Below are 144179 nucleotides of genomic sequence, written 5' to 3'. Positions count from 1 at the left end.
CCTGAGACAACTAGTTTTGAAACACCTAGTCTCCGAAGCACCGAAGTCACCAGACTATTACAAACTACCTGTTCGAGGCACTGCGACCATTCCCGTGGGAAATTACAGTTTCAGAACAACCCGGTAGCTTGCAACAATCGCAAAGACTTCTAAACCGCTTGCTTCAAACCACAAGCTTTCAACTCGAACTTGGTTTACAAACTTCTCAGTTAGACCTTCTTTATTTGCTGGTATTCTCTTTCCGATGCTTATTCATCAACAGCCAAATAACAAATGAACAAACTCGCACAATGTATCGGTGTCTTTATATACCAATAGCGCGGACCTCAAGGAGAGCACCCTAGCAACAACGAGTCTCATAGCAACCAAGGATAAAAGCTAGGATGATTTTCCATGTAGTTTTCGTTAACGCATTGTTTAAACGGGTAATTTATTATGGATTACAATTAAACATTGAATTACAAATATTGTCTTATGCTTAAACTGCATTTCTGTCACACTATTCTCCATGGAATAAACTATAACTCTCGAATCAAAAACCTTTGCATTATGCGCAAGTAAAATACAGTTGTCAGGTAACCAATTAATAAAATCTCTTAGACTATCTTGCAGGTCATCTGTTTGCATTATTTCTCAGTTCCGATATAATATTTGGCCACTTTTAAAAAAAAACCGGTAACTTTAGCAGCGGAACAGGTAATAGCTTGTTTTGGCACTATATAACGACAGAACGTGTTCTCTCCATATGCTGCTGCAATTTGTATTATATCAGTGCAGATTCCTGTAATGATAAAGGATACCAATATATCGTCTGTTTCTACAAAGTGTTTACAATTGTTTGATAGAATTTAACAGCGCATATATAAACAAACATTACATCAATGATTCTACAAATTCTTGAAAGAGTGTCGTAAGAGTGTCGTGTGGTTATTAATACATTTGCAAGTTAACAAGTAACTGAACATGCATACAAAAATTGACATCTTTGTTAATTTCTTTTTTGTTCTTTATAAAATTTATTGTATAAATAGAAACGCTAAAGATTACTACATGTTTGTTGTTCCAAAAGTGTACATGTGTATGCTCGAAGTATATATAGAACCAGTACATGACACACAACATGCGACAAAAAGGGGGGGGGGGAGTAGTAATAACAGAAAACTATATTAAACTAAGGCTTTGATCAATTTAAACTTCAATGAAAATGGAAGTAACATTAGGGGAACAGGAAGATAAGAATATATTGCATTAAATACAACAACCTTTGAATAGACCAGTGACTTTTTTTATTTATTTCTGACCACACCGAGATAATCCAACGACTATATAAGGGTCTATATGAAGTGTGTACTTAAATTTTCGTTATCTTTGAATATATTAAACGCTTACTCTGTAAAATCCTCAATAAGTGATTTGACTGTAAAATTCTTCTATTATTTAAATTACATGATTCTTTTCTGTGATCACTATTGTATTAAATTATTATTTTATTTTCCATTGTTATTCTTTATACTTTTGCAAACCTTTATATTTTTTTTTTGCTCTTTTTTCTCTATTCAATTTTTATATTCGCTAGTATCCTTTATTCTGCAAACCCCTTTTAGAGCTTATTATATGTGACAATAAATTAATGTGCTTCCATGCAGAGAGCAACTGTAGTTGACACCAATAAATATAAAAACAAAGTGATGCTGTGTGATTGCTAATGAAACAACTATCCATCAGAGTTCACATGAGGTGGATACAAGCTATTACAGACTATCGTAAGGACTTAAACAAGACAAAAAACCCCATGTCGTATAGTCGGCTATAAAAAAACCGATATGAAAAATGTGAAAAAATTCAAACAAGATAACTAAGTAAACGACCTAATTTTTAACAATACAATTACGATTAATCAAGCTCTTGAAAAGCGTATCAACCGGAAATTTTTGTCTTTGATTTTATCTGCAATTGTAAGCCCCGCACTAAAAGTTCCTCTTTGTGTATTGATAATTACTCAAAAAATATATGATATTGCGAATCATCTTACCGAATCCTGTTGTTCCTAGGTCAAAATAGACACATGTCGTTGCTCTTAATGGTATGGGCCTAGCTTCAGCTTCTGGTTCAGGTGGAGGTATAAACTCAATGTTATTGTCATCAGTGTTAGTACTGCTAGTAGCTGATGATACGCCCGACTCATACGTTTTCCCTTCTCTTATTTCTTTTGATTTTTCTTTCTTTATTTTTCTGCCCTTTTCGACAATCTTTTCAACTTGGACGTTCTTGTGGTCTCTTTATCTCTCTCTGATTTTCGCTTTCTCTCAAGACGTTGTCTTTGTAGTACAGTGTATTTTCCAGGAGATAGATGGTGAATTTCATTAACCTTTGTAAGTATAGATCACATGTTCGACATTAATTGCCATAGAAAGCAAGAAAATAAAGTTTCATATAGACAGTAATATTCTTATTTGGTATTTTCGTCGCATTCATTTAGTTTGTTCCTTCAGATAGCTAACGTATATATATTGTATTTTTGCCAATTTTAGATAAAAGCAAAATTTCATTTTAAGATTTTAGGACGATGAACGCATTTAAATCATGTATAAAACTTTTTTTTAATTCGGAAAGATACTGAATTTTATATATAGTAACAATTCCCTTTGCAATAGGTTTACATACAAGCATCTGTATTTGAAAAATATAGAGTTCTAAGGGGATTAATTTGAATAAATTTAGGGGTCATTCTTTTTATTACATTATATCGTGAGACAATTTCCTTTCTCTCTCCATAAAGAAGATATATATCATTAAATTTTTAAATCAAGTGCATTTAACATGTGTGATCATGAATTCTGTTTTTTTTAATGTGTGTAAATCCAACAAAGAAAAGTTGTAAAAGCGAGAAATCCTGACGACGTCAAGGAAATTTACATTTGATGCACGGCGTAACATCGTCTATGTCCTTTATGTAAAAAAAAACGGAGAAATTTTGGTTTTTATCTTTTAAAAAAGCATTAAAAAAATTAAATCTGCTGAATTCTGGTTATGCATAAAATATAAAAAAAAGTCTAATATTCTATTTCATTAAGTTGTATAGCAATACTTGCCTCTGTAATATACGAGCGACCCTCGTTCTTCTGGGCAACACCAGAGGCAACACGGAACGCCAAAGACTCACTGCCACCAAAATGTTTTGCTTTTGGTGCCTTCATAGCGATCATATAGTTCAATGACTCATTTCCTTGAGAACTACCTAGATGCGACAATTTTTCAGAGTTGGATGCATATGTTTCGAAAAGTTTGTTAAGATCATTCTTCAATTCGTCTCCAGTCAAATTTTTACCGTATGGTAGACTTTTGTGTTTGTATGTGTCAGGATTTTTGTGATAGTGGCACCACGTCTTGTCACACAACAGATGGTCTCCAAATGCATGAGGGATGATGGATTTCAACACTTTTTTAGATTTTCTGAATTTCCTTTATTTTGAGAGAGAGCATAAGAAACATCTTTTGTGAGGTAGTTTACAACATTTATCGAAATTCTGTGCTTTTCCTGCAGTCCTATCAGGTCTCGCGATACTTTTTTGCGAACATGGTTTCTGTCACTAAATTTCATTATTTCAGCATTAACCTCTTTACGGAGTCTGGCAATTGTTGTGCTGTCATCATCCATAGTTATGCTGCTTACTTCACAGCCTGTTTTCTGTATTTCCTTCACCATTTGCACTGCCAGCTCAGATTCCATGGATTTTGCACTTCCTTGGTGATTTATTCTGCAATCATGGCCATCTCCTTTTTCATCTACACGGTCGCATTTCCTGCAATCCCCATACTTCAGACCAAAGTTTACACATTTTCCAGTCTTCTCCCCTAATAGTGTTGCATGTCCTAATGAAATAAAATGATTAGATTACGCATTGATTCTTCTTGAACAGAAAAAAAGTGTAATTGCTTTGTATACGACAACAAGAAACAAAAATATGTGATGAATGTACATGTATTTGAATTTGAAATTATGAAATGATTCTGATTTATGAGAGACTGTTATAACATCTACCACTACCGCGTTTTTGCCGCGCACCATCAAACGATACATGTATTGCATCTTTTCCATCTGCTTCAGTTTCCTCATTGTCTGCGATATTAGCAGTGGTTTCTCGGGTATTCTAAGTGGGAAAGAAAAACAGTTTAATCGGTTTACACAAATTCTATTATAAGAAAAAAAAAACAATTTTAATCCGTGTTAACTGCTTCTTATTTTCGTATTCAAAATATTATCCGTGATAACGAGTTTTATCCGTGATCACGTTCAAAGTATGATTTTAGTTGGTCCTAAATAGGCATACGTATATAGAGGGAAAACACTTATCATAGCTTGATTTACTGCAATAACCAACTTAAATATATCAAATATGATTTTATTCCACGACTGAGAACAATTATTTTATATGCAAGTTTATGACACATTGAATCACACGTGCCCAAAAAGTAAATGCCTCAGATGAAATATATAGGGACTGTCATATATATAAACTCTAAATAAGATAGGAATTTTAAACTCCTTGTTGAAGAACGGCATTAAAACGGAATCGTTAAAACAGATGCAAAGATTCAATGTCACACAGAGCGAAATGGCAGAACATTTTAGCGATAAAAATAGAACGTTTGAACGCAAAAGTATAGGACATTTCAGCGCCGATATTAAGGGCATTTGAGCGAAAATAAAAATAAGCTGACTATGCAGTATGGGCTTTGCTCATTATTTAAGGTTGTACGGTGACCTATAGTTGTTTATTTCTGTATCATTTGGTCTCTTGTGAAGAGTTGTCTCATTGGCAATCATACGACATCTTCTTTTTTAAATAAGCTATTTAAAATTTAAAAAAATGGTAAAAAAACGAAGCCATAAAATTAAAAATATCAAAACTCGGCAATGTTATTATTTACAAATCAGTTCGGGCTTGAAATTTATGTCTCTTAGCTTTGAAACGCTGCTAATGCCTTCAGTTTTTAGGTTTGCCTCATCAATTTCTGTACTTCGGTACTGATAATTTTCGAAGGACGTTGAGCTATAACATCATCGGCTTTACGTTTTGCGATTACTCGGATTGATTGGTAAGAAAAGATCAACGAGGACTAAACTACCATTACAACTAGAACAGGTCAAATTTCCCGGTTTTAAAATTAGAGTATATACATTTTTAAAAACTTTCTCTTTTTCTTACTTTTTAAAAACATTTTATCAATTCATATAAAAGTACCACAAGAAATTTCGCTCAAACGTCCTATTTGAAAATCAAGGTAAGGTTAATATTCCGGCGCTAAAATGTCCAGTGGTGTCGGCGCTCAAATTACCCTATTTGCATTTTCCCCCGCTCAAATGCCCTATATATGCCAGTGTTCACCCTATCCCTTCTGTTAATGTGCATATTTTTTAAGTAATGTAATCATTATCAGTGGCGGATCCAGGGGGGGGGGGGGGGGGGGTTGGAACCCCCCTTTTGTTGATGATAAATGCATTTTGAATGGGGACATATAGTTGGAACCCAACCCCTTTATCCCCCCTCCCCCCTTTAGAAATTGCTGGATCTGCCCCTGATTATTATCTCTTATGTGTGAGCGATTGCTTTTTATTGAAAGCATATATATATTTGCTGTCAGTCACAAGTTATATCTGGTTTTGTAGATTGTGTAACATTCATTCATAATGGTGTATTTTACCTACTTGCTCATTGCTATTTCTTTTTCTAAATCTTTCTGACATGACCATTTAGCGTAATCCTCAAGGGTTTTTCCAATTTCTCTTTCTCTGGATTTCAAAGTGGTAATACTGACAGCAGGTAAGTTGAGAGCAGTTATAAAGTTCACAGTTTGGACTGGGCCCATTCCTGCATCTACATAGGCTAAATGAAGATATGTTTCTCATTACGTTTTAGAGCTATTAAGAGCAATTCTCTGTAACCACCAAAGAAATTCTAATAGGGTCTGGCACACATGGTCTCAGATTTTGATGAAACTTTTATATAATAGCCAGTACCATACCTAAAGGCAATAACAGGCAACAAATTGTTCCGGAATATTCCGGTTGCCATGGAAACCACATAGGTTGATTTTAGCAATAAAAGGTCATATTTTAACTATTGAAAAAGTGAAAAAACGACATTTTGCACTGTTTAGTACTTGATTTATGTGTAACATATCCTTTTTTTCTGAATAATATAATATAACTGACCTTTAAGCTGTTTGAAATTCACATATGTTTTACTTTTACCATTATCAGTTATTTTGCTACCAGCTAGTAAAGATATGCTAAAATGGCAAATTTAGATTTCAGTGAAAAATGCGTAAATACAGGGTATTCAATGGAATTTTTTTCTTGAAGGCAGCATCTCCTAGTAAAATGTTAGGTATATTTAGAAAGAACCAATATAGGTCTTCCAGAATATAAAATAAAATCAATGGGCAAATAATTGCAAAAAATATTTTTAATGAATGAAAAACACAAGATTTTCAAATTCTGTAAATTGTATTTTTCTACAAGTCAATAATGATCCAAGTAATTTCCATATTTAAACATTACAAAGATGGCATTAAATTTCTTACAATTTAACAAAATTGATCAGTTAAATTTTACAGTCCAGAAAAATAGTTTTGTTTAATGAAATTTAATAAAAATGATTGCTATGGTAACCGAATTTCGAAAATTTTACAATTTTTTTTTCTTTCTAAAATTCAGTATGTATCTTTACATTTTTAAAGATTTAATTTTGTAATTGAATACAGAGGAAAGAAAGAACTGATTGTGCATATTAGTTTTTAACTGATACAGATCAACAAAGTTTGCTATTTATAAAGCAATGTGGGTAAAATGCTGGTCCGACTTAAATATTTAAAATAAAGTAAAACACCTTCTAAGTACATGCAAATTTCATTATATTAAACTCATATTGGTGCAATCATGTGTAGGTAATTTAGGAGATAACTGTATTGTATTTTAACCTTTTCGGACATAAAACGTAGATATTACTGTCGCAAATTGAGTTTACCTAGTGACCTGTAGCAGAGCTAGGTAAACGGATAATTGCAACAGTAAAAGCTAGATTTACGTCCACAAACCTTAAAATACAATACAGTTATATCCATTCTAATGCAAAAGTCAATAAAGATATTGTTTCTGTTTTTTATTTGGACATATAGTTGCTTAAAATAAAAATTCCACAAAATGTTGTTGACTTCTTTGGCACATAAACTTCATAGCAACATCATGACGTCATATGAATACTTCAAGTGTAAAACTGTAACATAGTATGTTTTGGGGCTTTGTTTACGCTTCAAATTTGGATATAAGCTATTACAAAGTAGTTTAAGGTAGGCGTTTTTTTCTCTATTTCGCCTATTTATTGGGAAAATATAATGTCGTTGAATCCAATATGGCTGCTTTTTGCATCCTTTCAAGATAAATAAAATAAATCCGTCATGAATTCTTTCTGTTTGATGCTAAAGAAAATCTTTTTCTTTTTCACTTTCAATGCCCATCACATTTCTTTGGCACTCAAGTCTGTAGTACATGCATTTTCTAGTAAGACTGCTTGCATATCAGGACAATGATGTACATTATTTGACAGCTTTTGGGCATATAGAACTTTTGCCTGATCTTTTAATGGGCCTTTCTCTAGCTTATATTCACAGCTGCCTTGAAGGAGGTGTTGATCAAGACTAATCTGGTTCTTGAACTCTTGAATGCAGCCATCCATAGAACAAATGAATGTCTGCTTCTGTTGTTTTGAAGCCTGTTCTGTTCCTAAAAAGAGGATAAATAAAATAAAAATTGTTTCCCAAAAAAATAGAAAAATTCAAATTTACTACATTAACCAAGTTCAGTTCCAATTGGCCAGTTGTATCAGAAGATTTTTTAAAAAGTTTATGCCAGACGGACTCAAAATGGACCAGGTGACCTAAAAAGGACAACGATACAACATGTATAAATTTCTCTTTCAACAATCGACAGCCTGATTATCTATAATAAGATTCTGTCGATACCCATAATCCTGTAACCCACAAGCAGGAAATTTTAATGATGCATAAAAATGTTTATTGAGTTTTGTGTTGGTTTTTATACGACCGCCAAAAAATTTTTGTGGTCGTATATTGGTATGACGTTGGCGTCGTCGTCGTCGTCGTCGTCCGGCGTCGTCCGAAGACACATTGGTTTTCGCACTCTAACTTTAGTTTAAGTGAATGGATCTCTATGAAATTTTACCACAAGGTTCAATACCACAAAAGGAAGGTTGGGATTGATTTTGGGGGTTATGGTACCAACAGTAAAGGAATTAGAGGCCAAAAAGGGGCCAAAAATAAGCATTTTTGTAACTTCCAGACATAACTTGTGTGTTATTGTATGGATCTCTCTGACATTGTACCACAAGGTTCCATATCACAAAAGGAATGCTGGGATTGATTTTGGGGGTAATTGCCTCAAAATTTTAGGAATTAGGGGCCAAAAAAGGGGCAAAAAACAAGCATTTTTCTAGTTTCATGACAATAACTTGTGTGTAAGTGTATGGATCTTTCTGAAATTGTACTACAAGGTTCCATATCACAAAGGGAAAGCTGGAATTGAGTTTGGGGGTAATTGCCGAAATGTTTAGGAATTGGGGGCCAAAAAGGGGCCAAAAATAAGCATTTTTCTAGTTTCCAGACAATAACTTGTGTTCAAGTGTATGGATCTCTCTGAAATTGTACTGCAAGGTACCATACCACAAAGGGAAGGCTGGGATTGATGATTGGGGTGATGAATCATAAGGGGGTTCAAAAAATTTGGGGGGGGATTTTTTTTTTTTCCTTTTTTTCTTTTTTTCCTTTTTTTTTCTTTTAAAATTTTCCGTTTTAAGTTGGTTATTTCTGATTTATATTTAAAAGCAAATAATAATGATATGGTAGGAGATACACACCAAACAGGATGTGTAAATTATTATATAATAAGTATTGTGCAATAGCAAGAAATTTTCAATTGCACAGTATTGCACAATAGCAAGAAATCTTCAATTGCACAGTATTGCGCAATAGCAAGAAATCTTCAATTGCACAGTATTGCGCAATAGCAAGAAATATCCAATAGCACAATATTGCGCAATAGCAAGAAATTGTCAATTGTACAGTATTGCGCAATAGCAAGAAATATTTAATTGCACAGTATTGTGCAAAAGAAGATACTTTGTATAAATTGCTTATTTCTTGACCAATTTCAATGGGGTTTTATTCTTGAATTCTTGGGGTTCTTTAATATGCTGAATCTAACCGTGTATTTAGTTTTTGGATTTTGGGCCCCGTTTTTAAATTGGTCCACATTGAGGTCCAAAGGGTCCAAAATTAAACTTTGTTTGATTTCATCAAAAATTGAATTATTGGGGTTCTTTGATATGCCAAATCTAACCGTGTATTTAGATTCTTAATTTTTGGTTCCGTTTTCAAATTGGTCTACATTAAGGTCCAAAGGGTCCAAAATTAAACTTAGTTTGATTTTAACAAAAATTGAATTCTTAGGGTTCTTTGATATGCTGAATCTAAACATGTATTTACATTTTTGATTATGGGCCCAGTTTTCAAGTTGGTCCAAATCGGGGTCCAAAATTAAACTTTGTTTGATTTCAACAAAAATTGAATATATGGGGTTCTTTGATATGCTGAATCTAACCATGTATTTAGATTTTTGATTTTTGGGCCCCGTTATCAACTTTGTCCACATTGAGGTCAAAAGGGTCCAAAATTAAACTTTGTTTGATTTCATCAAAAATTGAATTCTTGGGGTTCTTTGATATGCTGAATCTAACCATGTATTTAGATTTTGGATATTGGACCATAATAGGTGAATGTCCAATTTAAAATTTTTAAGTTCTTAGACCACATTCATTCTGTGTCAGAAACCTATGCTGTGTCAAATATTTAATCACAATCCAAATGCAAAGCTGTATCAAGCTTGAATGTTGTGTCCATACTTGCCCCAACTGTTCAGGGTTCGACCTCTGCGGTCGTATCAAGCTGGGCCCTGCAAAGCATTTTATTCTCGGTTGTTGTGACAAAATATAATAATGATCATTGTCTTACAAGTGTGCTTAAGTTTTTTACATGACAGTTAGTAAATGAAGTAATTATAAAATTACCTTCAGTAATGAGGTCATTAAAAGACATCTCTGTCCAGTCATTGGGTACTTTTAACTGCACAGAACAGTGGCGGATCCAGAAATTTTCATAAGGGGGGGCCCACTGACTGCTTAAGAAGGGGCCCGCTCCAGTCATGCTTCAGTGATTCCCTATATAATCAACAAAATGTTTCCCACAAAAGGGGGGGCCCGGGTCCCCTGAAAAACCCTCTAAATCCGCCTCTGCAGAATTCTTTGTTGATTTTAAAGTCACAAGCTTTCCTGAAAAAAAAATTGTAATTAAAGAACCTGTATTCATTTTATTGTTTGTTAAATTGATCAATATGGAAGTTTAAAAAAAATAACCAACTTCAAGATCATAAACTCTATAGATTTTTTATGCCGTTATGATATAAAATTATGGAATTTTTATAGCATCCATTCTAGTCTAGGAGTTTGTGGTCTTTTTATCAATAGGCTCAATGCAACCTTTTTATTAAGATGATTTAATTTTTTATGTTTTAAGATGAAAGTGCTGAGCTTATTGAATTTAGTATTGGTATTGCTTTTAATTGTCTTTATATACTTTTAACCTCTGAACCAGGATTTTGGAGGAGGGTTGAGTACTTATAGACTTCTTTTACCCACCTGTGTACAAGCCAGACCCTGTATTTTCAGTGGTTGTGTTATGTTTAAAACTATATGTTATTTGTAATCTGTTTTTTTCTTTATGTTGAATATAAAAGTAATACCTTCATCAATATTGTATGTCTGCCACATCCTCAAATGACTGCTCTCAAATCTAAAGTTGTAAAAACTTGTAATATTGGTTATTGTTTCTTTATTCTTGGTTACATCTAAATCAAGGATTGTGTCAACAACCTTCACCCTGTAACGCTTCCCTGGTACTTTATCAAGTGCCTACAAAAGATTGGATACTAAAAGAATTCTGATAGACACAATATAAAACAAGATGTGCTGTGAGTCATTGCTCACTAGTGATATCCCTGCTTTTTGAAAGGTAGCCATTAAACTTTCACATTGATTTGTGACAGCCTTTTTGATTTATTTTGTGAAAACTGTTTGTGACGGACAGACGGAAAGCTGATTACTATAGGGCTCCTATGTCTGAATTAAAAGATAAGATATCAAATAAAGTTAATGAAATATCTTATATCTAATTTATGAGATATCTTATAAAATAAATAAGATATCTTATAAACTAAACAAGAGGAGGCTCCGGGGTCCCCCACTGGTGCTAAAATATAATATTTCCATAAAGAACTTGTGACCTTGACCTTTGAATGACTAGAAACATCAAAATCAATTGGGATCTTCCTTACCTAATAACATTCAACTCTGTAAGTTTGAAGAAATAATATGAAGGTGTTCAAAAGTAACAGTCCAGAAACCGATTGTCAGCTGAAAATTCAACATCATTAAATATCTGTGACCTCGACCTTTGACCTATAAACATCAAAATCAATACGGATCTTCCTTACCTAATAAACATTCAACTGTGTAAGTTTGAAAAAATTATATGAAGGTGTTCAAAAGTTACGGTCCAGAAACTGATTTTGGACGGACGGACGCACGGACACCGGTATTTCTATGTCCCCTCCAGTGGACAATAAGAGATCTTATAAAATTGTTTTATAAGATATCTTATTAATTATATCAGATGTCCTATAACATTCATTCTAATGCAACATTCGTTGTAACGTACGTACGTCAAATTTCATTGGATAAAGTCGTAATTTTCAGGGTATATATCAATCTGAAGATTTGGAGCCATCAATCTATGATTTGATGGTCGCAAATATCCGTTTACTGGCTCCGCTAATGTGTCGCTAGTAAACTCAATTTGCGACCATCAAATCCATGATTGATGGCTCCAAATCTGCAAATTCAATACAGTAAGCTCCTAATTGGATATCTTGAAAATCTTATATCTTCTAAAGTTTATGAGATATCTTTATAAACTTCTTTATAAGATATCTCATGAAAGATATAAAATATATTATCATATACTTAGACTAAATAACATATGATTTTTACCATATGATAATAGCATTACATTTACGTATATTCCATATTTTTTCGAATTGGTGCTTAGCGGTCTGATATGAAAAGTTTATCACATGCTTCGACTTTTATCACATGCCTTTCTGTAACGTTATTCCGGTAATACTCGGCAAATTCTGGAAAATACACCTCAATGGTACGTTTTCAGTGAAAAACATTACAAAGTAGGGTACAAAATAATTATTTGTATACTGGAAAGTATATTGTGTAAAATGGAAAAAAAAAAAATAAACAAATGATAAAATAAATGCATTTTTAACATAATTAAGAAAGTTACTTTAAAAATGTTGACTTTTCCAAACAGTGTTTATTATGTATATTGTTGAATTATTTTTTTATCGTCCGTATTAAAATATAACATACTGGTTTTTTTTCTTCATTGTTGAGGCATATGATAGAAAGATTTCTTATCGATTGTACAACATTTGGGGTCTGACATCCATGATTATCTTACCTCCTATACATTTCTAGGAATATGATTGGTTTAAAGCGTCCGCGGGGAGACTGTGTATATTTCATATTAGGTTAGTAGGGAGGCGGGGCTTATTTCATACACGGTTAGTAGTGGAGTTACGTCCCTTTATATTCCATATAAGGTTAGAAGGTAGGCAGGGCTTATTTCATACACAGTTAGTAGTGGAGTTACGTCCCCTTTATATTCCATATAAGGTTAGAAAGGAGGCGGGGCTTATTTCATACACAGTTAGTAGTGGTGTTGCGTCCCTTTATAAAAACAAAACGGTATTGAGAAAACATCTTAAAGATTTCAACAGACGAAGAAATTGATTATTAAGATTGAAATGAATTCATAAAACACATTTAAAGCTAACAAGTTGTTATTGTTGGCAGCTGTTTCTGTAGGATCAATGAGAGAAGTTTCTTAATGCTAAAAGTATTGAAGACTTCAGTGCTCATTTTGATAGGTCACTAGTCTAAATTTCACACGTTAAGATAGTCGGTAAGATAAATTCGTTACATAGTGTGCTAGTGACGTAATACGGTATATATGGGGTCAGTAAATTCCATATGGGGATTCAAGCTTTGCTCTCACCCCATATGGAATTTACTGACCCCATATTTACCGTATTAGGTCACTAGCGCACTATGTAACTTATAATATTTCACTCTTTGAACTGCTATTTAAGAACCACGTAAAAAGATCAATATATTAATCTGTTATTTTTCTCCATTGTTGAAGCATATGATAAAAAGATCATAGCATGTCATTTTTCATATCACATGTATTATCAGCCCTCGGCCAATATCAGCCCTCAAGCCATGCGGCTCTTGGGCTGATATTAAACCTAGGGCTGATAATACATGCGATATGACAAATGCCATGTAATAATCTGATATTATACAAGATATCTTAAATACTTTTACAAGATATCTTATAAAGTCAAGTTTATGAGACTTCTTATAAAGTGTATGCAATGATAATATTTTATATACAGTTATACCTACCCTCTTTCTTTAAGGTGGTAGTATTTCAGCTTCTGCAATCTTGTTCTTTGTATTTGTCTCAATAGTGTTCTCCTAAATTAAAAGAAAAGAAAAACTTTTTAAGAATATTTTAAACAAGGTACTAATTGAAATTGGAACAATAATGAATTCTGGAATACACATGATAATATTGAAGCAAAAACCAACCTATCTTAGAGGGATTAGTAATATATGAATGGGTTAGGGTTCAGTTGAGGTATGTTTTATACACAAATGATTTAGAAATTTACCCTTAATTTACCCTCAATTATGCATGCATGAATGCATAGTTTAACCCCTATTGGCCCTAAGTGTACATGTAAATTAGATCAATTAAAATCTTGGTTTTTATTTTAATAGATTTTTTACTAATGCTTAATGATGAAACTAGTTTACCAAATAAAATGTGCAAAAGCTTAGTGAATATGAAGACCAAATTGGAACTTTAAAGTTTAATGTTATTTCTGAATTGAAAGATCTTCTTATTCTTGTCATAGTAAAACTGAGTACATATGCAGTTTGACATGTTGTTACAATATGGATCCCATACATACATAACATAACAATAAACTCACTATTGACTATTGAGTATACATGTGTACAGGGAATCATATTTATACATGTATATGAAAAGACATACCTCCTCAACATGCTCAATACTGTTATTTCCAAATAGTTTTTCTCTACACAGTCTACAAATTGCTGTAATATAAAAGAAAATAGATACACAATTGATCTCATTCTGTGTATCACTATCAAAACTATTTAGGCCAAACAAAAAAATATGTGTGTTTACTGTCACTTGCTGAAAAAAAAAGGGTAGGTAGGTAGAGATTTTTTTTTTTTTTTTACATTGAGTCTATGGGAGCAACATTGTGACTTTAACAGTACTTAATCAAAAATAGTAAAAAAAACTTTAGGGTAGGGGACAAAAATTAGGGTAAGTAGGGGTACAGTAAACCCACATACTTTTTTGTTGGGTCATATACTGAAATTAGGGTAGGTAGGTGTACAGTAAACCCACATACTTTTTTGTTGGGTCATATACATGTACATGTATGTACATAAAAACATGAATTTTAAAACATACATGTATCTCAAGTAAACATGAGTAAAAGAAGGCTGTCAACGCCCTTATCGGAATATAAGCCTTCTGGCGCATACATGTAGTTGTGACAACATTAGGGCTATGTTGCGGCTTCATTGCACCAACATGTTGTGGCAATGATGCTGCATTAGTGTATTTCATATGCAAATTAGTTTTCTGGCACTGGTGCCAGAAAATACTGTGGCTTCGTTGCCGCAACATGTTGTGGCTTCAACATGTTCAATGCAGATATTGTTTTTTATTTTGTATGCAAATTAGTTTTCTGGCACTATTGCGCCACTAATGCCTTTAAATTCTGGCTTCCTTTAATTATTGACTTAAAAGGTAAAGTAACGTCTGACCAGGCAAGTTTAGTGGTAAGTATACCCGAGAAAAAGTTTTAACTCCTTTATTTAACGTTATGATTTTTTTGTGTGCTCAGGGTTATTATTATAACTTTTTCTTTTAAAGAAAGTAAAGTTCTGTCCTCAGAAGTTATTCCTATATGTAATGTACTTAATTTTCCCACATTGAGGAAAAGGAAAGTTAAAATGTGTAACTCATGAACTGTCAACATGCAACATCTATACCTTCAATAACACCAACATAATTTCCATGATCCCAACAGGAGCCCCTTCACTTCAGTCAAAGGTGTTGTGTTTTGTCTGATTAGCAATCTAAATTCGTGATTATACTACATTTTTTTCCAAACAAATAGCACTTTCAAGCCGTCTTTAGAGGGTTACAAAGACATAATTGACCAAACTTCTTTCAGCATGCTCTGTAAAATTTTAGCGAGGATTAAATTGAGAAAGGGAAGAGAAACCATGACTTATGTTTCAGAAGGTACCAATTCGCCCCATTAGATGATAGTTCGTCCCTGTTAATTTGGATTTTTTGAAAATGCTCTCCAGGTCTATCAGGAAGAAGACAATTTCCTTGATTTAATTAAATGAGAGATTGAACTTTTATATAATGCATTTAATTAATCAAGTTAATCTAAGTTTACATACAAGTCTTCACAATAACAGAACACCCAATTCTTCACTAAAATCATAAGCTCAAGCAATATATGGTCCACTTCTAACCCACCATCATGACCACAGTAAAAAGCTCAAACACTGGTGACATCATCAATGACATTATCAATGTTCTGGCTCTATTCTGGCATCATTTTAGTAGATTAAGAATGAGAAAATTATATGTGTGCTTTATGGCAACATTGTGGCGCTTTTTGTCATGAAAGGAAATAGCGCTGCACTGTAGCCAGAATGATGCTAGTGGCATCATTCAGCACTTATCCGGCATCAATTTTCTGGCAACCTGATCAGCAGCCGCAAAATTGCAGCATTGTTGCTGCAACATTTTTTATTTCATAAGGACCGGTATGAAATGATGTGATTATCATGTACAAAACCTTACAAATCTGGTAAAGGAAAGGAAACGTGAAACAGCATTCATGTTATAATTTTTGTCTCTCAAAAACAAGATTCAAAGAACTTCACATAATTTTATGTTTTATAGTTTAAAAAGGGGGTATTAAAGAAGTTCATATGGCTGTCACATGCTAAAAACAATAAGCTTAAGGTTCATAGCCAAATGGTAGACAATATTAACCCTAAGGTTTTTTTTGTTTGTTTGGGGTTTTTTTTTGGGGGGGGGGGGGGGGGGGTACCTGACAGCTGCATTTGATTTCTTTTTTATAAGAGGTTTATCACTGTATCTTTTTTAAAGAAAACTGGTATTAGGTAAATAGTATCTACTTACATGTTCCAATAGGAATGAAAATGCCTGTCTTTGTAACAATTCTTTGAAACATCTCGGGTGTAACATGTCGATCCACTGCTTTTGTAGTATTATGATATTTCAAAATGACATTTACTGAAGGCACACCACAATCTTTCCTTCTATATTTCTTGTTAGTTGTTTCGATGATAATATTTCTATGAATATCACAGATCCTCAGTTGTGACGTACAATGTAATGTCAGATTTAAGTAAAGAAATTTCTGACAAAAATTTATACATGTCTCTTTTTCCAATGGAAGCATTTTCAAAAATACCTGTCGTCACTGCAGTTGTCACAATTGCCTACGAAATCTTTTATGCTACACATTTTATAACAATTATTCGAAGATTATATAAATAAATACATTAAAAAAGTTAGTTACGGTAAGCAAAATAAACTATAAAATACACTGTCTTAGTACAGACACAGTTCCATTGTTCTGACAATATTTTCAAAATATGAGCAAATCACACCAACTTAACCATATATATAAGTGTAGGCTAACATCACTGTGAAAAATTTATCCATTTCCCATTATGCTTGAATATAAAACATGAAGAAATTCGCAAAATAACATTGTTGTCTGCATTTGTTTACATTTTCCCTCCTGTTTTTAATTTGTTTCTCTACAAGAGAACTCCGTTTGATTAGGTAAATACAGGACAACTCAACTTTTCAGGGTCAATTAATTTCAACACAGTCAAGTTTGCCCACTGATTTTTTTTCTTTTCTTGTATAACCTTAATCCATTCTCTCTATTCATATAATCAACAATATAAGAAATGGCTGCATTTTTTTTACAACACCTGATCAAAATAGGCTCTAAAACCCCCCTTTTATTGCACTTTTTACCCTATTTTAGCTATATAGATTATTTTTTAAGAAAGTTTACTGTTGAACACAATTTTTATTTGTTTTTTTTAAATTGAAAAAAGTTTTAAATGTCTGAATATCTATATTATTTTCTTTTTATTAGACACAATTGATCATAATTTGTAAACACTGCATTTTCCCTTATTCTTGCCACTTTAAGTCCTGTTACCAAGGAAACGGTAAACATATGGGGCTAAGTGTAATAATATTTTTTGTTAAGCTCATGTGGCTCTATTGAACTAATAAAGTTTAAAACAAATATTTTTTAGTGCGTGCCGAAATATTTTGGTGATTACAGAGAATTGCTCTTAATAAGCATATATCGTGTAAAACATTTGCAAAATAACCAAACATACGGAGGTTGAGACATGACATAAAGACAGATGTACATATTTATCATGTTTATGTTTAATATGCCTACCAAAATAACCCCCCCAAAAAAAAAACAGAAAAAACAATCGCACACAGGCTGAAACATCATGACTGGAAATTATGTCTTTTGTTATTGTCCATCAGCACAAATACATTTCATCAGATGTCTTTTCCTTTTCCATTTTTTGTGGCCTGGTGTTGTCTGGTTGCTGTGTTATTGAAGTACAGACTACTTGCGGGATTTTCATTTTACTTTGGGTACTGAAAGTGTGTGTGTATATTTTTTTTTAGTAGATATATATTATTAGTATGATATCGACATGATCGATAGAATCTTGTTCTCAACCTTAAAGTTTTATGAGTAAAATAGAATTGAGAACAGTTCTATTCTATATTTGAAATGCAACTTTAGGGTACAAATTTTTATTTTATTTCAGTTATTTTTTTTTTACCATATATATAACAATTTCCTTTGAGGAGTCACCCATACGAATCAATACTTAGAAAATTCTTTTCTGAGGATCCACTGAATGTTCTTTTATTAGGAAAATATATCATGTATAACTCTTCAAACCATATTCTATTTAAACTTGATTTATTTAAGGATTTGTGTTCTATTTTTAGCTTCGAAACTTTCCACAAAATTGCGGACGTGAAAGAAAACACCATTACAAAAAACGTTAGAATACAAAATGTAGCGATGGATCTCAATGATTGTGAAACATCATTTTTTTTTTATTATTTATGTGTTATAGTCTTAAAAATTATGATGTATGAATATTAAATGAGTGTCACAATCGTGAAGACGGTTAATGTAAGATCATGTAAAAATAAAATCGTTTTGTGTCATCTGTTTCAAGACTGACTGACGCAGCTGAGAATTTTATGTGGTTTATTTCCTTTTCTTGAATTTGAAAATATTTTTACTTGTTCCGACTGGTGTAGTAATTTTCAAAAATGGGAATATCTTACCAAGACTAAGTTTAGTATTAATATCCCAAACTTGCATCCCCTTCTTCTTATTTTCTGCCAGACGATGTCTTTTCCCAGTGAATATAGGGTTTCTGTAGGGACAGTTTTGACATACTACATATAGAATACTTCCGAGACCACACTGTTTTCCTCATCACAATTATGTAGAAATAGTGGTGAGCTACAGTTTTTACATCATATCCAACTAAGTCAGACATCACGTGACTTTTGTGACGTATACTAGCCGCCATTTTGTATTATATTGCCCCATATAAAATGCATAGGTGCTTCAATAAAGTTGAGTTTTCTCATGAACCTGACCCGTTTTCTAACTTTTGCAAATCAATCCTTGATATTCAAACATATTTCTATCAAACAATGTTGGTCCTAACAGTTTAATATTTGATTAAATTCTGTCACTGGAGAATCGTAAAAACATGTACTTTTTCTCGTTATTTCTCTGTTGACTCAATGCTAAATTACCGATACCCATGTCTACTTGTATAACAAATAAAGAAATTCCGTTAATAAAAATAAAACTTTGCAACTCGATTAAGTATATTCAAACATATATCTGGCGAAAAATACTATTTAAAACAGTTTAATTTCTGGGCAATTTCGGTCAAAAATCGATTTAAAAAAGTGAATATTTCGGGATTTTTCAAAATGGCGGATGATGTATATGGAAATGTTGCATCAAATCGAGGATTTGTATAGTAAGACTTTCCTTGATTTAATTTAATTTTCATGTAGAATCTCTGATGTTTCTGTTATTTTCTTTGGTGATATTTCGATATGATTGATTTCAAAATTTATTGATTAAAAAAATATTATTTTAAGTGTGACACGGGAAAATTTTATTTTGACAGATATCCAGGATATACTGTTACCAGAAAATAGTTAACAATAAAATTTATAATAAAATTTTTTCTCTTCTTTTTTTAAAAGGTTTTTTTCCTGTTTTCTGTATAATTTATCTTTCTTTAGAAATATATTTATACATTCCTTTTAGAACAAAAAAATATTTACGTCCCAAGAGAGAAAAAAATCCCAACAATTATTATAGATAAATATTCCATACCTTCAAAATCCCATCACTTGACGAACAGGTGAACTCTGACTTTGGATGTAATGTTACATAACAATATATTGTCAGGTAGACGTGCAAACCAAAAGCAACCAGGTGACATTAAACATCCTGTGTATACATGTATTACCAGAGTTTAAATTTTGTGATATACAAAAGTTTTTATAACTGTACAAATAAATATCTTCTCTTCCCCGTGTCAAACCAGAAGAAGTATGTATCATAATAAACTTAAAGAAAATATGAATATTATAAAAAAAAATCTTTAAAAAAATAATTTTTGCTTTAAAAGATAATCAAACTAATATTTGTTTTTCTATAATTATTTTAAAGAAATATTTTGATTCAAATTTTAATTTAAATGGATTTTGTATTATTTCGTAAAAAATTAAACGAGATTTCATTGAATATGATTTTATTATTTATTTTTTTAATTCAATATTTTAAGCAAAATCCAGGCATTCAATAAATCGATATAAACTTGTGTAAAAAAATTTGTTATTGTATACATTTCAACAGAGACATATAATACAATTGCTCTGATTTCAACAACATTGTATACCCGACAATATTTATTGACAGAGTTATCGGTCCTGAATAGGACTGGTATAGTTGGGTATGTGTTTTAACTGGTCGGCAAGATATCCAAGCTCTACCACCCTACGTCCCTGACGCCAGTCAAGTTCTTGATTATCATCTTGAAGATCGTCTACATGACTTTTTTCATATTCATTTTCAAAATCCTGTAGCATTTTTTCGTCTTCAGTGTTAGCAAACACTGAGTTCATTCTCCTAGAAGTTACATACTTTCCATCAAATTTACCGTTGTCCCGTCGGAAAGTTGGCGGTTGCAACATTGCAAAATCTGGCCAAAGGGACGTAACTCGTACAAAACGTCGCAATATTTCGCGGAATCCGCAAGACGGCGTTCATTTGGAAGACTCTACGTATCACTAGCCTAGGGTAGTATGAATATTCATGAGTTGTATGAAGCAACGCGGGATACGAGATCACGTCATTGGCGCGATTATCTAATTTCACAGACCTGTCAGCAAGCGGAAAACAGAAATATGTTCAGAAGTTCTTAGATATTTCCCAAGATGTAGGGCATATATCACTGGAACAGAGACGATACCAAAATAAGTATTTTGAATACTGAATCAGCTTTAGATATTGTGTACAAACACGGCATCTAGGCACTCAAAAGACGATTATTAAAAGGGGGGGTTACACGCAACGAATGCATACGAGGGCTGCCCTATGTGTTACATATGAAAACATACAGAAGAGCTATATTAAACCAGCGACAGTAACAGATCCAAATTTTCATTTAGAGGGGGGGGGGGGGGGGGGGCTGCTCCAGTCCATGGCATAGGGACTTCAGTCTTGACTACAGGTCAATTATATGTAATATATTATAGCGCTTCAATCGTCTACATACATTTAAAAAAAAACGTATGCCCCTACTGTAGTCATATCACTAGCCTAGGGTAATAGTCAATTATCTGGAATGACCAGTTAACAAAGTCATATCACTAGCCTAGGGTAGTGGTCAATTATCAGGAGTGATCAGTTTACAAAGTCATATCACTAGCTAAGGGTAGTGGTCAATTATCTGGAATGGCCAGTTTACACAGTCATATACTAGCCTAGGGTAGTGGTCAATTATCTGGAATGACCAGCTAACAAAGTCATATCACTAGCCTAGGGTAGTAGTCAATTATCTGGAATGACCAGTTAACAAAGTCATATCACTAGCCTAGGGTAGTGGTCAATTATCTGGAATGACCAGTTAACAAAGTTATATCACTAGCCTAGGGTAGTAGTCAATTATCTGGAATGACCAGTTAACAAAGCCATATCACTAGCCTAGGGTAGTGGTCAATTATCTTGAATGATCAGTTAACAAATTCATACCACTAGCCTAGGGTAGTGGTCAATTATCTTGAATGACCAGTTAACAAAGCCATATCACTAGCCTAGGGTAGTGGTCAATTATAAGGAGTGATCAGTTTACAAAGTCATATCACTAGCCTAGGGTAGTGGTCAATTATCTGGAATGACCAGTTAACAAAGTCATATCACTAGCCTAGGGTAGTAGTCAATTATCTTGAATGACCAGTTAACAAAGCCATATCACTAGCCTAGGGTAGTGGTCAATTATCAGGAGTGATCAGTTTACAAAGTCGTATCACTAGCCTAGGGTAGTGGTCAATTATCTGGAATGACCAGTTAACAAAGTCATATCACTAGCCTAGGGTAGTAGTCAATTATCTTGAATGACCAGTTAACAAAGCCATATCACTAGCCTAGGGTAGTGGTCAATTATCAGGAGTGATCAGTTTACAAAGTCATATCACTAGCCTAGGGTAGTGGTCAATTATCTGGAATGACCAGTTTACAAAGTCATATACTAGCCTAGGGTAGTGGTCAATTATCTGGAATGACCAGTTAACAGTCATATCACTAGCCTAGGGTAGTGGTCATTTATCAGATCAGTTAATAAAGCCTTATCACGAGCCTAGGGTAGTGGTCAAATACCAGGAGTGATCAGTAAACAAAGCCATATCACTAGCTTAGGGTAGTGGTCAATTGTTTGGAATGACCAGTTAACAAGTCATATCACTAGCATAGGGCAGTGGTCAATTATCTGGAATGATTAGTTAACAAAGCCATATCACTAGACTATGTTAGTGGTCAATTATCTGAAATGACCAGTTAACAAAGTCATATCACTAGCCTAGGGTAGTGGTAATTTTATAAGATCAGTTAACAAAACCATATCATTAGCTTAGGGTAGTGGTCAATTTTTTGGAATGACCAATTAACAAGGTCATATCACTAGCCTAGGGAAGTGGTCAATTATCTGAAATGATCAGTTAACAAGGTCATATCACTAGCCTAGGGTAGTGGTCAATTATCAGGAGTGATCAGTTAACAAAGTCATATCACTAGCATAGGGAAGTTGTCAATAATCAGAAATGACCAGTTAACAAGGTCATATCACTAGCCTAGGGTAGTGGTCAATTATCCGGAATGATCAGTTAACAAAGTCATATCACTAGCCTAGGGTAGTGGTCATTATCAGATCAGTTAACAAAGCCATATCACTAGCCTAGGGTAGTGGTCAATTATCAGGAGTGATCAGTTTACAAAGTCATATCACTAGCCTAGGGTAGTGGTCAATTATCAGGAATGATCAGTTAACAAAGTCATATCACTAGCCTAGGGTAGTGGTCACTTATCAGCTAGCATACGGTAGTTGTCAGTAATGTGTCATATCACAAGCCTAGGGTAGTTGTCAGTTATGTGTCATATCATTAGCATAGGGACGTTGTCAGTTATGTGTCATATCACTAGCCATAGGAAGTTGTCAGTTATGTGTTATATCACTAGCCCAGGGTAGTTGTCAGTTATGTGTCACATCACTAGCCTAAGGAAATTGTAAGTTGTTTGTCATATCACTAGCCCAGGGTAGTTATCAGTAATGTCTCATATCACTAGCTTAGGGTAGTTGTCATTAATGTGTCATATCACTAGCCTAGAGTAGTTGTAAGTAATGTGTCATATCAGTAGCCTACGATAGTTGTCAGTAACGTGTCATATCACTAGCCTAGGGTAGTAGTCAATTATCAGGAATGATCAGTTAAGTTAACAAAGCCATATCACTAGCCTAGGGTAGTGGTCATTTATCTGGAATGACCAGTTAACAAAGCCGTATCACTAGTATAGGGTAATGGTCATTTATCAGACCAGTTAAGTTAACAAAGCCATATCACTAGCCTAGAGCAGTGGTCAATTATCAGGAGTGATCAGTTCACAAAGTCATATCACTAGCCTAGGGTAGTGGTCACTTGTCAGCTAGCATATGGTAGTTGTCAGTAACGTGTCATATCACTAGCCTAGGGTAGAAGTCAATTATCAAGAATGATCAGTTCACAAAGTCATATCAGGGGCAGACCAAGATACACTTGGAGAAGGAATGTTGCAGCAGAGATGGAGAAAGAAGGGTACAAGTGGCATGATCTGGAGAGGCTAGCAAAAACAGAACAAGGTGGAGAAATATCGTTAGTGGCCTTTGCTCCACCAAGGGGCAACAGGATTAAGCAAGGGTAGTGGTCACTTATCAGCTAGCATACGGTAGTTGTCAGTTATGTGTCATATCACTAGCCAGAGGAAGTTGTCAATTATGTTTTATATCACTAGCCCAGGGTAGTTGTCAGTTATGTGTCATATCACTAGCCAGAGGAAGTTGTCAATTATGTTTTATATCACTAGCCCAGGGTAGTTGTCAGTTATGTGTCATATCACTAGCCTATGGAAGTTGTAAGTTATGTGTCATATCACTAGCCTAGAGTAGTTGTCAGTAATGTGACATATCATTAGCCTACGGTAGTTTTCAGTAACGTGTCATATCATCAGCCAACGGTTATTGTCAGTAGTGTCTCATATCACCAGCCTAGGGTAGTTTTCAGGAATGTCTTATATCACTAGCATAGAGTAGTTGTCATTTGTGCCTCATATCACTACCCTATTGTAGTTGTCAGTATTTGTCATATCACTAGCATAGGAAAGTTATCAGTTATATGTCATATCACTAGCATACAATAGTTTTCAGTAACATGTCATATCATCAGCCTACTGACAACTACCCTAGGCTAGTGATATGACACATTAATGACGACTTCCCTAGGTTAGTTATATGAGACATTACTGACAACCACCCTAGGCTAGTGATATGACACATTTATGACAACCACCTTAAGTTAGTGATATGAGACACTAATGACAACTACCGTACACTAGGCTAGTGATATGAGACATTAATGACAACTACCACAGGCTAGTGATATGAGACATTAATTACAACTACCTTAGGAGATGAAATGATACGTTACTGACAACTACAAAAAGCTAGTGATATGACACATAACTGACAACTACCCTAGGATGGTGATATCACATATAACTGACAACTATCCAAGGGTAGTGATATGACACATAACTGAAAACTCTAGGCTAGTCAATGATATGACAAATAACTGACAACTTCCCTAGGCTAGTGATATAACACATCACTGACAACTACCATAAGCTAGTGATTACAAAATACTGACAACTACCCTAGGCTAGTGATATAACTTTGTTGTTTTATAATGACAAATAACAGACAACTACCATAGGATAAAGATTATATGACACACTACTGACAACTACTCTAGAGTAGTGATATGACAAATTACTGACAACTCCCCTAGGCTAGTGATATGACACATTACTGACAACTACCTTAGGCTAGTGATATATCTGTTGTTTTATAATGACTCGTAACTAAAAACTACCCTGAGCTAGTGATATAACACATAACTGACAACTAGCCTAGGCTAGTGATATAACTTTGTTGTTTTATGACACATAGCTGACAACTTTCGTAGGTTAGTGATATGACGCATAACTGACAACTACCATATGCTAGTGATATAACACATAACTGACAACCATTCAAGGCTATTGATATGACACATAACTATACTAGTGGTATGGCTTTGTTAACTGGTCATTCAAGATAATTGACTATTACCCTAGGCTAGTGGTATGACTTTGTTAACTGGTCATTCCAGATAATTGACCACTACCCTAGGCTAATGATATGACTTTGTAAACTGATCACTCCTGATAATTGACCACTACCCTAGGCTCGTGATATGGCTTTGTTAACTGGTCATTCAAGATAATTGACTACTACCCTTGGCTAGTGATATGACTTTGTTAACTGGTCATTCCAGATAATTGACTATTACCCTAGGCTAGTGATATGACTTTGTTAACTGGTCATTCCAGATAATTGACTACTACCCAAGGCTAGTGATATGACTTTGTAAACTGATCACTCCTTATAATTGACCACTACCCTAGGCTAGTGATATGACTTTGTTAACTGGTCATTCCAGATAATTGACTACTACCCTAGGCTAGTGATATGACTTTATTAACTGGTCATTCCAGATAAATGACCACTACCCTAGGCTAGTATATGACTTTGTAAACTGGTCATTCCAGATAATTGACCACTACTCTAGACTAGTGATATGACTTTGTAAACTGATCACTCCTGATAATTGGCCACTACCCTAGGCTAGTGATATGGCTTTGTTAACTGGTCATTCAAGATAATTGACTACTACCCTTGGCTAGTGATATGACTTTGTTAACTGGTCATTCCAGATAATTGACTATTACCCTAGGCTAGTGATATGACTTTGTTAACTGGTCATTCCAGATAATTGACCACTACCCAAGGCTAGTGATATGACTTTGTAAACTGATCACTCCTTATAATTGACCACTACCCTAGGCTAGTGATATGGCTTTGTTAACTGGTCATTCAAGATAATTGACCACTACCCTAGGCTAGTGATATGGCTTTGTTAACTGGTCATTCCAGATAATTGACTATTACCCTAGGCTGGTGATATGTCTCTGTTAACTGATCACTCCTAAAAATTGACCACTACCCTAGGCTAGTGATATGTCTCTGTCAACTGATCACTCCTAATAATTGACCACTACCCTAGGCTAGTGATGTGACTTTGTTAACTGATCACTCCTGATAATTAACCACTACTCTAGGCTAGTGATATGGATTTGTTTACTTAACTGATCTGATAAATGACCACTACCCTATACTAGTGGTATGGCTTTGTTAACTGGTCATTCAAGATAATTGACTACTGCCCTAGGCTAGTGATATGACTTTGTTAACTGGTCATTCCAGATAATTGACTACTACCTTAGGCTAGTGATATGACTTTGTTAACTGGTCATTCCAGATAACTGACGACTACCCTAGGCTATTGATAGGACTGTTGACTGATCACTCCTGATAATTGACCTCTACCCTAGGCCATTGATATGACTGATGTCTGATGACTCATGCTTATTGACCACTAGCCTGGGCTATTGATATGACTTTGTAGGCTGATATGACAACCTTAATTTGTGTACCTTCAATTGCTGCTGCCTAAAACCATTACCAATCTCTCCAGTTTCTTTTTTGATTGATGAATATTATCAACCTATCCATTCACTCAAAAGTGTTATAGTCAAATTAATACACAACACATAATAAGTAACTGGAAAGGTACAGCAATTGCTGAAACAAGAAATGTAGATAAATAAATACTCCTTGCACTTTAGTTTTTCATATTAACATGATTAAGTGGACAAGTGAAGTTTATATATTTGACCTTAGGTCGAAATTTTAAAAAAATTGTCTAAATTCCCTTAGCAGAAAATTCCCTTACTCCTAGTTTTTACTTCGAACTAAACAAAAAGTAATCAGCTTGTTTTGAACATAATATATCATTTGTAAATTTACCTTTTAAGAGCATATATATATATAAATTATTAATAAAGATACTTCCTTTATTCACAAATTTAAAAGGACAGAATAAACTTAAAGGGGTACATAACTGAACACTGTAAATGTTAACTAACAGAAAGGGTTTGTGGGGCATTCCCTGCTCAATTTGCACACCTCTTAGCAGATTTTTACGTCATTGTGTCCAAGTTTTCAAGAAGACTGTTTAAACCTGAAATAATTTTTACACTGATAAATTTTGATGTCACATTCGTAAGGCTACACTTATAAATATTTTAGTTTGCCCTTACCCTTCCCAAAGATACATTTTAGAGACAATGTGTAGGTTGGTAGGCATTTTCTTTTTTCTCACAGCAAAGGAAAATTGAAGTGTCCGATGTTTTTTAGTCTTCATGCCTATCAGATTAAAAGAAAACTTTTTCACATCAGAACAATAAAAGAATTTGGGTAGGCAGCTATGTTTTGGGTAGGTAGGGTTAGGGCAAACAAACATATGGTCAATGCATTCCTTTAAAAATAAAAAGAATGCAAGGATTACTACAAAAAAATTATAAAATCAGTTAAAGTTAATAACCAGATAGCATGTCTAAATGTTATGATAATCTTAGATGTCTGTAAAATTGTGTACTGATGTTTTTGTTCAATAATATGAAAGAACCCAGGTTTTTAGTTACATCTAAAGATGTCATAGTTTATTTTTATGATAGCTTGGAAAATATATATTTATGGATCAATGGGTAATGATTTTCTTCTGAAATTTATATGAACAACGGGTATATATGTACAGATTCTTGCAAACAAAAATACATGTACAATAAATGTATATGAATGAGGTGTCTGGTTTACAACAACAGCCAGATGTCTGTACCAAACCCTGCAACTGTGTGCAAGATGAAACAAACACCCTAGCCCCACCCCCTTCGACCATATGTTAATGATGGGATCATAGGTAGCAGTAGTCCAGATAATTATGACCAAAAAAAAAAAAATAGCCTTTCAAGACATCATAATTATTGGTCTAATCAGTAATTGAGTTAGGCTAAGGTTTGGTTTTACATTGGTTTATTCTGAGACATATATACAAGTGAATACATGTCTCTCAAACACTGATTTAGGGGGTGAGCAGGGTGCATTGGACCCCACTCTTGTAGGGAAAATTTGGTGGATATATAGGGAATCACCCAGGCATGACTGGAGCATATATAGGGACTGGACTACAGATCAGATATATAGCCAATAAATCGACTACAGTAGGGGCATACGTTTTTTCGTTTTTTTTAAATGTATGTAGATGATTGACGCGGCTATAAATTAATATATTACATATATTTGACCTGTAGTCAAGACTGAAGTCCCTATGCCATGGACCCCCTCCCCCCTCCCATTAAATGAAAATTTGGATCTGTTACTGTCGCTGGTTTAATATAGCTTTTCTGTATGTTTTCATATGTAAAACATAGGGTAGCCCTCGTATGCATTCGTCACGTGTAACTCCCCCCCCCCCCCCCCCCTTAATAATCGTCTTTTGAGTGCCTAGATGGCGTGTTTGTACACAATATCTAAAGCTGATTCAGTATTCAAAATACTTATTTTGGTATCGTCTCTGTTCCAGTGATATATGCCCTACATCTTGGGAAATATCTAAGAACTTCTGAACATATTTTTGTTTTCCGCTTGCTGATAGTTCTGTGAAATTAGATAATCGCGCCAATGACGTGATCTCGTATCCCGCGTTGCTTCATAAAACTCATGAATATTCATACTACCCTAGGCTAGTGATACGTAGAGTCTACCCGTTCATTTACTGTAACTTAATTGACCTTAAAACCGAGGTCGGTAATCGGAAGTCGTACGATAATTATTCCGACACGTTTGTGAATCACTCGTAAACTTGGTCGGTAACATATCCTACCACCAGTGGTGGTCGGTAAAAGTTGTAACCCGAACCCGAACCCGAACCGGAATTTGCCGGAAATTTGCCGAACCGGAAATCTTTAAATATGATTTGTTATCATTCTTTAGAGATTTTTGTTACAAAAATTAATGGATATGGTGTAAAATATAAAGTTTTATGTTATGTATGAGTACGCTTTTGTTCTTAACTGGCAAAAGACTGAAAAAAAAGTTTTCTATGTTTCCGCCTTGGTAAAAGTGGTAACCCAAACTCGGGAACCTATTTTTCTTTATTTCTCTGTATTATCTGATTTCTTGAGTGAACACTCTGACTTCGTGTGATGAATATCATCTTTCATATCATAAACACAAAGATTTTTTTCAAACTGTATAAAACACAACCATTTATTTCATTTCTAAGTGAATAAGTAGGAAACCGAACCCGAAAGGGAGACAACTCGTTTTGAAATAGTTGCACAGGTAAAGAACGCAATAAAACCGTACCGGATTCCGAATGGACTTTGGTATGAACCCGGGCTCTGGAAAGATTTTAACCACGTCAATGCTTTTAAGATTATTGTCAGGAAAAAACAGTAAAAATAACAAGAGGACAAATGAATAAAAAAATAATAAATAAATAAATAAATAAATAAATAAATAAATAAATTGATTAATAAATGGAATTACTGGAAATAACAATATAATAAAAAAATTTTTTTAAAGAATTTCATAGAAAGCCAACATAGTTCCATAACACATCACCGTATCGTTTTTTTTTTCTCTATTTACAGTCCAATCATTACTGGTAAGTTATTGTGGAACGGAAAATAAAAGTAAATTGTCGTCGTGCAATTGATTCTGAATGATAAATGTCAAATAAAATGAAGATGGTATATTGCGGAATATAAATGAAGTTTCGATATTATGTTGATAAAATGTCATAAGTTATTTATGACATTTTATCAACATAATATCGAAACTGTCCTAAGATAGTTAGATGTTGCATGTTTGACATTGAGAAGAACCATGTGATGCAATGTTAACAAATATTGATCACCTTACGACATTCAACAATGAGCAAAACCTATATCGTATAGTAAGCTATAAAAGATACCGAAATGACAAATGTAAAACAATTTAAACGAGAAAACAAAAGGCCTGATTTCTGAACTAACCAATAACGAAAAACAAATATATCTGTTATCTATAAAACATGCCATAAATGAAAAATACGAACCTTGGGTTGTGCTTTCTGATGTTTAGGATCAATGTCTGATAGTGCAGGAACATATATATTGACATATATAGATATGCTGTTCCCAGGGTAGTGCTTCAGTATGTTGTCTACTGGATCTGATGGTAAGTTGTTGGTTCCTATCACTAGAACTATACATGCAAAGCTGCTGACTATGTTGTATATTTTCCCCCAGAGTTGTTGGATGAGAGCACCGCTGTGTGAAGATACGGTATAAGCAGAAGGCATATACTTATGGAAATACTTGGTCTGGGAATGACCAGCGATTAGAACAGACATGATTGATTTAGAGAATTACGAATTTGAGTCATACAAATAATGAAAGACAGAATGGTACACATGCTTTTATTACATAAAATCATCATGGCTTAAAAAATAAATTGACCTATCAAAAATAGCGAAAGTAAAATTCCAGTTCTATATTGACCAATGTATTCTTTGCAACATGAAAAAGGCAAAAAAGTAATAAATGTCATTTTTGAAATTAAATAGGTATCGGTTTTGACACTCATTTCCTTTTTCTTTTACTAGTTATAACAATACATGTAGACTTAGCGGTTCCAGTTTGAATCCATTTGTTACCTGTGGAATATATTTGTTATTTGCATTTATGGCTTCACTCTCCCTTTGTCACAGCGTGTCATCTTTTCTTTGTTGTCTTTATATGTTAATTAAAATATTTAACGTACGTTTTCAACGAGTTTGAAATCATTTCAGTATGCCTTTTATAAAACAGTTTTGATTTGTTTGCAGTCATGCTATTCATTTTCGTAAAAAAATATCATGCCATTACTTCACTTGTTATCATAACTATAAAAAGCACTACAAAAAAGAGCAACTGTGTTACCTGAAAAAAAAAAAATAATAAAAAATAAAGAATTTTCAATTAAGATTACTATTTTTGTTCATTACTAAGTTGGATTTTGGTAAAGTTTCATGCTAAAAAAATGAAGTCTAAGTAGTGACTCCTTGAAACATAGATATCTGAAATTGAATTTTGATTCTTTACATGTTTTCGGTATTAAAGACAACAAATCCTTAAGTAATAAAAGTTTGCTTCAGAGTTCGAAAGACTTATTTATAAAATTTCAATACAAATTTGCAAATTTTACACGACTGTCTGATTCCAGAAGCAGCATGTAAAATTGATTTGAATGATTTACCGCATATGAAAAAGGATACTTAATCAAAGCAATTTTTAATTGTAAATTTGTCACAGAATTTGCTAAATCGCCGTCTATTGGTAGTGAGGTAGTTGTTTAATGCATTTATCTTGACGAACAGCGAATTTTGAGATTTTTTTTCAATTTGAAAATTTGAATCCATAAAATTTGTACGGATGGTTTTTGAAAACATCCTGTTCCTAATCTAGGTGCAGTACGGTTGTCCGTAGCCCTTGGTGAAAGTTAAATAACTAAGTTGATACATAAATGAAAAATCATTAAAAAAAAAAAGAAAGATATTGTTCGTAGGAAAAGAATATAAAGAAATATAGGAAAGATATTGTTCGTAGGAAAAGAATATAAAGCAAAAAAGGAAAGATATTGTTCGTAGGAAAAGAATATAAAGCAAAAAAGGAAAGATATTGTTCGTAGGAAAAGAATATAAAGCAAAAAAGGAAAGATATTGTTCTTAGGAAAAGAATATAAAGCAAATAGGTTTTCTTAGGTGAACACAAAATTTTAGAAACATATCCTGAACTTTGATTTACTAATAAAATCAAATTGGGGAGAATCGACAACCATTTATATGTACAATGACTATGAGACACATCAAATTGGGATGCTCAGATGCTGCATAGAATGGGAAATGCTAGTATTATAATTTGTGAGGTTATATCCTAATGACCAGTTTTACTCACAAAGTTCTTTTCTATTTTGATAACATTTTCCAATTATGTATAACAAATGTTAATCCAGTGTAATGAATATTGTATTAAAAAAAAAAAAAAAAAAAAAAAATAAGTCATTGAAGTCCTAGAAGAATTTTTTTAATGCTTCTTATATAGAATTAGAACAGTTGAACTGTTCAATATGCCTATTCAGACAATTTGTATTTTTATATGTAAAATGTAATAGAAATCACATTGAAGTTCGCAGAAAATTTTTGAAAGGCCTCACTATGACTTAAGATGAAGAACAGCAATAAAAGTTATGTTCCTTTGTGAGAATAAACGAATAACTATAACTATAGCAATGTAGGCTGACCAGGAAGAAGGATTGGAAATTTGAACCTCCACTGAAGAATTATGTGATCAATAGAGGCTGAAAATTTGACTTGAAGAAGGCAATAGTGCTATAGACTCCTCATAGAAATGCTGTAAAGAAGTGCTGATAATATGGGCCAAATTGTCCTAATATAAGATACATTATACATCTTGCACAGCGAACGACTTCTTTTATATATAACAGAAATAATTGGAACATTTTGCAGTATACGTTGGAGTGATCCATATCAAGACGATTTGCATTAATTGTATAATTTCTGGATTTATTCATACGCATTCTGTAGCAAGAGAAATTTATCTATACATGCGTTCATTGAACTAGCACTCAATTTTATTTAGGGGCCAGATGAGGACCACCTCCGGGTGCGGGATTTTCTCGCTGCATTGAAGACCCATTGGTGGCCTTCGGCTGTTTTCTGCTCTTTGGTCAGATTGTTGTCTCTTTGACATATTCCCCATTTCCATTCTCAATTTTATTTCCAATATAAAAGAAATTTTTTTTTATAAAAACATAGTGGGAAATAACCAAGTTCTGTAAATACAGGAAAGTTGGCGGTATTTTTAGTCACATTAGTTTTTGTATGAAAATTGTCATATGGTCTGCACATTACTAGGTTGTCTCATTGGCAATCATACCACATCTTCTTTTTTGCATTTCCTATAAACATTTAAAAATCTACCTTTTACAATAACTAATCTGATACAAATGTATTACAACTTTTTACCATGCATTCAAAAAATATTTTAATGGTTTATTTCATACATGTACATAATGAATAATCATTTGCATTCCAACATACTTCTTTTCAAGGTATTTTGTGACTTTTCCGTTTATACTATTTTTATGTCACCTAAAAATTATTTTCAAAACTTTACATGCAGTTTTTCGCTTATTAGATGTGAATATAAATTGTATGGTGATACCTGAGACTACTATAACACAGAGATTGGTCACTTCCCGTACTGACCAGTCAAATAGTAATTAATTGTAAGTCTTCGATCACGTGACTCGGCACGTGACTCGCAATGATTGACAAGAAGGATTCGACCGCCATTTTTGACAGCGAAAGAGAAAATAATAATTAACAAATGTGGATTTATAAAGAGTGTTATGTTCCGGTAAGTGTGAATATAAGATTTGACATGTTCATAAATGTTGGTTTATAAGCACTTTAAATAAAATAAGTGCAGTTATAGACTTGAATTTAGCGACCAAACCGGAAAGTAACCTCGAGTTATTACCAGTCCGTGGGACAGGGTCAATGAGCAACTCACCCATAACTTACATTCAGATGAACAATCTGTTTTCCGGATAATGTATGTGCAAGCCTTAGTAATTAACCGATGTAATGATGTAAAATTTGTAATTATATGAAATTCCAATTTTTCTGTATCAGTAAGTTCCCGCTGCAGAACTGAGAAACACACGAGACAAGTTGCACACACACAACATGAGATATGATAGGTGAATTTGTATTGTTAGTGAAAGAAATTTAGATTTATATTTGGTTCCCTTGATAATATATATGCAGTCTATACATGCTAGTATAATAATATTATGCAATGAAAATGTGTCACCATGTGAAATACCAGTACATCATGAGTTCCTAAATAGACGTATTTTTTTAAAATAATTGACCCAAACATGATGTAAAAAGTACATGCACCTTTGGTCTGCATCCTTTATCAGTTTAACTATTTTGATCCATATTGACATGATTGGTCAATTACTGCTGAGTCTCAAGTCTCAGATTACAGTCTTAAAAATTAATGAATTGCCTATGCTATAAACTTGACAAACATTATTTCTTTTTATTTATAATATATTCTTTATTGTAGGAATACCCCCAGAAAGACATCATGCATTAGAAGAAGGGAGAAGTACTACAGGAGAAAATGACTTTTTTTAGTATTTTTTTTAATTTCATTGAATTTGTCATGCTTGTCTTACATGGAGAAATAAATATTTAAGTCTTTGAATATACATTTTTATTATTATATACATTAAAACTAAGACAGGAATGCAGAAATTCACTACATTGTGTAACACGCTCAGTTTGGATAACAGTTCAATGAAAGAAAAAAAACAAGTAACCACACATCTTTATATATTAAAGGAATAGCCACTTGAAGCAAACTTTAAGGAGATTTTTATATATTTTTGCTAATGATCATCAGACAACTCCTTTAGTCCAAATGAAGTTCAATGAAGTGGATGTAAGTTATTGGAATGCACCGTAATTACCTTCAACAATGAGAAAACCTATAACGTGCAGCTTCAAAAGTCCCCGACATGGAAAATATATAACAATTCACTAGAGAAAACGAAGTGTCTACAATAACAAAGCAATTTACGAAAATTCAAATATGACGGACATGAACCAACAGCAACCACTGAATTACAGGCTCCTGACTTGAGACGGGCACATAAAGAATGACGATGTTAAATATTTTTAGGCGCTCATCACCACCACTAGCATGGACATTGGTGTAACGACATAACATAAAAACAAACTTTAAACATAATTTGAAAATAGTTCATTTCGGTTTAATCAGGCTGACTGTTCATGAAATATTTGCCACTGACAAGCAGTTGTGAATCGAAGTTGAATTTACAGAAAGGTGATATCAATATATGCTATCATATTTAACGTTCTTGTTTAGATCTGACATTGCTACTTATTTATACATTTCGCATTATTTTTGGCTTCTCAGAATTTTCACATGGTAAACTGTCAGCAGTTACCCAACAAAAAAATATTATAGGAAACCTTTTTACAAAGCATCATGCAGACAACAATTAACATGGTATGTCACCAAACATTGAACAAGCACATTTATATTTGCTGTGGCTAAAAAAACTAAAGCAAATCACAACTCTTTTCATCTGAGTTGCTCAATTATTAGCGTTACAAAAAGCATACCGATATAACTAAAACATACGACACTTTAACAATAGACAATATTCAAATTTTCAAAAACTTTACGGTTCTGTATTGAAGCACAAAATTTCTTGTCTTGGATTTTGAAAGAGGGCACATATTTCTGGTGTTGAAAAAATGTCATCGTAAATTACCCTAATGTGGTTCTATTTATGTTAACATAGAGATAATTTGATTATTCAGTCACATAATTTTGAAGCTTCTTCGTTCTGATTTACATGTACTTGCGGTTGATGTTTCTTTTGGAGTTTTTGTAGTTTTTGCAGTCTTTGCAGCAGGGACGTATAGTCATCCTCAGATTCAAAATCTGATGCAGTATATTCACCACGTAAAAGATCAGGATTGAGATCACTATCATCCCAAGATAAAAAATCAATGTTACTGGACATTGTGAATTGAAAAATGAAAATGCCAGCGATATTTTGGGAACATATATATAATTTTTAGGGCTTATGTTTGCTTTATGTATCCATTGCAGTTATAACCTCTTTGCTGATCTGTTACGTAAGGAAATTACTCATTTACCTTTAATGAAATTTTTTCTCTCTTCTGTGATCGCCGCTTATTACATTGTTTGCAAAAACTTGACCTAATTATCAGACGAAAATTTAAAAAAAGTGGGTGGGGGGGTTGAAATTTGTTTGAAAAAAAAAATTTACGTTGGATAATCTGAATGAGGGTCTGGATGGGGGTTCTTTATTTCCTATAATTTCTATGCCATTTTTCTCTATTCTTTAAATCTTAATAACTTATTATTTTCTCTTCTCTATTCTTTATTTGTCGGTCCATTTTTCTCCGTTCTATACCTTTTTTGCCCCTATTTCTCCATTCTATAAAACCCCATCCACACCCTCCTGAATCCTACCACAAGTGCACCGACGATAATTGACAAGGTTTACTACAATAAACATGTATATTGGGCACTCAGCAGTGAAATACCTTACAAGTATAGAATAAAAGTTTACTGCAATAAACGGAGCCTCGTGTACCTTGGGCACCCAGCTGTGAAACAAAATTCATCTCCCATGCTTTTGAGACTACCTGTCTTTACAGGTAAAATATTTGTATATTAGATACAATTAACGGACGTGTAGCAAAACAATGTAACTGTAAGATTGATAAGATTAATCACATTCACATTTTCAAGAGTGGCCGCATAATAACAAACTATTAACACATTATTAATGATTAAAAACAAAAATTTAAATATGAATAGAGATAACTGCATTTGAAAGATAAAAACTATATTCTTTTTTTTTTTTTATTAATTCAATTTTGTTTTTAAATTATTTTTAAAAGAAAAAAAATAATATCCGATACTGTTATAGCAGAGACATATATGTCTCTGGTTATAGTATTCTCAGTGATAGGTGATATATGTCGTCTGCTACGGTCGAATACGAAACTACGTTAAAATAACGTAGCTAACTACCGGAGACTCAGATAATCCGATAAATCTATAGTGACCAATCTCTGTGTTATAGTAGTCTCAGGGTGATACTGAGTATCTTGCTGTATTTGCATTAACAGTGACCAGATTTCTCTACCACAAAAGGTCAGATACCAGGCATTACTATCTCTGTCATAAGTTAGGCCTTTGCAGTGGACGATAACAGAATAATATCACCGGCATATATTAAGCAATTCATTCTTATAGAAGTTTTAAAATAAATTAAACATAAAAAATCGAGGAATCACATTTAAATCTCAAAATAAACACACACAAAAAATTGAATCCATTTATGACATAAAACAAGTAGATAGTTACGGTTTCTGGGGGAAAAAATCTTTTAATTATTTTGTATTAGGTTTAACCAAGTATCATAACCATAAAATACTGGATGTTTTATTTTTTCATTAATCGAAGAAAAAAACCCAGAAAAACACCACATTACAGTCAATAAACTAAAACAATTAATACTTCTATCTATTTGACAAAACAAAAACTATATAGAAAAAAAAAGAAATAGTAATTCAGAAAACACAATCATCAATCATAGGCCGAAGTAATGGTCCGAATTTGGTATATGCCGAGTTAACCAGTAGCGTCATAATCGACCCAAAAATACAAATACAAAATGGAGTTGTCTCCCTTTCAGGTTCGGGCGACCAATTTTTTGGTAATTTCCACGATAAAAAGTTTTTGGCAAAGTTGTTAGAACAATTTTAAGTCAAATATGAAAGATTATTACATTTGGGACATAAAATAAGAAAGCGAATTTAATCACTTAGGCAGATTAAGGTTTGGTTTAAGAAAAACTTTTAGGTTCGGGTTACCACTTTTACCGAGGTGGAAATTAATAAACCTTAAATTTATCATTGTTAGTGATGTTTGGAAAAAAACCTTTTCATACATGAGATAAAATTTAATTATACATCAAATATATAAACGTTTGTAGAAAAAAACGAAACATAAAGGGCATAATATATGTAAAATAAATTTCCGGTTCGGCAAATTTCCGGCAAATTCCGGTTCGGGTTCGGGTTCGGGTTACCACTTTTACCGAGTACCCGACCAGTCGTAAATCGTACGATTTACCGGCGATCTTTTGTGAAACGATAGCCTGGTAATAATTTTAAGTTATGTCTCTATGAGATGAAACAGCATTTCACAAAGAATCGTACGATTTACGTTTACGATTAAACTACCGTTAAGCGTAAGATTTTACCTACGAGTGTTTCACAAAGGTGATTGTAAACGTAACGTAAACGTAACGTAAACTTACGATTACAATGAAAAATGGGTGCTTTCTTTGACAGCCGCGTTCATGTCTAAAAAAGAATCGTTCTTTCAAAACCAGGAAGAAAATTCATATCATCGTAGTTTGAAATGGTTTGTTTGTATGGTAAATAGGTTTTGTGAGGTAAACATGGTAAGTATCCCGTCTAGTTTAAAAATGTTTTTTTGCTTTGGTTTTATTAGAAAAAAATGGCTGGTGGTGTTTTTTTCAAGCCGACTGTTTTTGCTGTTGTTGAAGAATGACGAAGTCATGAAGAAAACCAGACAAATTCATTAGGACTTCGACATTTCTTGAATCCAAATCAATATGAATTTCTAAATGGTTAACACGAAATTATACGTATCTTCAAATGTTAATAATAAATGAACTGGTATAAAATTCGTTAAGCCTTGTGATTCTGATGCATGTCTAGGCTTTTTTTTAAAGAGGAACCTACTGACAAGACAACATTATGACTTGTACATGTAAAAAGTATCTGCATATTTTCATTTCATCTATTATAATGCTATGCATTTGCTACTGTGTCATCCAAAAATATGGTTATCAGAAAGAAAAAAAATTAAAGCGTTTGGTAAAGCATTTTTTATTTATTTTTATTATTTCCTATATTGTTCTATAAAAGAAACATTTGTTCCTAAGTAATTCTGTAAAAAAATATACATTAAAAAGTAAACGTTTTTTGAAACAGTAACAACACATTATTTACTAAAAGGATCTATTATATGTTCCTCTCTTGAACTCTGATTAAACACAAGATATAGGTTAGGCCTTATTGAAACCTCCGATGACCATGGAGTCGATAAACTTTTATAACGGATAGTTAATTCAGCTTGAACAGTTCAATTACTCATTTATTGTCAAATATCTTACATATACATAATGTGTGATAGTAACCCCAAAATTTTGATTTATTAACCTAAAAAGTAAAAATTTGGAGGACATTAGAGGTATAAATGGACCAATAGGAATCTTATATGAAAACAAAGAGGAACATTAGTGGTTTTTATCATCTTAGAAACCTCTCTGCCTTGGATTATTTTAAAACGGAAGCAGTTGAGATGGTGAAAAATATTTAAATAAAAAATTCAATCTTCCATGCAAAATTTAATGCGCTTGAAAAATCAGATGAAAATCAAAATCAAGCAGAATTAGACACTTATGAAGCTCTTGAAATGCAAGGTATAGGAGATGAGGAAATTAAATCTTCAGATGAGTCTGATTTGTTTGACTCTATAACTGTTAAGAGAGGGCTTACATAGGCTATGCCTGTTGCCCAATCCAATTCAATTTATTTGAATAAAATACTGTTTTGAATAAAATACTGTTTAAACTAAATAACTGTTAAGCTTTTAGTTCCTGAGGGTTATGTTAATGTGTGATCAGTCAGGGGCGGATCCAGCCATTTATAAAAAGTGTGTGGGGGGTCCTAACCCTGGCTAAAGGGGGGTTCCAACTATATGTCCTCATTCAAATGCATTGATCGTCAGAAAAAAGGGGGGTTCCAACCCCCAGAACCCTCCCCTGGATCCAGCACTGTCAGTGAACTTGATTTTCTGAGTTACATATACAGAACATAAATTTGTTAAATGGTGGTAAAACATATTTTCATTTTAATGCCCTTCTTTACTTAAAATATATTCTGAACCCCCTTGAAATATGTAAACTTCTTATTTATGCGCCAAAAAAATGATCCCCTCATTTTAAATTTATAAAAAAATTGAACCCCCTTTTCCACTTACAGAAAAAAACTTGATCCCCCTACATTTTGACCAGCCCCCTCCCAGGTAAAAAAATGATAAGTCCCTAAATGTCTACGTATTTTTTTATTAATTTTTTTTTGTATCTGGGGTTTGTAGTTTTCCAAGAATTTTTATTCATTCGAGTCATGTTAATTGATTTTTTTAATTTGTGTATCTATAAAAGGTGAATCTAAACTCCCGCTGATGCACACCCGTTTGCCTTAATTACTTTACGATTGTGATATGGCCGTAATTCAATGTAAATATAAAAAGAGATATCAAGAATATAAAAGGGTCGTCGCGGAGTTTCCTTCTCATCTGTTTTATTTTTTTTATTTTTTCTATATTCTTTTTAAATTTTGCACATTATTCTTAATTCTGTACATTATTCTCTGTCCTTATTATTTTGGCCTATATTTTTCTCGATTCTTTATTTTCTTAATCCATTTTCTGTAATGTTAATTAGCCCCTTATATTCTCTAATCTATAAACTCCATTCAGACCCCCTATAACTTCTTTTTAATTACAGAACCAGTCAGCAGTTTGTTGCTAATCATTAATGTGAAATAAATAAATCGATGCATTCACAAGAAATGGTGCATGAATATGTGTCCATAGGACACCAATCCCCCATTCGCACTATACATATCCATGTTAAATTTGCATATTCTGTTAAACAGTTCTCTGCATCATGAGTTTCATTTTGATGTGATCTCAAAGTAACTTAAACCCAAAATTTAACCTCGCACACGCTTTAACTGACATTTTATTGTAAAAAAAAACTGTCAATTGAAATCTTGGTCAATCCATAAGGACAAGTGGCGAAAAGGGTCTTTTTTCATTTAATTTTTCATGTTGTAACCGCCAGGAAATCGTGACACTCTTGTATTTATTTTATATAAAATTGAGAATGGAAACCGTCGGTATTCTGTTTGTAGCAAGATGTATAATGGGGTGGGGTGATAAAGGCGAATATATTCCCGACGCTAGATGACATTTTCTGCACCTACCTAATACACCCATGAACTTTTTACATTGACGGAGTCCAGTTTCTCCTTAATCCAAGTCGACCAACTTTGAAGAATCTATCCAATTGTTTTTTTACTATTAAATTTGTTATCGTCCTGAATATTGACACCGGTCTCTATTTTAACATAAACCAAAAAATTATAAGAAAAAATGTAATAATAAATAACTACAATATTGAAAATAAAAATGGAAATGAAAGAGGACACCGACTGACTCCTACAATAAAAGACTATAGAAAATATTTTTTTTGGCTTGTCACTTTCAAAAGTGTCCCCACTTTCATTTTTCTCCCACGACACTAATGTATAAACACACTGTTAGACAACATCGTTTTTAGAGGGATTGACAACATTGATTTTATGTTATAAATAGCTTGTAATTGAGATTTTCCTATGATCTAAAATTAGAACCATTGGAAAACACCTTAAATTTCTACTCCACATGTATATATGTAAAACAAAAGGTTTTTTTTTCATTATGAAGCGATTATTTTAAGCAGATAGGACTAACTAAACTGGTCTGAGATTATGGAGAGAAGAAACTCTGCTACTTTTACCAGACATGGAAATACTAGGCCATTCGATGATGATCAACATGATCAAATTAACATGGCAACCAGATGTGGCACATGTAAGTTTGGTAAAATTATATATTTTTGCTATATAACAATTATTTTAGTATAATCATGTCGTTTTGAATTTTTAAGATTTACTTAAAGTATTACTTTCATGTACCGTGAATTATGACATGTGCTTCTTAACTGAAATGCCAATTCTTTATGTGTTGAGCACAAATGCGGAAAATACGCCGTTCAAGTCTTAAAAATGTTTGGACCTTTTTTTTGCTAAAAAAACATGAAATAATTGTGAAATGCACTAATGTAACGGTTTCTGACTTGGAGCATGTATATTTTATAGTTAAATTGTCAGGGTTTGACATTTTTTCATGCCGAATTCTCTCCATTAATTGTCAATTGTATATTGAAATGGTTGGATGGATCTTAACAGCTGTAGACCAATAACGAGAAATTCCAAATTCTAGGGTATAAGGCGCTACTTAACATTTCAATAGTCCTAGGCCAGATTTAATGAACGGGACGCGTAATTACGGTTGCCCTGGTAGAGGGTCCATGGGGAAGCTCAGAAGCTCCTAGATTTCAATAATTTAGCATCAAATTATGAAGTAGCCAGACTGATAAATATCTCTTTATTTTAGATTACGTTCTGGTTTTGTTGAATGTCACACATGACACAAGACAAACAAACACTGAAGTATAAAGTTCTTTCGTTCTAAATATTGTAGGCTTTAATGTGGAATACATGATTGAATATGAAAAATGGACGTCATTGTACTACAGTACTAAATTAAAGCAATCATGTCACTGTCTAGTTCCGATAGGTGGTATATGGTACATAAATAAATATGGTCTTGAACTCCATGGCAAAATGTAGGTCAATGTCACTTAGTTGCTCACTTATGGATAGTGAAACAATATGATACTACCAAAGGCTATCCAGATGGGAAGTAAAAATGCTATACGAAATATACATGTTACTAGTATAAATGTACCTTAACGCAAAACCTAAAATGAACACAGAAATACTGACAGACTCTCATTTTCAATGAATGGTTAGAATAGAGTGGATTCATAATAACCATTTTACTCGGATTTCCCATGGCGTAATCGTCAATTATTTTATCATAATCGAGTTTAATGTCTCTGTGGACATAAACGGAAGTAGCAGATCCAATTAGACGATCATCCTTCATGGTAAAATTTACGGATCACCCATCGGATGGGGGAATCAGTATAAAAAGAAATCAGAGTGTGTGTTTAATTAATGAATATGATAAATTGCCATATTCAATATAATATAAGAAGATTACAATAGTTTTTTTTTTTTTTTAAAGGGAGGCGTACGCCCATTACGCCCTCACCTGGACTCGCCCCTGCCAAAATAGGGAGGGTCATCGCAGCGCCTATTTGTGGGGGAGGGTGTAAGCCGCCACACCACCGCTGAAATCTGCCAAAGCAAACCATATCTTCCTTTTCAAGTTTAAATTAACAAAAATATGTTCATATTCAATTATATTGCATAAATGTCATACACTTCATCATTTAACGATATATATAATGGTGGTCACATGGTATCCATTTACGAGCTATATATATATTATGGCTGTAGTCATGTGTTAGTTTATGTCTATTTAGCGGCTTAGATGAGTTTAAAATTAAGAAAAAAATAATCACATTCTGTTGAAATACACTAGTCTATAGAAATCTTTATTGGGCTGAAAGGATCCGTTATTATTGGAGGTATGTACGTTTAATCTTTTGTTCAGTGAGTGTAAAATGTATTAAAAAAATACCGAACTTAAAGGAAATCAAACAGGGGGAAGTCCATAAAAACAAACAAAATCAAACTCTCGACTATATCAACTACCGGAACAAATTGAAAACAACTGTCATATTCGTGACTTTGTACATGCATTTTACGAAGAAAATGGTGGGTTAAACTAGTGTTATAGCTAGCTTAACCTACCACTTGTATGACAGTAAAACATTATTATATAAAATTACACCTCTCAATTTTAAATTAAATGGTTTCTAAGATTTCTATCACTTTTCATTCATTTTTCGACAGCAAAACTCCGTTTTTTGTTACTTCAAAAAGCGAGTAAAGGATACGAAATGGGTACACACAGGGTGTAATAAAAAAACAACTAAACATCGTTTTTCTATTATAACTATTATATTTTTGCATTCGTTTCATTTCATACGATTTCAATTTTTTAAGTTATATATATATATATTGATGATTGTTTTAATCATATATATTTCAGATTCTGATGGCGGCGACGAAATGACTAAGCTGCTGCCAATACCACATCCAACGTCAGACACTACCGAAGATTCGAATATTTTGAAGAATGATGAAGTGACACATCGTAAAAGCTGTCAGTCGGACTCTGCTGAAAGAAGTAAAGTACTTTCACCGCGAGATGACATTGTAACTAGTGGAATAGATACAAGCACAAAACTGCACGTCAGGTTGAATATCTCAGACGATTGCAGTATTGACAAAAAAGAGCCATCTGCGAAAAAACGTATTTCAAAACGATTTAATCAGTTGTGCCCTAATACATTTTTATTTGTACTAACTGGACTAGTATGTGTTGGACTATATTTCTATATAGAAAATCACATATCAACACATAAACCTATGTTCGAAAATTTGAAGGTTAACTTCGATTCATATAATCTTCAAAACACGTCCGGTAATATTGGATGGAAACTCCTCGCCACAACATTTCTCAAATTAGATTAAACCGGCACAAATATTAGTATGCTCCAGTCTGGATCCTATTCAATCGACTTATCGTTGAATTTTTATAACAAGCATAATAAAGACCAAACCTCTTTATCTGTGTGTATTTTAAACAGCGGTGACAATGACGACGACCCATGTACCACTGAAGTTCTTCTAGCACGCACACAAAGGTCTGTGCTTGTTGGAGCTAATCTGAACTTGCAGAAAGGCGATGCTATCTGGGTCTCTGTTAAGGGATTACATCTTGTCTATCAACGTTCTAATGTTAACCACATGACGATTAGAAAACATGACTAGTAGAGAGGGCAATATATTAATGCTGGTGAATAGATGTATATCGGCAAACCTTTCATCGAGGTGTCGTTGTTGATTGACATGAAAGAAAGTATCCTAAAGAGAAATTGTTATTTGCTTCAGCTATTTCACCAGTATTGTAGCCAGTGGTACAACGAGATACCTTTCAGAGAAGAGCAAAGGAGTAGAATTACAGTTCACAGGAATATACAACATATAACTAAAATATTAATAACAATATTACATAGCAGTTTTGATTAAGATTGAATTGGAGTTGCAATGACATAAATTAATGCAAACCAAAAGCAATAGATCTATGTTAGAACGAGAAGAATGTACTAAGTAGCCATTATAAAACCGATATTGACTTCATTGTTACTTTGAGATAGTTAGCAATTCTATTCCAACATGTACTATTTGTAGAATACTTGTAGTTGATATCAAGTCGCACCCTCAAACAGTTTTAGGGTTTGTGTTTTTCGTTTAAAAGTTTCCCATGTCCTGCAAAATCTTTTGATTAAACATGCGAAGAAAGGGGTACGTTTGGACTTTCTAAAATACAAACGCATAGAAAGATTTTCAGGTATTTTCAACCTTTGTGGTTTGTTACAACAAACAATAAAATATAGATGTCTTGCACAACTACAAATGAAAAGAAGCAATTAATTCTTTCAAGTTACGTATAATTTACGGGATATTTTAAATGAACTAGAAATAGGATATTATTTTGCTCTGGAAAATCCCCCAAAATATTTTTGATATAAATAGCATGGCTCTACAATCTGTCGATACGTGTATCTTGGCATTGCACGAAGTCATGTTTTTCTCTGACTGTTAATGACGTCTTTACCCTAAATCCATTGGATGTTGGATATGTACTGATTTATATTTTAGTCTTAGATGCATGATTTTTTTATTAGTTTTTATTGGCTTTGAACTAGCTGCCAGTAACAACGATTACTCTCAGATCTGTACTTAGTGTCTTCTTGTTGTGGGGATGTATAAGCACCCTGCCACGTCCACTCTGTGTTTTTGTTAGATGTATTTCTGCTTTGTATCGATCTGATAAGTCCAGCCCTTTTCAACTGATTTTTATGGTTTGTTCTTATGTTGTGCTGGTAAACCAGAGTCCCAGGTTAGGGGGAGGGTTGGCGCGCCTTCAAACTAGTTTAACACTGCCACATTCTATATGTGCCTGTAATTCAGTGGTTATCGTTTGTTGCTGTATATCATATTTGTTTTACGTTCATTATTTTGTACATAAACCAGGCCGTTAGTTTTCACGTTTGAATTGTTTTACATTTGTCATTGCGGGGCCTTTATATCTGACTATGCGTTATGGGTTTTACTCATTGTTGAAGGCCGTACGGTGACCTATAGTTGTTAATCATTTCTGTGTCCATTTGGTCTCTTGTGGAGAGTTGTCTCATTGGCAAACATACCACATCTTCTTATTTTTATAACACTTGTTCTAACAACATACTAAAAATCTACATTAATATAATGTGAGGAAAAGGTTATTTTGGGGTCAAATATGTGATATTTTGAGAATAAAGGCAGAAAACTGAAAAATAAAGAAAAACAAAATTACTGTTATTTATGGTTACATTTTTAGATTGATAGCTTGGTGAAGACAGGACACTTTATCTTATCATTGTATTATGTAGTCCTCTAGTTCATTGTATTCATGTTAAAGGAATTTTGAGGTAAAATATGTGAGTTTTAGAGAAAAAACGCTGAAAACTGGAAATGAGGAAAAACTCAGTTGTTAATGATTAATGTTTTTGAAATGTGATCTTTATAGGAAATAGAATATATTGTTTTATGTATATATTATGTATTCCTATAGTTATTAGTATTACAAATATGATAATTCTTGGGGGAAATATTTTTTTAAGAGAAAAAATGGGGAAAAAAGCTCGGTTATTTTTTTTGTTTTAGGAACAAATTACAAAAAAACTTAAAATTAAAAACCTTGGTGATTTCCAGATTGATCTTTTAAATTTAAGCTTTGTTGAAGTTTGGACATTTTATTTTATGTTTCTATTGTGTACATGTATTTCCTTAATTATACTTGTAGGTGTAATAAACATGAGAAAAAAAAAGTTTAATTGTGGTCCAAAAATAACTTAAATTAGTTTCATTACTGACGTTGATTTTGTCATCTTAATTGCTGAAAAAGTCATTTCTCTTGAATGAATGAATTAATTTTTTCATTAGCTACTTTTACAACATTCAAATTGCATAAAGTAACAGTTAAACACAGACGACGTGATTGTAGTTTTCTCTTTGTCGATGAATACTTTTATTTAGCAAGCTCTGTCAATATCCACGTTTAATTTCAGATATATACGATTTTTAAATTAGGGAACAAATATACTGAATTAACATGAAATGTAGATCTCATACAATTTCAAGGGCAGTTTTATCAATATGATTATAAGTTTACCTCAAAGTATTGAAGCAATTGTACCAAAGTGGTCCAATTTTGGGTGTCGAATACATGATAAACAGGGAAAATGTTATCTTACGAAATACAAGACAACAAATATGCATTCAGTTGTTAGTTGTTTACATCCAAGCCATTTTGACTATGGTGGATAATTGCCTCAATGAAATGCATACCACCATTCCTGGAGGAAGTGCTTATAGCAATCACGCATAATATGTGTACCCTATAAATCTGCTTGGGGTGGTATCAAAACATACCAAATGAGAATGAAGAAGAACTAACATGAGTTATCTGTTCAAACTGAAAATATCATGACCAAAGAAATATATAAAGCAAACCATTACAAAGTTCATTTTGTAGATATCTCATTGACTTAATTTAATAAATGGTAATCAGCTTAGGCCTATCCAAGAACTATAAACAGATCATGCATCATTCAACAACTGAAAATGAACTAATGAAAATTTGAATTTTCTATGGGAGATTTATGGCCTGAAATATTGTTTAGATAGTCCTGTATAATCTAATATTATGTCTTTTGATTTTTTGAGTCGTTTGGGTTGCTGTCTCATTGACCTTAATTGCCTCTCATCTCCCTTTATTCATAAATATACTCTATTATAGAAAGAGTTCTTGAAAATTCAATGTTAAAGACCGTTTCCTGCTTCCTGGATGCCGACCTGTATATTCAACTCATTCAAACGAAACTCAATGATTATTTCAATTAAAATACACCTCATGCCACACTGATTTAAATGTTTATCTTTAAAGGTCCACTAAAATCTATCAGTGATCTCTTGGTAGTGTGCTTGTCTAAAAAAAGTGAAGTCATGTGTTTGATCTTTTGACAGTCAAACCATGATTTATTAAAAAATCTCCCCCTTTAAAAAAAAATTAGAAGATCTCGTAAGATTGCCAATTAGAAAACTATCTTCAACATATATTAATGGTGTGAATGTAAACAACTATTAAAGGTCATCGTACGGCCTTCAACGATTAGCAGCACCAATTATATTTAAAAGGTGCAGACATTTCAAAATAAAACACATTTAAAACGAGAGACCCAATCGGCCAATGGCCTGATTTATTTTAAAACAATAAACGAAAAAAACAAATATGACCAAGAGCAAACAATAAGTACCAAATAATTACAGGCCACTGACTTTTGATAGGCACATTCATAATGTGTCAGGGTTAAACATGTTTGCGAGCACACAAACCTCCCATAATCAGGGACAGTGTTGAAACAGCACAACATAACAAAACTCAGTTGGAATGTGCTCGACTCAAAAGATCGGCTCGAGCATGAAAACAACTTACAAAAAGACAATGAGCACTCATAGCTAGACAAAAGCTAATGAATAATCATGTAAATCCAGACTAAAATATAAATCAGTACACATCCAATTAGCACCCAAAGTGAAAAGTGAAATTCAGTGTTACATCTAAAATAGCTTGCAAAGCTAAAGGTTTATTTGAATGGTATATATCAGTACTCGCTGAGATCGTTGATAATAACGTAGGTAGCTATTGGCTCCAAGGAGCCTGAAATTCTCACCTTTGAAAAATATCTAAAAATCATTAAACACTCACCATTCATCTTTTATAAAATAAATTGTTGGATTTGAAAACTGCTTGTTTTAAAAGGGAAATGTTTTCTGTATAAGGTTGAGAAAAATAAATATGTTATTAAAGACTCTGAATTTTAAAAAAATAAGACTTGCAAAAAAATAAAAAAAATAGTTTGTTTTTTACAAAGGACACAAACCTGTTTTTCGAAATACTATTTTTAGTATGTTGTTCATAGAAAGTAACAGACTTGTTTTTTTAGAGAAAAGCCTTGTGTTGCAATTAGTTGGAGGTTGTTCACCAAATTGACTAGATGGAAATACTAAATATCACGTGATAAACGTTCAGAAATAATCAGTTTATTCTGGGACATATTATATTGACAGTATACTATTCCAAGGTTTATTTTCACAATGCACAATAGCACGTTGAAGGGCAATTACTCCAAAATCGGTCGTCCGATTTTTCTGAAAATTTTACGGTAATTATTTGTAAATTTTGCTCTGCCTGCTTTAGGTTTTTATGCCCCGCCGTAGTGGAGGGGGCATTAAGTTTTACCCTTGTACGTCCATACGTCCCAAAGTTGGTTTCCGTTCTCTTACTTTAGTTTGCCTTAACCAAATGTTGTGAAACTTATACACAATGCTTATTACCACAAAATACAGATCAAGTTTGAATTTTGGTGGCGTCACTTTAACCGTTCTAGATTTATGCCCCTTTACAAATGGAAAAATTGCTGAATTTTTCGTTTCTGTTCTATAACAGTAGTTTGCCTCAACCAAATGTTATGAAACTTATACACAATGCTTATTACCACAAAATTCAGGTCTAGTCCAAATTTAGGTAGCGTCACTTTTACCGTTCTTCAGTTATGTCCCTTTATAACTTTATATGCAAGTGGGGGCATCATCTGTGTCCCATGGACACATTCCCCATTTATTTTATATATGATTTAAATTGTCTTTTTGAAGTTTTCAAGACTGCATACAATTCATGGAAAACTTACATCGGGCCGGCGATTACTTATATTTAGACAATGGAGAAATAGTTGGTACTGTGTTTTTAGATTTCAGTAAGGCTTTTGACCTTATTAACCATGCCATACTTTTAGAAAAGTTAAAATTTTATCATATCGGAGAACATTCGATAGATTGGATAAAATCATATTTGTCTGAGAGACAACAAGAAGTTCAATACGCTAACATTAAATCTGATAAATCGTTTGTAAAATATGGAGTGCCTCAAGGTTCTATTTTAGGTCCTCTGTTATTTTTAATTGATATAAATGATTTACCACTTCATGTTAAACAATCCGACATGGATTTATATGCTGATGATTCAACATTGCATTTTCATAATAAAAACATTGAAAAAATAAACAGCATATTGCAAAATGATTTAAATGCTATACAATCTTGGTGTAACAATAACAGTATGAAAATTAATGCACAAAAAACAAAGTGTATGAAATTGGGTTCAAAACAAAAACTTACACAACTATCAGAATTATGTATTACCGTCAATGAAACATGTATTGAAAATGTCCATTCTTTCAAATTACTTGGAATTGACATTGATGAAAATTTAAGCTGGGAGGATCATGTTGATCGTATATGCAAGATTATCTCATCTAAAATATCACTTTTGTTTAAAATTAAAGTATATTTGCCTATACACACAAGACAACTATTTTATAATGAATAAATTCTACCATATATAGACTATTGTAGTTCAGTTTGGGGAAATTTATTACAAAAAGATTCAGATAGAATCATAAAACTTCAAAAAAGAGTAGCAAGAATTATACTTGAATGCGATATTTCTGTTCCATCTAATTTTATGTTTTCATCTTTAAAATGGCTATCTTTTACAAAAAGAATAAAATACCAACAATCAATCCTAATGTATAAAATTGTAAATGGACTAACACCTGATTACTTAACAATGCTAAATATTAATGATGTGCAACACCACAACTTACGATCTGTCTCTAATAATGATCTATTTGTTCCAAGACCAAACACAATTTTTTATAAAAAATCTTTTTATTATTCTGCAACAAAGGTATGGAATAATTTACCACTCAAAATAAAAAATTGTCGAAATGTGGAATTATTAAAGAAACATTGTTATAATCATTTTCTTGAAAATTCTATGCAAGTCGAATAATTTGTTTTCTTTCTTTTATTGTAAGAATAAGAAAATTTAATCAAAACTTTACCAATTATTGCCATTTATTGCCATTTGTATGTTTGAATGATTGAATTGTGTATATACAAGTAATATATATTGTATTTTAATGTATGAATCGAATGTATGAATGTAAACTGTATACATGTATTTTGTTTGAGGGCCTCAATGAAAATTAGACTACTTCTAATTGAGTTACCCTCTTTAAATAAAGAATTTATTATTATATTCAATGCACAAAGCGTTCTTTCCGTCTCGAAGTAAGGAGGAAATCGGTGACGAATTCGATTGACGTCGGACGTCATAATATCCTCAGTAGCAACGTTGTTGTCGGTGAGCGAAGCAGTTTATACTTTTGTTTGAGCACAGAGAATCGAGAGAAAATTAAAATTTTGTATAATCCCGAAGATAAATCAGGACATTGAAGAGTAGAGTAAGTATTTCGTGTTATTCATTCTCAATTTACAAGTTTCATTATTTCTGAAATTTATAACTGACAATGATTGCGAATGTCTCCACACAATATTTTACTAGAAAGATATTCGTACAAGTCATAACGATTAATTCTTGATGTAAGATGTGTGTGTGTGTGTGTGTGTCCTGCAGGATATGTGTGTGTGGCCTGCAGGCGCATACGGTAGGAGGAGAGCAGAGATAAAACATGTTTTGTTCATATAACTGAACACCCTTTCCCCGTTTTTCCCTCGGCCATGTACGCAACTTTTATCTTGTAAATCACACGATATTCTTATGTTTTTATTATATTGTATTAAACTAAATGTGTTATGTATTTGATGTTGGAATATCAATGTGTTTTGTGCCATTTTCAGCTATGGATGAAGATGAGGCGAATTTTGAACGTAGCCTGAGAGGGTTTACACTGTCTGTATTGTACGCTGCCTGTAGCGAATTGGAAGCAGATGCATTGTACGATCAACAAATCGAGAAAGACATATATAAGACAACACTAGAAACTAATAAAGAAAGAGTAGAAACAGCAAGTTACGACGAGAGAGCTGCTACCTTTAAAAGACTTAGAAATACAGAACTTGACAGACTTACCAAAGCAATAAACAAAGCCAGATATGAACAAACAACATGTAATAAGGATGACCAAACAAACAAAGGAGCTGTCGAAGAAATGAATACAGAGAAAGATAAAGAAACAGCGAATGAAGAAGAGAGAGCTGCTTTCTTTAGAAATGTTAGAAACAAAGAGATTGACAGGCTTATCGCGGCAACAATGAACAAACAAAGCGACGAAGCAGGGAACCAGTACGACAAATTTGAACCAAATTTTTTTAATAAAGAGGGGTTGCAAAATATGGATGAAACAGAAGAATTAGAAACAGAAGAAACAGCAAGCAAAGAAGATCGTTTAGCCTTCTTCCAGTCTGTAAGAGACGCTGAACGAAAAAAGCTTGTTGAAGCATTTGAAATAGATACTATTTGGAAAGAAGAAAGAGAGAAGAGACGAATGAGAAGAAGACAGAAAAAGATAAAGAAAATGTTCGAAGAGTATCACACACCAGCTGTATGTGCATTGTCGGCTTCATATTCTTCACCTGAGCAAGCGCCAGATCCACACTATGACACTTACCATCAGGTAGATAATGCTAGTATTTTGCCATTTTTTACAAATAAAAAGAACTGAAAATAGTATAACTCAGTGTATAGAAGTACCAAGCCAAAAATAAGATTTATTATATCATTTTTAACCGGATTTTCGAAGGAAATATCGGTTATTGATTTGGGGATGTACGGCGGTCGGGCGGGCGGACGGGCGGCTGCCAAACAGTGTCTCTTCAATAACATGAAAACGCTGTGATGATTTTTTTTCAAATTTAGATATGTTGTTTCTTATGACTAAATGAAGGTCAAGATCAATTTTCACGATTTTAATATTTCTCCTTTTTTGAGTTATCGCCATTTTAATATCCAAAAGTGGTATTTATGACTAAGCATATAGTAAATGTCTTATCTCTCAATAAAAATTGGAGAGACATATTAATTCTTCTATTTCCTAAGTGGTGATGATTATAAGCTTTATTATTAGACATTTTGAAGTTAATTACATTATTGAGTATTATATATGTAATGTTAGAGTACTATGTTAAACCATAGTTCTGTTCAAAGGGAAATAACCCTTCAGATTTGCAAGTATGATTTTCATTATTAATTAGATCTGGGAAATATCTTAGCATATGATGATCATTGGAGTGTCAGATTTATTTGAAAATTTTCTGTTTCCTGATAAGATCTGTAGGACTGTATATATAAAGTTTGAAATTTACTAGTAGGACTGTATAAATGAAGTTTGAAATTTACTGTTCATTATTAGACATTTTGAAAATAATTACAGATAAGTTTTATAGGTTTTTAAGAGATAGACATTTTGAAGTTAATTACATTACTAATAATTATATTATTTACAATTATATATAGTAAAAAATATAATTATTTGGGGTTCCAGATTTACAAATTCATTAGATAATAATCTATTTTTATTAATCATTACATCTCATTGTGTAGATAAAGCTGTAGGCATTCATTGGTAAGTTGCAGATCTATATTAGATTATTACAAATCAAAGAAAAAATATTGGGAACTTTTAACTACATTCATGATGGTATATATATAAAGTTTGATTACACTCCTTTTATCAAGATAACACACCATCTGGTAATTGTCAATCATCCTGTTATAATTGGAATGACAGATTTATTTGAAAACTATTAATTATATCTTATTATAGATTGAAAATAAATATAACATCATATCTAATTTTAGAGAGCTATGGTTAAATCATATCAAATTTTAGATTTACATTATTGGTTCATGGAAATAAAAGTTTGAGTATTTCCCTTTGAACAGAAATGGTTTAACTAAGAAGTATTTCATCAAAAATTGAATTCTTAGGGTTCTTTGATATGCTGATTCTAGTAATGTACTTAGATTTTGGATATTGGACCATAATAGGCTAGGGGAGGCCCCGGGGTCACCCCACCCCCTCCTGTTTGTGAACTTGTAAACGGTCGAGATCCCCACCCCTAAACCATATATCTTCTTGTATTGAACAATAAAACAAATCAAATGAAATATAGGGGAAGTCCTCGGGGTCACCCCATCCCCCTTCTTTTTGAAAACTTGTAAACGGTCGAGATCCCCACCCCGAAACCATATGTATTCTTGTATGGGACAATAAAACAAATCAAATGAAACATAGGGGAAGTCAACGGGGTCACCCCCATCCCCCTTCTTTTTGAAAACTTGTAAACGGTCGATATCCCCACCCAAAAAACATATATATTCATGTACAATAAAACAAATCAAATGAAATATATGGGGAGTCCCTGGGGGTCACCCCACCCCCTCCTGTTTTAGAACTTGTAAACGGTCGCGATCCCCACCCCTAAACCATATATATTCGTGTATGGGACAATAAAACAAATCAAATGAAATATAGGGGAAGCCAACGGGGGGGGGGGGGGGGGGGGGGGGTCACCCCACCCCCTTCTTTTTGAAAACTTGTAAACGGTCGAGATCCCCACCCGAAACCATATATATTCTTGTATGGGACAATAAGACAAATCAAATGAAATAAAAGGCGAGTCCCCATGGTTCACTCCCACCCCCCTCCTGTTTGAGAACTTGTAATGGTCGAGATTCCCACCCCTAAACCATTTATATTCTTGTATGGGACAAAAAACAAATCCCCTGGGGATCACACCCCCCCCCCCCCCCCCCCCCCCTTTTTGAGAACTTGTAAACGGTCGAGTTCCCCATCCCTAAACCATATATATTGCTGTTCGTTATTTCAAGAAGATTTGAATGACATACAGGGTCAAATCCTAGGCGTCACTTATGCATATCACTTTACTAGACCAAACCAATGTGTACTGGACTTTGCTCAATGTCAGGCAACCATGGGAATGACTAATTATGGGAGCTTTGTTTGGGAGACTTTGTAACAGCATCCTGTTACAATTATTTCTTGTTTTACATGATCCTGTTTGGGGTTCAGATTTGCAAATATCATTTTCATTATTAATTAGATAATAATCTATTTTAAATATTCAATCACAATCCAAATTCAGAGCTGTTTTAAGCTTAAATGTTGTATAGATCCTGTTTCTCATTTCGTTGCCGTGTATATCCTGTATCTCATTTCGTTGTCGTATACATCCCATTTCTCATTTCGTTGTCGTATATATCCCGTATCTCATTTCGTTACCGTATATATCTAGTATTTCATGTCGTTGCCCTATACATATATCCCGTATCTCATTTCGTTGCAATAATTATCCAGTATCTCATTTCGTCGCCATATATATCCTGTATCTTATTTCGTTGTCGTATATTTCCTGTGTCTCGTATCGTTGTCGTATATATCCTGTATCTCATTTCGTTGCCGTATATATCCTGTATTTCATTTCATTGCCGTATATATCCTGTTTCTTATTTCGTTGTCGTATACATGTATATCACGTTTCTCATATCATTCATTTCGATTTGGTCACGTCATCTTGACTTCGACCACTTACAAATTTCTAAAAATTAAAACAATTGATATTTCATTTTTATATTGAAATAGTCTTCAAATCAAAGGTTTTTTTGTTTTAATTTCCAGAAAAGCAAATCCACAACTGATTTAAGGACTAAGCAGGTAGACATAGAAGAGGTAAAGCTAGATTTGACATTATTTAGTGATAACAAAGACAAAGAAGGTATTTAACACTTCTCCTCCGTCATACAAGAAACATAATAACTTACAACTCGTCAAGAAAATCCATCTTTCCGTGTGTTGGTGTTGTTTCCGTTGTTTTTGTTTTATCGTACAATTCTGTATGAGTGTTTGACCAGTCTGAACAAGTCACTCTTTTGCACAGATACCAACACATCGAAAGAACAAAGATTTCTCTTTAATAATTTTAGCAAATAATCTAAATGTCATATTTTGGATTTGTAATAACGGGAAAAGATAAGTCCCTATGTAAAAATAAGGAGATGTGGTATGATTGCCAATGAGACAACTATCCACCTAAGTACACATTAATTGGATATAAATAATTATAAGCTACCGTACGGCCTTCAACAATGAGAAAATCCCATTCCAGACTATACAAGGCACTGAAATGATAAAAATGAAATAATTCAATCGAGAAAACTACGGCATAATTTATAACAAAATAATTTACTATGTCTGTTTCATTTTTTAAATTCATTTGATATTAAAATCATGCATTTTACATTCCAAAATGAGTGAATGCACTTCTTAATAGAATCTATATAGAAACATAATGAAGAGTGAAAAATCAAAATCTTGTTCGGTGCCATTTATAGGTGCACACATTGAACAAATATAAACGAAACGACAACACGAAGAGATTTATTATTTATCCTCCAAGACTATTAATTAAACAGACACAATTTTATCAACAACAGCAGTGGCATAACTATTACAGTTACCAATAAGAAAATCCATCTTTCCGTGTGTTGGTGTTGTTTCCGTTGTTTTTGTTTTATCGTACAATGCTGTATGAGTGTTTGACCAGTCTGAACAAGTCACTCTTTTGCACAGATACCAACACATCGAAAGAACAAAGATTTCTCTTTAATAATTTTAGCAAATAATCTAAATGTCATATTTTGGATTTGTAATAACGGGAAAAGATAAGTCCCTATGTAAAAATAAGGAGATGTGGTATGATTGCCAATGAGACAACTATCCACCTAAGTACACATTAATTGGATATAAATAATTATAAGCTACCGTACGGCCTTCAACAATGAGAAAATCCCATTCCAGACTATACAAGGCACTGAAATGATAAAAATGAAATAATTCAATCGAGAAAACTACGGCATAATTTATAACAAAATAATTTACTATGTCTGTTTCATTTTTTAAATTCATTTGATATTAAAATCATGCATTTTACATTCCAAAATGAGTGAATGCACTTCTTAATAGAATCTATATAGAAACATAATGAAGAGTGAAAAATCAAAATCTTGTTCGGTGCCATTTATAGGTGCACACATTGAACAAATATAAACGAAACGACAACACGAAGAGATTTATTATTTATCCTCCAAGACTATTAATTAAACAGACACAATTTTATCAACAACAGCAGTGGCATAACTATTACCGTTACCAATAAGTTTATTGAGTAAAATAGAAAGTAAAAATGAAATTCTTATTTGACAATTAATCAACTAAGCACTAGTTATTCCAAAAACATGTGCCATGTGGTTCACGATCGGTACCGTAACTTTGTATTCTAATACAATGAAATTGATGATGATGGATGGCTGCTTAATGTCCAGCGGCAAATTAATATGCATATGCAGGACGAGAACATCTTAATGTATTATGAAATTTAGCCCTGCTTTGTACTAGACCGACACGCTGAGTCGGATTTTTAACGAGCTAGTTCACAGGGTAACAGTCCACAGGAAGACATGTCACCTTACCCGGACACATTATTCTGACTCCGAGCTAACCAGTCTTTGCTCTTACTCCTTAATGCCGCGTGCTTAGCGGAGACGCATCAAATACCAATTTTAAAGTCTAAGGTTTGACCCGACCGGGGTTCGAACCCACGACCTCCCGCATTCGAGGCGAACACGCTACCACGAGACCACCGAGGCGGTCAATGAAATTGAAGGCAATCTTCTACTCTCATAATTTCTCTTTTGTTTAGACAATCCAGATACGCCAAGATCATCAAATAGTGTATGGTACACATTTAGTGAAATAGAAGACGACCCACCTAGACCAAGGCTAAAGCCATTTCTCACTCCATTAGAAGAAAGACATGAGAAAACAAGAGTACTACATCTATCGGGACCCACAAAACCAAACGCCACTGAATCTGTCGATCCATTTCTTCTCGATTTAACCAGTACCAGTCCACTTGAACCTGTAAACTCATGTACACATGAACCCATAAAAAGATTGCTAGCTGTGTCAACTGATAAAAATGAACCAACCAAATCAGTTTAGATTGAAAAACCATATCAAAAACGTGACAGTGAATCTACCATTGTAAACTCTCTAAAGTCTGCTGGTAGATTTCAGCGCTTTAGAAAATGGTTTAAACGACTTTGCTGCTGCTGTAGTCAGAATGCCGAAGAAAGTAAACAAGTGTTATCTTGATTTATTGCGACATATATCCTTTCGTTAACTTATCTATATTTTTATTTGTTTTATTAAAATGATTTTTTTAAAGTGTTTATGCATATCTATAATAAAATAGAGAACAAATACAACCCAAATTAGAAAAGCTAAAGTACATATAAGCTTACAGAACGAGTAGATGGTCACACCATGCAGAAAACACAGGCATTCAGGAGCATGTAAAAAGGCCATAGTTTCCATTTGTCTCCCCATTGAACTAGTTTTAGACAAGAATGTACGCGTTGTCGTGCTAAGCATACCCTTACTCGTAATTCAAACTATTGGATAACAAGAAATTGATGCCCGATTGATCAAAGAAAATGCTCACACGTTAAAACTCATCCCTACAAAGCTGTTAACCAAATATAAAATCATTCTGCTCAGAAGTATCTGCACAAAAAAATGTGAAGAGAAAATGTGTTTTGGACGAACGGATGGGACTGACGAACAGACGGACGAACAGACAAGGTAAATGCTTTGTAAAAGTGGGGGATGTATAAAAAAAAACATGTTCAATCTTGTGACAGCAGCAATTCACAACTGCGTTTTCTTTTAAAACATAATATGTAGATGAATACGCTTATAAATGTAAAGATTGGGGAATCATCCTTGAATGTTGCTTATTTTATTAGTAGGCGTTACGTGTTTTTTTTTTTTTTTTTAATATGCATATATTCAGAAAAGACCAAACAGTTACTATAGTTTTCTTGTTATACAATTGAACGTGTGTTTTCCAACATTAGACAGCGCAAACTTGGTTTAACCACATGAAATTTGGACCTGCACGTGTATTTTGTTGTTGTTTTTCTTTATAAGTTTATTGTTTTGGGGGAGTTTGGTGCTAGTGTTATCTGTTTGTTGTACGACAGATATTTTGGGTTATTCCTGTATTATGATTTACTTACAACATTATATTTCTGAAAGTGACGGTTTATGTTTAATCTATTCACACTTTCTGTAGAATAGGGGTACTCTTGGCAAATACTTAAAGACGCTTGTTTATTGTTGAAGACATTTATGCTTAGACCTGTAGCAGTGGTGTAGAGGTGATTTGTATAGTTTGGTGTCTGCACAGTCACAGAAACCTTTTAAACTTTTATTGTATTCAATTCTAACAAAAGCATTGCTTACAATAAGTAAACAGAATTTGGTAAATGTCAAAAATAGAGAAAGAAAATACCAAAAGGGACAAAGAACAACAAAGGTTTACAAATATCACACATAAAAGTATTCTGTAAGGTGAAGCGCGTTCAAATGTAGGAAAAAAAGATGTCACAGGTAATGACAATGAAATAGTGAATTTCTCTTTTTTTTTTTTAAATGTATTCATTAGGAATTCGGTGAAGTATTCATTTTGTTTTCTCTTTCTTAAACTTTGGAAATTCGGTGAAGTATTCATTTTGTTTTCCCTTTCTTTAACTTTTTGTTGAACTTTTATTAGTAAATAATTGACATGATATTAAAAAGAAAGTTGTTAAGCTAAATCAGCATGTCCGTTTCTTCCAGTGTCTGTATATGGTAGACAATTACTAGTAACATGAAATGAAAGACCCAAAATGAAGCAAAAGAGGGACGAAAGATACCAGAGGGACAGTCAAACTCATAGATCGAAAACAAACTGACAACGCCATGGCCAAAAATATTGTCTGATGATTTTTTTTTTGTATTGCTATATAAAAACGAGACGTCTACTTTGACCAAATTTTATTTGTATTACAATAATCAGGAAAGGTAAAACATTTGCAATAAAAAACAATCACTGATATAAAACAAAATATTGACCATATAGTCAACCCCTATATCCCATGGATTCTAGAGATAAAGTTAATTCAAAGTAAATGATATGTTTCATTTACTATTTGTATAAAAGACATAAGATAATTGATTTTACTTAAACCAAACAAGAGATTATATTTCAAATTATCTTTTTTGCGATTTTATTTCCTACCAGATCTGTGACTTTTGAGCTGAATGATGCAAAATATTGCAATCATGAATTAACAAGAAAATATAATGATTATTTATAGACTAACATATTACTGCGCCGATTTATATTTAACAAACTGACCTTTAACTATAATTATGTCAGGACTGAATTAATTTATCATTATTATTTACAATAAATTTTATACAAGTATCGATCCGATTTTAGTAGGTAAATACCTTTTTTTTCTTTTTTATTTCATATATTTGAGGATTATTTTTGGTCGTTACTATCGAATGTTTACTTATGCTATTTACCTAGTTTCATTTTGTTGTGCAATCCCTAAAGTACACACCTCCATCAATAATCTTATAAAATTTGTCTTTAACTTCAACCACATTTAAAGCGATTATCCACACGAAACTGTTTGGATCTTATATGGTCAGAAATTTTATATAAAAGTGTTCTTACAAATTCTAAAATGTCTGGAAGAGGAAGAGGTCGTGGTAGAGGAGGATCAAGTCGTGGTAGAGGAGGATCAAGTCGTGGCAGAGGAGGATCTAGTCGTGGCCGAGGAAGTAGACGGGGTCGTGGAGGATTTGGTCGCAGCCGAGGTTCAAGATCACAGAATTGTAGGTCGCGATCGCCATCACCTGACACTACTACAGAAGTGGCAGAGCCTTCGATGGACGATGTGAAGTCGTTTTTCATGGGGAAAGTTTCTTTTGAGCAGCACATCAAAGGACAAGAAGAAAACAGAGATAAATATACTGCTGCAATATCTACAATGATGAACAGTGGTGTAGATGTTGTACAAAGTGAGTAAACTTATATTTTTATCTATTTTTCATTACTAATTTAAGTTATTAAGCATGTTGATGACTTATATTACCTGACAAGCTTTTGATTTTTAACCGGCTTTTCGAAAGAAAAATCGGTTATTGATTTGGGGATGTACGGCGGGCGGGCGGCTGCCAAACAGTGTCCGTTCATTAAACCCCTTTGACGAAATATATTTATACATATCAATTTTTTTTTTTAAATTTCTTTATCTAAAATTTTTGTTGAAATTCTTGAGTACGCATTCTGAATAATTAATTCTTAAAAAAACTCACAAGTATCCGAAAAAAAGTGATAAGGGGTGTGAAAAATGTCTGTCACTTCTTACGAAATATTTTGTACCTACCACTATTTTCATCTTATTGTAATAATATTTCTGGTGAGCAGAAATGCAATTAAATTACCGGGGGGGGGGGGGGGGGGGGGGGGGGGGGGGTGAGACATGAACAAATCCGTATGGCAAACCGGTTAACAGTAAGAAAATGGTATATAATCATATTTACAAAACAAGCATTTGGTATTTATTTTCATTCTAATTATCTCCTTCATTTGTTGAGATTGTTGCCTTTTACAAATAAATCAACAATAGACGGAATGTTACCGTTTTACAATATAAATTACACCTTTTCTTGCATACTTTGTATTATTTCTACTATTCAATATATCTAGTCTTATACATGGATATATATCATAACCTTGTCTGAGACTTACAACACGTACACGGGGATTTTTATTGAATCTTAGTTATCTAAATTTATTTACAGATGCAAGAGTACGTGCGTTAGCAGCAAGTTGGGCAAGAAAGGATCAGGAGTTGGCCAGTGCTTTGATTTCTGTCCGCAGTCAATACACATTTGTCGAAGTCTTGAAAGCATTAACTATCTTGGACGCTGGAAGGTCGGCACGTGTTGTTGAGAAAAAAATCAAAAGGCTACAATGTCAGAAAACAAAAGTGTCACCCAAGAAGCTCGGGAAACTAAAATCAGAGCATGACAATTTGTTAGCTCTTAAACCCAACGTAAGTGTATTTTTGAGGGCGTTTATATCGTACGTTTCTTTCTTTATAAACACTGCACTTTTCAATGAAAAATAAATTAACAAAAAACGAAGATTATTATTGCGAATGATTGACCTTAGTATTGAAATCAAATAAGTCTGTTTAACTACATTTCATCTGTATACCAGAATATAAATAAATATAGTTGTATTTATTTCATTTAGACCGGAACAGCAACTGGTGCCGTTGTAAAGCAGGTGAGAAAATGGGTCAAGACGTTTACAAAAGACGAACTGGAGTTCTTCGCTTTACATTTTCCCGTAGACCCTTGGAAGAAACTTGCGGATATTTGTCACTTCAATCCTGAAAAAGTAAGTATTCTTGAATAATGCCCTACCTCCCAAAGCACCTGGTATCACACCTAGTTAACTGGGTTTATTGTCTACAAAGTTGATGTGCGTCTGGTTCTGTTGGCCTGTTGTTCGGAGTTTTCTCGATCATGTACTGTCCTCAGGATTTCAAATTACCGATTTCTCCGTTAACATAACTTTATTCTCGACTCTTGTATTTATTGACTTTATTTGGTAATTATTTAATGGAAGTACCCACATTGGTTTGATAATGCAACATTGCCTATGCAAGATTGTAGATTTTATACGACCGCAAACATTTGCGGCCGTATATAACGGTATGGCGATGTCGTCGTCGTCCGAAGATGTTTGGTTTCCAGACAATAACTTGTTTATAAGTTATGGGTCTCTATGAATTTATACCACAAAGTTTCATACCACATTATAAAAGTTGGGATTGATTTTGGTGGTTATGGCCTAAACCGTTTAGGAATTGGGGGGTTAAAAAAGGGCCCAAAACAAGGATTTTCTGGTTTCCGGACAATAACTTGAGTATAAGTCTATGGATCTTTATGAAATTGTACCACAAGGTTCCATTCCAAAAAAGAAAGGTTGGGATTGATTTTGGAGGTTATGGCCATAACCGGAATTTGGGGCCAAAAAGGGGCCAAAATACTACTTTTCTAATACTCTGTTTTAATTGCTTATTTCTGGACCAATTCAATGGGGTTTAATTCAAAGTCGTTCAATTCTTGGGATTCTTTAATATGCTGAATCTAACCGTGTATTTATATTTGGATTTTGGTCCCCTTTTTATACGACCGCAAAAAAATTTTTGTGGTCGTATATTGGTATGACGTTGGCGTCGTCGTCGTCGTCGTCGTCGTCGTCGTCGTCCGGCGTCGTCGTCGTCGTCGTCCAGCGTCGTCGTCCGAATACACATTAGTTTTCGCACTCTAACTTTAGTTTAAGTGAATGAATCTCAATGAAATTTTACCATAAGGTTCAATACCACAAAAGGAAGGTGGGGATTGATTTTGGGGGTTATGGTACCCACAGTTAAGGAATTAGGGGCCAAAAAGGGGCCAAAAATAAGCATTTTTGTAACTTCCAGACATAACTTGTGTGTAAGTGTATGGATCTCTCTGACATTGTACCACAAGGTTCCATATCATAAAGGGAATGCTGGGATTGATTTTGGGGGTAATTGCCTCCAAATTTTAGGAATAAGGGGCCAAAAAGGGGCAAAAAACAAGCATTTTTCTAGTTTCATGACAATAACTTGTGTGTAAGTGTATGGATCTCTCTGAAATTGTACTGCAAGGTACCATACCTCAAAGGGAAGGCTGGGATTGATTTTTGGGGGTAATTCCCTCAAAATTTTAGTAATTAGGGGCCATAAAAGGGCAAAAAACAAGCATTTTTCTAGTTTCAGGACAATAACTTGTGTGTAAGTGTATGGATCTTTATGAAATTGTACTGCAAGGTTCCATATCACAAAGGGAAAGCTGGGTTTGAGTTTGGGGGTAATTGCCCTAAACGTTTAGGAATTTGGGGCCAAAAAACAAGCATTTTTCTAGTTTCAAGACAATAACTTGTGTTCAAGTGTATGGATCTCTCTGAAATTGTACTGCAAGGTACCATACCACAAAGGGAAAGCTGGGATTGAGTTTGGGCCAATGGGGTGATGAATCATAAGGGGGTACAAAAAAATTTGGGGGATTTTTTTTTCTTTTTTTCATACATGTAAACCTCCCGACGGTAGTACAATAATCCCGTTTTCAGGGGTCTCCTCCCGACCTCGCGTTGAAGAGAAAAAAATCCTGTGTATGAAATCTGCCCAACATATCATCTCAGACATCTGGTGTAACTGACATCACCTGAAGTTATATTTTACCTGTAAATCAATTAACATGCATAATTATATGGCTTCACTTGTCAGCTTGGGTGTCAAACATTCTGGTAATCAACGATTTTTACCTCAGGCTAACTGCCGTTGTGTAATAAAAACTTTGTGTATTTATTGGGTTACTTCCCCTGATTTATCCTGTTTTAAGTTACTTTCCTTTAAATAATGTAAATTTTTAAAAGAATATAAATAAAATATAAATTGAACAAATAATCATAAAAGGATGGTAATTAAATGATTTTAAATGTCTTAGGACAAATAAAAAAATAATAATTTGAAAATTATTTGAGGGTTCTATACTTTCTTTCAAGGCTTAAATTGAATTCATATAATAACTATGACCCATGTTCTAAATTTAAATGAGTTTCTGATTATTCAAATAAAATCTAACTGCAAATGCAGATCGGTAAACAAATGATCTGATTGCAATGTTTGTCCTATAGAATAATGATATAAAAGATATGAATTGAAAAATTTGAAGAACATACTAAAAAAAAAGAATCTTAGATTGAACATGTAGAATATTAAGATAAAGAAACTTTATAAGTACAAGGGTACTATAAACATAATACATAATACATTCGGATTGAAAGTTGAAGAAAACACACTTTAAAAGACAATTTTTACAGCACACGGTTACGTTTACGACAAACTTTATGTCGATTAAAAACCTCCTGATCTGAGTCCTAATCTCCTGACCAAAATTTTCCAATCTCCTGATCTGAGTTTCACAGTCCATCACATGTATGTTTTTTTCTTTAAAATTTTCCATTTTAAATTGGTTATTTCTGATGTATATATAAAAGCAAATAACAACGATATGGTTTGAATAGGTAAATTAAAAAATTTTAAGTTCTTAGACCACTTTCATTCTGTGTGAGAAACCTATGCTGTGTCAAATATTTAATTACAATCCAAATTCAGTGCTGTATCAAGCTTGAATGTTGTGTCCATACTTGCCCCAACTGTTCAGGGTTCGACCTCTGCGGTCGTATCAAGCTGCGCCCCAGCGGAGCATTTTATTTTAAATTGGTCCACAATGAGATCTAATAGGTCCAAAATTGAATTTGATATTCGAATCCATCCGTGTATTTATATTTTTATACGACCGCAAAAAAATTTTTGTGGTCGTATATTGGTATGACGTTGGCGTCGTCGTGGTCGTCCGGCGTCGTCGTCGTCGTCGTCGTCGTCCGAAGACACATTGGTTTTCGCACTCTAACTTTAGTTTAAGTGAATGGATCTCTATGAAATTTTACCACAAGGTTCAATACCATGAAAGGAAGGTTGGGATTGATTTTGGAGGTTATGGTACCAACAGTTAAGGAATTAGGGGCCAAAAAGGGGCCAAAAATAAGCATTTTTGTAACTTCCAGACATAACTTGTTTGTTAGTGTATGGATCTCTCTGACATTGTACCACAAGGTTCCATATCACAAAGGGAATGCTGGAATTAATTTTGGGGGTAATTGCTTCCAAATTTTAGGAATTAGGGGCCAAAAAGGGGCAAAAAACGAACATGTTTCTAGTTTCATGACAATAACTTGTGTGTAAGTGTATGGATCTCTCTGACATTGTACCACAAGGTTTCATATCACAAAGGAAATGCTGGGATTGATTTTGAGGGTAATTGCCTCAAAATTTTAGGAATTAGGGGCCAAAAAGGGGCCAAAAATAAGCATTTTTCTAGTTTCAGGACAATAACTTGTGTGTAAGTTTATGGGTCTTTATGAAATTGTACTACAAGGTTTCATATCACAAAGGGAAAGCTGTAATTGAGTTTGGGGGTAATTGCCCAAAAAGTTTAGAAATAAGGGGCCAAAAAGGGGCCAAAAATAAGCATTTTTCTAGTTTCCAGACAATAACTTGTGTTCAAGTGTATGGATCTCTCTGAAATTGTACTGCAAGGGACCATACCACAAAGAGAATGCTGGGATTGATTTTGGGGATAATTGCCTCAAAATTTTAGGAATTAGGGGCCATAACGGGGCCAAAAATAAGCATTTTTGTAACTTCCAGACATAACTTGTTTGTTAGTGTATGGATCTCTCTGACAATGTACCACAAGGTTCCATATCACAAAGGGAATGCTGGGATTAATTTTGGGGGTAATTGCTTCCAAATTGTAGGAATTAGGGGCCAAAAAGGGGCAAAAAACGAGCAGTTTTCTAGTTTCATGACAATAACTTGTGTGTAAGTGTATGGATCTCTCTGACATTGTACCACAAGGTTCCATATCACAATGGAAATGCTGAGATTGATTTTGGGGGTAATTGCCTCCAAATTTTAGGAATTAGGGGCCAAAAAGGGGCAAAAAACAAGCATTTTTCTAGTTTCAGGACAATAACTTGTGTGTAAGTGTATGGATCTTTATGAAATTGTACTACAAGGTTCCATATCACAAAGGGAAAGCTGGGTTTGAGTTAGGGTGTAATTGCCCTAAACGTTTATGAATTTGGGGCAAAAAAGGGGCCAAAAAACAAGCATTTTTCTAGTTTCCAGACAATAACTTGTGTTCAAGTGTATGGATCTCTCTGAAATTGTACTGCAAGGTACCATACCACAAAGGGAAGGCTGGGATTGAGTTTTGGGGTGATGAATCATAAGGGGGTTCAAAAAATTGGGGGGGGGGATTTTTTTTCCCTTTTTTTTCTTTAAAATTCTCCATTTTAAATTGGTTATTTCTGATTTATATATAAAAGCAAATAATAATGATATGGTTTGAATAGGTAAATTAAATTTTGTTTAAGTTCTTAGACCACATTCATTCTGTGTCAGAAACCTATCCTGTGTCAAATATTTAATTACAATCCAAATTCAGTGCTGTATCAAGCTTGAATGTTGTGTCCATACTTGCCCCAACTGTTCAGGGTTCGACTTCTGCGGTCGTATCAAGCTGCGCCCCAGCGGAGTATTTTATTGGTTATTATCTTGAATATTATTATAGATAGAGATAAACTGTAAACAGCAATAATGTTCAGCAAAGTAAGATCTACAAATAAGTCAACTTGACCAAAATGGTCAGTTGACCCCTTAAGGAGTTATTGCCCTTTATAGTAAATTTTTAACCATTTTTCGTAAATTTTTGTAATCTTTTACAAAAAACTTCTCCTCTGAAACTACTAAGACAAATTTAACCAAACTTGTCCACAATCATCATTAGGGTATCTAGTTTAAAAAATGTGTCCAATGACCCCGCCCGCGAACAAAGATGGCCGACATGGCTAAAAAATAGTACATAGGGTAAAATGCAGTTTTTGGCTCATATCTCTGAAACCAAAGCATTTAGAGCAAATCTGACAAGGATGAAATTGTTCATTAGGTCAAGATCTATCTGCCCTGAAATTTTCAGACCAATCAAACAACACGTTGTTGGGTTGCTGCCCCTGAATTTGTAATTTTAAGAAAATTTTGCAGCTTTTGGTTATTATTATACGACCGCAAAAATTAAAATTTTTTTGGTCGTATATTGGTATGACGTTGGCGTCGTCGTCGTCGTCGTCGTCGTCGTTGTCGTCGTCGTCGTCGTCGTCGTCGTCGTCCGGCGTCGTCCGAAGACACATTGGTTTTCGCACTCTAACTTTAGTTTAAGTGAATGGATCTCCATGAAATTTCACCATAAGGTTCAATACCACAAAAGGAAGGTTGGGATTGATTTTGGGGGTTATGGTACCAACAGTTAAGGAATTAGGGGCCAAAAAGGGGCCAAAAATAAGCATTTTTGTAACTTTCAGACAATAACTTGTGTGTAAGTGTATGGATCTCTCTGACATTGTACCACAAGGTTCCATATCACAAAGGGAAGGCTGTAATTGATTTTGGGGGTAATTGCCTCAAAATTTTAGGAATTAGGGGCCAAAAAAGGGGCAAAAAACAAGCATTTTTCTAGTTTCATGACAATAACTTGTGTGTAAGTGTTTGGATATTTCTGAAATTGTACTACAAGGTTCCATATCACAAAGGGAAAGCTGGAATTGAGTTTGGGGGTAATTGCCCGAAACGTTTAGGAATTGGGGGCCAAAAAGGGGCCAAAAATAAGCATTTTTCTAGTTTCCAGACAATAACTTGTGTTCAAGTGTATGGATCTCTCTGAAATTGTACTGCAAGGTACCATACCACAAAGGGAAGGCTGGGATTGAGTTTGGGGGTGATGAATCATAAGGGGGTTCAAAAAATTTGGGGGGGGGGGATTTTTTTTTTTTTTTTTTTCTTTTTTTCCTTTTTTTTACTTTTAAAATTTTCCATTTTAAGTTGGTTATTTCTGATTTATATTTAAAAGCAAATAATAATGATATGGTAGGAGATACACACCAAACAGGATGTGTAAATTATTATATAATAAGTATTGTGCAATAGCAAGAAATTTTCAATTGCACAGTATTGCACAATAGCAAGAAATCTTCAATTGCACAGTATTGCGCAATAGCAAGAAATCTTCAATTTAACAGTATTGCGCAATAGCAAGAAATATCCAATAGCACAATATTGCGCAATAGCAAGAACTTGTCAATTGTACAGTATTGCGCAATAGCAAGAAATATTCAATTGCACAGTATTGTGCAAAAGAAGATACTTCGTATAAATTGCTTATTTCTTGATCAATTTCAATGGGGTTTTATTCTTGAATTCTTGGAGTTCTTTAATATGCTGAATCTAACCGTGTATTAAGTTTTTAGATTTTGGGCCCCGTTTTTAAATTGGTCCACATTGAGGTCCAAAGGGTCCAAAATTAAACTTTGTTTGATTTCATCAAAAATTGAATTATTGGGGTTCTTTGATATGCCAAATCTAACCGTGTATTTAGATTTTTAATTTTGGGTCCTGTTTTTATACGACCGCAAAAATTAAAAATTTTTTGGTCGTATATTGGTATGACGTTGGCGTCGTCGTCGTCGTCGTCGTCGTTGTCGTCGTCGTCGTCGTCGTCGTCGTCGTCGTCGTCGTCCGGCGTCGTCCGAAGACACATTGGTTTTCGCACTCTAACTTTAGTTTAAGTGAATGGATCTCCATGAAATTTCACCATAAGGTTCAATACCACAAAAGGAAGGTTGGGATTGATTTTGGGGGTTATGGTACCAACAGTTAAGGAATTAGGGGCCAAAAAGGGGCCAAAAATAAGCATTTTTGTAACTTTCAGACAATAACTTGTGTGTAAGTGTATGGATCTCTCTGACATTGTACCACAAGGTTCCATATCACAAAGGGAAGGCTGTAATTGATTTTGGGGGTAATTGCCTCAAAATTTTAGGAATTAGGGGCCAAAAAAGGGGCAAAAAACAAGCATTTTTCTAGTTTCATGACAATAACTTGTGTGTAAGTGTTTGGATATTTCTGAAATTGTACTACAAGGTTACATATCACAAAGGGAAAGCTGGAATTGAGTTTGGGGGTAATTGCCCGAAACGTTTAGGAATTGGGGGCCAAAAAGGGGCCAAAAATAAGCATTTTTCTAGTTTCCAGACAATAACTTGTGTTCAAGTGTATGGATCTCTCTGAAATTGTACTGCAAGGTACCATACCACAAAGGGAAGGCTGGGATTGAGTTTGGGGGTGATGAATCATAAGGGGGTTCAAAAAATTTGGGGGGGGGGGGATTTTTTTTTTTTTTTTTTTTCTTTTTTTCCTTTTTTTTTTCTTTTAAAATTTTCCATTTTAAGTTGGTTATTTCTGATTTATATTTAAAAGCAAATAATAATGATATGGTAGGAGATACACACCAAACAGGATGTGTAAATTATTATATAATAAGTATTGTGCAATAGCAAGAAATTTTCAATTGCACAGTATTGCACAATAGCAAGAAATCTTCAATTGCACAGTATTGCGCAATAGCAAGAAATCTTCAATTTAACAGTATTGCGCAATAGCAAGAAATATCCAATAGCACAATATTGCGCAATAGCAAGAAATTGTCAATTGTACAGTATTGCGCAATAGCAAGAAATATTCAATTGCACAGTATTGTGCAAAAGAAGATACTTCGTATAAATTGCTTATTTCTTGATCAATTTCAATGGGGTTTTATTCTTGAATTCTTGGGGTTCTTTAATATGCTGAATCTAACCGTGTATTAATTTTTGTCGAGCCTGCGACTTTTGTCGCAGAAAGCTCGACATAGGGATAGCGATCCGGCGGCGGCGGCGGCGGCGGCTACGGCGGCGGCGGCGGCGTTAGCTAACTTCTTAAAAGCTTTATATTTTAGAAGGTGGAAGGTCTGGATGCTTCATACTTTGTATATGGATGCCTCATGTTACGAAGTTTCCGTCAGTCACATGTCCAATGTCCTTGACCTCATTTTCATGGTTCAGTGACTACTTGAAAAAAAAGTTAAGATTTTTTGTAATGTTAGATTCTCTCTTATTATAAGTAATAAGATAACTATATTTGGTATGTGCGTACCTTGCAAGGTCCTCATGCCCGTCAGACAGTTTTCACTGGACCTCGACCTCATTTCATGGATCAGTGAACAAGGTTAAGTTTTGGTGGTCAAGTCCATATCTCAGATACTATAAGCAATAGGTCTAGTATATTCGGTGTATGGAAGGACTGTAAGGTGTACATGTCCAACTGGCAGGTGTCATCTGACCTTGACCTCATTTTCATGGTTCAGTGGTTATAGTTAAGTTTTTGTGTTTTGGTCTGTTTTTCTTATACTGTATGCCATAGGTCTACTATATTTGGTGTATGGAATGATTGTAAGGTGTACATGTCTAGCGAGCAGGTGTCATTTGACCTTGACCTCATTTTCATGGTTCAGTGGTCAAAGTTAAGTTTTTGAGTTTTGGTCTTTTTTTCTAATACTATGTGCAATAGTTCAACTATATTTGGTATGTGCGTACCTTGCAAGGTCCTCATGCCCGTCAGACAGTTTTCACTTGACCTCGACCTCATTTCATGGATCAATGAACAAGGTTAAGTTTTGGTGGTCAAGTCCATATCTCAGATACTATAAGCAATAGGTCTAGTATATTCGGTGTATGGAAGGACTGTAAGGTGTACATGTCCAACTGGCAGGTGTCATCTGACCTTGGCCTCATTTTCATGGTTCAGTGGTTATAGTTAAGTTTTTGTGTTTTGGTCTGTATTTCTTGTACTGTATGCCATAGTTCTACTATATTTGGTGTATGGAATGATTGTAAGGTGTACATGTCTAGTGGGCAGGTGTCATCTGACCTTGACCTCATTTTCATGGTTCAGTGGTCAAAGTTAAGTTTTTTGAGTTTTGGTCTTTTTTCTAATACTATATGCAATAGTTCAACTATATTTGGTGTATGGAAATATTTTATGATCTATTTGGCAGTCACACAGGTTTTATTTAACCTTGACCTCATTTTCAAGGTTCATTGCTCAGTGTTAAGTTTTTGTGTTTTGGTCTGTTTTTCTTAAACTATAAGCAATAGGTCAACTATATTTGTTGTATGGAAGAATTGTTAGCTGTACATGCCTGCCTAGCATGGTTCATCTGACCTTGACCTCATTTTCATGGTTCATTGGTCAATGTTAAGGTTACTTGGTTAATGTTAAGTTTATGTGACAGTTGTAATAAAGCTTTATATTTAGGACTATCAACATAATATCAATGATTAGTAAAGAAGGCGAGACATTTCAGCATGTGCACTCTTGTTTAGATTTTGGGCCCCGTTTTTAAATTGGTCCACATTGAGGTCCAAAGGGTCCAAAATTAAACTTTGTTTGATTTCATCAAAAATTGAATTATTGGGGTTCTTTGATATGCCGAATCTAACCGTGTATTTAGATTTTTAATTTTGGGTCCCTTTTTTAAATTTGTCTACATTAAGGTCCAAAGGGTCCAAAATTAAACTTAGTTTGATTTTAACAAAAATTGAATTCTTAGGGTTCTTTGATATGCTGAATCTAAACATGTGTTTAGATTTTTGATTATGGGCCCAGTTTTCAAGTTGGTCCAAGTTGGGGTCCAAAATTAAACTTTGTTTGATTTCAACAAAAATTGAATATATGGGGTTCTTTGATATGCTGAATCTAAACATGTATTTAGATTTTAGATTTTTGGCCCAGTTTTCAAGTTGGTCCAAATTGGGGTCCAAAATTAAACTTTGTTTGATTTCAACAAAAATTGAATATATGGGGTTCTTTGATATGCTGAATCTTACCATGTATTTAGATTTTTTATTTGTGGGCCCGCTATCAAATTGGTTCATATTGAGGTCAAAAGGGTCCAAAATTAAACTTTGTTTGATTTCATCAAAAATTGAATTATTGGGGTTCTTTGATATGCCAAATCTAACCGTGTATTTAGATTTTTAATTTTGGGTCCTGTTTTTTAAATTGGTCTACATTAAGGTCCAAAGGGTCCAAAATTAAACTTAGTTTGATTTTAACAAAAATTGAAATTTTGGGGTTCTTTGATATGCTGAATCTAAACATGTGTTTAGATTTTTGATTATGGGACCAGTTTTCAAGTTGGTCCAAGTTGGGGTCCAAAATTAAACTTTGTTTGATTTCAACAAAAATTGAATATATGGGGTTCTTTGATATGCTGAATCTAAACATGTATTGAGATTTTAGATTTTTGGCCCAGTTTTCAAGATGGTCCAAATTGGGGTCCAAAATTAAACTTTGTTTGATTTCAACAAAAATTGAATATATGGGGTTCTTTGATATGCCGAATCTTACCATGTATTTAGATTTTTTATTTGTGGGCCCGCAATCAAATTGGTTCATATTGAGGTCAAAAGGGTCCAAAATTAAACTTTGTTTGATTTCATCAAAAATTGAATTATTGGGGTTCTTTGATATGCCAAATCTAACTGTGTTTTTAGATTTTTAATTTAGGGTCCCGTTTTTTAAATTTGTCTACATTAAGGTCCAAAGGGTCCAAAATTAAACTTAGTTTGATTTTAACAAAAATTGAATTCTTCGGGTACTTTGATATGCTGAATCTAAACATGTGTTTAGATTTTTGATTATGGGACCAGTTTTCAAGTTGGTCCAAGTTGGGGTCCAAAATTAAACTTTGTTTGATTTCAACAAAAATTGAATGTATGGGGTTCTTTGATATGCTGATTCTAACCATGTATTTTGATTTTGGACATTGGACCATAATAGGTAAATTAAAAAAATTCAAGTTCTTAGACCACATTCTTTCTGTGTCAGAAACCTATGCTGTGTCAAATATTTAATCACAATCCAAATTCAGAGCTGTATCAAGCTTGAATGTTGTTTCCATACTTGCCCCAACTGTTCAGGGTTCGACCTCTGCGGTCGTATCAAGCTGCGCCCAGCGAAGCATTTTATTTAAATTTGTCTACATTAAGGTCCAAAGGGTCCAAAATTAAACTTAGTTTGATTTTAACAAAAATTGAATTCTTAGGGTTCTTTGATATGCTGAATCTAAACATGTGTTTAGATTTTTGATTATGGGACCAGTTTTCAAGTTGGTCCAAGTTGGGGTCCAAAATTAAACTTTGTTTGATTTCAACAAAAATTGAATATATGGGGTTCTTTGATATGCTGAATCTAAACATGTATTTAGATTTTAGATTTTTGGCCCAGTTTTCAAGTTGGTCCAAATTGGGGTCCAAAATTAAACTTTGTTTGATTTCAACAAAAATTGAATATATGGGGTTCTTTGATATGCTGAATCTTACCAAGTATTTAGATTTTTTATTTGTGGGCCCGCTATCAAATTGGTTCATATTGAGGTCAAAAGGGTCCAAAATTAAACTTTGTTTGATTTCATCAAAAATTGAATTATTGGGGTTCTTTGATATGCCAAATCTAACCGTGTATTTAGATTTTTAATTTTGGGTCCTGTTTTTCAAATTGGTCTACATTAAGGTCCAAAGGGTCCAAAATTAAACTTAGTTTGATTTTAACAAAAATTGAATTTTTGGGGTTCTTTGATATGCTGAATCTAAACATGTGTTTAGATTTTTGATTATGGGACCAGTTTTCAAGTTGGTCCAAGTTGGGGTCCAAAATTAAACTTTGTTTGATTTCAACAAAAATTGAATATATGGGGTTCTTTGATATGCTGAATCTAAACATGTATTTAGATTTTAGATTTTTGGCCCAGTTTTCAAGATGGTCCAAATTGGGGTCCAAAATTAAACTTTGTTTGATTTCAACAAAAATTGAATATATGGGGTTCTTTGATATGCTGAATCTTACCATGTATTTAGACTTTTTATTTGTGGGCCCGCTATCAAATTGGTTCATATTGAGGTCAAAAGGGTCCAAAATTAAACTTTGTTTGATTTCATCAAAAATTGAATTATTGGGGTTCTTTGATATGCCAAATCTAACTGTGTTTTTAGATTTTTAATTTAGGGTCCCGTTTTTATACGACCGCAAAAAAATTTTGTGGTCGTATATTGGTATGACGTTGGCGTCGTCGTCGTCGTCGTCGTCGTCGTCGTCGTCGTCCGGCGTCGTCGTCGTCGTACGGCGTCGTCGTCCGAATACATATTGGTTTTCGCACTCTAACTTTAGTTTAAGTGAATGGATCTTTTTGAAATTTGACCATAAGGTTAAATACCACAAAAGGAAGGTTGGGATTGATTTTGGGGGTTATGGTACCAACAGTTAAGGAATTAGGGGCCAAAAAGGGGCCAAAAATGAGCATTTTCTAGTTTCCAGACAATAACTGTGGAACGGTGTATGGATCTCTCTGAAATTATACTACAAGTTTCCATACCACAAAGGGATGGTTAGGATTTGCTTTGGGGGGTTATGGCTCAAACCGTTTAGGAATTAGGGGCAAAAAAGGGGGAAAAACAAGGTTGTCCTGGTTAATGGACAAATACTTTAGTACAAAACATAATTTAAAGCAGTGTAAGGGAGATAAATCAAATACATCATTGAAATTATCTCCCTTACACTGCTTTTAAATTATGTATAAAGTAATGGTTAATGAACAATAAAGATAATCTAAAACAGTGTAAGGGAGGTAATCCAAATACAACGTTTTGGTTACTTCCCTTACACTGCTTTCAAATTATGTTTAAAGAAATGCATATTTATAAAGGAAGACCAGTAAAAATATCTGCAAATGTTTTCATCTTTTTTTTTTACAAAAAAATCCATATGAAAGATTTGACACTATATTTTTATTAATTCTATTATAAAATAGATTAAGTTAGCACTATGGTAAATTTAAATGGGTAATTATGGTTGCCAACTCCATTGGAAATTTGAATTGAGATTATGACCATATCTTGAGGGAAAGAATTTTTTGGGGGAAAAAGGGGGGGGGGGATAAAAATAAATTGTGGGGGGCCAATTTTTTCTCATTTCAGATTTCAGAAATTAAAAAGAATTATTCTTCAAATATTTTTTTTTTTCAAATTTCAAATATTGAAAAATTTCAAGAAGTAATCTTTAATTGCACAGTATGGCGCATTAGATTTGTAAAATCTTTGATCACATTTATTTATTTGTTATGCCGAATCTAACAGTGTATTTAGATTTTTAATTTTGGGTCCAGTTTTCAAATTGGTCTACATTAATGTCCAAAGGGTCCAAAATTAAACTTTGTTTGATTTTAGCAAAAATTGAATATATGAGGTTCTTTGATATGCTGAATCTAAACATGTATTTAGATTTTTGATTTTTGGCCCAGTTTTCAAGTTGGTCCAAATTGGGGTCCAAAATTAAACTTTGTTTGATTTCAACAAAAATTGAATATATGGGGTTCTTTGATATGCTGAATCTAACAATGTATTTAGATTTTTTATTTGTGGACCCCGTTATCTAATTGGTTCATATTGAGGTCAAAAGGGTCCAAAATTAAACTTTGTTTGATTTCATCTAAAATTGAATTATTGGGGTTCTTTGATATTCCAAATCTAACTGTGTATTTAGGTTTTTAAATTTGGGTCCTGTTTTTTTAAATTGGTCTACATTGAGGTCCAAAGGGTCCAAAATTAAACTTAGTTTGATTTTGACAAAAATTGAATTCTTGGGGTTCTTTGATTTGCTGAATCTAAACATGTGTTTAGATTTTTGATTATGGGCCCAGTTTTCAAGTTGGTCCAAGATAGGGTCCAAAATTAAACTTTGTTTGATTTCAACAAAAATTGAATATATGGGGTTCTTTGATATGCTGAATCTAAACATGTATTTAGATTTTTGATTATGGGCCCAGTTTTCAAGTTGGTCCAAATTGGGGTCCAAAATTAAACTTTGTTTGATTTCAACAAAAATTGAATATATGAGGTTCTTTGATATGCTGAATCTAACCATGTATTTATATTTTTTATTTATAGGCCCCGCTATCAAATTGGTTCATATTGAGGTCAAAAGGGTCCAAAATTAAACTTTGTTTGATTTCATCGAAAATTGAATTATTGGGGTTCTTTGATATGCCAAATCTAACGGTGTTTTTAGATTTTTAATTTGGGTCCTGTTTTTTAAATTGGTCTTCATTGAGGTGCAAAGGGTCCAAAATTAAACTTAGTTTGATTTCAACAAAAATTGAATTCTTGGGTTTCTTTGATATGCTGAATCTAAACATGTGTTTAGATTTTTGATTATGGGCCCAGTTTTCAAGTTGGTCCAAGTTGGGGTCCAAAATTAAACTTTTTTTGATTTCAACAAAAATTGAATATATGGGGTTCTTTGATATGCTGAATCTAAACATGTATTTAGATTTTTGATTATGGGCCCAGTTTTCAAGTTGGTCCAAATTGGGGTCCAAAATTAAACTTTGTTTGATTTCAACAAAAATTGAATATATGAGGTTCTTTGATATGCTGAATCTAACCATGTATTTATATTTTTTATTTATAGGCCCCGCTATCAAATTGGTTCATATTGAGGTCAAAAGGGTCCAAAATTAAACTTTGTTTGATTTCATCGAAAATTGAATTATTGGGGTTCTTTGATATGCCAAATCTAACGGTGTTTTTAGATTTTTAATTTGGGTCCTGTTTTTTAAATTGGTCTTCATTGAGGTGCAAAGGGTCCAAAATTAAACTTAGTTTGATTTCAACAAAAATTGAATTCTTGGGTTTCTTTGATATGCTGAATCTAAACATGTGTTTAGATTTTTGATTATGGGCCCAGTTTTCAAGTTGGTCCAAGTTGGGGTCCAAAATTAAACTTTTTTTGATTTCAACAAAAATTGAATATATGGGGTTCTTTGATATGCTGAATCTAACCATGAATTTAGATTTTTTATTTGTGGGCCCCGCTATCAAATTGGTTCATATTGAGGTCAAAAGGGTCCAAAATTAAACTTTGTTTGATTTCATCAAAAATTGAATTATTGGGGTTCTTTGATATTCCAAATCTAACCGTGTATTTAGATTTTTAATTTTAAGTCCCGTTTTTTAAATTGGTCTTCATTATGGTTAAAAGGGTCCAAAATTAAACTTAGTTTGATTTTAGCAAAAATTGAATTCTTGGGGTTCTTTGATATGCTGAATCTAAACATGTGTTTAGATTTTTGATTATGGGCCCAGTTTTCAAGTTTGTCCAAGTTGGGGTCCAAAATTAAACTTTGTTTGATTTTAACAAAAATTGAATATATGGGGTTCTTTGATATGCTGAATCTAACCATGTATTTTGATTTTGGACATTGGACCATAATAGGTAAATTAAAAAAATTCAAGTTCTTAGACCACATTCTTTCTGTGTCAGAAACCTATGCTGTGTCAAATATTTAATAACAATCCAAATTCAGAGCTGTATCAAGCTTGAATGTTGTGTCCATACTTGCCCCAACTGTTCAGGGTTCGACCTCTGCGGTCGTATCAAGCTGCGCCCCAGCGAAGCATTTTATTTAAATTTGTCTACATTAAGGTCCAAAGGGTCCAAAATTAAACTTAGTTTGATTTTAACAAACATTGAATTCTTTTGGTACTTTGATATGCTGAATCTAAACATGTGTTTAGATTTTTGATTATGGGACCAGTTTTCAAGTTTGTCCAAGTTGGGGTCCAAAATTAAACTTTGTTTGATTTCAACAAAAATTGAATATATGAGGTTCTTTGATATGCTGATTCTAACCATGTATTTTGATTTTGGACATTGGACCATAATAGGTAAATTAAAAAAATTGAAGTTCTTAGACCACATTCTTTCTGTGTCAGAAACCTATGCTGTGTCAAATATTTAATCACAATCCAAATTCAGAGCTGTATCAAGCTTGAATGTTGTGTCCATACTTGCCCCAACTGTTCAGGGTTCGACCTCTGCGGTCGTATCAAGCTGCGCCCAGCGAAGCATTTTATCTTGAATATTATTATAGATAGAGATAAATTGTAAACAGCAATAATGTACAGCAAAGTAAGATCTACAAATAAGTCACATGACCAAAATTGTCAATTGACCCCTTAAGGAGTTATTGCCCTTTATAGTCAATTTTTTACAATTTTCATAAATTTTGTAAATTTTTGTAAATTTTTACAAAATATTTTCCACTGTAACTACTGAGCCAAGTTCATTATAGATAGAAATAATTGTAAGCAGCAAGAATGTTCAGTAAAATAAGATAATACAAACACATCACCATCACCCAAACACATTTTTATACGACCGCAAAAAAATTTTTGTGGTCGTATATTGGTATGACGTTGGCGTCGTCGTCGTCCGGCGTCGTCGTCGTCGTCGTCGTCGTCGTCCGGCGTCGTCCGAAGACACATTGGTTTTCGCACTCTAACTTTAGTTTAAGTGAATGGATCTTTATGAAATTTTACCACAAGGTTCAATACCACAAAAGGAAGGTTGGGATTGATTTTGGGGGTTATGGTAATAACAGTAAAGGAATTAGGGGCCAAAAAGGGGCCAAAAATAAGCATTTTTGTAACTTCCAGACATAACTTGTGTGTTAGTGTATGGATCTCTCTGACATTGTACCACAAGGTTCCATATCACTAAAGGAATGCTGGGATTGATTTTGGAGGTAATTGCCTCCAAATTTTAGGAATTAGGGGCCAAAAAAGGGGCAAAAAACAAGCATTTTTCTAGTTTCATGACAATAACTTGTGTGTAAGTGTATGGATCTTTCTGAAATTGTACTACAAGGTTCCATATCACAAAGGGAAAGCTGGGTTTGAGTTTGGGGGTAATTGCCCTAAACGTTTAGGAATTTGGGGCCAAAAAGGGGCCAAAAAACACATTTTTTTCTAGTTTCCAGACAATAACTTGTGTTCAATGAAGTTAGATCAAGTCCGCATTTTGTTCCAGTCTGATGATTTAGTCCAGAGTTATGGACCATAACTCTGGACCATATCTAATGTTAGAGTACTATGTTAAACCATATGTCTGTACAAAGGGAGATAACTCATTTTTCATTGATGAATCATAAGGGGGGCGGGGGTCAAAAAAGGGGTAATTTTTTTTTTTCCTTTTTTTTTTGTTTAAAATTTACATTTTAAGTTAGTTATTTTTTATCACGAAGAGAAAGTAGGAATTGAGTTTTGGGGTTAATTGCTCAAACATTTATGAATAAGGGGCCAAATATTGGTCGAAAATAAGGATTTTTTTAGTTTGCAACAAAAACTTGTGTTCAAGTGTATGGATCTCTGTGAAATTGTATTGCAATGTACCATACCACAAATTGAAGGTTGTGATTGAGGTGGGGGATGATGAATCAAAAGGGGGTTGAAAAAATGTGTGGGGGGTAGGATTTTTTTTTTTCCTTTTTTTTTTCTTTAAAATTTTCCATTTAAAGATGGTTGTTTCAGATTTATATATGAAAGAAAATAATAATGATACGGTTATATATCATGAGGAATTGAAATTTAAAATTATGTATATTGGAAATTTAGGTTACATTGGAAAGTAATAATTGGCTTTGGGGAGGCGGGGGGTGGTTATGGCTCTAATGTTTAAGGAATAAGGGGAAAAAAGGTTAAAAAACAAGGGTTTCCATTTTAATAGACAAATAATTGAGTAAAGAACATTATTTAAAAGCAGTGTAAGGTTGGTAATTCAAACTCATTTAAATATCTCATCTACACTGCTTTTAAATTATGTAAATTGGAAATTTGCCAATAACTTTATTGTTAATAAATGCATTGGAAATTTGCCAACAATTTTAGTGTAATAAACTTCATTGGAAATTTGCCAATATAAAATTTTGCTGATGAAGGTTTTTTGTTTACCTTTAGCCTTGACTATGAAGTCATTTTCTATTTTTATAGCCTTATGATGTAGTTGAATTATTTAATACTTTTATGATGTGTTTAAATGGGGTTTTATCATGTTTATGGTTGCAAATTTATTGTTTTAGTATAATAAACTCCATTTAAAATTTGCCAATAAAAAAAAGTTTTGTTTATTTTTAGCTATGATTATGATGTCATTTTCTATTTTACTTTTATGGTTGCAAAGAAATTTTTATTTTTAGATATTACTGTTAAATGATGCTGATTAAGGTTTTTGCTATGTTTAGCCATGACTATGATGTCATTTTCTATTTTAATATCTGTTATGATGTATTTAAATGGGCTTTTATGGTTACAAAGGAATTTTATTTTTATACGACCGCAAAAAAATTTTTGTGGTCGTATATTGGTATGACGTTGGCGTCGTCGTCGTCGTCGTCGTCGTCGTCGTCCGGCGTCGTCGTCCGGCGTCGTCGTCCGAATACACAATAGTTTTCGCACTCTAACTTTAGTTTAAGTGAATGGATCTCAATGAAATTTTACCATAAGGTTCAATACCACAAAAGGAAGGTGGGGATTGATTTTGGGGGTTATGGTACTAACAGTTAAGGAATTAGGGGCCAAAAGGGGCCAAAAATAAGCATTTTTGTAACTTCCAGACATAACTTGTGTGTAAGTGTATGGATCTCTCTGACATTGTACCACAAGGTTCCATATCACAAAGGGAATGCTGGGATTGATTTTGGGGGTAATTGCCTCCAAATTTTAGGAATTAGGGGCCAAAAAGGGGCAAAAAACAAGCATTTTTCTAGTTTCATGACAATAACTTGTTTGTAATTGTATGGATCTTTATGAAATTGTACTACAAGGTTCCATATCACAAAGGGAATACTGGGATTGATTTTTGGGGTAATTTCCTCCAAATTTTAGGAATTAGGGGCCAAAATGGGGCAAAAAACAAGCATTTTTATACGACCGCAAAAAAATTTTGTGGTCGTATATTGGTATGACGTTGGCGTCGTCGTCGTCGTCGTCGTCGTCGTCGTCGTCCGGCGTCGTCGTCGTCGTCCGGCGTCGTCGTCCGAATACATATTGGTTTTCGCACTCTAACTTTAGTTTAAGTGAATGGATCTTTTTGAAATTTGACCATAAGGTTAAATACCACAAAAGGAAGGTTGGGATTGATTTTGGGGGTTATGGTACCAACAGTTAAGGAATTAGGGGCCAAAAAGGGGCCAAAAATGAGCATTTTCTAGTTTCCAGACAATAACTGTGGAACGGTGTATGGATCTCTCTGAAATTATACTACAAGTTTCCATACCACAAAGGGATGGTTAGGATTTGCTTTGGGGGGTTATGGCTCAAACCGTTTAGGAATTAGGGGCAAAAAAGGGGGAAAAACAAGGTTGTCCTGGTTAATGGACAAATACTTTAGTACAAAACATAATTTAAAGCAGTGTAAGGGAGATAAATCAAATACATCATTGAAATTATCTCCCTTACACTGCTTTTAAATTATGTATAAAGTAATGGTTAATGAACAATAAAGATAATCTAAAACAGTGTAAGGGAGGTAATCAAAATACAACGTTTTGGTTACTTCCCTTACACTGCTTTTAAATTATGTTTAAAGAAATGCATATTTATAAAGGAAGACCAGTAAAAATATCTGCAAATGTTTTCATCTTTTTTTTTTACAAAAAAATCCATATGAAAGATTTGACACTATATTTTTATTAATTCTATTATAAAATAGATTAAGTTAGCACTATGGTAAATTTAAATGGGTAATTATGGTTGCCAACTCCTTTGGAAATTTGAATTGAGATTATGACCATATCTTGAGGGAAAGAATTTTTTTGGGGGAAAAAGGGGGGGGGGGGATAAAAAGAAATTGTGGGGGGCCAATTTTTTCTCATTTCAGATTTCAGAAATTAAAAAGAATTATTCTTCAAATATTATTTTTTTTTCAAATTTCAAATATTGAAAAATTTCAAGAAGTAATCTTTAATTGCACAGTATGGCGCATTAGATTTGTAAAATCTTTGATCACATTTATTTATTTGTTACGCTGAATCTAACAGTGTATTTAGATTTTTAATTTTGGGTCCAGTTTTCAAATTGGTCTACATTAATGTCCAAAGGGTCCAAAATTAAACTTTGATTGATTTTAGCAAAAATTGAATATATGAGGTTCTTTGATATGCTGAATCTAAACATGTATTTAGATTTTTGATTTTTGTCCCAGTTTTCAAGTTGGTCCAAATTGGGGTCCAAAATTAAACTTTGTTTGATTTCAACAAAAATTGAATATATGGGGTTCTTTGATATGCTGAATCTAACCATGTATTTAGATTTTTTATTTGTGGACCCCATCATCTAATTGGTTCATATTGAGGTCAAAAGGGTCCAAAATTAAACTTTGTTTGATTTCATCTAAAATTGAATTATTGGGGTTCTTTGATATTCCAAATCTAACCGTGTATTTAGATTTTTAATTTTGGGTCCTGTTTTTTAAATTGGTCTACATTGAGGTCCAAAGGGTCCAAATTAAACTTAGTTTGATTTTAACAAAAATTGAATTCTTGGGGTTCTTTGATTTGCTGAATCTAAACATGTGTTTAGATTTTTGATTATGGGCCCAGTTTTCAAGTTGGTCCAAGATAGGGTCCAGTATTTAAACTTTGTTTGATTTCAACAAAAATTGAATATATGGGGTTCTTTGATATGCTGAATCTAAACATGTATTTAGATTTTTGATTATGGGCCCAGTTTTCAAGTTGGTCCAAATTGGGGTCCAAAATTAAACTTTGTTTGATTTCAACAAAAATTGAATATATGAGGTTCTTTGATATGCTGAATCTAACCATGTATTTAGATTTTTTATTTGTAGGCCCCGCTATCAAATTGGTTCATATTGAGGTCAAAAGGGTCCAAAATTAAACTTTGTTTGATTTCATCGAAAATTGAATTATTGGGGTTCTTTGATATGCCAAATCTAACCGTGTTTTTAGATTTTTAATTTGGGTCCCGTTTTTTAAATTGGTCTTCATTGAGGTCCAAAGGGTCCAAAATTAAACTTAGTTTGATTTTAACAAAAATTGAATTCTTGGGGTTCTTTGATATGCTGAATCTAAACATGTGTTTAGATTTTTGATTATGGGCCCAGTTTTCAAGTTGGTCCAAGTTGGGGTCCAAAATTATACTTTTTTGGATTTCAACAAAAATTGAATATATGGGGTTCCTTGATATGCTGAATCTAACCATGAATTTAGATTTTTTATTTGTGGGCCCCGCTATCAAATTGGTTCATATTGAGGTCAAAAGGGTCCAAAATTAAACTTTGTTTGATTTCATCAAAAATTGAATTATTGGGGTTCTTTGATATTCCAAATCTAACCGTGTATTTAGATTTTTAATTTTAAGTCCCGTTTTTTAAATTGGTCTACATTAAGGTCCAAAGGGTCCAAAATTAAACTTAGTTTGATTTTAGCAAAAATTGAATTCTTGGGGTTCTTTGATATGCTGAATCTAAACATGTGTTTAGATTTTTGATTATGGGCCCAGTTTTCAAGTTTGTCCAAGTTGGGGTCCAAAATTAAACTTTGTTTGATTTTAACAAAAATTGAATATATGGGGTTCTTTGATATGCTGAATCTAACCATGTATTTTGATTTTGGACATTGGACCATAATAGGTAAATTAAAAAAATTCAAGTTCTTAGACCACATTCTTTCTGTGTCAGAAACCTATGCTGTGTCAAATATTTAATAACAATCCAAATTCAGAGCTGTATCAAGCTTGAATGTTGTGTCCATACTTGCCCCAACTGTTCAGGGTTCGACCTCTGCGGTCGTATCAAGCTGCGCCCCAGCGAAGCATTTTATTCTAGTTTCATGACAATAACTTGTTTGTAAGTGTATGGATCTTTATGAAATTGTACTACAAGGTTCCATATCACAAAGGGAAGGCTGGGATTGATTTTGGGGGTTTTCCCTCAAAATTTTAGTAATAAGGGGCCATAAAAGGGCAAAAAAAACATGCATTTTTCTAGTTTCAGGACAATAACTTGTGTGTAAGTGTATGGATCTTTATGAAATTGTACTGCAAGGTTCCATATCACAAAGGGAAAGCTGGAATTGAGTTTGGGGGTAATTGCCCTAAACGTTTAGGAATTTGGGGCCAAAAAGGGGCCAAAAAACAAGCATTTTTCTAGTTTCCAGACAATAACTTGTGTTCAAGTGTATGAATCTCTCTGAAATTGTACTGCAAGGTACCATACCACAAAGGGAAAGCTGGGATTGAGTTTGGGGGTGATGAATCATAAGGGGGTTCAAAAAATTGGGGGGGATTTTTTTTTTCATTTTTTTTCTTTAACATTTTCCATTTTAAATTAGTTATTTCTGATTTATATATAAAAGCAAATAATAATGATATGGTTTGAATAGGCATACATGTGAACCTCCCGACGGGAGTACAATAATCCCGTTTTCAGGGGTCTCCTCCCGACCTCTCGTTGAAGAGGAAAAAATCCCGTGTATGAAATTTTTCATGAATGAAAAATTTCTGCCCAACATATCATCTCAGGCATCTGGTGTAACTGACATTACCTGAAGTTATATTTTACCTGTAAATCAATTAACATGCATAATTATATGGCTTCACTTGTCAGCTTGGGTGTCAAACATCATGGTAATCAACGATTTTTACCTCAGGCTAACTGCCGTTGTGTAACAAAAACTGTGTATTTATTGGGTTACTTCCCTTGATTTATCCTGTTTTAAGTTACTTTCCTTTTAATAATGAAAATTTTTAAAAGAATATAAATAAAATATAAATTGAACAAATAATCATAAAAGGATGGTTATTAAATGATTTTAAATGTCTTAGGACAAATAAAAAAATAATAATTTGAAAATTATTTGAGGATTCTATACTTCCTTTCAAGGCTTAAATTGAAATTTATATAATAACTATGACCCTAATTTTACAGAAAGAATGATTTTCTGAGTTTGCAAATAAAAACTATTTGCAAGAGAATAAAAACAAAAAAAAAACATATTTGCAGATAGCTAAACAAATGTTCTGGTTGCAATGATTGTTTTTATACGACCGCAAAAAAATTTTGTGGTCGTATATTGGTATGACGTTGGCGTCGTCGTCGTCGTCGTCGTCGTCGTCGTCGTCCGGCGTCGTCGTCGTCGTCCGGCGTCGTCGTCCGAATACATATTGGTTTTCGCACTCTAACTTTAGTTTAAGTGAATGGATCTTTTTGAAATTTGACCATAAGGTTAAATACCACAAAAGGAAGGTTGGGATTGATTTTAGGGGTTATGGTACCAACAGTTAAGGAATTAGGGGCCAAAAAGGGGCCAAAAATGAGCATTTTCTAGTTTCCAGACAATAACTGTGGAACGGTGTATGGATCTCTCTGAAATTATACTACAAGTTTCCATACCACAAAGGGATGGTTAGGATTTGCTTTGGGGGGTTATGGCTCAAACCGTTTAGGAATTAGGGGCAAAAAAGGGGGAAAAACAAGGTTGTCCTGGTTAATGGACAAATACTTTAGTACAAAACATAATTTAAAGCAGTGTAAGGGAGATAAATCAAATACATCATTGAAATTATCTCCCTTACACTGCTTTTAAATTATGTATAAAGTAATGGTTAATGAACAATAAAGATAATCTAAAACAGTGTAAGGGAGGTAATCCAAATACAACGTTTTGGTTACTTCCCTTACACTGCTTTTAAATTATGTTTAAAGAAATGCATATTTATAAAGGAAGACCAGTAAAAATATCTGCAAATGTTTTCATCTTTTTTTTTTACAAAAAAATCCATATGAAAGATTTGACACTATATTTTTATTAATTCTATTATAAATTAGATTAAGTTAGCACTATGGTAAATTTAAATGGGTAATTATGGTTGCCAACTCCATTGGAAATTTGAATTGAGATTATGACCATATCTTGAGGAAAAGAATTTTTTTGGGGGAAAAAGAGGGGGGGGGGATAAAAAGAAATTGTGGGGGGCCAATTTTTTCTCATTTCAGATTTCAGAAATTAAAAAGAATTATTCTTCAAATATTATTTTTTTTTCAAATTTCAAATATTGAAAAATTTCAAGAAGTAATCTTTAATTGCACAGTATGGCGCATTAGATTTGTAAAATCTTTGATCACATTTATTTATTTGTTATGCCGAATCTAACAGTGTATTTAGATTTTTAATGTTGGGTCCAGTTTTCAAATTGGTCTACATTAATGTCCAAAGGGTCCAAAATTAAACTTTGTTTGATTTTAGCAAAAATTGAATATATGAGGTTCTTTGATATGCTGAATCTAAACATGTATTTAGATTTTTGATTTTTGGCCCAGTTTTCAAGTTGGTCCAAATTGGGGTCCAAAATTAAACTTTGTTTGATTTCAACAAAAATTGAATATATGGGGTTCTTTGATATGCTGAATCTAACCATGTATTTAGATTTTTTATTTGTGGACCCCGTTATCTAATTGGTTCATATTGAGGTCAAAAGGGTCCAAAATTAAACTTTGTTTGATTTCATCTAAAATTGAATTATTGGGGTTCTTTGATATTCCAAATCTAACCGTGTATTTAGGTTTTTAATTTTGGTTCCTGTTTTTTAAATTGGTCTACATTGAGGTCCAAAGGGTCCAAAATTAAACTTAGTTTGATTTTAACAAAAATTGAATTCTTGGGGTTCTTTGATTTGCTGAATCTAAACATGTGTTTAGATTTTTGATTATGGGCCCAGTTTTCAAGTTGGTCCAAGATAGGGTCCAGTATTTAAACTTTGTTTGATTTCAACAAAAATTGAATAAATGGGGTTCTTTGATATGCTGAATCTAAACATGTATTTAGATTTTTGATTATGGGCCCAGTTTTCAAGTTGGTCCAAATTGGGGTCCAAAATTAAACTTTGTTTGATTTCAACAAAAATTGAATATATGAGGTTCTTTGATATGCTGAATCTAACCATGTATTTAGATTTTTTATTTGTGGGCCCTGCTATCAAATTGGTTCATATTGAGGTCAAAAGGGTCCAAAATTAAACTTTGTTTGATTTCATCGAAAATTGAATTATTGGGGTTCTTTGATATGCCAAATCTAACCGTGTTTTTAGATTTTTAATTTGGGTCCCGTTTTTTAAATTGGTCTTCATTGAGGTCCAAAGGGTCCAAAATTAAACTTAGTTTGATTTTAACAAAAATTGAATTCTTGGGGTTCTTTGATATGCTGAATCTAAACATGTGTTTAGATTTTTGATTTTGGGCCCAGTTTTCAAGTTGGTCCAAGTTGGGGTCCAAAATTAAACTTTTTTTGATTTCAACAAAAATTGAATATATGGGGTTCTTTGATATGCTGAATCTAACCATGAATTTAGAATTTTTATTTGTGGGCCCCGCTATCAAATTGGTTCATATTGAAGGTCAAAAGGGTCCAAAATTAAACTTTGTTTGATTTCATCAAAAATTGAATTATTGGGGTTCTTTGATATTCCAAATCTAACCGTGTATTTAGATTTTTAATTTTAAGTCCCGTTTTTTAAATTGGTCTACATTAAGGTCCAAAGGGTCCAAAATTAAACTTAGTTTGATTTTAGCAAAAATTGAATTCTTGGGGTTCTTTGATATGCTGAATCTAAACATGTGTTTAGATTTTTGATTATGGGCCCAGTTTTCAAGTTTGTCCAAGTTGGGGTCCAAAATTAAACTTTGTTTGATTTTAACAAAAATTGAATATATGGGGTTCTTTGATATGCTGAATCTAACCATGTATTTTGATTTTGGACATTGGACCATAATAGGTAAATTAAAAAAATTCAAGTTCTTAGACCACATTCTTTCTGTGTCAGAAACCTATGCTGTGTCAAATATTTAATAACAATCCAAATTCAGAGCTGTATCAAGCTTGAATGTTGTGTCCATACTTGCCCCAACTGTTCAGGGTTCGACCTCTGCGGTCGTATCAAGCTGCGCCCCAGCGAAGCATTTTATATAGAATATGAAGTAAAAAATTTAAAGAACATACTGGAAAAAAACAATGTTAGATTGAACATGTAGAATATAAAGATGGAGAAACTTTATAAGTACAAGGGTACTATAAACATAATAAATTGGATGGAAAGTTGAAGAAAACACACTTTAAAAGACCATTTTTACAGCACACGGTTACATTTACAACAAAATTAATGTCGATTAAAAACCTCCTGATCTGAGTCCTAATCTCCTGACCAAAATTTCCCAATCTCCTGATCTGAGTTTCACAGTCCATCACATGTATGAATAGGTAAATTGAAAATTTTTAAGTTCTTAGACCACTTTCATTCTGTGTCAGAAACCTATGCTGTGTCAAATATTTAATTACAATCCAAATTCAGTGCTGTATCAAGCTTGAATGTTGTGTCCATACTTGCCCCAACTGTTCAGAGTTCGACCTCTGCGGTCGTATCAAGCTGCGCCCCAGCGGAGCATTTTATTAGATATTACTATAAAATGTTGCTGATGCTGATTAAGGATTTTGTTTATTTTTAGCCATGACTATGATGTCATTTTATATTTTAATACCTTTATGATGTAATTTCCATTTTTATACAACCGCAAAAAAATTTTGAGGTCGTATATTGGTATGACGTTGGCGTCGTCGTCGTCGTCGTCGTCGTCCGGCGTCGTCGTCCGAATACACAATGGTTTTCGCACTCTAACTTTAGTTTAAGTGAATGGATCTCTATGAAATTTTACCATAAGGTTCAATACCACAATAGGAAGGTGGGGATTGATTTTGGGGGTTATGGTACCAACAGTTAAGGGCCAAAAAGGGGCCGAAAATAAGCATTTTTGTAACTTCCAGACATAACTTGTGTGTTAGCATATGGATCTCTTTGACATTGTACCACAAGATTCCATATCACAAAGGGTCAATGCTTGGATTGATTTTGGGGTTAATTGCCTCAAAATTTTAGGAATAAGGGGCCAAAAGGGGGCAAAAAACAAGCATTTTCTAGTTTCATGACAATAACTTGTGTGTAAGTGTATGGATCTTTCTGAAATTTTACTACAAGGTTCCATTTTACAAAGGGAAAGCTGGAATTGAGTGTTGTGGTAATTGCCCAAAACGTTTAGTAATAAGGGGCCTAAAAAGGGGTTTAAAATAAGCATTTTTTAGTTTCTAGACAATAACTTGTGTTCAAGTGTATGGATCTCTCTAAAATTGTATTACAAGGTACCATACCACAAAGGCAAGGCTGTTATTGAGCTTGGTTTGGGGGGAAAGGGGGGTGGGGGTGATGAATCATAAGGGGGGCGGGGGTCAAAAAAGGGGTAATTTTTTTTTTTCCTTTTTTTTTTTGTTTAAAATTTACATTTTAAGTTAGTTAGAGGGGGGGGGGGGGGGGTTGGTTATGGCTCTAATGTTTAAGGAATAAGGGGAAAAAAGGTTAAAAAACAAGGGTTTCCATTTTAATAGACAAATAATTGAGTAAAGAACATTATTTAAAAGCAGTGTAAGGTTGGTAATTCAAACTCATTTAAATATCTCATCTACACTGCTTTTAAATTATGTAAATTGGAAATTTGCCAATAACTTTATTGTTAATAAATGCATTGGAAATTTGCCAACAATTTTAGTGTAATAAACTTCATTGGAAATTTGCCAATATAAAATTTTGCTGATGAAGGTTTTTTGTTTACCTTTAGCCTTGACTATGAAGTCATTTTCTATTTTTATAGCCTTATGATGTAGTTGAATTATTTAATACTTTTATGATGTGTTTAAATGGGGTTTTATCATGTTTATGGTAGCAAATTTATTGTTTTAGTATAATAAACTCCATTTAAAATTTGCCAATAAAAAAAATTTTTGTTTATTTTTAGCTATGATTATGATGTCATTTTCTATTTTACTTTTATGGTTGCAAAGAAATTTTTATTTTTAGATATTACTGTTAAATGATGCTGATTAAGGTTTTTGCTAGGTTTAGCCATGACTTTGATGTCATTTTTATACGACCGCAAAAAAATTTTGAGGTCGTATATTGGTATGACGCTGGCGTCGTCGTCGTTGTCGTCCGGCGTCGTCGTCCGAATACACAATGGTTTTCGCACTCTAACTTTAGTTTAAGTGAATGGATCTCTATGAAATTTTACCATAAGGTTCAATACCACAATAGGAAGGTGGGGATTGATTTTGGGGGTTATGGTACCAACAGTTAAGGAATAAGGGGCCAAAAAGGGGCCGAAAATAAGCATTTTTGTAACTTCCAGACATAACTTGTGTGTTAGCATATGGATCTCTTTGACATTGTACCACAAGATTCCATATCACAAAGGGTCAATGCTGGGATTGATTTTGGGGTTAATTGCCTCAAAATTTTAGGAATAAGGGGCCAAAAGGGGGCAAAAAACAAGCATTTTTCTAGTTTCATGACAATAACTTGTGTGTAAGTGTATGGATCTTTCTGAAATTTTACTACAAGGTTCCATTTCACAAAGGGAAAGCTGGAATTGAGTGTTGTGGTAATTGCCCAAAACGTTTAGTAATAAGGGGCCTAAAAAGGGGTTTAAAATAAGCATTTTTTAGTTTCTAGACAATAACTTGTGTTCAAGTGTATGGATCTCTCTAAAATTGTATTACAAGGTACCATACCACAAAGGCAAGGCTGTTATTGAGCTTGGTTTGGGGGGAAAGGGGGGTGGGGATGATGAATCATAAGGGGGGCGGGGGTCAAAAAAGGGGTAATTTTTTTTTTTCCTTTTTTTTTGGTTTAAAATTTACATTTTAAGTTAGTTATTTTTTATCACGAAGAGAAAGTAGGAATTGAGTTTTGGGGTTAATTGCTCAAACATTTATGAATAAGGGGCCAAATATTGGTCGAAAATAAGGATTTTTTTAGTTTGCAACAAAAACTTGTGTTCAAGTGTATGGATCTCTGTGAAATTGTATTGCAATGTACCATACCACAAATTGAAGGTTGTGATTGAGGTGGGGGATGATGAATCAAAAGGGGGTTGAAAAAATGTGTGGGGGTAGGATTTTTTTTTTTCCTTTTTTTTTCTTTAAAATTTTCCATTTAAAGATGGTTGTTTCAGATTTATATATGAAAGAAAATAATAATGATACGGTTATATATCATGAGGAATTGAAATTTAAAATTATGTATATTGGAAATTTAGGTTACATTGGAAAGTAATAATTGGCTTTGGTGGGGGGGGGGGGGGGGGGGGGTTATGGCTCTAATGTTTAAGGAATAAGGGGAAAAAAGGTTAAAAAACAAGGGTTTCCATTTTAATAGACAAATAATTGTGTAAAGAACATTATTTAAAAGCAGTGTAAGGTTGGTAATTCAAACTCATTTAAATATCTCATCTACACTGCTTTTAAATTATGTAAATTGGAAATTTGCCAATAACTTTATTGTTAATAAATGCATTGGAAATTTGCCAACAATTTTAGTGTAATAAACTTCATTGGAAATTTGCCAATATAAAATTTTGCTGATGAAGGTTTTTTGTTTACCTTTAGCCTTGACTATGAAGTCATTTTCTATTTTTATAGCCTTATGATGTAGTTGAATTATTTAATACTTTTATGATGTGTTTAAATGGGGTTTTATCATGTTTATGGTTGCAAATTTATTGTTTTAGTATAATAAACTCCATTTAAAATTTGCCAATAAAAAAAATTTTTGTTTATTTTTAGCTATGATTATGATGTCATTTTCTATTTTACTTTTATGGTTGCAAAGAAATTTTTATTTTTAGATATTACTGTTAAATGATGCTGATTAAGGTTTTTGCTATGTTTAGCCATGACTATGATGTCATTTTCTATTTTAATATCTGTTATGATGTATTTAAATGGGGTTTTATGGTTACAAAGGAATTTTATTTTTAGATATTACTATAAAATGTTGCTGATGCTGATTAAGGATTTTGTTTATTTTTAGCCATGACTATGATGTCATTTTCTATTTTGATACCTTTATGATGTAATTTCCATTTTTAGATATTACTGTTAAATGATGCTGATTAAGGGTTTTTATACGACCGCAAAAAATTTTGAGGTCGTATATTGGTATGACGTTGTCGTCGTCGTCGTCGTCGTCGTCGTCGTCGTCCGGCGTCGTCGTCCGAATACACAATGGTTTTCGCACTCTAACTTTAGTTTAAGTGAATGGATCTCTATGAAATTTTACCATAAGGTTCAATACCACAATAGGAAGGTGGGGATTGATTTTGGGGGTTATGGTACCAACAGTTAAGGAATTAGGGGCCAAAAAGGGGCCGAAAATAAGCATTTTTGTAACTTCCAGACATAACTTGTGTGTTAGCATATGGATCTCTTTGACATTGTACCACAAGATTCCATATCACAAAGGGTCAATGCTGGGATTGATTTTGGGGTTAATTGCCTCAAAATTTTAGGAATAAGGGGCCAAAAGGGGGCAAAAAACAAGCATTTTTCTAGTTTCATGACAATAACTTGTGTGTAAGTGTATGGATCTTTCTGAAATTTTACTACAAGGTTCCATTTCACAAAGGGAAAGCTGGAATTGAGTGTTGTGGTAATTGCCTAAAACGTTTAGTACTAAGGGGCCTAAAAAGGGGTTTAAAATAAGCATTTTTTAGTTTCTAGACAATAACTTGTGTTCAAGTGTATGGATCTCTCTAAAATTGTATTACAAGGTACCATACCACAAAGGCAAGGCTGTTATTGAGCTTGGTTTGGGGGGAAAGGGGGGTGGGGATGATGAATCATAAGGGGGGCGGGGGTCAAAAAAGGGGTATTTTTTTTTTTCCTTTTTTATACGACCGCAAAAAAATTTTTGTGGTCGTATATTGGTATGACGTTGGCGTCGTCGTCGTCCGGCGTCGTCGTCGTCGTCGTCGTCGTCCGGCGTCGTCCGGCGTCGTCCGAAGACACATTGGTTTTCGCACTCTAACTTTAGTTTAAGTGAATGGATCTTTATGAAATTTTACCACAAGGTTCAATACCACAAAAGGAAGGTTGGGATTGATTTTGGGGGTTATGGTAATAACAGTAAAGGAATTAGGGGCCAAAAAGGGGCCAAAAATAAGCATTTTTGTAACTTCCAGACATAACTTGTGTGTTAGTGTATGGATCTCTCTGACATTGTACCACAAGGTTCCATATCACTAAAGGAATGCTGGGATTGATTTTGGGGGTAATTGCCTCCAAATTTTAGGAATTAGGGGCCAAAAAAGGGGCAAAAAACAAGCATTTTTCTAGTTTCATGACAATAACTTGTGTGTAAGTGTATGGATCTTTCTGAAATTGTACTACAAGGTTCCATATCACAAAGGGAAAGCTGGGTTTGAGTTTGGGGGTAATTGCCCTAAACGTTTAGGAATTTGGGGCCAAAAAGGGGCCAAAAAACACATTTTTTTCTAGTTTCCAGACAATAACTTGTGTTCAAGTGTATGGATCTCTCTGAAATTGTACTGCAAGGTACCATACCACAAAGGGAAGGCTGGGATTGAGTTTGGGGGTGATGAATCATAATGGGGGTTCAAAAAATTTTGGGGGGGGGATTTATTTTTTTTTCCTTTTTTTTCTTTTTTTCCTTTTTTGTTTCTTTTAAAATTTTCCATTTTAAGTTGGTTATTTCTGATTTATATTTAAAATCAAATAATAATGATATGGTAGGAGATACACACCAAACAGGATGTGTAAATTATTATATAATAAGTATTGTGCAATAGCAAGAAATTTTCAATTGCACAGTATTGCACAATAGCAAGAAATCTTCAATTGCACAGTATTGCGCAATAGCAAGAAATCTTCAATTGCACAGTATTGCGCAATAGCAAGAAATATCCAATAGCACAATATTGCGCAATAGCAAGAAATTGTCAATTGTACAGTATTGCGCAATAGCAAGAAATATTTAATAGCACAGGATTGTGCAAAAGAAGATACTTCCTATAAATTGCTTATTTCTTGACCAATTTCAATGGGGTTTTATTCTTGATTTCATGGGGTTCTTTAATATGCTGAATATAACCGTGTATTTAGTTTATGGATTTTGGGCCCCGTTTTTAAATTGGTCCACATTGAGGTCCAAAGGGTCCAAAATTAAACTTTGTTTGATTTCATCAAAAATTGAATTATTGGGGTTCTTTGATATGCCGAATCTAACTGTGTATTTAGATTCTTAAATTTTGGTTCCGTTTTCAAATTGGTCTACATTAAGGTCCAAAGGGTCCAAAATTAAACTTAGTTTGATTTTAACAAAAATTGAATTCTTAGGGTTCTTTGATATGCTGAATCTAAACATGTATTTAGATTTTTGATTATGGGCCCAGTTTTCAAGTTGGTCCAAATCGGGGTCCAAAATTAAACTTTGTTTGATTTCAACAAAAATTGAATATATGGGGTTCTTTGATATGCTGAATCAAACCATGTATTTAGATTTTTGATTTTTGGGCCCCGTTATCAACTTTGTCCACATTGAGGTCCAAAGGGTCCAAAATTAAACTTTGTTTGATTTCATCAAAAATTGAATTATTGGGGTTCTTTGATATGCCGAATCTAACCGTGTATTTAGATTCTTAATTTTTGGTTCCGTTTTCAAATTGGTCTACATTAAGGTCCAAAGGGTCCAAAATTAAACTTAGTTTGATTTTAACAAAAATTGAATTCTTAGGGTTCTTTGATATGCTGAATCTAAACATGTATTTAGATTTTTGATTATGGGCCCAGTTTTCAAGTTGGTCCAAATCGGGGTCCAAAATTAAACTTTGTTTGATTTCAACAAAAATTGAATATATGGGGTTCTTTGATATGCTGAATCTAACCATGTATTTAGATTTTTGATTTTTGGGCCCCGTTATCAACTTTGTCCACATTGAGGTCAAAAGGGTCCGAAATTAAACTTTGTTTGATTTCATCAAAAATTGAATTCTTGGGGTTCTTTGATATGCTGAATCTAACCATGTATTTAGATTTTGGATATTGGACCATAATAGGTGAATGTCCAATTTAAAATTTTTAAGTTCTTAGACCACATTCAATCTGTGTTAGAAACCTATGCTGTGTCAAATATTTAATCACAATCCAAATCCAAAGCTGTATCAAGCTTGAATGTTGTGTCCATACTTCCCCCAACTGTTCAGGGTTCGACCTCTGCGGTCGTATCAAGCTGCGCCCTGCGGAGCATTTTATTTTTTGTTTAAAATTTACATTTTAAGTTAGTTATTTTTTATCACGAAGAGAAAGTAGGAATTGAGTTTTGGGGTTAATTGCTCAAACATTTATGAATAAGGGGCCAAATATTGGTCGAAAATAAGGATTTTTTTAGTTTGCAACAAAAACTTGTGTTCAAGTGTATGGATCTCTGTGAAATTGTATTGCAATGTACCATACCACAAATTGAAGGTTGTGACTGAGGTGGGGGATGATGAATCAAAAGGGGGTTGAAAAAATGTGTGGGGGGTAGGATTTTTTTTTTTCTTTAAAATTTTCCATTTAAAGATGGTTGTTTCAGATTTATATATGAAAGAAAATAATAATGATATGGTTATATATCATGAGGAACTGAAATTTAAAATTATGTATATTGGAAATTTAGGTTACATTGGAAAGTAATAATTGGCTTTGGGGGGGGGTGGTGGTGGTTATGGCTCTAACGTTTAAGGAATAAGGGGAAAAAAGGTTAAAAAACAAGGGTTTCCATTTTAATAGACAAATAATTGAGTAAAGAACATTATTTAAAAGCAGTGTAAGGTTGGTAATTCAAACTCATTTAAATATCTCATCTACACTGCTTTTAAATTATGTAAATTGGAAATTTGCCAATAACTTTATTGTTAATAAATGCATTGGAAATTTGCCAACAATTTTAGTGTAATAAACTTAATTGGAAATTTGCCAATATAAAATTTTGCTGATGAAGGTTTTTTGTTTACCTTTAGCCTTGACTATGAAGTCATTTTCTATTTTTATAGCCTTATGATGTAGTTGAATTATTTAATACTTTTATGATGTGTTTAAATGGGGTTTTATCATGTTGATGGTTGCAAATTTATTGTTTTAGTATAATAAACTCCATTTAAAATTTGCCAATAAAAAAAATTTTGTTTATTTTTAGCTATGATTATGATGTCATTTTCTATTTTACTTTTATGGTTGCAAAGAAATTTTTATTTTTAGATATTACTGTTAAATGATGCTGATTAAGGTTTTTGCTATGTTTAGCCATGACTATGATGTCATTTTCTATTTTAATATCTGTTATGATGTATTTAAATGGGGTTTTATGGTTACAAAGGAATTTTATTTTTAGATATTACTATAAAATGTTGCTGATGCTGAATAAGGATTTTGTTTATTTTTAGCCATGACTATGATGTCATTTTCTATTTTAATACCTTTATGATGTAATTTCCATTTTTAGATATTACTGTTAAATGATGCTGATTAAGGGTTTTTTGCTATGTTTAGCCATGACTATGATGTCATTTTCTATTTTAATATCTTTATGATGTATTTAAATGGGCTTTTATGGTTACAAAGGAATTTTATTTTTAGATATTACTTTAAATGTTGCTGATTAAGGATTTTTGTTTATTTTTAGCCATGACTATGATGTCACTTTCTATTTTAATACCTTTATGATGTATTTAAATGGGCTCCCATGTATTTAGATTTTTGATTATTTATACATGTTACCAAATTGGTCCACATTGAACAAAAACGGTCCAAATTTCAACTTTATTACATTACATCAAACATTGAATTCTACATATTCTTTGATATATTGAAATTAACAAACAATTTAGTTTATGGATATTCCACCATAATAGGTAAATTAAATTTTTTCCAGTTCTTACACCACATTCATCCTGTGTCAGAAACCTATGCTGTGTCAAATATTTAATGACAATCCAAAGTCATAGCTGTATCAAGCTTGAATTTTGTGTCCATACTTGCCCCAACTGTTCAGGGTTCGACCTCTGCGGTCGTATCAAGCTGCGCCCCAGCGAAGCATTTTATCTATTTTAATATCTGTTATGATGTATTTGAATGGGCTTTTATGGTTACAAAGGAATTTTATTTTTAGATATAACTATAAAATGTTGCTGATGCTGATTAAGGATTTTGTTTATTTTTAGCCATGACTATGATGTCATTTTCTATTTTAATACCTTTATGATGTAATTTCCATTTTTATACGACCGCAAAAAAATTTTGTGGTCGTATATTGGTATGACGTTGGCGTCGTCGTCGTCGTCGTCGTCGTCGTCGTCGTCGTCCGGCGTCGTCGTCCGAATACACAATGGTTTTCGCACTCTAACTTTAGTTTAAGTGAATGGATCTCTATGAAATTTTACCATAAGGTTCAATACCACAATAGGAAGGTGGGGATTGATTTTGGGGGTTATGGTACCAACAGTTAAATAATTAGGGGCCAAAAAGGGGCCGAAAATAAGCATTTTTGTAACTTCCAGACATAATTTGTGTGTTATTGTATGGATCTCTTTGACATTGTACTACAAGATTCCATATCACAAAGGGTCGATGATGGGATTGATTTTGGGGTTAATTTCCTCGAAATTTTAGGAATAAGGGGCCAAAAGGGGGCAAAAAACAAGCATTTTTCTAGTTTCATGACAATAACTTGTGTGTAAGTGTATGGATCTTTCTGAAATTTTACTACAAGGTTCCATTTCGCAAAGGGAAAGCTGGAATTGAGTTTTGTGGTAATTGCCCAAAATGTTTAGTAATAAGGGGCCTAAAAAGGGGTGAAAAATAAGCATTTTTTAGTTTCTAGACAATAACTTGTGTTCAAGTGTATGGATCTCTCTAAAATTGTATTACAAGGTACCATACCACAAAGGCAAGGCTGTTATTGAGCTTGGTTTGGGGGGGAAGGGGGGGGGTGATGAATCATAGGGGGGGGGGGGGGGTCAAAAAAGAGGTAATAATTTTTTTTTCGTTTAAGGAATAAGGGGAAAAAAGGTTAAAAAACTAGGGTTTCCATTTTAATAGACAAATAATTGAGTAAAGAACATTATTTAAAAGCAGTGTAAGGTTGGTAATTCAAACTCATTTAAATATCTCACCTGCACTATGTTTGAATTATGTAAATTGGAAATTTGCCAATTATTTTAGTATAATAAACTTCATTGGAAATTTGCCAATATAAAATTTTGCTGATGAAGGTTTTTTGTTTACCTTTAGTCTGACTATGATGTCATTTTCTATTTTAATAGCCTTATGATGTAGTTAAATTTTTTTTAATACTTTTATGATGTATTTTAATGCGCTTTTATGGTTGCAAATTTATTGTTTTAATATAATAAACTCCATTGGAAATTTACCAATAGTTTGTTTATTTTTAGCTATGACTATGATGTCATTTTCTATTTAATTTTAAGGTTACAAATTAATTTCAGTTTTAAATATTATTGTAAAATGTTTGCCCAAAACATTTATTAATAAGTGGCCAAAAAAGGGGGCAAAAATAAGCATTTTTTTAGTTTCCAGACATTAACTTGTGTTCAAGTGTATGGATTTCTCTGAAATTGTACTTAAAGGTACCATACCACAAAGGGAAGTGGGTCAAAAAAATTTTTTGGGGGGGGGATTTTTTTTCCTTTTTTTTTTCTTTAAAATTTTCCATTTTAAGTTGGTTAATTCTGATCACAAAGAGAAAGTTGGAATTGAGTTTGGGGGATAATTGCTCAAATGTTTAGGAATAAGGGGCTAAAAAAGGGGTTAAAAATAAGCATTTTTTTTTAGTTTCCAACAATTAATTGTGTTTAAGTAATTGGATCTCTGTGAAATTGTACTGCAAGGTACCATACCACAAACTGAAGGCTGGGATTGAGTTTGGGGGGGCGTGATGTGTGAAAATTTTCCACTTAAAGTTGGTTAATTATTTCTGATTTAGATATAAAAGCAAATAATAATGATGTGGTTTGATTTTATCAAAAACTTAAATTGAAGTTATGTATATTGTAAATTTAGGTTACATTGGAATTTAAGAATTGGCTTTGGGGTAGGGTTATGGCTCAAACCTTTAAATAATAAGGGAAAAAAAGGTGAAAAAACAAGGGTTTCCAGGTTAATAGACAAATAAGTACAAAACATTATTTAAAAGCAGTGTAAGGTTGGTAATTCAAACTCATTTAAATATCTCACTTACACTGCTTTTAAATTATGTAAATTGACAATTTGCCAATAACTTTATTGTTAATAAATGCATTGGAAATTTGCCAACAATTTTAGTATAATAAACTTCATTGGAAATTTGCCAATATAAAATTTTGCTGATGAAGGTTTTTTGTTTACCTTTAGCCTTGACTATGAAGTCATTTTCTATTTTTATAGCCTTATGATGTAGTTGAATGTAGTTGAATTATTTAATACTTTTATGATGTGTTTAAATGGGGTTTTATGGTTGCAAATTTATTGTTTTAGTTTAATAAACTCCATTTAAAATTTGGTAATAAAAAAAATTTTTGTTTATTTTTAGCTATGATTATGATGTCATTTTCTATTTTACTTTTATGGTTGCAAAGAAATTTTTATTTTTAGATATTACTGTTTAATGATGCTGATTAAGGTTTTTGCTATGTTTAGCCATGACTATGATGTCATTTTCTATTTTAATATCTGTCATGATGTATTTAAATGGGCTTTTATGGTTACAAAGGAATTTTATTTTTAGATATTACTGTAAAATGTTGCTGATTAAGGATTTTGTTTATTTTTAGCCATGACTATGATGTCATTTTCTATTTTAATACCTTTATTATGTAATTTCCATTTTTATACGACCGCAAAAAAATTTTTGTGGTCGTATATTGGTATGACGTTGGCGTCGTCGTCGTCGTCGTCGTCGTCGTCGTCGTCCGGCGTCGTCGTCGTCGTCCAGCGTCGTCGTCCGAATACGCATTAGTTTTCGCACTCTAACTTTAGTTAAAGTGAATGGATCTCTGTGAAATTTTACCATAAGGTTCAATACCACAAAAGGAAGGTGGGGATTGATTTTGGGGGTTATGGTACCAACAGTTAAGGAATTAGGGGCCAAAAAGGGGCCAAAAATAAGCATTTTTTTGTTTCCAGACAATAACTGTGGAACAGTGTATGGATCTCTCTGAAATTATACTACAAGTTTCCATACCACAAAGGGATGGTTAGGATTTGCTTTGGGGGGTTATGGCTCAAACCGTTTAAGAATTAGGGGCAAAAAAGGGGGAAAAACAAGGTTGTCCTGGTTAATGGACAAATACTTTAGTACAAAACATAATTTAAAGCAGTGTAAGGGAGATAAATCAAATACATCATTGAAATTATCTCCCTTACACTGCTTTTAAATTATGTATAAAGTAATGGTTAATGAACAATTAAGATAATTTAAAACAGTGTAAGGGAGGTAATCCAAATACAACGTTTTGGTTACTTCCCTTACACTGCTTTCAAATTATGTTTAAAGAAATGCATATTTATAAAGGAAGACCAGTAAAAATATCTGCAAATGTTGCATCTTTTTTTTTTACAAAAAAATCCATATGAAAGATTTGACACTATATTTTAAATTCTATTATAAAATAGATTAAGTTAGCACTATGGTAAATTTAAATGGGTAATTATGGCTGCAAATTCCATTGGAAATTTGAATTGAGATTATGACCATATCTTGAGGGAAAGAATTTTTTGGGGGAAAAGGGGGGGGGGGGGGGGGGGGGGGGGTAAAAAGAAATTGTGGGGGTCAATTTTTTCTCATTTCAGATTTCAGAAATTTATTCTTCAAATATTGTTTTTTTTCAAATTTCAAATATTGAAAAATTTCAAGAAGTAATCTTTAATTGCACAGTATGGCGCATTAGATTTGTAAAATCTTTGACCACATTTATTTATTTGTTATGCCGAATCTAACCGTGTATTTAGAGTTTTAATTATGGGTCCAGTTTTCAAATTGGTCTACATTAAGGTCCAAAGGGTCCAAAATTAAACTTTGTTTGATTTTAACAAAAATTGAATATATGGGGTTCTTTGATATGCTGAATCTAAACATGTATTTAGATTTTTGATTTTTGGCCCAGTTTTCAAGTTTGTCCAAATTGGGGTCCAAAATTAAAATTTGTTTGATTTCAACAAAAATTGAATATATGAGGTTCTTTGATATGCTGAATCTAACCATGTATTTAGAATTTTTTATTTGTGGGCCCCGCTATCAAATTGGTTCATATTGAGGTCAAAAGGGTCCAAAATTAAACTTTGTTTGATTTCATCAAAAATTGAATTATTGGGGTTCTTTGATATGCCAAATCTAACCGTGTATTTAGATTTTTAATTTTGGGTCCCGTTTTTTAAATTGGTCTACATTAAGGTCCAAAGGGTCCAAAATTAAACTTAGTTTGATTTTAACAAAAATTGAATTTTTGGGGTTCTTTGATATGCTGAATCTAAACATGTGTTCAGATTTTTGATTATGGGCTCAGTTTTCAAGTTGGTCCAAGTTGGGGTCCAAAATTAAACTTTGTTTGATTTCAACAAAAATTGAATATATGGGGTTCTTTGATATTCTGAATCTAAACATGTATTTAGATTTTAGATTTTTGGCCCAGTTTTAAAGTTGGTCCAAATTGGGGTCCAAAATTAAACTTTGTTTGATTTCAACAAAAATTGAATATATGGGGTTCTTTGATATGCTGAATCTTACCATGTATTTAGATTTTTTATTTGTGGGCCCGCTATCAAATTGGTTCATATTGAGGTCAAAAGGGTCCAAAATTAAACTTTGTTTGATTTCATCAAAAATTGAATTAATGGGGTTCTTTGATATGCCAAATCTAACTGTGTTTTTAGATTATTAATTTTGGGTCCCGTTTTTTAAATTGGTCTACATTAAGGTCCAAAGGGTCCAAAATTAAACTTAGTTTGATTTTAACAAAAATTGAATTCTTGGGGTTCTTTGATATGCTGAATCTAAACATGTGTTTAGATTTTTGATTATGGGCCCAGTTTACAAGTTGGTCCAAGTTGGGGTCCAAAATAAAACTTTGTTTTATTTCAACAAAAATTAAATATATGGGGTTCTTTGATATGCCAAATCTAAACATGTATTTAGATTTTAGATTTTTGGCCCAGTTTTCAAGTTGGTCCAAATTGGGGTCCAAAATTAAACTTTGTTTGATTTCAACAAAAATGAATATATGGGGTTCTTTGATATGCTGAATCTTACCCTGTATTTAGATTTTTTATTTGTGGGCCCGCTATCAAATTGGTTCATATTGAGGTCAAAAGGGTCCAAAATTAAACTTTGTGTGATTTCATCAAAAATTGAATTATTGGGGTTCCTTGATATGCCAAATCTAACTGTGTTTTTTAGATTTTTAATTTTGGGTCCCGTTTTTTAAATTGGTCTACATTAAGGTCCAAAGGGTCCAAAATTAAACTTAGTTTGATTTTAACAAAAATTGAATTATTGGGGTACTTTGATATGCTGAATCTAAACATGTGTTTAAATTTTTGATTATGGGACCAGTTTTCAAGTTTGTCCAAGTTGGGGTCCAAAATTAAACTTTGTTTGATTTCAACAAAAATTGAATATATGGGGTTCTTTGATATGCTGAATCTAACCATGTATTTTGATTTTGGACATTGGACCATTATAGGTAAATTAAAAAAATTGAAGTTCTTAGACCACATTCTTTCTGTGTCAGAAACCTATGCTGTGTCAAATATTTAATCACAATCCAAATTCAGAGCTGTATCAAGCTTGAATGTTGTGTCCATACTTGCCCCAACTGTTCAGGGTTCGACCTCTGCGGTCGTATCAAGCTGCGCCCAGCGAAGCATTTTATTAGATATTACTGTTAAATGATGCTGATTGAGGGTTTGAATGCTGGGATTGATTTTGGGGGTAATTGCCTCCAAATTTTAGGAATTAGGGGGCAAAAAACAAGCAATTTTCTAGTTTCATGACAATAACTTGTGTGTAAGTGTATGGATATTTATGAAATTGTACTACAAGGTTCCATATCACAAAGGGAAAGCTGGAATTGAGTTTGGGGGTAATTGCCTCCAAATTTTAGGAATAAGGGGCCAAAAAGGGGCAAAAAACAAGCATTTTTCTAGTTTCATGACAATAACTTGTGTGTAAGTGTATGGATCTTTATGAAATTGTACTACAAGGTTCCATATCACAAAGGGAAAGCTGGAATTGAGTTTGGGGGTACTTGCCCAAAACGTTTAGGAATAAGGGGCCAAAAATAAGCATTTTTCTAGTTTCCAGACAATAACTTGTGTTCAAGTGTATGGATCTCTCTGAAATTGTACTGCAAGGTACCATACCACAAAGGGAAGGCTGGGATTGTTTTTGGGTGTAATTGTCCCAAAATGTTAGGAATTAGGGGCCATAAAGGGGCAAAAAAACAAGCATTTTTCTAGTTTCATGACAATAACTTGTGTGTAAGTGTATGGATCTTTATGACATTGTACTGCAAGGTTCCATATCACAAAGGGAAAGCTTGGTTTGAGTTTGGGGGTAATTGCCCGAAACTTTTAGGAATTTGGGGCCAAAAAGGTGCAAAAAACCCAAGCATTTTTCTAGTTTCCAGACAATAATTTGTGTTCAAGTGTATGGATCTCTCTGAAATTGTACTGCAAGGTACCATACCACAAAGGGAAGGCTGGGATTGAGTTTGGGGGTGATGAATCATAAGGGGGTTTCAAAAAATTTGGGGGGGGGATTTTTTTTTCCTTTTTTTTCTTTAAAATTTTCCATTTTAAATTGGTTATTTCTGATTTATATATAAAAGCAAATAATAATGATATGGTTTGAATAGGTAAATTAAAAAATTTTAAGTTCTTAGACTACTTTCATTCTGTGTGAGAAACCTATGCTGTGTCAAATATTTAATTACAATCCAAATTCAGTGCTGTATCAAGCTTGAATGTTGTGTCCATACTTGCCCCAACTGTTCAGGGTTCGACCTCTGCGGTCGTATCAAGCTGCGCCCCAGCGGAGCATTTTATTAGATATTACTGTTAAATGATGCTGATTAAGGGTTTTTTGCTATGTTTAGCCATGACTATGATGTCATTTTCTATTTTAATATCTTTATGATGTATTTAAATGGGCTTTTATGGTTACAAAGGAATTTTATTTTTAGATATTACTTTAAATGTTGCTGATTAAGGATTTTTGTTTATTTTTAGCCATGACTATGATGTCACTTTCTATTTTAATACCTTTATGATGTATTTAAATGGGCTCCCATGTATTTAGATTTTTGATTATTTATACATGTTACCAAATTGGTCCACATTGAACAAAAACGGTCCAAATTTCAACTTTATTACATTACATCAAACATTGAATTCTACATATTCTTTGATATATTGAAATTAACAAACAATTTAGTTTATGGATATTCCACCATAATAGGTAAATTAAATTTTTTCCAGTTCTTACACCACATTTATCCTGTGTCAGAAACCTATGCTGTGTCAAATATTTAATGACAATCCAAAGTCATAGCTGTATCAAGCTTGAATTTTGTGTCCATACTTGCCCCAACTGTTCAGGGTTCGACCTCTGCGGTCGTATCAAGCTGCGCCCCAGCGAAGCATTTTATTAGATATTACTGTTAAATGATGCTGATTAAGGGTTTTTTGCTATGTTTAGCCATGACTATGATGTCATTTTCTATTTTAATATCTTTATGATGTATTTAAATGGGCTTTTATGGTTACAAAGGAATTTTATTTTTAGATATTACTTTAAATGTTGCTGATTAAGGATTTTTGTTTATTTTTAGCCATGACTATGATGTCACTTTCTATTTTAATACCTTTATGATGTATTTAAATGGGCTCCCATGTATTTAGATTTTTGATTATTTATACATGTTACCAAATTGGTCCACATTGAACAAAAACGGTCCAAATTTCAACTTTATTACATTACATCAAACATTGAATTCTACATATTCTTTGATATATTGAAATTAACAAACAATTTAGTTTATGGATATTCCACCATAATAGGTAAATTAAATTTTCTCCAGTTCTTACACCACATTCATCCTGTGTCAGAAACCTATGCTGTGTCAAATATTTAATGACAATCCAAAGTCATAGCTGTATCAAGCTTGAATTTTGTGTCCATACTTGCCCCAACTGTTCAGGGTTCGACCTCTGCGGTCGTATCAAGCTGCGCCCCAGCGAAGCATTTTATTATTTTCATAAATTTCTAATATGACATTGAGAAGAAATTGAACTTTATTTGTTTATAGTCTGACAACAGATTTACTAAGTATTGCACAACAGCAAGAAATCTTTAACTGAACATAAATTCAATTCATATAACCAATTTCAAGTTCTTTGGCTACATTTACTCAGAAACCTATAATATGTCAAATATTTAATTACAATCCAAATTCTGACCTGAATCAAGCTTGAATATTGTTTCCATTTTTGCCCCAACTGTTCAGGGTTGGACCTCTGCGGGCGTATCCAGCTGCGCTTAGCGAAGCAGTTTATTAGTCATGCTTGAAGATATTGACTTGATATTCTCTTTTTGTTTACACTATGACAAGTTATAGTTTGTTCCAGTATAATGAATTTTTACCCGGTAGGAGACTATGTATTGCCATGCAATACTCTCAGAATGCTTGTTTATTTCATAAACCACATTCATTCTGTGTCAGAAACCTATGTTGTGTACAATATTTAATCACAATCCAAATTCAGGGCTGTATCAAGCTTGACTGTTGTGTCCATACTTGACCAACTGTTTAGGGTTCGACCACTTTGATCGTATTAAGCTGCGCCCTGCGAAGCATTTTATTTAAAAAGGGCACACTCCCTGTCAAATAAGATGCTTAGTCAGTTAAAAGTCAAAATTAATTATATCAGAACAAAGATTTGACATTTGCCATCAATATTTGTCGATTTTTATCACGTAAGAATTTCACAAGATCATCGTATATGACGGTGTTCTTGATCATACGTTACGGGTTGTTATAGAGCACGGTGTTCTTGAACATACGAATCGTTAAAGAGCACGGTTTCCTTGACCATACGAGATGTTATAGAGCACGGTGTCAACGATCCTTGGTCATACGAGTTGTTATGCATTACGATGTCCTTGGTCATACGAGTTGTTATGCATTACGATGTCCTTGGTCATACGAGTTGTTATGCATTCCGATGTCCTTGGTCATACGAGTTGTTATGCATTACGATGTCCTTGGTCATACGAGTTGTTATGCATTCCGATGTCCTTGGTCATACGAGTTGTTATGCATTACGTTGTTCTTGGCCATACGAGTTGTTATAGATCAAGATATCCTTAAATACGAGTTGTTCAATAGATGTCCTTGATAATATGTATCCTTATGGAGCACGGTGTCCTTGATCATACGAATTGTGATAGGGCACACACGGTGTACTTGATCCTATAAGTCGTTCGTGTATTGTCCTATAGAGCACAAGAAGCGAATACATTCGATATGTTTTATCTGTTAGTTCTTGTCACTAAAAATGATAACACTTGTAATGTCCAAAAAATTATGATTATAAATTATCTAGTAAAGCTTATATTAAATGCAATTAAACATGTTTGGATAAGAAAAATCCCTTCTATCTAAATTCAAATCAATACTTTTCCATTGAATTTATACATCTATGCTTTTCAGGATTTTCCAGCATTACCATGGTTTCTAGGATTTTGTTTTGGAAACACAGCTCCAGAAGATTCAATTGTACACAGCTGTAAAGATATTAACGAAAATAATCTAAATGAATTGGTCCAGTCCCATCCAGTTCCGTATGCTCACGTGAAAAGTTTGGACAAGCACCTCACAGAGGACAGTAAGAAAGCCATAGCTTTGAAAGAGAAGAAAGTTGACACATTATTGTGGTAAGATTGTACACGGTTACATATATGATACAGATAAGTTTAAAAACAATTATGGACAGTAGTGACGATTTTTAGGAATTTGAAACTTCGTTTAGTCATTTTTTATACGACCGCAAAAAAAATTTTGTGGTCGTATATTGGTATGACGTTGGCGTCGTCGTCGTCGTCGTCGTCCGTAGACACATTAGTTTTCGCACTCTAACTTTAGTTTAAGTGAATGGATCTCAATGAAATTTTACCATAAGGTTTAATACCACAAAAGGAAGGTGGGGATTGATTTTGGTGGTTATGGTACTAACAGTTAAGGAATTAGGGGCCAAAAAGGGGCCAAAAATAAGCATTTTTGTAACTTCCAGACATAACTTGTGTGTAAGTGTATGGATCTCTCTGACATTGTACCACAAGGTTCCATAGCACAAAGGGAATGCTTGGATTGATTTTGGGGGTAATTGCCTCCAAATTTTAGGAATTAGGGGCCAAAAAGGGGCAAAAAACAAGCATTTTTCTAGTTTCATGACAATAACTTGTGTGTAAGTCTATGGATCTCTCTGACATTGTATCACAAGGTTCCATATCACAAAGGGAATGCTGGGATTGATTTTGGGGGTAATTGCCTCCAAATTTTAGGAATAAGGGGCCAAAAAGGGGCAAAAAACAAGCATTTTTCTAGTTTCATGACAATAACTTGTGTGTAAGTGTATGGATCTTTATGAAATTGTACTACAAGGTTCCATATCACAAAGGGAAAGCTGTAATTGAGTTTGGGGGTAATTGCCCAAAAAGTTTAGGAATAAGGGGCCAAAAAGGGGCCAAAAATAAGCACTTTTCTAGTTTCCAGACAATAACTTGTGTTCAAGTGTATGGATCTCTCTGAAATTGTACTGCAAGGTACCATACCACAAAGGGAAGGCTGGGATTGATTTTGGGGGTAATTCCCTCAAAATTTTGATAATAAGGGGCAATAAAAGGGCAAAAAAACAAGCATTTTTCTAGTTTCAGGACAATAACTTGTGTGTAAGTGTATGGATCTTTATGAAATTGTACTGCAAGGTTCCATATCACAAAGGGAAAGCTGGGTTTGAGTTTGGGGGTAATTGCCATAAACGTTTAGGAATTTGGGGCCAAAAAGGGGCAAAAAAAACAAGCATTTTTCTAGTTTCCAGACAATAACTTGTGTTCAAGTGTATGGATCTCTCTGAAATTGTACTGCAAGGTACCATACCACAAAGGGAAGGCTGGGATTGAGTTTTGGGGTGATGAATCATAAGGGGGTTCAAAAAATTGGGGGGGGATTTTTTTCCCCTTTTTTTTCTTTAAAATTTTCCATTTTAAATTGGTTATTTCTGATTTATATATAAAAGCAAATAATAATGATATGGTTTGAATAGGTAAATAAGTTCTTAGACCACTTTCATTCTGTGTCAGAAACCTATGCTGTGTCAAATATTTAATTACAATCCAAATTCAGTGCTGTATCAAGCTTGAATGTTGTGTCCATACTTGCCCCAACTGTTCAGGGTTCGACCTCTGCGGTCGTATCAAGCTGCGCCCCAGCGGAGCATTTTATTAACCAGACTTTCGAAGGAAAAATCGGTTATTGATTTGGGGATGTACGGCGGGCGGGCGGGCGGGCGGGCGGCTGCCAAACAGTGTCCATTCATTAACATGCAAATTTAGATATGTTGTTTCCTGTAACTAAATGAAGGTCAAGTTCAATTTTCACGATTTTAGCTTTTCTCGTTGTTGAGTTGTCGACCTTTTAGTAGCAAAAAGTTATACTTATTATATGATTGAGTTATTTCCCTTTGAACAGAATTGGTGATTTGTAAATATCATTTTCATTAGATAATAATCTATTTTTATTGAAGGATATATTCCATTACATTACATTGTGTAGATAACATTGTTGACATTGATAGATAAGTTGCAGATCTATATTAGTTTGTGACAAAATGAAAGAAAAAATATTGGGAACTATTAATTATATATATAAAGTTTGATTACACTAAGTGTTTTTAAATAATTTTCACCTGTTATCAGATAACAAAGCCTCTGGTAAATATCTTATCACACAATTGTAATTGTAGTGACAGATTTATTCAATCTATTGATGATGATAAGATCTGTAGGACAGTATAAATAAAGTTTGAAATTTACTGTTCATTATTAGACATTTAAAGATAATTACAGATAAATTTTATAGATTATTAATAGATATTGTATTAATGATTAATGACATTTTGGATTTTTTTTCTTCTTTTCTATGGTAAATTGTTTGAAGAATTTTGTGGTAGGTTTGTTTTGTCATTCTGTATAAACTTATTTTCTGAATGCTATATATTTTTTTTGATGAAGTGAACTCCTTTAAAAACTAAGCTTATACCGTGTTCACACTATAAGATCTTCATCGGGTCGAACCCGGGTTAATTAACCCGAATAAATTACCCTTCACACTTGATAAAAAGTTTTACCCGGTATAGGATTTTTCCTCTCAACAAAAATAGAAATGTTAGCGCCAAAATTATAACCCGCATCTGTCCTATTAAATATTTACATTTTTTTTTTCATCACATATGCATTATTTTAAAGTCTGAAGTTTTTTACCGCACTTATAGCCGTTTTGGAGGAGTTTGATCACCATCAACCACTATCCGTGTTTTAAAATAACGTCACTTCATCCAAATTGCACCCATTTTTCGCCCAAAAAAGCGACGGAAAATCATACAGGTTTCATCGTTTGTCATTATGCAGGTTTTTATACGACCGCAAAAAAATTTTGCGGTCGTATATTGGTATGACGTTGGCGTCGTCGTCGTCGTCGTCGTCCGAAGACACATTGGTTTTCGCACTCTAACTTTAGTTTTAGTTAATGGATCTCTATGAAATTTTACCATAAGGTTCAATACCACAAAAGGAAGGTTTGGATTGATTGTGGGGGTTATGGTTCAAGGAGTTAAGGAATTAGGGGCCAAAAAGGGGCCAAAAATAAGCATTTTTGTAACTTCCAGACATAACTTGTGTGTTAGTGTATGGATATCTCCGACATTGTACCACAAGGTTCCATATCACAAAGGGAATGCTTGGATTGATTTTGGGGGGACCGGTAATTGCCTCAAAATTTTAGGAATTAGGGGCAAAAAAAGGGGCAAAAAACAAGCATTTTTCTAGTTTCATGACAATAACTTGTGTGTAAGTCTATGGATCTTTCTGAAATTGTACTACAAGGTTCCATATCACAAAGGGAAAGCTGGAATTGAGTTTGGGGGTAATTGCCCAAAACGTTTAGGAATAAGAGACCAAAAAGGGGTCAAAATAAGCATTTTTCTAGTTTCTAGACAATAACTTGTGTTCAAGTGTATGGATCTCTCTGAAATTGTACTGCAAGGTACCATACCACAAAGGGAAGGCTGGGATTGATTTTGGGGGTAATTGCCTTTAAATTTTAGGAATTAGGGGCCAAAAAGGGGCAAAAAACAAGCATTTTTCTAGTTTCATGACAATAACTTGTGTGTAAGTCTATGGATCTTTCTGAAATTGTACTACAAGGTTCCATATCACAAAGGGAAAGCTGGAATTGAGTTTGGGGGTAATTGCCCAAAACGTTTAGGAATAAGAGACCAAAAAGGGGTCAAAATAAGCATTTTTCTAGTTTCTAGACAATAACTTGTGTTCAAGTGTATGGATCTCTCTGAAATTGTACTGCAAGGTACCATACCACAAAGGGAAGGCTGGGATTGATTTTGGGGGTAATTGCCTTTTAATTTTAGGAATTAGGGGCCAAAAAGGGGCAAAAAACAAGCATTTTTCTAGTTTTAGGACAATAACTTGTGTGTAAGTGTATGGATCTTTATGAAAATGTACTACAAGGTTCCATATCACAAAGGGAAAGCTGGGTTTGAGTTAGGGGGTAATTGCCCTAAATGTTTAGGAATTTGGGGCCAAAAAGGGGCAAAAAAACAAGCATTTTTCTAGTTTCTAGACAATAACTTGTGTTCAAGTGTATGGATCTCTCTGAAATTGTACTGCAAGGTACCATATCACAAAGGGAAAGCTGGGATTGAGTGTGGGGGTGATGAATCATAAGGGGGTTCAAAAAATTTGGGGGGGGGATTTTTGTTTCCTTTTTTTTTCTTTGAAATTTTCCATTTTAAATTGGTTATTTCTGATTTATATATAAAAGCAAATAATAATGATATGGTTTGAATAGGTAAATTAAATTTTTTTTAAGTTCTTAGACCACATTCATTCTGTGTCAGAAACCTATGCTGTGTCAAATATTTAATCACAATCCAAATTCATGCTGTATCAAGCTTGAATGTTGTGTTCATACTTGCCCCAACTGTTCAGGGTTCGACCTCTGCGGTCGTATCAAGCTGCGCCCAGCGGAGCATTTTATTTTCTTTAAAGTCGTAAACTCGACAAAAAATAGGCCATAAACGCTTTTTTGGGGTATAAGCGTTTCTGATTAAGGTGAATACAGAAATGCGCGATTCGGACGCAAAAATGTAGAAAGTGGTTTTTATACGACCGCAAAAATTGAAAATTTTTTGGTCGTATATTGGTATGACGTTGGCGTCGTCGTCGTCGTCGTCGTCGTCGTCGTCGTCGTCTGGCGTCGTCCGGCGTCGTCCGAAGACACATTGGTTTTCGCACTCTAACTTTAGTTCAAGTGAATGGATCTCCATGAAATTTTACCATAAGGTTTAATACCACGAAAGGAAGGTGGGGATTGATTTTGGGGGTTATGGTACCAACAGTTAAGGAATAAGGGGCCAAAAAGGGGCCAAAAATAAGCATTTTTGTAACTTCCAGACAATAACTTGTGTGTAAGTGTATGGATCTCTCTGACATTGTACCACAAGGTTCCATATCACAAAGGGAAGGCTGTAATTGATTTTGGGGGTAATTGCCTCAAAATTTTAGGAATTAGGGGCCAAAAAAGGGGCAAAAAACAAGCATTTTTCTAGTTTCATGACAATAACTTGTGTGTTAGTGTTTGGATATTTCTGAAATTGTACTACAAGGTTCCATATCACAAAGGGAAAGCTGGAATTGAGTTTGGGGGTAATTGCCCGAAACGTTTAGGAATTGGGGGCCAAAAAGGGGCCAAAAATAAGCATTTTTCTAGTTTCCAGACAATAACTTGTGTTCAAGTGTATGGATCTCTCTGAAATTGTACTGCAAGGTACCATACCACAAAGGGAAGGCTGGGATTGAGTTTGGGGGTGATGAATCATAAGGGGGTTCAAAAAATTTGGGGGGGGGATTTTTTTTTTTTCACTTTTTTTTTCTTTTTTTCCTTTTTTTTTCTTTTAAAATTTTCCATTTTAAGTTGGTTATTTCTGATTAATATTTAAAAGCAAATAATAATGATATGGTAGGAGATACACACCAAACAGGATGTGTAAATTATTATATTATAAGTATTGTGCAATAGCAAGAAATTTTCAATTGCACAGTATTGCACAATTGCAAGAAATCTTCAATTGCACAGTATTGCGCAATAGCAAGAAATCTTCAATTGCACAGTATTGCGCAATAGCAAGAAATATCCAATAGCACAATATTGCGCAATAGCAAGAAATTGTCAATTGTACAGTATTGCACAATAGCAAGAAATATTCAATTGCACAGTATTGTGCAAAAGAAGATACTTCGTATAAATTGCTTATTTCTTGATCAATTTCAATGGGGTTTTATTCTTGAATTCTTGGGGTTCTTTAATATGCTGAATCTAACCGTGTATTAAGTTTTTGGATTTTGGGCCCCGTTTTTAAATTGGTCCACATTGAGGTCCAAAGGGTCCAAAATTTAACTTTGTTTGATTTCATCAAAAATTGAATTATTGGGGTTCTTTGATATGCCGAATCTAACCGTGTATTTAGATTCTTAATTTTTGGTTCCGTTTTCAAATTGGTCTACATTAAGGTCAAAAGGGTCCAAAATTAAACTTAGTTTGATTTTACCAAAAATTGAATTTTTAGGGTACTTTGATATGCTGAATCTAAACATGTATTTAGATTTTTGATTATGGGCCCAGTTTTCAAGTTGGTCCAAATCGGGGTCCAAAATTAAACTTTGTTTGATTTCAACAAAAATTGAATATATGGGGTTCTTTGATATGCTGAATCTAACCATGTATTTAGATTTTTGATTTTTGGGCCCCGTTATCAACTTTGTCCACATTGAGGTCAAAAGGGTCCAAAATTAAACTTTGTTTGATTTCATCAAAAATTGAATTCTTGGGGTTCTTTGATATGCTGAAACTTACCATGTATTTAGATTTTTTATTTGTGGACCCGCTATCAAATTGGTTCATATTGAGGTCAAAAGTGTCCAAAATTAAACTTTGTTTGATTTCATCAAAAATTGAATTATTTGGGTTCTTTGATATGCCAAATCTAACCGTGTATTTAGATTTTTAATTTTGGGTCCCGTTTTTAAATTGGTCTACATTAAGGTCCAAAGGGTCCAAAATTAAACTTAGGTTGATTTTAACAAAAATTGAATTCTTGGGGTTCTTTGATATGCTGAATCTAAACATGTGTTTAGATTTTTGATTATGGGCCCAGTTTTCAAGTTGGTCCAAGTTGGGGTCCAAAATTAAACTTTGTTTGATTTCAACAAAAATTGAATATATGGGGTTCTTTTATATGCTGAATCTAAACATGTATTTAGATTTTAGATTTTTGGCCCAGTTTTCAAGTTGGTCCAAATTGGGGTCCAAAATTAAACTTTGTTTGATTTCAACAAAAATTGAATATATGGGGTTCTTTGATATGCTGAATCTTACCATGTATTTAGATTTTTTATTTGTGGGCCCGCTATCAAATTGGTTCATATTGAGGTCAAAAGGGTCCAAAATTAAACTTTGTTTGATTTCATCAAAAATTTAATTATTGGGGTTCTTTGATATGCCAAATCTAACCGTGTATTTAGATTTTTAATTTTGGGTCCCGTTTTTTAAATTGGTCTACATTGAGGTCCAAAGGGTCCAAAATTAAACTTAGTTTGATTTTAACAAAAATTGAATTTTTGGGGTTCTTTGATATGCTGAATCTAAACATGTGTTTAGATTTTTGATTATGGGACCAGTTTTCAAGTTGGTCCAAGTTGGGGTCCAAAATTAAACTTTGTTTGATTTCAACAAAAATTGAATATATGGGGTTCTTTGATATGCTGAATCTAAACATGTATTTAGATTTTAGATTTTTGGCCCAGTTTTCAAGTTGGTCCAAATTGGGGTCCAAAATTAAACTTTGTTTGATTTCAACAAAAATTGAATATATGGGGTTCTTTGATATGCTGAATCTTACCATGTATTTAGATTTTTATACGACCGCAAAAAAATTTTTGTGGTCGTATATTGGTATGACGTTGGCGTCGTCGTCGTCCGGCGTCGTCGTCGTCGTCGTCGTCGTCGTCGTCGTCGTCGTCCGGCGTCGTCCGGCGTCGTCCGAAGACACATTGGTTTTCGCACTCTAACTTTAGTTTAAGTGAATGGATCTTTTTGAAATTTTACCACAAGGTTCAATACCACAAAAGTAAGGTTGGGATTGATTTTGGGGGTTATGGTAATAACAGTAAAGGAATTAGGGGCCAAAAAGGGGCCAAAAATAAGCATTTTTGTAACTTCCAGACATAACTTGTGTGTTAGTGTATGGATCTCTCTGACATTGTACCACAAGGTTCCATATCACTAAAGGAATGCTGGGATTGATTTTGGGGGTAATTGCCTCCAAATTTTAGGAATTAGGGGCCAAAAAAGGGGCAAAACACAAGCATGTTTCTAGTTTCATGACAATAACTTGTGTGTAAGTGTATGGATCTTTCTGAAATTGTACTACAAGGTTCCATATCACAAAGGGAAAGCTGGGTTTGAGTTTGGGGGTAATTGCCCTAAACGTTTAGGAATTTGGGGCCAAAAAGGGGCCAAAAAACACATTTTTTTCTAGTTTCCAGACAATAACTTGTGTTCAAGTGTATGGATCTCTCTGAAATTGTACTGCAAGGTACCATACCACAAAGGGAAGGCTGGGATTGAGTTTGGGGGTGATGAATCATAATGGGGGTTCAAAAAATTTGGGGGGGGGGATTTATTTTTTTTTCCTTTTTTTTCTTTTTTTCCTTTTTTGTTTCTTTTAAAATTTTCCATTTTAAGTTGGTTATTTCTGATTTATATTTAAAATCAAATAATAATGATATGGTAGGAGATACACACCAAACAGGATGTGTAAATTATTATATAATAAGTATTGTGCAATAGCAAGAAATTTTCAATTGCACAGTATTGCACAATAGCAAGAAATCTTCAATTGCACAGTATTGCGCAATAGCAAGAAATCTTCAATTGCACAGTATTGCGCAATAGCAAGAAATATCCAATAGCACAATATTGCGCAATAGCAAGAAATTGTCAATTGTACAGTATTGCGCAATAGCAAGAAATATTTAATAGCACAGGATTGTGCAAAAGAAGATACTTCCTATAAATTGCTTATTTCTTGACCAATTTCAATGGGGTTTTATTCTTGATTTCATGGGGTTCTTTAATATGCTGAATCTAACCGTGTATTTAGTTTTTGGATTTTGGGCCCCGTTTTTAAATTGGTCCACATTGAGGTCCAAAGGGTCCAAAATTAAACTTTGTTTGATTTCATCAAAAATTGAATTATTGGGGTTCTTTGATATGCCGAATCTAACTGTGTATTTAGATTCTTAAATTTTGGTTCCGTTTTCAAATTGGTCTACATTAAGGTCCAAAGGGTCCAAAATTAAACTTAGTTTGATTTTAACAAAAATTGAATTCTTAGGTTTCTTTGATATGCTGAATCTAAACATGTATTTAGATTTTTGATTATGGGCCCAGTTTTCAAGTTGGTCCAAATCGGGGTCCAAAATTAAACTTTGTTTGATTTCAACAAAAATTGAATATATGGGGTTCTTTGATATGCTGAATCTAACCATGTATTTAGATTTTTGATTTTTGGGCCCCGTTATCAACTTTGTCCACATTGAGGTCAAAAGGGTCCAAAATTAAACTTTGTTTGATTTCATCAAAAATTGAATTATTGGGGTTCTTTGATATGCCGAATCTAACCGTGTATTTAGATTCTTAATTTTTGGTTCCGTTTTCAAATTGGTCTACATTAAGGTCCAAAGGGTCCAAAATTAAACTTAGTTTGATTTTAACAAAAATTGAATTCTTAGGGTTCTTTGATATGCTGAATCTAAACATGTATTTAGATTTTTGATTATGGGCCCAGTTTTCAAGTTTGTCCAATTTGGGGTCCAAAATTAAACTTTGTTTGATTTCAACAAAAATTGAATATATGGGGTTCTTTGATATGCTGAATCTAACCATGTATTTAGATTTTTGATTTTTGGGCCCCGTTATCAACTTTGTCCACATTGAGGTCAAAAGGGTCCAAAATTAAACTTTGTTTGATTTCATCAAAAATTGAATTCTTGGGGTTCTTTGATATGCTGAATCTAACCATGTATTTAGATTTTGGATATTGGACCATAATAGGTGAATGTCCAATTTAAAATTTTTAAGTTCTTAGACCACATTCAATCTGTGTTAGAAACCTATGCTGTGTCAAATATTTAATCAAAATCCAAATCCAAAGCTGTATCAAGCTTGAATGTTGTGTCCATACTTCCCCCAACTGTTCAGGGTTCGACCTCTGCGGTCGTATCAAGCTGCGCCCTGCGGAGCATTTTATTTATTTTGTGGGCCTGCTATCAAATTGGTTCATATTGAGGTCAAAAGGGTCCAAAATTAAACTTTGTTTAATTTTAACAAAAATTGAATTTTTGGGGTTCTTTGATATGCTGAATCTAAACATGTGTTTAGATTTTTGATTATGGGACCAGTTTTCAAGTTTGTCCAAGTTGGGGTCCAAAATTAAACTTTGTTTGATTTCAACAAAAATTGAATATACGGGGTTCTTTGATATGCTGAATCTAACCATGTATTTTGATTTTGGACATTGGACCATAATAGGTAAATTAAAAAAATTGAAGTTCTTAGACCACATTCTTTCTGTGTCAGAAACCTATGCTGTGTCAAATATTTAATCACAATCCAAATTCAGAGCTGTATCAAGCTTGAATGTTGTGTTCATACTTGCCCCAACTGTTCAGGGTTCGACCTCTGCGGTCGTATCAAGCTGCGCCCAGCGAAGCATTTTATTTTATAAATGGAACGCCATATAATCCCCTTATACAATTACTGAATCTGCCCCGATATTTATGGAAGGAAACATACATTCGCGACATGCGTTAACTTTCATAAATAGGTATTTGCTATTTAAATAATTTCATGTCACCAAACGTGAAAACCTACGTCATTTCGGATAATTCCAAAAGTGTTAGGAAAGAAATGCTTAATAATTTATAGAATACAAATGATACATGCATATTGTTTTTGACAGTTAATGGAATTAGTAAACACTTAATTAAGTAAACGTTGAAATCTTTATTTTGAAGGTATTATGAAAATTTGACCTGTTCGTCGTTTGATAAAGTTTTGATGGAACGGTTAAATGACGGCGAAAAAGTAACATTGGCAAATGGCAAACTGATGGAACGGTTATTGATCCTAAAAATGGCCAGAGAGGGTATAAAGGCAAACCCAGAAGAAATATATTACACGTGGGATTGGGATGCTCAGCCAAATGGGCCAAGCCAAGTTAATCAGGAAAATATAATTGATGAATCGAAAGCTCCGTTTTTAAACTATTTGATCGCTCAAGCTGATGAAAATATCAGCAACATCAGGTGAGTAAAAAGAGTACATGACGTCATTAACAGGAATGTTAAAAGCTCAATCAATTAGAGTTTCTTTTTGAATAAAAAAAAACCCTCATCTTAGTTACCAGGCTTATAATCTAAGTTACCAGGCTTATAATCTAAGATACCAGACTTATAATCTAAGATACCAGGCTTGTAATCTAAGATACCAGACTTATAATCTAAGATACCAGACTTATAATCTAAGATACCAGGCTTATAATCTAAGATACAAGACTTATAATCTAAGATACAAGACTTATAATCTAAGATACCAGGCTTATAATCTAAGATACCAGGCTTATAATCTAAGATACCAGACTAATAATCTAAGATACCAGACTTATAATTTAGAACACCATACTCGCGTTTCGTCTACACAAGACAAGACTCACCATTGACACTAGAATCAAAACAATAGGAAGACGAAGTTATAGAGCGTTAAAAACCAATACTGCCAATAGAAGTGTCAAATCTGGCTAAGGCTATCTAGAAAAGGGCAGAAAATAAATTGTACACTTTTCGAACAGGTAAATTTACAGACAACAAGTATTCTGTATTGAATGACAATACATAGTCCCCTACCGGTTTAAAATTCATTGTACTGAAACAAAATGCTAACTTGATCTATAACTTGTCATGGTGTAAACTATATAACAAATATCAAGTCAACATCTTCAAGCATGACGAAATAAAGTTTGGAAAACTGATTATACCAGTGAATTTTTGAAGTCCAAGGACCATTACTCTGCACAAAATCATCAGACCGGAACAATATTCGAACTTGATCTGTCACTTGTCATGATAAAACAATACACCAAATATCAAATCAATATCTTCAAGCACGAAGAAAAAAGTATGGAAAACTGATTTACCGGACTGACGGATGGACAGACAGACAGACAGACAGACAGAGTGCAAACCTAAAGTCCCCTTCGACTTCGTCAGTAGGGGACTAATAACCATATCAATGATATCTCATGCCAGCAGTGGGGTGCTGGCTACTGGGCTGGTTATGCATTCGGGAACAATTGTCTACCAGCAGTGGCATCGACCCAGTGGTTTGAAAACTTAAAAGATACCAGACTAATAACTTGGCATGCCTAAGTGTGACACGTTTTGTCAACATAAGACTCATCTTTGGTGCACGAATTAAAACCAATAACGAAGTAGAAGAGCATTGAAAACGAATAAATGCAGCAAGTTGTGACAAATTTTTCTAAGACCATGTTGCCAAAGTGTAGGAAAATTTATTGTTTCCTGGGACATATTATCCTCTTCCAAGGTGTTTCGAATTGAAACAAAAAGGGGCAAAAAACAAGCATTTTTATACGACCGCAAAAAAATTTTGCGATCGTATATTGGTATGACGTTGGCGTCGTCGTCGTCCGGCGTCGTCGTCCGAAGACACATTGGTTTTCGCACTCTAACTTTAGTTTAAGTGAATGGATCTCTATGAAATTTTACCATAAGGTTCAATACCACAAAAGGAAGGTTGGGATTGATTTTGGGGGTTATGGTACCAACCGTCAAGGAATTAAGGGACAAAAAGGGGCCAAAAATAAGCATTTTTGTAACTTCCAGACATAACTTGTGTGTTAGTGTATGGATCTCTCTGACATTGTACCACAAGGTTCCATATCACAAAGGGAATGCTGGGATTGATTTTGGGGGTAATGGCCTCAAAATTTTAGGAATTAGGGGCCAAAAAAGGGGCAAAAACAAGCATTTTTATATGGACAAATACTTTGGTACAAAACATAATTTAAAGCAGTGTAAGGGAGATAAATCAAATTCATCATTTGAATTACCTCCCTTACACTGCTTTTTATACGACCGCAAAAAAATTTTGTGGTCGTATATTGGTATGACGTTGGCGTCGTCGTCGTCGTCGTTGTCGTCGTCGTCGTCCGGCGTCGTCGTCGTCCGGCGTCGTCGTCCGAATACATATTGGTTTTCGCACTCTAACTTTAGTTTAAGTGAATGGATCTTTTTGAAATTTGACCATAAGGTTAAATACCACAAAAGGAAGGTTGGGATTGATTTTGGGGGTTATGGTACCAACAGTTAAGGAATTAGGGGCCAAAAAGGGGCCAAAAATGAGCATTTTCTAGTTTCCAGACAATAACTGTGGAACGGTGTATGGATCTCTCTGAAATTATACTACAAGTTTCCATACCACAAAGGGATGGTTAGGATTTGCTTTGGGGGGTTATGGCTCAAACCGTTTAGGAATTAGGGGCAAAAACAAGTTTGTCCTGGTTAATGGACAAATACTTTAGTACAAAACATAATTTAAAGCAGTGTAAGGGAGATAAATCAAATACATCATTGAAATTATCTCCCTTACACTGCTTTTAAATTATGTATAAAGTAATGGTTAATGAACAATAAAGATAATCTAAAACAGTGTAAGGGAGGTAATCCAAATACAACGTTTTGGTTACTTCCCTTACTCTGCTTTTAAATTATGTTTAAAGAAATGCATATTTATAAAGGAAGACCAGTAAAAATATCTGCAAATGTTTTCATCTTTTTTTTTTACAAAAAAATCCATATGAAAGATTTGACACTATATTTTTATTAATTCTATCATAAAATAGATTAAGTTAGCACTATGGTAAATTTAAATGGGTAATTATGGTTGCCAACTCCATTGGAAATTTGAATTGAGATTATGACCATATCTTGAGGGAAAGAATTTTTTTGGGGGAAAAGGGGGGGGGGATAAAAACAAATTGTGGGGGGGCCAATTTTTTCTCATTTCAGAATTCAGAAATTAAAAAGAATTATTCTTCAAATATTATTTTTTTTTCAAATTTCAAATATTGAAAAATTTCAAGAAGTAATCTTTAATTGCACAGTATGGCGCATTAGATTTGTAAAATCTTTGATCACATTTATTTATTTGTTATGCCGAATCTAACAGTGTATTTAGATTTTTAATTTTGAGTCCAGTTTTCAAATTGGTCTACATTAATGTCCAAAGGGTCCAAAATTAAACTTTGTTTGATTTTAGCAAAAATTGAATATATGAGGTTCTTTGATATGCTGAATCTAAACATGTATTTAGATTTTTGATTTTTGGCCCAGTTTTCAAGTTGGTCCAAATTGGGGTCCAAAATTAAACTTTGTTTGATTTCAACAAAAATTGAATATATGGGGTTCTTTGATATGCTGAATCTAACCATGTATTTAGATTTTTTATTTGTGGACCCCGTTATCTAATTGGTTCATATTGAGGTCAAAAGGGTCCAAAATTAAACTTTGTTTGATTTCATCTAAAATTGAATTATTGGGGTTCTTTGATATTCCAAATCTAACCGTGTATTTAGGTTTTTAATTTTGGGTCCTGTTTTTATACGACCGCAAAAATTAAAAATTTTTTGGTCGTATATTGGTATGACGTTGGCGTCGTCGTCGTCGTCGTCGTCGTCGTCGTCGTCCGGCGTCGTCGTCGTCCGGCGTCGTCCTGCGTCGTCCGAAGACACATTGGTTTTCGCACTCTAACTTTAGTTTAAGTGAATGGATCTCCATGAAATTTCACCATAAGGTTCAATACCACAAAAGGAAGGTTGGGATTGATTTTGGGGGTTATGGTACCAACAGTTAAGGAATTAGGGGCCAAAAAGGGGCCAAAAATAAGCATTTTTGTAACTTTCAGACAATAACTTGTGTGTAAGTGTATGGATCTCTCTGACATTGTACCACAAGGTTCCATATCACAAAGGGAAGGCTGTAATTGATTTTGGGGGTAATTGCCTCAAAATTTTAGGAATTAGGGGCCAAAAAAGGGGCAAAAAACAAGCATTTTTCTAGTTTCATGACAATAACTTGTGTGTAAGTGTTTGGATATTTCTGAAATTGTACTACAAAGTTCCATATCACAAAGGGAAAGCTGGAATTGAGTTTGGGGGTAATTGCCCGAAACGTTTAGGAATTGGGGGCCAAAAAGGGGCCAAAAATAAGCATTTTTCTAGTTTCCAGACAATAACTTGTGTTCAAGTGTATGGATCTCTCTGAAATTGTACTGCAAGGTACCATACCACAAAGGGAAGGCTGGGATTGAGTTTGGGGGTGATGAATCATAAGGGGGTTCAAAAAATTTGGGGGGGGGGGGATTTTTTTTCTTTTTTTTTTTCTTTTTTTCCTTTTTTTTTTCTTTTAAAATTTTCCATTTTAAGTTGGTTATTTCTGATTTATATTTAAAAGCAAATAATAATGATATGGTAGGAGATACACACCAAACAGGATGTGTAAATTATTATATAATAAGTATTGTGCAATAGCAAGAAATTTTCAATTGCACAGTATTGCACAATAGCAAGAAATCTTCAATTGCACAGTATTGCGCAATAGCAAGAAATCTTCAATTTAACAGTATTGCGCAATAGCAAGAAATATCCAATAGCACAATATTGCGCAATAGCAAGAAATTGTCAATTGTACAGTATTGCGCAATAGCAAGAAATATTCAATTGCACAGTATTGTGCAAAAGAAGATACTTCGTATAAATTGCTTATTTCTTGATCAATTTCAATGGGGTTTTATTCTTGAGTTCTTGGGGTTCTTTAATATGCTGAATCTAACCGTGTATTAAGTTTTTGGATTTTGGGCCCTGTTTTTAAATTGGTCCACATTGAGGTCCAAAGGGTCCAAAATTAAACTTTGTTTGATTTCATCAAAAATTGAATTATTGGGATTCTTTGATATGCCGAATCTAACCGTGTAATTAGATTTTTATACGACCGCAAAAAAATTTTGTGGTCGTATATTGGTATGACGTTGGCGTCGTCGTCGTCGTCGTCGTCGTCGTCGTCGTCGTCCGGCGTCGTCGTCGTCCGGCGTCGTCGTCCGAATACACAATGGTTTTCGCACTCTAACTTTAGTTTAAGTGAATGGATCTCTATGAAATTTTACCATAAGGTTCAATACCACAATAGGAAGGTGGGGATTGATTTTGGGGGTTATGGTACCAACAGTTAAATAATTAGGGGCCAAAAAGTGGCCGAAAATAAGCATTTTTGTAACTTCCAGACATAACTTGTGTGTTATTGTATGGATCTCTTTGACATTGTACTACAAGATTCCATATCACAAAGGGTCGATGATGGGATTGATTTTGGGGTTAATTTCCTCGAAATTTTAGGAATAAGGGGCCAAAAGGGGGCAAAAAACAAGCATTTTTCTAGTTTCATGACAATAACTTGTGTGTAAGTGTATGGATCTTTCTGAAATTTTACTACAAGGTTCCATTTCGCAAGGGGAAAGCTGGAATTGAGTTTTGTGGTAATTGCCCAAACCGTTTAGTAATAAGGGGCCTAAAAAGGGGTGAAAAATAAGCATTTTTTAGTTTCTAGACAATAACTTGTGTTCAAGTGTATGGATCTCTCTAAAATTGTATTACAAGGTACCATACCACAAAGGCAAGGCTGTTATTGAGCTTGGTTTGGGGGGGAAGGGGGGGGTGATGAATCATAGGGGGTTGGGGGTCAAAAAAGGGGTAATTATTTTTTTTCGTTTAAGGAATAAGGGGGAAAAAGGTTAAAAAACTAGGGTTTCCATTTTAATAGACAAATAATTGAGTAAAGAACATTATTTAAAAGCAGTGTAAGGTTGGTAATTCAAACTCATTTAAATATCTCACCTGCACTATGTTTGAATTATGTAAATTGGAAATTTGCCAATTATTTTAGTATAATAAACTTCATTGGAAATTTGCCAATATAAAATTTTGCTGATGAAGGTTTTTTGTTTACCTTTAGTCTGACTATGATGTCATTTTCTATTTTAATAGCCTTATGATGTAGTTAAATTTTTTTTAATACTTTTATGATGTATTTTAATGCGCTTTTATGGTTGCAAATTTATTGTTTTAATATAATAAACTCCATTGGAAATTTACCAATAGTTTGTTTATTTTTAGCTATGACTATGATGTCATTTTCTATTTAATTTTAAGGTTACAAATTAATTTCAGTTTTAAATATTATTGTAAAATGTTTGCCCAAAACATTTATTAATAAGTGGCCAAAAAAGGGGGCAAAAATAAGCATTTTTTTAGTTTCCAGACATTAACTTGTGTTCAAGTGTATGGATTTCTCTGAAATTGTACTTAAAGGTACCATACCACAAAGGGAAGTGGGTCAAAAAATTTTGGGGGGGGGGGGGATTTTTTTTCCTTTTTTTTTTCTTTAAAATTTTCCATTTTAAGTTGGTTAATTCTGATCACAAAGAGAAAGTTGTAATTGAGTTTGGGGGATAATTGCTCAAATGTTTAGGAATAAGGGGCTAAAAAAGGGGTTAAAAATAAGCATTTTTTTTTAGTTTCCAACAATTAATTGTGTTTAAGTAATTGGATCTCTGTGAAATTGTACTGCAAGGTACCATACCACAAACTGAAGGCTGGGATTGAGTTTGGGGGGGCGTGATGTGTGAAAATTTTCCACTTAAAGTTGGTTAATTATTTCTGATTTAGATATAAAAGCAAATAATAATGATGTGGTTTGATTTTATCAAAAACTTAAATTGAAGTTATGTATATTGTAAATTTAGGTTACATTGGAATTTAAGAATTGGCTTTGGGTAGGGTTATGACTCAAACCTTTAAATAATAAGGGAAAAAAAGGTGAAAAAACAAGGGTTTCCAGGTTAATAGACAAATAAGTACAAAACATTATTTAAAAGCAGTGTAAGGTTGGTAATTCAAACTCATTTAAATATCTCACTTACACTGCTTTTAAATTATGTAAATTGGAAATTTGCCAATAACTTTATTGTTAATAAATGCATTGGAAATTTGCCAACAATTTTAGTATAATAAACTTCATTGGAAATTTGCCAATATAAAATTTTGCTGATGAAGGTTTTTTGTTTACCTTTAGCCTTGACTATGAAGTCATTTTCTATTTTTATAGCCTTATGATGTAGTTGAATTATTTAATACTTTTATGATGTGTTTAAATGGGGTTTTATGGTTGCAAATTTATTGTTTTAGTTTAATAAACTCCATTTAAAATTTGGTAATAAAAAAAATTTTTGTTTATTTTTAGCTATGATTATGATGTCATTTTCTATTTTACTTTTATGGTTGCAAAGAAATTTTTATTTTTAGATATTACTGTTAAATGATGCTGATTAAGGTTTTTGCTATGTTTAGCCATGACTATGATGTCATTTTCTATTTTAATATCTGTCATGATGTATTTAAATGGGCTTTTATGGTTACAAAGGAATTTTATTTTTAGATATTACTGTAAAATGTTGCTGATTAAGGATTTTGTTTATTTTTAGCCATGACTATGATGTCATTTTCTATTTTAATACCTTTATTATGTAATTTCCATTTTTAGATATTACTGTTAAATGATGCTGATTGAGGGTTTGAATGCTGGGATTGATTTTGGGGGTAATTGCCTCCAAATTTTAGGAATTAGGGGGCAAAAAACAAGCATTTTTCTAGTTTCATGACAATAACTTGTGTGTAAGTGTATGGATATTTATGAAATTGTACTACAAGGTTCCATATCACAAAGGGAAAGCTGGAATTGAGTTTGGGGGTACTTGCCCAAAACGTTTAGGAATAAGGGGCCAAAAATAAGCATTTTTCTAGTTTCCAGACAATAACTTGTGTTCAAGTGTATGGATCTCTCTGAAATTGTACTGCAAGGTACCATACCACAAAGGGAAGGCTGGGATTGTTTTTGGGGGTAATTGTCTCAAAATGTTAGGAATTAGGGGCCATAAAGGGGCAAAAAAACAAGCATTTTTCTAGTTTCATGACAATAACGTGTGTGTAAGTGTATGGATCTTTATGACATTGTACTGCAAGGTTCCATATCACAAAGGGAAAGCTGGGTTTGAGTTTGGGGGTAATTGCCCTAAACTTTTAGGAATTTGGGGCCAAAAAGGTGCAAAAAACCCAAGCATTTTTATAGTTTCCAGACAATAATTTGTGTTCAAGTGTATGGATCTCTCTGAAATTGTACTGCAAGGTACCATACCACAAAGGGAAGGCTGGCATTGAGTTTGGGGGTGATGAATCATAAGGGGGTTTCAAAAAATTTGGGGGGGGGGATTTTTTTTTCCTTTTTTTTCTTTAAAATTTTCCATTTTAAATTGGTTATTTCTGATTTATATATAAAAGCAAATAATAATGATATGGTTTGAATAGGTAAATTAAAAAATTTTAAGTTCTTAGACTACTTTCATTCTGTGTGAGAAACCTATGCTGTGTCAAATATTTAATTACAATCCAAATTCAGTGCTGTATCAAGCTTGAATGTTGTGTCCATACTTGCCCCAACTGTTCAGGGTTCGACCTCTGCGGTCGTATCAAGCTGCGCCCCAGCGGAGCATTTTATTAATTTTGGGTCCCGTTTTTTAAATTTGTCTACATTAAGGTCCAAAGGGTCCAAAATTAAACTTAGTTTGATTTTAACAAAAATTGAATTCTTAGGGTTCTTTGATATGCTGAATCTAAACATGTGTTTAGATTTTTGATTATGGGCCCAGTTTTCAAGTTGGTCCAAGTTGGGGTCCAAAATTAAACTTTGTTTGATTTCAACAAAAATTGAATATATGGGGTTCTTTGATATGCTGAATCTAAACATGTATTTAGATTTTAGATTTTTGGCCCAGTTTTCAAGTTGGTCCAAATTGGGGTCCAAAATTAAACTTTGTTTGATTTCAACAAAAATTGAATATATGGGGTTCTTTGATATGCTGAATCTTACCATGTATTTAGATTTTTTATTTGTGGGCCCGCTATCAAATTGGTTCATATTGAGGTCAAAAGGGTCCAAAATTAAACTTTGTTTGATTTCATCAAAAATTGAATTATTGGGGTTCTTTGATATGCCAAATCTAACCGTGTATTTAGATTTTTAATTTTGGGTCCTGTTTTTTAAATTGGTCTACATTAAGGTCCAAAGGGTCCAAAATTAAACTTAGTTTGATTTTAACAAAAATTGAATTTTTGGGGTTCTTTGATATGCTGAATCTAAACATGTGTTTAGATTTTTGATTATGGGACCAGTTTTCAAGTTGGTCCAAGTTGGGGTCCAAAATTAAACTTTGTTTGATTTCAACAAAAATTGAATATATGGGGTTCTTTGATATGCTGAATCTAAACATGTATTTAGATTTTAGATTTTTGGCCTAGTTTTCAAGATGGTCCAAATTGGGGTCCAAAATTAAACTTTGTTTGATTTCAACAAAAATTGAATATATGGGGTTCTTTGATATGCTAAATCTTACCATGTATTTAGATTTTTTATTTGTGGGCCTGCTTTCAAATTGGTTCATATTGAGGTCAAAAGGGTCCAAAATTAAACTTTGTTTGATTTCATCAAAAATTGAATTATTGGGGTTCTTTGATATGCCAAATCTAACTGTGTTTTTAGATTTTTAATTTAGGGTCCCGTTTTTTAAATTTGTCTACATTAAGGTCCAAAGGGTCCAAAATTAAACTTAGTTTGATTTTAACAAAAATTGAATTCTTCGGGTACTTTGATATGCTGAATCTAAACATGTGTTTAGATTTTTGATTATGGGACCAGTTTTCAAGTTTGTCCAAGTTGGGGTCCAAAATTAAACTTTGTTTGATTTCAACAAAAATTGAATATATGGGGTTCTTTGATATGCTGAATCTAACCATGTATTTTGATTTTGGACATTGGACCATAATAGGTAAATTAAAAAAATTGAAGTTCTTAGACCACATTCTTTCTGTGTCAGAAACCTATGCTGTGTCAAATATTTAATCACAATCCAAATTCAGAGCTGTATCAAGCTTGAATGTTGTGTCCATACTTGCCCCAACTGTTCAGGGTTCGACCTCTGCGGTCGTATCAAGCTGCGCCCAGCGAAGCATTTTATTTAAATTGGTCTACATTGAGGTCCAAAGGGTCCAAAATTAAACTTAGTTTGATTTTGACAAAAATTGAATTCTTGGGGTTCTTTGATTTGCTGAATCTAAACATGTGTTTAGATTTTTGATTATGGGCCCAGTTTTCAAGTTGGTCCAAGATAGGGTCCAGTATTTAAACTTTGTTTGATTTCAACAAAAATTGAATATATGGGGTTCTTTGATATGCTGAATCTAAACATGTATTTAGATTTTTGATTATGGGCCCAGTTTTCAAGTTGGTCCAAATTGGGGTCCAAAATTAAACTTTGTTTGATTTCAACAAAAATTGAATATATGAGGTTCTTTGATATGCTGAATCTAACCATGTATTTAGATTTTTTATTTGTAGGCCCCGCTATCAAATTGGTTCATATTGAGGTCAAAAGGGTCCAAAATTAAACTTTGTTTGATTTCATCGAAAATTGAATTATTGGGGTTTTTTGATATGCCAAATCTAACCGTATTTTTAATTTGGGTCCCGTTTTTTAAATTGGTCTTCATTGAGGTCCAAAGGGTCCAAAATTAAACTTAGTTTGATTTTAACAAAAATTGAATTCTTGGGGTTCTTTGATATGCTGAATCTAAACATGTGTTTAGATTTTTGATTATGGGCCCAGTTTTCAAGTTGGTCCAAGTTGGGGTCCAAAATTAAACTTTGTTTGATTTCAACAAAAATTGAATATATGGGGTTCTTTGATATGCTGAATCTAACCATGAATTTAGATTTTTTATTTGTGGGCCCCGCTATCAAATTGCTTCATATTGAGGTCAAAAGGGTCCAAAATTTAACTTTGTTTGATTTCATCAAAAATTGAATTATTGGGGTTCTTTGATATTCCAAATCTAACTGTGTATTTAGATTTTTAATTTTAAGTCCCGTTTTTATACGACCGCAAAAATTAAAAATTTTTTGGTCGTATATTGGTATGACGTTGGCGTCGTCGTCGTCCGGCGTCGTCGTCGTCGTCGTCGTCGTCGTCGTCGTCGTCTGGCGTCGTCCGGCGTCGTCCGAAGACACATTGGTTTTCGCACTCTAACTTTAGTTTAAATGAATGGATCTCCATGAAATTTTACCATAAGGTTCAATACCACGAAAGGAAGGTTGGGATTGATTTTGGGGGTTATGGTACCAACAGTTAAGGAATTAGGGGCCAAAAAGGGGCCAAAAATAAGCATTTTTGTAACTTCCAGACAATAACTTGTGTGTAAGTGTATGGATCTCTCTGACATTGTACCACAAGGTTCCATATCACAAAGGAAAGGCTGTAATTGATTTTGGGGGTAATTGCCTCAAAATTTTAGGAATTAGGGGCCAAAAAAGGGGCAAAAAACAAGCATTTTTCTAGTTTCATGACAATAACTTGTGTGTAAGTGTTTGGATATTTCTGAAATTGTACTACAAGGTTCCATATCACAAAGGGAAAGCTGGAATTGAGTTTGGGGGTAATTGCCTGAAACGTTTAGGAATTGGGGGCCAAAAAGGGGCCAAAAATAAGCATTTTTCTAGTTTCCAGACAATAACTTGTGTTCAAGTGTATGGATCTCTCTGAAATTGTACTGCAAGGTACCATACCACAAAGGGAAGGCTGGGATTGAGTTTGGGGGTGATGAATCATAAGGGGGTTCAAAAAATTTGGGGGGGGATTTTTTTCTTTTCTTTTTTTTTCTTTTTTTCCTTTTTTTTTTCTTTTAAAATTTTCCATTTTAAGTTGGTTATTTCTGATTAATATTTAAAAGCAAATAATAATGATATGGTAGGAGATACACACCAAACAGGATGTGTAAATTATTATCTAATAAGTATTGTGCAATAGCAAGAAATTTTCAATTGCACAGTATTGCACAATAGCAAGAAATCTTCAATTGCACAGTATTGCGCAATAGCAAGAAATCTTCAATTGCACAGTATTGCGCAATAGCAAGAAATATCCAATAGCACAATATTGCGCAATAGCAAGAAATTGTCAATTGTACAGTATTGCGCAATAGCAAGAAATATTCAATTGCACAGTATTGTGCAAAAGAAGATACTTCGTATAAATTGCTTATTTCTTGATCAATTTCAATGGGGTTTTATTCTTGAATTCTTGGGGTTCTTTAATATGCTGAATCTAACCGTGTATTAAGTTTTTGGATTTTGGCCCCGTTTTTAAATTGGTCCACATTGAGGTCCAAAGGGTCCAAAATTTAACTTTGTTTGATTTCATCAAAAATTGAATTATTGGGGTTCTTTGATATGCTGAATCTAACCGTGTATTTAGATTCTTAATTTTTGGTTCCGTTTTCAAATTGGTCTACATTAAGGTCCAAAGGGTCAAAATTAAACTTAGTTTGATTTTAACAAAAATTGAATTTTTAGGGTTCTTTGATATGCTGAATCTAAACATGTATTTAGATTTTTGATTATGGGCCCAGTTTTCAAGTTGGTCCAAATCGGGGTCCAAAATTAAACTTTGTTTGATTTCAACAAAAATTGAATATATGGGGTTCTTTGATATGCTGAATCTAACCATGTATTTAGATTTTTGATTTTTGGGCCCCGTTATCAACTTTGTCCACATTGAGGTCAAAAGGGTCCAAAATTTAACTTTGTTTGATTTCATCAAAAATTGAATAATTGGGGTTCTTTGATATGCCGAATCTAACCGTGTATTTAGATTCTTAATTTTTGGTTCCGTTTTCAAATTGGTCTACATTAAGGTCCAAAGGGTCCAAAATTAAACTTAGTTTGATTTTAACAAAAATTGAATTTTTAGGGTTCTTTGATATGCTGAATCTAAACATGTATTTAGATTTTTGATTATGGGCCCAGTTTTCAAGTTGGTCCAAATCGGGGTCCAAAATTAAACTTTGTTTGATTTCATCAAAAATTGAATTCTTGGGGTTCTTTGATATGCTGAATCTAACCATGTATTTAGATTTTGGATATTGGACCATAATAGGTGAATGTCCAATTTAAAATTTTTAAGTTCTTAGACCACATTCATTCTGTGTCAGAAACCTATGCTGTGTCAAATATTTAATCACAATCCAAATTCAGAGCTGTATCAAGCTTGAATAATGTGTCCATACTTGCCCCAACTGTTCAGGGTTCGACCTCTGCGGTCGTATCAAGCTGCGCCCTGCGGAGCATTTTATTTAAATTGGTCTACATTAAGGTCCAAAGGGTCCAAAATTAAACTTAGTTTGATTTTAGCAAAAATTGAATTCTTGGGGTTCTTTGATATGCTGAATCTAAACATGTGTTTAGATTTTTGATTATGGGCCCAGTTTTCAAGTTTGTCCAAGTTGGGGTCCAAAATTAAACTTTGTTTGATTTTAACAAAAATTGAATATATGGGGTTCTTTGATATGCTGAATCTAACCATGTATTTTGATTTTGGACATTGGACCATAATAGGTAAATTAAAAAAATTCAAGTTCTTAGACCACATTCTTTCTGTGTCAGAAACCTATGCTGTGTCAAATATTTAATAACAATCCAAATTCAGAGCTGTATCAAGCTTGAATATTGTGTCCATACTTGCCCCAACTGTTCAGGGTTCGACCTCTGCGGTCGTATCAAGCTGCGCCCCAGCGAAGCATTTTATTATTAATTATGTATTAAGTAATGGTTAATGAACAATTAAGACAATTTAAAACAGTGTAATGGAGGTAATCCACATACAACGTTTTGATTACTTCCCTTACACTGCTTTTAAATTATGTTTATAGAAATGCATATTTATAAAGGAAGACCAGTAAAATTATCTGCAAATGTTGCATCTTTTTTTTTTTTACAAAAAAATCCATATGAAAGATTTGACACCATATTTTAAATTCTATTATAAAATAGATTAAGTTAGCACTATGGTTGCAAATTCCATTGGAAATTTGAATTGAGATTATGACCATATCTTGAGGGAAAGAATTTTTTGGGGGAAAAAGGGGGGGGGGGGGGTAAAAAGAAATTGTGTGGGGTCAATTTTTTCTCATTTCAGATTTCAGAGATTAAAAAGAATTATTCTTCAAATATTATTTTTTTTTCAAATTTCAAATATTGAAAAATTTCAAGAAGTAATCTTTAATTGCACAGTATGGCGCATTAGATTTGTAAAATCTTTGACCACATTTATTTATTTGTTATGCCAAATCTGACCATGTATTAAGATTTTTGATTTTGGGTCCAGTTTTCAAATTGGTCTACATTAAGGTCCAAAGGGTCCAAAATTAAACTTAGTTTGATTTTAACAAAAATTGAATATATGGGGTTCTTTGATATGCTGAATCTAAACATGTATTTAGATTTTTGATTTCGGGCCCAGTTTTCAAGTTGGTCCAAATTGGGGTCCAAAATTAAACTTTGTTTCAATTCAACAAAAATTGAATATATGGGGTTCTTTGATATGCTGAATCTAACCATGTATTTAGATTTTTAATTTGTGGGCCCCGCTATCAAATTGGTTCATATTGAGGTCAAAAGGGTCCAAAATTAAACTTTGTTTTATTTCATCAAAAATTGAATTATTGGGGTTCTTTGATATGCCAAATCTAACCGTGTATTTAGATTTTTAATTTTGGGTCCAGTTTTTAATTGGTCTACATTGAGGTCCAAAGGGTCCAAAATTAAACTTAGTTTGATTTTCACAAAAATTGAATATATGGGGTTCTTTGATATGCTGAATCTAAACATGTATTTAGATTTTTGATTTTAGGCCCAGTTTTCAAGTTGGTCCAAATTGGGGTCCAAAATTAAACTTTGTTTGTTTTCAACAAAAATTGAATATATGGGGTTCTTTGATATGCTGAATCTAACCATGTATTTAGATTTTCTATTTGTGGGCCCCACTATCAAATTGGTTCATATTGAGGTCAAAAGGGTCCAAAATTAAACTTTGTTTTATTTCATCAAAAATTGAATTATTGGGGTTCTTTGATATGCCAAATCTAACTGTGTATTTAGATTTTTAATTTTGGGTCCAGTTTTTAATTGGTCTACATTAAGGTCCAAAGGGTCCAAAATTAAACTTATTTTGATTTTAACAAAAATTGAATATATGGGGTTCTTTGATATGCTGAATCTAAACATGTATTTAGATTTTTGATTTTGGGCCCAGTTTTCAAGTTGGTCCAAATTGGGGTCCAAAATTAAACTTTGTTTGTTTTCAACAAAAATTGAATATATGGGGTTCTTTGATATGCTGAATCTAACCATGTATTTAGATTTTCTATTTGTGGGCCCCGCTATCAAATTGGTTCATATTGAGGTCAAAAGGGTCCAAAATTAAACTTTGTTTTATTTCATCAAAAATTGAATTATTGGGGTTCTTTGATATGCCAAATCTAACCGTGTATTTAGATTTTTAATTTTGGGTCCAGTTTTTAATTGGTCTACATTGAGGTCCAAAGGGTCCAAAATTAAACTTAGTTTGATTTTCACAAAAATTGAATATATGGGGTTCTTTGATATGCTGAATCTAAACATGTATTTAGATTTTTGATTTTAGGCCCAGTTTTCAAGTTGGTCCAAATTGGGGTCCAAAATTAAACTTTGTTTGTTTTCAACAAAAATTGAATATATGGGGTTCTTTGATATGCTGAATCTAACCATGTATTTAGATTTTCTATTTGTGGGCCCCACTATCAAATTGGTTCATATTGAGGTCAAAAGGGTCCAAAATTAAACTTTGTTTTATTTCATCAAAAATTGAATTATTGGGGTTCTTTGATATGCCAAATCTAACTGTGTATTTAGATTTTTAATTTTGGGTCCAGTTTTTAATTGGTCTACATTAAGGTCCAAAGGGTCCAAAATTAAACTTAGTTTGATTTTAACAAAAATTGAATATATGGGGTTCTTTGATATGCTGAATCTAAACATGTATTTAGATTTTTGATTTTGGGCCCAGTTTTCAAGTTGGTCCAAATTGGGGTCCAAAATTAAACTTTGTTTGTTTTCAACAAAAATTGAATATATGGGGTTCTTTGATATGCTGAATCTAACCATGTATTTAGATTTTCTATTTGTGGGCCCCACTATCAAATTGGTTCATATTGAGGTCAAAAGGGTCCAACATTAAACTTTTGTTTTATTTCATCAAAAATTGAATTATTGGGGTTCTTTGATATGCCAAATCTAACTGTGTATTTAGATTTATAATTTTGGGTCCCGTTTTTTAAATTGGTCTACATTAAGGTCCAAAGGGTCCAAAATTGCACTTAATTTGATTTTAACAAAAATTGAATTCTTGGGGTTCTTTGATATGCTGAATCTAAACATGTGTTTAGATTTTTGATTATGGGCCCAGTTTTCAAGTTGGTCCAAGTTGGGGTCCAAAATTAAACTTTGTTTGATATCAACAAAAATTGAATATCTGGGGTTCTTTGATATGCTGAATCTAACCATGTATTTTGATTTTTGGGCCCTGTTATCAAATTGGTCCACATTGAGGTCAAAAGGGTCCAAAATTAAACTTTGTTTGATTTCAACAAAAATTGAATTCTTTGGATTCTTTGATATGCTGAATCTAACCATGTATTTAGATTTTGGATATTGGACCATAATAGGTAAATTGAAAAATTTAAGTTCTTAGACCACATTCATTCTGTGTCAGAAACCTATGCTGTGTCAAATATCTAATCACAATCCAAATTCAGAGTTGTATCAAACTTGAATGTTGTGTCCATACTTGCCCCAACTGTTCAGGGTTCGACCTCTGCGGTCGTATCAAGCTGCGCCCAGCGGAGCATTTTATTCTAGTTTCATGACAATAACTTGTGTGTAAGTGTATGGATCTTTATGAAATTGTACTACAATCTTCCATATCACAAAGGGAAAGCTGGAATTGAGTTTGGGGGTAATTGCCCAAAACGTTTAGGAATAAGGGGCCAAAAAGGGGCCAAAAATAAGCATTTTTCTAGTTTCCAGACAACAACTTGTGTTCAAGTGTATGGATCACTCTGAAATTGTACTGCAAGGTACCATACCACAAAGAGAAGGCTGGGATTGATTTTGGGGGTAATTGCCTCAAAATTTTAGGAATAAGGGGCCATAAAGGGGCAAAAAAACAAGCATTTTTCTAGTTTCAGGACAATAACTTGTGTGTAAGTGTATGGATCTTTATGAAATAATACTGCAAGGTTCCATATCACAAAGGGAAAACTGGGTTTAAGTTTGGGGGTAAATGCCCTAAACGTTTAGGAATTTGGGGCCAAAAAACAAGCATTTTTCTAGTTTCCAGACAATAACTTGTGTTCAAGTGTACGGATCTCTCTGAAATTGTACTGCAAGGTACCATACCACAAAGGGAATTGAGTTTGGGGGTGATGAATCATAAGGGGGTTCAAAAAATGGGGGGGGGGGGGGGCGTGGGGGGCGGGTTCCTTTTTAAAATGGTTATTTCTGATTTATATATAAAAGCAAATAATAATGTTATGGTTTGAATAGGAAAATTAAAAAAATTTAAGTTCTTAGACCACATTCATTCTGTTTCAGAAACCTATGCTGTGTCAAATATTTACTTGCCGCAACTGTTCAGGGTTCGACCTCTGCGGTCGTATCAAGCTGCGCCCCAGCGAAGCATTTTATTATTAATGTATATATTACATTACATTGTGTAGATAAAGATTGTTGACATTTTATAGATAAGTTACATATCTATATTAGTTTGTGACAAATAAAAGAAAAAATATTTGGAACTGTTAATTATATTTGATTATAATTTGAAAGTAGATTTACACTGTATTACATCATATCTAATTTTAGAGAACTATTAATCATATCTAATGTTAAAGTGTTTTCCACACTTTTTTTCATCATGCTTGAAGATATTGATTGATAATTGGTATATAGTTTTATCATGACAAGTTATACAGATCAAGTTCGAAATTTTGTTTCGGTCTGATAATTTTGTGCAGGGTTATGGTACTTGAACTTGAAAAATTCACTCATTTCATCAGTTTTCCACACTGTTTTTATACGCCCGTTTACGGGACGTATTATGGTATACCGTTGACCGTCTGTCCGTCCGTCCGTCTGTCCTTCTATCCGTCCATCGTCAACATGTCGGACATTAATTCAAAAACGCTTTAAACAATATGCATGAAACTTTGGTGAATTGTTTATATCTATTGACGTGAGCTTCCTTTCGTTTTTTATACGACCGCAAAAATTAAAAATTTTTTGGTCGTATATTGGTATGACGTTGGCGTCGTCGTCGTCGTCGTCGTCGTCGTCGTCGTCGTCGTCGTCGTCGTCGTCGTCGTCGTCCGGCGTCGTCCGGCGTCGTCCGAAGACACATTGGTTTTCGCACTCTAACTTTAGTTTAAGTGAATGGATCTCCATGAAATTTCACCATAAGGTTCAATACCACAAAAGGAAGGTTGGGATTGATTTTGGGGGTTATGGTACCAACAGTTAAGGATTTAGGGGCCAAAAAGGGGCCAAAAATAAGCATTTTTGTAACTTTCAGACAATAACTTGTGTGTAAGTGTATGGATCTCTCTGACATTGTACCACAAGGTTCCATATCACAAAGGGAAGGCTGTAATTGATTTTGGGGGTAATTGCCTCAAAATTTTAGGAATTAGGGGCCAAAAAAGGGGCAAAAAACAAGCATTTTTCTAGTTTCATGACAATAACTTGTGTGTAAGTGTTTGGATATTTCTGAAATTGTACTACAAGGTTCCATATCACAAAGGGAAAGCTGGAATTGAGTTTGGGGGTAATTGCCCGAAACGTTTAGGAATTGGGGGCCAAAAAGGGGCCAAAAATAAGCATTTTTCTAGTTTCCAGACAATAACTTGTGTTCAAGTGTATGGATCTCTCTGAAATTGTACTGCAAGGTACCATACCACAAAGGGAAGGCTGGGATTGAGTTTGGGGGTGATGAATCATAAGGGGGTTCAAAAAATTGGGGGAGGGGGATTTTTTTTTTTTTTTTTTTTTCTTTTTTTCCTTTTTTTTTTCTTTTAAAATTTTCCATTTTAAGTTGGTTATTTCTGATTTATATTTAAAAGCAAATAATAATGATATGGTAGGAGATACACACCAAACAGGATGTGTAAATTATTATATAATAAGTATTGTGCAATAGCAAGAAATTTTCAATTGCACAGTATTGCACAATAGCAAGAAATCTTCAATTGCACAGTATTGCGCAATAGCAAGAAATCTTCAATTTAACAGTATTGCGCAATAGCAAGAAATATCCAATAGCACAATATTGTGCAATAGCAAGAAATTGTCAATTGTACAGTATTGCGCAATAGCAAGAAATATTCAATTGCACAGTATTGTGCAAAAGAAGATACTTCGTATAAATTGCTTATTTCTTGATCAATTTCAATGGGGTTTTATTCTTGAATTCTTGGGGTTCTTTAATATGCTGAATCTAACCGTGTATTAAGTTTTTGGATTTTGGGCCCCGTTTTTAAATTGGTCCACATTGAGGTCCAAAGGGTCCAAAATTAAACTTTGTTTGATTTCATCAAAAATTGAATTATTGGGGTTCTTTGATATGCCGAATCTAACCGTGTATTTAGATTTTTAATTTTGGGTCCCGTTTTTTAAATTTGTCTACATTAAGGTCCAAAGGGTCCAAAATTAAACATAGTTTGATTTTAACAAAAATTGAATTCTTAGGGTTCTTTGATATGCTGAATCTAAACATGTGTTTAGATTTTTGATTATGGGCCCAGTTTTCAAGTTGGTCCAAGTTGGGGTCCAAAATTAAACTTTGTTTGATTTCAACAAAAATTGAATATATGGGGTTCTTTGATATGCTGAATCTAAACATGTATTTAGATTTTAGATTTTTGGCCCAGTTTTCAAGTTGGTCCAAATTGGGGTCCAAAATTAAACTTTGTTTGATTTCAACAAAAATTGAATATATGGGGTTCTTTGATATGCTGAATCTTACCATGTATTTAGATTTTTTATTTGTGGGCCCGCTATCAAATTGGTTCATATTGAGGTCAAAAGGGTCCAAAATTAAACTTTGTTTGATTTCATCAAAAATTGAATTATTGGGGTTCTTTGATATGCCAAATCTAACTGTGTTTTTAGATTTTTAATTTAGGGTCCCGTTTTTTAAATTTGTCTACATTAAGGTCCAAAGGGTCCAAAATTAAACTTAGTTTGATTTTAACAAAAATTGAATTCTTCGGGTACTTTGATATGCTGAATCTAAACATGTGTTTAGATTTTTGATTATGGGACCAGTTTTCAAGTTTGTCCAAGTTGGGGTCCAAAATTAAACTTTGTTTGATTTCAACAAAAATTGAATATATGGGGTTCTTTGATATGCTGAATCTAACCATGTATTTTGATTTTGGACATTGGACCATAATAGGTAAATTAAAAAAATTGAAGTTCTTAGACCACATTCTTTCTGTGTCAGAAACCTATGCTGTGTCAAATATTTAATCACAATCCAAATTCAGAGCTGTATCAAGCTTGAATGTTGTGTCCATACTTGCCCCAACTGTTCAGGGTTCGACCTCTGCGGTCGTATCAAGCTGCGCCCAGCGAAGCATTTTATTATAAATTTCAGATATATCATTTCCGAGTTTTGGGGTTTTATTCATTAAAAAAGGGGTGATTTTCCAGTTTTCGGACAATAACTAAAAAAAAAATTTCGCCAATTTGCAAGAAACTTTTGTGAATTGTTCATATCTATTGACGTGAGCTCCCTTTCGTTTTTTTATAAATTTCGGATTTAGTGTTTCCGAGTTTTGGGATTTTATCATTAAAAAAGGGGGAATTTTCCAGTTTTCAGACAATAACTCAAAAACAATTTCACCAATTTGCAAGAAACTTTGGTGAATTGTTTTTATACGACCGCAAAAAAATTTTTGTGGTCGTATATTGGTATGACGTTGGCGTCGTCGTCGTCGTTGTCGTCGTCGTCAGGCGTCGTCCTGCGTCGTCCGAAGACACATTGGTTTTCGCACTCTAACTTTAGTTTAGGTGAATGGATCTCTATGAAATTTTACCACAAGGTTCAATACCACAAAAGGAAGGTTGGGATTGATTTTGGGGGTTATGGTACCAACAGTAAAGGAATTAGGGGCCAAAAAGGGGCCAAAAATAAGCATTTTTGTAACTTCAAGAAATAACTTGTGTGTTAGTGTATGGATCTCTCTGACATTGTACCACAATGTTCCATATCACAAAAGGAATGCTGGGATTGATTTTGGGGGTAATTGCCTGAAAATTTTAGGAATTAGGGGCAAAAAAAGGGACAAAAAACAAGCATTTTTCTAGTTTCATGACACTAACTTGTGTGCAAGTGTATGGATCTTTCTGAAATTGTACTACAAGGTTCCATATCACAAAGGGAAAGCTGGAATTGAGTTTGGGGGTAATTGCCGAAACGTTTAGGAATTCGGGGCCAAAAAGGGGCCAAAAATAAGCATTTATCTAGTTTCCAGACAATAACTTGTGTTCAAGTGTATGGATCTCTCTGAAATTGTACTGCAAGGTACCATACCACAAAGGGAAGGCTGGGATTGATGATGGGGGTAATTGCCTGAATATTTTAGGAATTAGGGGCCAAAAAGGGGCAAAAAACAAGCATTTTTCTAGTTTCAGGACAATAACTTGTGTGTAAGTGTATGGATCTTTATGAAATAATACTGCAAGGTTCCATATCACAAAGGGAAAGCTGGGTTTGAGTTTGGGGGTAATTTCCCTAAACGTTTAGGAATTTGGGGCCAAAAAGGGGCCAAAAAACACATTTTTCTAGTTTCCAGACAATAACTTGTGTTCAAGTGTATGGATCTCTCTGAAATTGTACTGCAAGGTACCATACCACAAAGGGAAGGCTGGGATTGAGTTTGGGGGTGATGAATCATAAGGGGGTTCAAAAATTTTTTTTGGGGGGGGGATTTTTTTTTTTCCTTTTTTTTTCTTTTAAAATTTTCCATTTTAAGTTGGTTATTTCTGATTTATATTTAAAAGCAAATAATAATGATATGGTAGGAGATACACACCAAACAGGATGTGTAAATTATTATATAATAAGTATTGTGCAATAGCAAGAAATTTTCAATTGCACAGTATTGCACAATAGCAAGAAATCTTCAATTGCACAGTATTGCGCAATAGCAAGAAATCTTCAATTGCACAGTATTGCGCAATAGCAAGAAATATCCAATAGCAAAATATTGCGCAATAGCAAAATATTGCGCAATAGCAAGAAATTGTCAATTGTACAGTATTGCGCAATAGCAAGAAATATTTAATTGCACAGTATTGTGCAAAAGAAGATACTTCGTATAAATTGCTTATTTCTTGACCAATTTCAATGGGGTTTTATTCTTGAATTCTTGGGGTTCTTTAATATGCTGAATCTAACCGTGTATTTAGTTTTTGGATTTTGGGCCCTGTTTTTAAATAGGTCCACATTGAGGTCCAAAGGGTCCAAAATTAAACTTTGTTTGATTTCATCAAAAATTGAATTATTGGGGTTCTTTGATATGCCGAATCTAACCGTGTATTTAGATTCTTAATTTTTGGTTCCCTTTTCAAATTGGTCTACATTAAGGTCCAAAGGGTCCAAAATTAAACTTAGTTTGATTTTAACAAAAATTGAATTCTTAGGGTTCTTTGATATGCTGAATCTAAACATGTATTTAGATTTTTGATTATGGGCCCAGTTTTCAAGTTGGTCCAAATCGGGGTCCAAAATTAAACTTTGTTTGATTTCAACAAAAATTGAATATATGGGGTTCTTTGATATGCTGAATCTAACCATGTATTTAGATTTTTGATTTTTGGGCCCCGTTATCAACTTTGTCCACATTGAGATCAAAAGGGTCCAAAATTAAACTTTGTTTGATTTCATCAAAAATTGAATTCTTGGGTTCTTTTATATGCTGAATCTAACCATGTATTTAGATTTTGGATATTGGACCATAATAGGTGAATGTCCAATTTAAAAATTTTAAGTTCTTAGACCACATTTATTCTGTGTCAGAAACCTATGCTGTGTCAAATATTTAATCACAATCCAAATGCAAAGCTGTATCAAGCTTGAATGTTGTGTCCATACTTGCCCCAACTGTTCAGGGTTCGACCTCTGCGGTCGTATCAAGCTGCGCCCTGCGGAGCATTTTATTTACTATCGACATAATCTCCCTTTTGATTTTTTATAAATTTCAGACTATACGTTTCCGATTTATGGGGTTTTATTCATTACAAAAAGGGGGATTTCCAGTTTTCGGACAATAACTCAAAAATGCTTTCAGCATTTTTTATGAAACTTTGGTAAATTGTTTATATCTATTTTTGTAAGCTCCCCTTTGATTTTTATAAGTTTTTGATTTTATGTTTCCGAGTTATAAGATTTTATTTGTTTATAGTCTTGACAACAGATTTACTAAGTATTACGCTACAGCACAGTGTTTTGCACAACAGGAAGAAATCTTTCATATAACCAATTTCAAGTTCTTTGACTACATTTATTCAGAAACCTATAATATATCAAATATTTAATTACAATCCAAATTCAGACCTGTATCAAGCTTGAATAATGTGTCCATTTTTGCCCAAACTGTTCAGGGTTGGACCTCTGCGGGTGTATCCAGCTGCGCTCAGCGAAGCAGTTTATTAGTCATGCTTGAAGATATTGACTTGATATTTTCTTTTTGTTTAACTTTACACCATGAAAAGTTATAGAACAAGTTAGCTTTTTGTTCCAGTATAATGAATTTTTACCCTGTAGGGGACTATGTATTGCCTTGAAATACTCTCAGAATGATTGTTTATACTTAAGTATGTGTAATGAACGACCTTGTTTGTTTTCAGTTTACCACTTGAAGAGCCGATTGTTATAGTTGGTGATGCTTCAGGGTCAATGGAAGTGGCTATCAAAACTAGTGTTATAATTGCTGGAATTTTAACAAAAATTACCTCTGCAAAGTTGGTTTTCTTCGACGATCACTCTAGAGATGCCCCTTACCTCCCTGAAAATGTAGAACAAGTTTTAAATCTAGCACTGTCCACAAAAGCGGATAATGCAACAGCGCCAGCTGCTAGTCTTTATCCATTCTATAAGAACAAGGAAATTGTCAAAACATTTATCATCGTGACAGATGAAGGAGAAAATGAACAGTGTGAGGAATTTTGGTGAGTACTTTAAATTATTTACAGGTTGTATACTTCTAGTTCAGAATCTACCACCGGGGTAAAGATAAACGCAACATGCAATCATCTCGCCAAATAAACAGGTTTCAAACATGTTTGAAATTTGATAACATTGAGTACTTTCAAGTATTTTAAAATAGCATCATTTTTGTGAAAAAGTGTAAACTTAATATCCCAAATCTACCTTTCTAGACAAATGACATGTAGATTCTCAATTATTTAATTAAAGTAAACAAAAAAAGGTATTAAATATTACTTTTGCTTATATTACAAAATTGCAGTCAGAATATGTTTATAATTTGTGTCTTTTTAGGTTTGCAGAGTTATTTGATAAATACTACAAAGAGGTATTCCCAGCTAGACTTGTCTTTGTGTCATTTTTACCACAACACAGCGAAGGTCAGATGGTAAGAGATCTCAAGGAAAAGGGATACAGTCCACTCCAGTTTAAACTTGATGACAACAAACCAGACTTAACTAAACTGGATAGTCTTATAGCTTTATTGTCCTTGGAGACTACAGACTTTGATGATGAGGTCTCGACAACAGAACAAAAAATTAAATTAAACGGACTATATTCTGTGTTTTCAGAATTGGATATAAAATGAAATCATAGATTGTAAATTTGAAAGTAATTCATCAGAACAATGAAACAATTGTTGAGAGCCTTCGTGGTTGGTCTTGTAAGGTTTAGTAGTGTTTCCTTATACTTAACATTCATACTGTGGCAATATAATGGATGTGAGTATTATATACACGGAAAGAATGAGGAGAGGAGTTTATCTGACTAACAAATAGTCTATGAAAACGACTGGAAAAAGTGCAACATGCTAATACACTTTGGCAAGCAATCGTCTCATTTCCAGTAATATCATTCGTTGGACATTCAGTCATCAATGCAATTTGCGATTATGTTAAGTTGTGAAGTTATAAAATATACAGCTGTTACATTTTTATACAAAATACTGAATAAAAAACTTTCCGTTCTCTAACTTTAGTTTGCCTCAACCAAATGTTATGAAACTTATACACAATGCTAATTACCACAAAATACAGATCAAGGATGAATTTTGGTGGTGTCACTTTTACCGTTCTAGAGTTATGCCTGTTTACAAATGGAAAAATTGCTGAATTTTTCGTTTCTGTTCTCTAACTTAAGTTAGCCTCAACCAAATGTTATGAGACTTATACACAATGCTTTTACCACAAAACTCAGATCAAGTACAAATTTGGGTAGCGTCACCTTTACTGTTCTTCAGTTATGTCCCTTTATAACTTTATATGATATGCAAGCGGGGGCATCATCTGTGTCCCATGGACACATTCCCCATTTATTTTCTGTATGTTTGAAATGATTTTTTCTAAGGAATGACAAAAAAAACTCTTCTTTGACAACTTACTGAATGTAAACGAAAGATAAATAAAATAAGGAATATATATTTATTCATGTTCAATCGATCATGAAAACAAGCATATAGATAATAATCAAGATGTGAAAAAAGCACATAAATATCAAAGCACTTGTCACAATCACAAGAAATTAAGCATACATGTTTTTGAAATTTACAAAAATTAATGAAAAGTCTTATAGTCACACCTAAAGTATACATTATATTGTCACTTAGTCCAAGTGAATGAGGTGTGAAGCAGCATCTACAAACTGAACTGTCGAAATATCCCGTTATGGTATCAAATCTTTATGTTGGAGAGTCTATCTTCAATGTCCCTGTTTTTTCGCCTCTGCAAAACAACATGCTTTCAACCAGCTGCACACTGTAGCTCAACTACTTGTTAGTCTAACAACCGGAAAGGTATTAAGCAGTTCTCCTCTACTTATTGCACCTGCTGTGTTGTTAATTGTACGTTAAAAAGACGCATTCGAAGTAAAGAGAACGGGATTTTTGGATTTGACAAGTGGAACATCTGTGGCACAGATACTCCGTAACGGTCAACCAAATATAACCACATCTCAAATCAAAAATTTGAATTGCATACCGCAAGGATTACTACAGATAGGAAGCATAACAGCATGCCACCACAGCACATCTCAAAACAGAAAATTACATTCCATACCGCAAGGTTTACTACACATAGGAAGCATAACAACATACCACCACAGCACATCTCAAAACAGAAAATTACAATTCATACCGCAAGGTTTACTACAGATAGGAAGCATAACAGCATGCCACCACAGCACA

The 144179-nt window shown here is 33.5% G+C and overlaps 2 protein-coding genes and 2 long non-coding RNA genes across 5 annotated transcripts; 3 read left to right on the top strand and 1 right to left on the bottom strand.

Moving 5' to 3' along the window:
* Positions 1 to 6778: 6778 nt before the first annotated feature.
* On the bottom strand, positions 6779 to 17201 carry LOC127735630 (uncharacterized). Of its 2 annotated transcripts, XR_007998528.1 has the most exons (7): positions 16546 to 17201; positions 15369 to 15559; positions 14332 to 14393; positions 13674 to 13745; positions 10877 to 11045; positions 10146 to 10406; positions 6779 to 7786 (listed from the first exon to the last, which is right to left on the bottom strand). It is a non-coding gene; the product is annotated as an uncharacterized LOC127735630 (long non-coding RNA). The 2 variants fall into 2 exon arrangements; XR_007998527.1 differs by lacking the exon at positions 15369 to 15559.
* A 43053-nt stretch (positions 17202 to 60254) lies between these two features.
* On the top strand, positions 60255 to 62265 carry LOC127735621 (uncharacterized). Its single transcript, XM_052245857.1, has 3 exons — positions 60255 to 60842; positions 61629 to 61882; positions 62086 to 62265. Exons 1-3 carry the CDS (start codon positions 60506 to 60508, stop codon positions 62248 to 62250), a joined length of 756 nt encoding a protein of 251 aa, XP_052101817.1. The 5' UTR covers positions 60255 to 60505; the 3' UTR covers positions 62251 to 62265.
* Positions 62266 to 79404: 17139 nt separating this feature from the next.
* Positions 79405 to 100322, top strand: LOC127735628 (uncharacterized). The gene is made up of 4 exons (XR_007998525.1): positions 79405 to 82407; positions 86545 to 88990; positions 93227 to 97600; positions 100225 to 100322. It is a non-coding gene; the product is annotated as an uncharacterized LOC127735628 (long non-coding RNA).
* A 6549-nt stretch (positions 100323 to 106871) lies between these two features.
* LOC127735619 (uncharacterized) lies at positions 106872 to 142970 on the top strand. Its single transcript, XM_052245853.1, has 4 exons — positions 106872 to 107142; positions 117637 to 117927; positions 141640 to 141960; positions 142292 to 142970. Exons 2-4 carry the CDS (start codon positions 117680 to 117682, stop codon positions 142584 to 142586), a joined length of 864 nt encoding a protein of 287 aa, XP_052101813.1. The 5' UTR covers positions 106872 to 107142; positions 117637 to 117679; the 3' UTR covers positions 142587 to 142970.
* The last annotated feature ends 1209 nt before the right edge of the window (positions 142971 to 144179 follow it).

The sequence above is a fragment of the Mytilus californianus genome, unplaced genomic scaffold (genome assembly GCF_021869535.1).
Source record: "Mytilus californianus isolate M0D057914Y unplaced genomic scaffold, xbMytCali1.0.p SCAF_3, whole genome shotgun sequence".
In the NCBI taxonomy this organism is placed as follows: domain Eukaryota; kingdom Metazoa; phylum Mollusca; class Bivalvia; order Mytilida; family Mytilidae; genus Mytilus; species Mytilus californianus.
Note: the sequence above shows the minus strand (reverse complement) of the source record. Positions and strands in the feature narration are given on the sequence as shown.

Coding starts and splice junctions, on each gene's coding strand:
- LOC127735621 (XM_052245857.1), top strand. CDS start 60,506: ATGTCTGGAAGAGGAAGAGGTCGTGGTAGAGGAGGATCAAGTCGTGGT. Junction 60,843..61,628: donor TGGTGTAGATGTTGTACAAA/GTGAGTAAACTT, acceptor ATTTATTTACAG/ATGCAAGAGTACGTGCGTTA. Junction 61,883..62,085: donor TGTTAGCTCTTAAACCCAAC/GTAAGTGTATTT, acceptor TATTTCATTTAG/ACCGGAACAGCAACTGGTGC.
- LOC127735619 (XM_052245853.1), top strand. CDS start 117,680: ATGGAACGGTTAAATGACGGCGAAAAAGTAACATTGGCAAATGGCAAA. Junction 117,928..141,639: donor GAAAATATCAGCAACATCAG/GTGAGTAAAAAG, acceptor GTTTGTTTTCAG/TTTACCACTTGAAGAGCCGA. Junction 141,961..142,291: donor GAACAGTGTGAGGAATTTTG/GTGAGTACTTTA, acceptor GTGTCTTTTTAG/GTTTGCAGAGTTATTTGATA.